The following is a 141563-nucleotide window of genomic DNA, read 5'->3' on the forward strand; positions in this document are numbered from 1 at the left end:
AGGGAGGCCCGAGGCCCTGACCCACCCCTTCTGGGGTTCAGACATGGTCAGAACCTGGGACTGGCCCTCTGGCTACATACATGGACTGACTCCCAAGCCCACGTCAAGGCCACCCCTGAACTCTTCACAACCTGCTTCCAAAGCAGAATCGTTTCCCTTGTCCAACACTTTAGTCCCTTGAATCCGTTTACACTGTGAATTATACCCCAATAGGACTGATGTGAAAAACCTGGATCACCATTAAACAGACTTCCTTAAACCTTGTGGCCCAGGCGTCTGTCCCCTCCAAGACTCATATTACAATGTAATTTCCAAAGTCCCATATTAATGACCTCTGGAGGCAGAGCCCTTGGGAGGGAATTAGGAAGAGATGAGGTCACGAGGATGGGGCCCCATGAGAGCGTCTGTGGCTTTGTAAGAAGAGGATGGGAGGCCCTGGCTGGCACGTTCTCCGTCTCGCTGTGGGATGTCCTGCACCACCTTGCCCTCTGCAGTGTCCCCACCAGCAAGAAGGTCCTCACCAGATGTTGAGAGGTGCTGGCACCATGCTTTTGAGCTTCTAGAACCCGAGCTGGACAGGCCCCTATACTTGATAAATTATCCAGTCTTTGGTATTCAGTTGTTACATCAGAAAGTGGTCTGTGACATCACCTATCCAAGTTCTCATGAGACTACGCAGGTTAATTAGGCTTCGGTTGACAGAGGCCTGCCCACAGTGCGTTCAGGGCTGGGGCGGCAGCTCTGCAGAGGGGCCAGAGCTCTGTGCCTTCTGCCCTGCCATTTCTACACCAGCACCTTGGTCACATTCCGCCCAGCAGCAGAGAGGGGAAGGCAGGACAGCCCCCTCCCAGCTGAGCCTGTCCACAGAGTAGCCTTTTTTTTTTTTTTTAATTTTATTTGACAGAGTTAGTGAGAAAGAGAGAGAGACAGAGAGAGAGGTCTTCCTTCCATTGGTTCACTCCCCAAATGGCCACTATGGCCTGCGCTGCACCGATCCGAAGCCAGGAGCCAGGTGCTTCTTCCTGGTCTCCCATGCAGGTGCAGGGCCCAAGCAGTTGGGCCATCCTCCACTGCCCTCCCGGACCACAGCAGAGAGCTGGACTGGAAGAGGAGCAACCGGGACTAGAACCCGGTGCCCATATGGGATGCCGGCGCCACAGGTGGAGGATTAGCCAAGTGAGCCACAGTGCCGGCCCCCAGAGTAGCCTTATTGAAAGTTCCACACAGGGCTACCACTGTCACAAACCACTTCATTTGTTATTGTTATTTAATTATTTGAAAAAGAGAGTGAGAGCTCCCACCTGCTGGTTTCTTTCCCAAATGCTCTCAAGGGTTGGGACTGGCCCAGGTCAAAGCCAGAAGCTGGGAAATCCATCCAGGTTTACTTCTTGAGTGGCAGGAACTCAATATCTTGAGCCTTACCTGCTGCCTCCCAGGGTGCACCTTGTCAGGAAGCTGGACTCAGGAATGGGAGCCAGGGCCCACACCCGGGTACTCTGATGTGGGCTGCCCAGTTCGGAAGCCTGTACAGGGCTGCCTAGCTGAAGCTGACCCGAGGAAGGCAGCTGGTTAGCCAGATGCACTGCTCTGAGAGAGTTGGGAAGGAGGCTACTCTGAAGACGGGAGCCTAGGGAACAGCACAGCTCAGCCAGCCAGGCTGCACTCCCACTAAGACGCTGTTCTGCCCACGCTGCTTTTCTGTGTGGAGCACAGCTCCTGAAGTCTCTAGACATCTATCCGTGGTAGGTGGTGAGTGAGAAAGGTTAAGTGTCCTCCAAGAAAGCCTTGGCATTTGTTAACAGTGACTCCTCTGCCTTGCAGACAACCTGCAAAACGGCCTAACAAACACGACTTTGAAATCTGTCAATGAGTGACTTTTATTAAATATGACTCAGTGGCCAGATAATTGCACGCGTTTGTGCTGTGCACTCACTCCTTTGCCTTAGGTATTGACTGATACTCGCCTGAGAATCCCATGAGCCGCTGACCCCATTACCCAAAAGCTGTGATTTATGGTACAAATATGCACTCACGTATTGGAAAAATGAACGTGTTGATTTTTGAAGGAGACGTCGATATTCCGTGCTTCTGGACTCTGTTTTCCCCTTAATTGTTCTGGTGTTGATACTCGCGGTTTCCTTTATCAGAGAAAACACAATGATCTGTTGAACTAATGACAGTGTTACGGACATGAGAAAGAGTCGGCATCTGGGCCTTTGAGCTTTCTGAGCTGTCGGCGTCAGGCTTAGGGAGGCTCCATCTCCGTTATACAGCCCCCGCTTCCATCAGGGGGTGGCTGGGCCCGCCACAGGCCAGGCTGCAGAGCAGAGGCTGCTGCAGGGGTGGGGGAGCTGGTGTTGCCAAGAAGAGGGCTACTCGTGGCACATTATGCATAGCAATGCTGAGATTCACAGCTCTGTATGGAGTCTGTGCTAGGAACCCAGGGCAAGTTCATAGTGTGTGTGTGTGTGTGTGTGTGTGTGTCCCTCCCCCAGAGTCCGCTGTCGAAATCCTGACCCCCTTGGCGTTGGTGTTAGGAAGGGAGGCCTTTGGGGTGATTAGCTCATGAAGGCAGGGCCTCACTAAAGGGACACATGCTCTTACAAATGAGACCCCAGAGCTGCCTCACCCCTTCCACCGCATAAGGCTGCAAAGAGAAGATGCCATCTATGAACCAGAGTTAGCATTTCCCAGACACCAAATCTGCTGGCACCTTGATCTGGGATGCCCAGGCCCCCAGAACTCTGAGAAATAAATGCCTGTTGAAGTAGCCACACGCACTGTGGCGTTTTGTTCTATAGCAGCCTTCTGTCAGGGCAGACAGCTAAGGGAAAACCAGGTTTGTGTTTCTTCAGTTAGCAGCAGGTGTCGGTGAGGCAAAGTGGAGTTAAACAACTCCATGAAGCCTCTTGTTCTCCGGGGAGATAAAATCAGTTGGAAGCCCAGTTCCTTCACTCTGCCTTCGGCCTGGAATTGTTCAGTCTGGTCTTCTTCCCTGGGAGGATGGATCGCCCAGGCTTATGGACGGTTTTGCTTGGCATTGTACCTCCCTGCGTCCCTTGCCACGCACTGTGCAAAGGTGCCCAGGCTCTGACTGCTCACTTTGCTAGAGAGAGAGGGCTTCTAAAATAAGCTTCCATTATTTTCAAGTCATGATAAACTTGGAATAAATTCAAGCCTCTTTGCCTGGCCTGCAAGAGGGAGCCACTGTCCACTGCCCTTCCCAGCGGGCCCGGCTCACTCTCACACCAGCTCCTGCTTATGGCCACATGGGTTCTCTCAGTTTCCCCAGCACACACGAGGCCTTTGCATAAACTCTTCAGTCCACCGGAAACGCCCTCCGACCCCAGCTCTGCAAGGTACTCCCCCGCCACTGTCAGTGCAGAATTCAGCTTACTGATCAGACCACCTCCCCGCCCGCCCCTCCTCCTCCATCTCATCTGCTTGCTGGGCTCCTGCATACCTGGTTCCTTTCTGGTATTTTAGGCAACTGATTGCAAGCCAGGGCCCTGGGCAGGTCCACGCTTAGGAAGGCATCAAGAGACTTTAAATCCCAATTACTCATGTTCTCATTGTTCCTACGTAAGGAGCTATGAGAAGCATGGACGGCAGGGTCTGAAAAATCGCTGTAAGAATGAGGCAGTTCTTGCTTTGAGGAGGGCAGAGCGCCTGTGCTCACCAGGAGCAGGGCTGGGACACGCCTGTCTCCTTAAGAAAGCAGAGGGGCTGGGCCGGGGGCTTGAGGAGCCTGCTGGCCTCACTCCCCAAGGCAGGGGCAGGACTTCCTCTGAAAACGTTTCCAGGTCTGGGACAGATCCAAGCATCATATTCAATGCCATGGGCAGAGGTATGATGGTGTTATTCCGAATAACTTGGTGGGTGTTCCTGTGCACCTACCATGGACACAGAAAAGATTCATGATGTGAGCCATGTCATTCCCAGCAGGGAACTCTGTGGCCAGCTCTGTAGAACATCAGAAGTTTACTTGCCATGGCGCATTGTTAGGTAAAGCTGGATCAATGTCAGGAGCCGGCCACCAGACAGGAGCACTCGTGGTGCACAGATGGTCCCCAGCTTTGAATGCTTTGACTAGTGACATTTTTTACTTTATGGAGATGTGAAAGTTTATCCATACAACCACTCTGCTTTCAATTTCAATGAAGCATTCAATAAATCACATGAGATTTAACGCTTTAATGTAAAGTAGCTCTTACATTAGATGGGTTTGCCCAACTGTCAGCTAAGGAAAGTGTTCTGGGCACACTGAAGGGGGGCTAGTTTCAACTGTGATGTCTGGCAGGTTGGTGCTTTTTACTTTTTTAGCATGTTTGTCTCTGTAGAGAGAATAATGCCAGTTATTTGAAGATCTATTTATTTGAAAGGCAGAGTTACAGAGAGGCAGAGAGAGCGCTTCCATCCTCTGGTTCACTCCCTAAATGGTCGCAATGATTGCAACTGGGCCGATCCAAAGCCAGGAGCTAGGAGCTTTATCCAGGTCTCCCGCATAGGTGCAGGAGCCCAAGAACTTGGACCACCCTCTACTGCTTTCCCAGGCACGTTAGCAGGGAGCTGGATCGGAAGTGGAGCAGCTGGGTCTCGAGCCAGCACCCATATGTGATGCCAGCACTGCAGGCAGCGGGTTTATGCGCTATGCCACAGCACCAACCCCGGTTGGGAGTATTAAATACACTTTCAATTCATGGTATTTTCAATTTGTAATAGATTTATCAGGACAAAATGCATTGTGAGTCAAGGATCATCTGTATATGATCTGATCCACTTTTTCAGATAGTTATACAAGCAGAAAAGTGTCACTAGCAGACGATAATACACACACACACACACACACACACACACACATGCACCCTACCCTCCAAGCTGCTTACTACTGCCAGAAAGTATATTTCATGTTTATTTGATAGATTGCTTACTCTCTGCCTCCCCCAAACAGAGTACATGTATCTTGAGGCCAGAGATTTGTTTAAAACGTTTTTAATTTCACTCTTCCTGAAAATTCTTATTTATTTGAGAGACAGAGAGAAAGCACCCATCCACTGACTCTCCAAGTGCCCACCAATGGCCAGGACTAGAGTCATAGCCAGTAGCAGTGCAACCCAGGTCTTCCACGTGGGTGGCAGGAACCCAATTACTTGAGCCATTGACACTGTCCCTCAGGGCCCTCATTTACAGGAAGCTGAAGTTAGGAGGCAGGCTTCACCCCAGGCACCCCAGTGTGAGATACAAGCACCTTTTTTGTTTGTTTTAAAGAGATATTTACTTGAAAGGCAGAGTTACAAAGAGGCAGAGGCAGAGAGAGAGAGAGAGAGATCTTCCATCCACTGGTTCATTCCCCAAATGGCTGCAAAGGCTGGAGCTGGGCCGATCCAAAGCCAGAAGCCAGGAGACTCATCCAGATCTCCCATGTGAGTGCAGGGGTCCAAGGACTTGGGCCATCTTCTATGCTTTCCCAGGCCATAGCAGAGAGCTGGATCAGAAGTGGAGCAGCCAGGACTCCAACTGGCACCTGCATGGAAGGAAGGCACTGCAGGTGGCAGCTTAATGCATTGCACCACAGTGCAGCCCCGAGATAAAAGCATCTTAACTGGCACATTACTAGGCCAAATGTCCACCTCGAGGCCAAGAATTTTGACTGTCGCCCTTGTTGTGATATGTGCCGGAGCCTGGAACCCTGTAGTAGCTGGGCATGGAGGTACACATTTGCTGAATGAGTGAACGAACACAGGCAGTAGCGTGGAAGGATGCTGTTTTGGTGGAATGTGAGTATCAAGGGTGTTCCCCCTGCTCGCTCAGCATGAGATTAGTAACTAATACACAGCTTGTAATAATGATGCCCAGAAAGTGGTTCCGTCTGACTCACTGGAAACTTCTGCAAAACCATGCGCGTTCTCGACAGGCATGGGAATCACTGACTATCTACAATCACCTGCAAAGTCGTGGCTCAGCAGAGCTGAGGGCCGGGGCCTGCCTCCTCCAGAATGTCCCCCTGCAGGGTTCCTGGCTAGCCATGCATTGTGCAGACTCAGGGAGAAGGACAGCAGGTCTGCCCGGGCCGAGTTACAAACAGCGAGCACGTGTTCTAAATTACACTTCATTCTGCACAGCCCCAAGAGAGACCCCATCCACTCAACCATGTTCTGCAATCTTGGCTCATGTGCTTATTAAAATATGCTACTGATAACCTTCTGCTATTTCTGCCTCAGTCTTCTGGAAATGTGCACAACAGAAAGCCATGCATTGTCAAAGCCCTGAAGATGAGGACCAATCGTCCCGTCAGTCCTTGTCTTCATCAACTCACTTACTTTGTATACTCATTTTTGTCTGGATGTGATGACTCCGAAAACTTCAACTATAACCATCTCTAACTTTGCCCAATGCCATGACGTTCCGGATTTTTCCAAGAGGGGGCTTCTTTACTGCATCCATATTGTGTGCCCATTCTAATTTTTTGTCCTATCTTTTTTTTATGATTTATTTATTTTTTTTAACTTTTATTTAATGAATATAAATTTCCAAAGTACGACTCATGGATTACAATGGCTTCCCCCCCAATACCGTCCCTCCCACCCACTACCCTCCCCTTTCCCACTCCCTCTCCCCTTCCATTCACATCAAGATTCATTTTCGATTATCTTAATATACAGAAGATCAGCTTAGTATACCTTAAGTAAGGATTTCAACAGTTTGCTCCCACACAGAAACATAAAGTGAAAAATAATAGATGATTTTTTTTAAATGATGATGAAATCAGAGCAGACCTATTGTCATGTTTAATCCCAGTGAGAGTCAAGTTGGGAATTGATAATTTCTTTTTTTTTTTTACAGAAGATCAGTTTAGTATGCATTAAGTAAAGATTTCAACAGTTTGCACCCCCATAGAAACACAAAGTGAAATATATTGTTTGAGTACTCGTTATAGCATTAAATCTCAATGCACAGCACACTAAGGACAGAGATCCTACATGAGGAGTAAGTGCACAGTGACTCCTGTTGTTGACTTTACCAATTGACACTCTTGTCTATGGCATCAGTAATCTCCCTATGCTCCAGTCATGAGTTTCCAAGGCTATGGAAGCCCTCTGAGTTCTCCGACTCTTATCTTGTTTAGACAAGGTCATAGTCAAAGTGGAGGTTCTCTCCTCCCTTCAGAGAAAGGTACCTCCTTCTTTGATGACCTGTTCTTTCCACTGGGATCTCCCTCACAGAGATCTTTTGCCAGAGTATCTTGGCTTTCCATGCCTGAAATACTCTCATGGGCTTTTCAGCCAGATCCGAATGCCTTTAGGGCTGATTCTGAGGCCAGAGTGCTATTTAGGACATCTGCCATTCTATGAGTCTGCTGAGTATCTCACTTCCCATGTTGGATCACTCTCCCCTTTATTTATTCTATCGGTTAGTGTTAGCAGGTACAAATGGACACTATGGGAAACGGTGACTTGATCAGCATAGCCCTGACTGTTAATGAACAACTTAATATATTATCCCTCTTAGTAGTTTTTTTGTCTGTTCTACTTAATATGACTGGTTTAATTCTGTAATTAATACACAGTTATTCTTAAGTGTTGAAAATTAACTGAAATGTGATCCCTGTTAAACATAAGAGTGGGAATAAGAGAAGGAAGAGATGTATAATTTGGGACATGCTCAAGCTGACTTGCCCCAAATGGTAGAGTTAGAAACATACCAGGGGATTCCAATTCAATCCCATCAAGGTGGCATGTACCAATGCCATCTCACTACTCCAAGTGATCAATTTCAGTTCACAATTGATCATAATGAAAGGACTAAGAGTCAAAGGGAGCACATAAACAAGTCTAATACCTGTCCTATCTTTTCCTCTAATCTTTTGGCAATGCCAACAATCAATTTAAAAATCATCATTTAATTTCCAGTACAAAAAGAAATCCAGAATCATCTCCATCCTCAAACATAAGTCAGAAGTATATGCAAGGCCACATGGCTCACTAAGCTAATCCTCCGCCTAGTGGCGCCGGCACACTGGATTCTAGTCCTGGTAGGGGCGCCGGATTCTGTCCCGGTTGCCCCTCTTCCAGGCCAGCTCTCTGCTGTGGCCTGGGAGTGCAGTGGAGGATGGCCCAAGTGCTTGGGCCCTACACCCCATGGGAGACCAAGAGAAGCACCTGGCTCCTGCCTTCGGATAGGCGCAGCGCCGGCAGCGGCGGCCATTGGAGGGTGAACCAACAGCAAAGGAAGACCTTTCTCTCTGTCTCTCTCTCACATCCACTCTGCCTGTAAAAAAAGAAGAAGAAGAAGAAGAAGAAGAAGAAGAAGAAGAAGAAGAAGAAGAAGAAGTAGTATATGCAACAGGAAGATGAGCCCAGAGTGCTGCCTGTTCATTTTTCCAGGGTCCTAGGTGAATCACGTTGGTGGCGGTCATTATGACACACCCCCAGCTTGGGCACAGCATGTGCAGTGCAGAGAGCCAACCTTGGGAACTCAAGTTGAAGCTCTCACCGGGGAATCCATGTCACCTGGATTAGCTGTCCACACTGGTGAAGATGGGGCTGCTTCTCTCTGCAGGCAGATTCAGCCCCTGTGTCCTGGATCTTCCTCCAGACCCACTCACCGTTGCCTCTGTTCTTCTCCCAAGCGCTTGCTTGCTTCATGTGTCCCCAGAGACAACATGGACCAGGAGAACATGGAAAGGTGCCCTCGGGGAGCTGTTCAGCTCCCATACCTGTGTGGTGGGATTGAGGGAGAGAAATAGCAGAATTACATTCTTCTAGGACCAGGCTCTTTCCCTAATCATTTAATACTTTTTTTTTTTTTTTGACAGGCAGAGTGGACAGTGAGAGAGAGAGACAGAGAGAAAGGTCTTCCTTTGCCGTTGGTTCACCCTCCAATGGCCGCCGTGGCCAGCGCACCACGCTGATCCGAAGGCAGGAGCCAGGTGCTTCTCCTGGTCTCCCATGGGGTGCAGGGCCCAAGGACTTGGGCCATCCTCCACTGCACTCCCTGGCCACAGCAGAGAGCTGGCCTGGAAGAGGGGCAACCGGGACTGAATCCAGCGTCCCGACTGGGACTAGAACCCTGTGTGACAGCACCGCAAGGCGGAGGATTAGCCTAGTGAGCCGCGGAGCCGGCCATCATTTAATATCTGAGAAGGAGTTAGCCACTACCAAAATGTAAGTGCTGTCACGATGTCTGTGTTTCCAGCAGCTTCCTGACTGTCTGGTAGTGTGGGGTATATGTAGCCCTCTGTGGCTATATGGGATGTGAGGACTTATCTGGAGTTACATGGGGTGTGTATGCTACCTGCAGTTCCCTGGGGGTACCCAGGCTGAGTGGCAGTGGTGTGTGCCGGGGGCTGCAGGAGGAAAGGCAGGGCTGGCGACTCAGCCTGCGGGTGACGTGCAGGGGACTGGGTGGAAATGTGCACAAACATGTTCCGAGCCGAATCAGTGCACCTGTGCCTGTACCTGGAGCCATCTCAGTTGTGTGTTGGGGGGGAGGGGGGAGGGATTCTTTAGCTAACAAGTTTTGATTAATGACATTTTAATGCAATTTAGCTTTTTCAGCTCTCAGGTGCCCAAAGGGTCTGGTTGTTCAGAGAGAAGCAAGACCGCTGCCCTTCAAAAAGTATCAACGACTTTCACACATTCCAGACGTTCGTGGAAGGAAGTCGACAAGAGCGAGGTGTCGACAAGCGCGGCTGCGGGCAGTGGTGCCCGGGCTCCCGCGTCCGCAGTGCCGGAAGCGGCCTCTAGGTGGTGCAGGTGAGTCTGCAGCGAGGAAAGCCCCCAGCAAGGACCAAGTCGGTAAACTCCAGAGGAGTGCAGCAAAGTTCCTGGGAGCCCTTCGAAACAGAAAGCTACTGGTGCTGACTGCAGAGGGGTGTGCCCGGTCCTCAGGACCCCTGCCGCTCTCGAGGACGTGCGCGCCGGCTTCTGAGAGCGCTGCCAGTGGCCGCCGGTGCACCTGGCCGCCCCACCGCGAACCCACCTCCCTTGGAGACCAGAAGCTGCTTTCGCGCGGGAGCCAGGTAAGCCTTGGTCCTTTCCTTTTGATTCTCTTAACTCGCGCTGTGGCAGAGACCGAGGTGTCACAGGCCGGGGAAGAAAGAGCTTTAGTGCATTTTTGAGATGCATGTCATTTTTGAGTTGCGTTGGAACAAGCTTCCCCAATTACTGTAGGTCTGCACTACCAGTTCTGAGACCTGAGATTGTTCCTTTGTTTTCGGGGAAAACAGAAGAAACCCCACTTTGCTGTTGGTTGCACACTGGAGTAGTGAGCCAGACTCCATGTGTGCTTTGCAGGCTTCGGGACCTGGGCTGTTGAAACAGGGGCCGCCTCCAGGGAGCAGGGAAGTGTGTTTTTTGGAGCTTGTCCCTGAGCCTGGTTGGCTAGGGGAGGCAAGTAGTAGCTGGGATTTTAGCCAGACTCAGTACCTGCCTCCCCTAGTGCCCTCCGTGCCCCGAGACTTCCAGGTGGGGGTTCAAGCGAGTCTGAGAGCAGAAGCCACGGCTTTGTGTTGGGGAGAGGCGCGCAGTCGGGAGTGCGTACGGGCTGCGGTTTTCATTTCCAGCCTAGAGGCCCCGCTCCACGCCTGACCCTAGAGCAATTCCTAACCCTAACCCTAACCCTGACCCAGGCTCAGACACAAGAGCCGGCTCTGATTGCCTAGCACCCGGCTGAGGGCAGGGAAAACAGAGCTGAGGTTCTGACCTGCTGCCTGCCGTGCTGTGCCGCAGCAAGAGAGAGGCAGCTCGGTGCACGTGGAGAGCAGGACGCATTAGCAGGGCACAAGGGCGCTCTGGCACAAGAGTAGGACGCACGCACGTGGGCAGCCAAGACAAGCCGCAGAGAGGGCCAGCCCCTCCTCCCCAGCTGGCCAGCTGGAGGCCACCCGGTAGCGTCTGAGACACTTTCCAACCAACGGTGCAACTGCAGCTCGTTCCGGCTGTCCTAGAGGCAAAAGTCCTGGTGGGCTAAAGGGGAAAGGGAGTCACTTCAAAGCTCTGAGAGAGACACCGCCTCTCTCCCGTCCGGCTTGCTGCTCTGGGTTCCTAAGTCACCGCGCTTGAAGCCTTGAGAATACGTTTCAACAGGGTCCATCAAAAAAGAAGGTGGCCCAGCAGGGCTGGGGCACGAGCCTCCATCCCGCACACCGCCCCGTGGGCACCCCACTGCTGGGCAAGACTGGCAGTCTCTGCTGTGCCCCTCCCTCCCCATGGGCGCCGAGCTGGGCTGTCTCTGGGGAGAAGTACACAGAATCTCTCTGGAAGGTTGGGCTTTTGCTGTCTGTCCGCTCTCTGGTTTTCAGTGTTGTAGAGGAGAGGTTTGTGTTGTTGAAGATACATGTAGATGGCCCTGGTGTCTGATGGCTGCCTCTATGCAAGTACAAAAACAACGTGCGATCGGTAGAAACTGCACGTGGCACGCTGAGTGTGGCGTTTTGCCGGGCTAGTGCTTTGTGGTCCCCTCTTCTCTGGGGATGCTGGGCGGTGGCAGCGGCTGCGGTCACCAGGGAAACAAGTGACGCTCTGAGCGCGCTGAGCTGCCGTGCTAGGATATGTGATTTTTTTAAGTTGATTTTCAACTTAACGGCGGGAAATCACCCCATCGTCAGTGAAGGCGCATCTATATCTGCAAAGCAGGGGGGCAAGGGGCTCTCTTGTTTCTCAGGCATCAGTCACTGTGTGTCCCTGTGCCTAGCACATCCCCTGTGTGGGGGTGGGCATGGGGAGTGGATATGTGTTGGGGGTGCAGGCTTAAGACAGACCTAGGCCCCATTCCCGTTTCTCAGGATGCAAACCAAGTTGACTCTTGTAACGCAGGAGTGTCTTCTACTCAAAAGCTCTCGGGTCCCAGAGAACTTGCGTCTCCTCCCTGGGTCCAGGTGAGGGAGTTTTGTGGTTTCCAAAGAATGAGATTCGTGCTCAAGGAAGTGCCCAGGGACCCAGCTTCAAAGACTCCAGCAAATCTGAATTTCAAACACAGGCGCTGTAACAGGATGGCGTGTTGGCAGTCAGCCTCGCTGCTTAAGTGGCTCGGCTCGCCTCGCCTCCTCCCGGCCTGCCCGCCGCCTGCCTGCACATCCCACGGGTGCCTTACTCCAGGCCCTTGCTTCCTCAATTATCCCAGACAGCACCTGCCCGCTCCTTCCTTTGATGCTGTTCGAGGCTCTGCCTAGGTAATTCCACCCACCAATAGCATGATTAATTAACTTGCATTAAACTCACTTAGCACATTAGATCAATTAGGAAACAAAAGCTCCAGACAGCCCCAGCTCTGGGGGTGCCTCTCCTGTTGGCCTCCATCGGAGCACGCCATGCTACTCTTGAATTCACGTATCCAAGGCAGCAACTTTTCTTTAATCCCCAATATGACTATTCCCCCCCCCCAAAAAAAATAGAGCCAAGAAAGATAAACTGCTGCCCATCCACTTGGAGGTGCTGGGACCAACACCTGTGTCCCCAGCCTCAGTGATGTGTTTGCCCCTGTGAGGAGACAGCGCCATGACAGCCCCCCAGGTGACAAGGAGCGTGGAAGAGAGCGGTCTCCCTGGGTGGTGTCAGCCCCAGGCCTTCCTCGCCTGCTGTTCTCATCAGAGTGGAGGGCTCCGAGGACACAGTCTGAGTTTTGTGCTTTCTGAGCCATCCTGGTAAAGGTTTGGCAACAGAGGACGTATTTAAAATGCTTGCAGTTTTTGTATAGGGAAAACTTGCAAATATAGGTAACTTCAGATGGTTTAGCCTAACCATAGTCTAGTAACGGAGAGAAATTTCCAGAATGGCTCTTGCGGTTCAGGCACCCCAACAACCTCTTGGCTCCTGTTTGTACAAACAACGAGACTTGCTATGTTCAATTTGTCATTGCCGTCTTTAGAGAGCCACAAAGCATTACTCAAGGGTGACGAACTGTGTGCATTCACAGCTAAGGGAAAGGATTTGTCTTCCATCTGGGCAGGGTGATCTTGCAATCCAACATGTCCTCAGACCCTGCATCCCCCTGCATATCACGGGCCACCCTTGAAAATATGTCTGACGAATGAGTGAATGAATGAGACCCTCAGATCTGAGAAGGATGACCCATTGCTGCGGTCACACAGCGGGTACGAGGCACCCCAGGTCCAGGACAGGCGTTGGGCCTACCAGTGAAGAGGTCTGCATCCCATATCGCAGTGCCTGGGCCCAATACCTGGCTCTTGCTGTCTGCCAGTGCAGACCCTGGCAGACGGCAGGTGATGGCTCAAGTAACTGGGCCCCTGCCCCCATTTAGGAGTGTTCCATGCTCCTGGCTTTAACCCACCCCAGTCCTGGCTGATAAGGGTACTTGGGGAGTGAACCAGCAAATGAGAGCTTGCTCTCTCTTGTGCGCTCTATCTCTCTCTCTCTTTCTCCAATAGAAGAGTAAAAAGTACTCTAAATCAACACGCAAACAAGTTCCCGTTGCCAGAGCTAGGGGCAGAAACACCTGTTAGTGTGCAGAGATTGCCAGGGTGGACTGGGCGTGGCCTGGTGGCGCTGTCCTCTGTGCTGAGGCCCCCGGCCTCACTAGGCTCCGCCCACAGTTACCCACACAGACTTAGGCCGTGACTGTCTTAGCAGCCTTTGTTCCCATTCCCCTCAAAGCAGATGACCGTGGAAGGCGGGCGGGTGGGAATGAGCCTCACGCAGGAAGGTGCCCCAGCCGTGCCCCCAGGAAGCTCATGCCATCTCAGCTCCCGTCACAAGCCAGGGTGCCAGACTGTCCCCCACTCCCGCCACAACAGAAAGCGCCTCCACTCGTGAGTCTCGACAAAAGTGGCCATCAGAGCAGTGACACGCAGTCGCGTCATCGTTCCCAGTAGCCCAGGGGGCATCGAGCCAGGTTGTCCGTGTTGTTTCCAGAGCCCTCACAGCCAATGCTGCCAGCTGCTACCACGGACTGACCGGGTACAGGCAGCGAGCAGGTGAGCCCCAGCACTGAAATAAGATCGTAGTCTCCCAAAAGAACAGGGAGAATGCTGCCAACAGCGCTTTAATCCTCTCATAAAGCACTTTTCTTAGGCTAGAAGAAAGACGCACAAAACTAGATTGTGAATGGAAAATGAGAGGTTACTGTTTTGACAACTATCAGACCACTAGCAAATCTCTCCTCTCACAGTCTCCCTGTCGCCCCATCTCCAGTGCCTCAGCTCTCAGCCTGCACGCACAGCACAGCGGGGGAGGGTTTCCAGCTGTTTCAGTGCACACACCTTCGCTCAGCAAGTCACTTCTGAGCACCTGCTGGGTGCCAGGCACGGGAGCAGGATGTGGGGATGAGGGGGAAAATGCACACACGGGGCTTCGAGTCCACCGTGCAGGAACACACGTAACCTCGGGTAAACCAGTACCACCGGGAAACAGTGGAGCAGGTGAGAGAGCCACCTGCCGAGAGTGGGCACCTTTGGGGAAACGGTGCTGGAGCAAAGACCTCGAGGCTGTGAGGAAGTGAACCTAAGGGACCTGCAGGAGCAAAGGCCCTGGGGTGGGGCGGACTTGAGATGTCCCTGCAGCAGCAGGAAAGGAAGAGGGGGACAGGGAGCAACCCAGACCCACAGCAGGCCAGGCTGGAGCCCCAGAGGAGGCTGGGCCTTCACCCTGGGTGTGGGGAGGGGAATGAAACGATGCACGAGCTTAGGGCTGAAGTTCAGCCAGGACTGGTGGGTCTGGGGCTGCTCACGCCCACGTCCTGCCTGCCACACGGTGGCATGCCAGTTGCCGTATTTTGAGACTCAGATTTGGATGAGCTGGGGCTCCAGGCGGCCTCTTCCGAGCCGGCAGGGTCTGCTGGTCCACAGGGCAGAAGAAGAAGAACTCCCACCCTTGGCGATTAACACAGGCTCGGGGGCGGAGGGGAGCCTTCCAAGAAACACTGTAAAGACCCCATCTTGAATTTCAAAATCGCAAACTGGATTCTCCAGACTCCTTACCAAAATGACTGGGATTCTTGCAGAGACAGGCGCCACCGCTACCCCTCGTGGTCCTACACAGCCTCCCCCAGCCGCCCAGAGCCACTGGCCAGCCCCACTGGCTCCCTGCTTTTCACTGGGAGGGATGAAGGCTCCACTCTGCCCCTTCTGGCACTGGGCAAGGAGGGGCTGAGTGGAAGAGATCCAGCAGGCTGCCCCGGGTGCGGTGAGGCCCAGCTGTTCCTGCTGACCGCACGTGGGCCCCCACGGAGGGAGGGAGCGCCTGGCCGCTCTGCCTGTCAGTGCCAAGCCAGCACCTGCAAGGTTGATCTCCTTCCTGGTAGTAGGACCATGGAAGCCGATTAGACAGCAGTGGGCCTAGAGGAAGCCACCTGTCCTGGGCAGTGCAGGGCAGTGAGTGTGCATGAATGGGTCCTGGGTAAGGGGCAGCAAGGGCAGCCGCATTGGTGTCACACCTGCGCCTGTTCTGTCACTGTGCAGGGAGGTCGCAGTCCACGGGGGACGCTCGGATGGACTGCAAACGCCTGTGGGGTCAGCTGACTGTATTTACCCAGCAGATGTGGTGTTCGGGTTAACTGTTTTGATTGTGGCTCTTTGTGCTTGCATAACAAATACTACCTCTGACCCAGAAAAACCTCCATCCCGGGGCCTGCATTGTGGTGCAGCAAGCAACACCTCCGCCTAGGATGCTGGCATCCCGTATGGGTGCAGGTTCAAGGCCTGGCTGCTCCACTTCCCATCCAGCCCCCTGCTGGTGTGCCTGGGAAAGCAGTGCAGGGAGAGGCGAGCCAGCCTGGGCCCGCTGTGCAGCACAAGCTGACCGGCAGGTCTGTAGCACGTGCCGTTCTGCAGATGGGGAATTCCCAGGGTCATTGGCGTTCAGCAGAACTCCTGTTGAGTTTTAGCTCGTTCTCAGATTTGGTGGAAGAAACCCATCCTAAGCTTAGTGCAAGCATAGCGCAAGCAGTGCCCAGGGGCCTGGCCGGTCAGGTGGCCTCTGGAAGGGGCCAGTCCCACTACTGGGGACCCCCTGCCTGGCCCCCTCGGGCCTCATTGAGCAGTTTTGCTCTTCGTTTTCTGCACGGAGGAGGCCACCTCAGGGAGTCGGGACATACACCCGCCCCCCCCAGCCCTGATCCCTGCCAGTTTCCAGCTTGGGGTTTGCACACAAAAGTCAGTATCCAAACAGACCACACACAGCCCTCCGCCGCCTGCTGCAGCCGGCCTGTGTGAGGGGCGCAGCCAGGAGTAGCGCCCCGATCATTATCACCCTTGTTGCTTTTGAAGGTAAATGTTTAATTTGTGAAGATTGCAAAGCTAGGAGCGGTAGAGTGCTCAGCTCCTCCTTGTGTTTACGGAATGAACAGAATCGAGACACGGCAAAGGCAGTGTCCAGGTCTCCAAGGCGGGTGTGCCCCTCCAGCTTCATCAGTTACAGACAGGAGAAGCAGGCCTCAGTGCCAGGGTCTGAGGGTCCCGCAGCTCCCGGGTAGAAGTCAGGGGGCGCGGGTCCTGGGCTGGAGCGTGGGCTGGACAGCAGGTCATTTGCCCTGATGGCCTGCAGGGGGAAAGCAGCCCTCCGGGACCCCCACCCCTGGAGGACTTTGGGTTAAGTCAGAGGCCAGCACTGCATTTGCTGTAGGAGTGGACTCCAAATCTTGCTCAAGGCTTTGTAAGAATTCCTCAAGGAAAAGAAGAGCCAACCGTGTTCCTGGGGGTCAGAGCACAGAAAGGCACAGGATAGAGCCATCTGTTCATGCCCAGAAAGGCTGGTCATGCAAGAGGTGGCCGAACCGGACAGCACTGACCCCACCGCTCTGCACTGCGATTCTGCCGAAGTGCCGTGTCCCCTCTGGCGGGGCACTGGGCACAGAGCAAGCCCCAACCTTCCCTGTGTTGTGTGCACCCTGGAAGCTCGTCATATCTGATGGTCAAGGAGGAGAAACTGCTCCAGGAGCCAGCTCCAGAGCTGAGGGCAAAGCCAGCCGACCACACTTGAAGGCTCCTGCCTTATCGTGTGGGATGCACTGCCCAGCTCCCCCCCCCCGCCCACACACACACTGCAGGTGAGGAGAGGACTTCTACTCTACCCCATGCCTCTGCAGCTGCCCTGCCCTCAGCCCCACCGCCTCTGACAGCCCCACCCTCATGGGGTCTGTGAATGTCTGGGTGTGTGCATGTGTCTGCATATGTATGTCTCTGTGTGTAATCTGTGTGCATGTGTCTGCATGTGTGTGGTGCATGTATGTGTGCGTATCTGTGTGCATCTGCATATGTATCTGTAGCTGTGTGTCTACATGTGTATCTGTGTATGTGCCAGCATGTGTCTGTGTGTGTCTGTGTCTCTAGGCATGTGCATCTGTGTGTCTGTGTGTATCTGTGTGTCTGTGTGTATCTGTGTCTGTGTCTCTGTGCATGTATATCTGTGTGTATGTGTGTATCTATGTGCATGTGTCTGTGTGTATCTGTGCATTTCTGTGCATGTATGTATCTCTGTGTATATGTGCATGTGTCTGTGTGTGTATCTGGTTGTGTTGTATCTGTGTGTGTCTGCATGTGTCTGTGTGTCTGTATGTGTCTCTGAGTCTGTATATCTGTGTGTATGATAAATGTGTATGTATCTGCATGTGTCTGCATGTGTGGTGCATGTGTGTGTCTCTGTGTCTGTGTGTCTGCATGTGTATCTCTGAGTCTGTGTGTATGTGTGTGATGTGTGTGTATCTATGCACGTGCCTGCATATGTGCATCTGTGTGTCTCTGTGTCTATGTATCCGTGATACATGTGTGTGTATCTGTGTGCATGTGTCTGCATGTGTGGTGCATGTGTGTGTCTCTGTGTCTGCATGTGTGGTGCATGTGTGTGTCTCTGTGTCTGCATGTGTGTCTCTGAGTTTGTGTGTATGTGTGTGATGTGTGTGTACCTGTGCAGGTGCCTGCATATGTGCATCTGTGTGTCTCTGTGTCTATGTATCCGTGATACATGTGTGTATGTCTGTGTGCGTGTGTCTGCATGTGTGATCTGTGTGTCTCTGTATGTGTGGTGCATGTGTCTCTGTGCCTGTGTGTGTCTGTATGTGTCTGCATGTATGTCTCTGTGTGTATCTCTGTGTGATACATATGTGTGTATCTGTGTGCAAGTGTCTGCATGTGTGCATCTGTGTGTGGTGCACGTGTCTCTGTGTCTGCTGTGTCTGCATGTGTCTGTGTGTCTACATGTGTGTCTCTGAGTCTGTGTGTGTATCTGTGTGTGATACATGGTTGTGTATCTGTATGTGTGTCTGCAGGTATGTCTATGTGTGTGGTGCCTGTAGTTTTGGAGGCATTTTGACCAGGCTGGGGTGATAGGTGGCAGCTGCCTGGCTCTGCCCTGCCCATGAAGGTGATGGAGAGGTCCCGGATTGGTCCAAAGGAAGAGGCAAATCTGGTGTAAACTTCTCCAGCTGAGTGACCCCTTTGCCCTTGCACTTCTGGGGTCTAAGCCGCAGATCTGCCTTTAACCAGGAGCAGAAAGGGCTGTTCAGAGGCTCCGGCTGAACCTCTGGGCCGCCGCAGTGCTGCCGGCAGGGAGGGAAGAGCAGCCACCCTGTCCTGGGCCGCACGGCTCCGCTGCAACGCTGGACTTACTGGAGGTGGCGTTCTGCCCACCGAGTGGACCCCTGAGCCCTGGAGGTGCCACTGTGCACCCACTGAGCAGCCCCCAGGCCCTCACCGGGAGAACCCGGTCCCCTGCTGGGACCCACCCGGTGGGTTAAGACTTCCTCCGGAAATGTTCACTCGCCTTCACATGGTCTGCTTCCCTGGCTCTGGTGTGGGTGATTCTCCTGCGGGGGAATTTAACCAGATCTGGGCTGTGCTCACGAATCCGTGGAAGTCCTCTGCTTACATCACAGACCCACACTGGAGCACTCCCGCCTTGGGCGCTGGGGTGACGGGCACTTCAGAACCCATTTCCTGTGACCGGACTTCCTGCATCTCAGGCGCTAACAGTTTACCGCTGGAACAGTTAAACTTCAGATCCAGTTAACCTTCAGCCCAGGAGACCCATGCCACCCACCAGCCAGCGGAAGAGCCTGTGCCCAGCACACGTGAGCAGTCCTCGCATGTCCCTGTGCGTCTCAGGGGCCCGGAGCGCCCTGTTAAGGACATTGTGAGACGCTGAAAGTATGACAGACAGGCAGATAAACGAAGGTACCCAGAATCTGCAAGTTTAATCTCTGTGAATTTCTAAAGGGAGCCCTGGCCACCTAGTGAGACGGGGATGACTGGGACCTGCAGGGGTCCATGGAACCAGAGTTCAGAACCTGGAAGTGAACTTTCCCTTCAAACGCTTCTCTGACACCCTTCTAGATCCTTCTGGGTGTTGAAGATGAGGGGTTGGTTTTTAAAAAAAAAGATTTATTTATTTGAAAGGGAGGGAAAGAGAGAGAGAGCAAGCTCCTGCATCCACTGGTCACTCCTCAAATGACCACAACAGCCAGGGCTGGGCCAGGCTCAAACCAGAAACCAAGAACTCCACCCAGGTTCCCCACATAGGTTGCAGGAACCCAAGTACTTGGGCCAATGTTCTGCTCTCCTAGGAGCACTAGCAGGGAGCTAGATGGGAAGTGGAGCCAGGACTCAAAACTGATGCTCATTTGGGATGCTGGCATCACCGGCGGTGACTTTAACCCACTGCACCACATTGCTTCCCCAGTGGTGTCTAAAAAGACACCTGTGGTTGTTCTTGGTGTCCTATACATGCAGAGCAGAGAGATAACCCCTACAGCCCTGCCCTGGGCCCTTGGGCTCCTCTAGCCCTGGCCACCTTCCAGTGTCAGTGTCTCTGAGAAAAGCCCACTGGCCCTGCAAACTCACAGAAGCGCGTGCCCATTGCCAGCTCTGGAGGCCTCGGACGTCTCCTGGCTGGGTCAGCAGCCAGAACAAGAGACTTCCAAGGAGAAGTCTCTCGGGCAGGACACAGGTTTGGGGGTGAAGGATGTCAGATGTGCCAAGTCCTACGCCAGACCTGGGGTCACTTCCCTAGGTGCAGAATGCCCTCAGAAAGGCAGGGTTCTTGAGGGAGGGAGCAGAAACATGGGGTAAGTCAAAGGGGACACAGAAACCAAGGGAAAGAACTCCCAGCCACCCAAGCTGGAGCCGTTTGAGCGACGACATCAGGCAGACACATTGCACATCAATTCTGAGTGCCTGAGTTCGAGTCCCAACTCCACTCCCTATTCCAGCTTCTGCTAATGTGCACCGTGGGAGGCGGTGACAATGGCTTGAGTTGTTGGGTCCCTGCCACCTGCCACCCATGGGGGAGACTCAGGATTGAGTTCCCAGCTCCTGCCTTTAGCCCAGCCCACCATGGCTGGGCTTTTGGGGAGTGACCAATGGATGGGAGTTTCTCTCTCTCTCTCTCTCTCTTTCTCTGTGTGTGCGTGTGTGTGCATGCGCCTTTCAAATAAATAAAAATTTAAATAAATCATATAGTAGCAGCTTATAACCCAGATGCCCATGTGATATAAATACATGCTTGAATGAATGAATAACAGGTGGAGAAGAGGCAGGTCTCCCTGAGAATCCCAAGTCACGTGTGTGGCTGCTCACCCCCTCAGAGGTGGAGCATCACCTGGAGACCCCAAAGAGTGCATTATGGGAAGGCAGGGGGAGACCCACAGACACCTCCTCGGCCAGGTGTTTCCGTCAGCAGCGGGGGTGAGTCTCGTTGCCGGTGTGCACCCTTGCCCTGACCGCACCATACCCTGCTGGGCCAGAAGAAAACATCAGCAAAGCCTGCCAAACGCCTGGCTAGTGCTCCTCAAACCTCGGAAGGTCACCGCAGACAAGGGGACACTGAGAGGATCCCAGCCAGGGGCTGGAGGGCCCAGCTGCCATCCCTGCGTGCGGAAGCACTCGCTCCCCTGCCAGCAGCTCCTCGGGTGCTGCACCATCATTCGCCATCACCCACAGTCAGGATCCTCACTGCACTCGCCCAGGCCGCTCGGGAGAGTGCCGAGGTTCCTGACAACGGAGCGTGCGCAGAGGCTGCCTGGGTAGTCAGAGGGCTGTGGGCTGTGGCTGCTGCACCCTTCGTCTCCTCCAGAGCCCCAGGGTGCGGGCCACAGGTAGCCTGGCGTGCCAGGTGAGGCTCACGTGTGGGAGGAGTCGGACTCCAGCCTTGCACTTCCCGGCTCCTCCTCCCACTCTGAGTCTCTGTTTCTTTCTTTCTTTTTTAATTTTTAAAATTTGTTTGGAAGTCAGAGCTACATAGAGAGAGAAGGAGAGGCAGAGAGAGAGAGAGAGAAAGAGAGAGAGAGAGGTCTTCCATCCACTGGTTCACTCCCCAGTTGACCGCAATGGCCAGAGCTGTGCTGATCCGAAGCCAGGAGCCAGGAGCTTCTTCCGGGTCTCCTGCCCGGGTGCAGGGGCCCAAGGACTTGGACCATCTCCTGCTTTCCCAGGCCATAGCAGAGAGCTGGATGGGAAGTGGAGCAGCCAGGACTTGAACCGGCGCCCATATGGGATGCCGGCACTGCAGGTGGCAGCTTTACTCACTACGCCACAGCACTGGCCCAAAGCCTCAATTGCTTTATCTGTAAAATGGGAATCTTCTTTACTTTGGTGCTATAAAGATTAAAATAACACTTGTGAAGAAGGCACACGGGCACCTGACGTGGAACACAGTCAACACGTGGCACCTTGATTTCCCCCGTTGTCCCTAAGTGGAGAGTGAGTGGACAGGGAGGCCGTGTTCTCCCAGTGGCGGGACGCTGGTGAGGTTGCAGTGCCCTCTGTGACGTTGTGCAGTGACCTTGGCAGCTCCCTGCTTTGTGGATACCGGATGCCATGCACTGAAAATGTCCTGTGAACCTGAACTTGAATGCCACCAGAAGTTGTTATTACATAGAACCAAAGGCCAGCGAGGCGCCCCCGAGGCCCCATGTTAAGGGGCCTGTGAGAAGTCTGATGCTCTATTTTTCTTACCGTGAGACGGAAAACAAGCTTATGGCCCCAGCAAATAATTTGCAGGTTTGGGAGTCATAAAGTCCTCTGAACAAGCAGTGGTCAGCACCCGCATGTTGTGGTCTCTCAGGAAAGTGCATCCCTCGTGCTGCCCCTAGAGGAAGCCCGCCCCTTGGCAGACAGAGGCAGAAGGCACCGAGAATTCACGGGGCCGTGCTTGAGCACAGCAGGGGCGGTTCTGCGGGATTTGGGCCCAGAAGTCCCCAGGCACTGGAAAGCCCTGGGATGCAGCAATGAGGCTGTGTGTGCCGGCCCCTGGGGCTTGGGGGCTAATGGCTGCACCCTGGGACCGCTCAGCTCCCACAGAAACCAGGGAGGTGGCATCACGCACGCCTGGTGAGACGTCCTTGTAGGGAACACTTGGAGCTCAGAAAACGGGCTGCCTTGTTCAGGGCATGCCCAGCTTAGAAAGCTCTGGAAACAAAAAGGCAGGAAGCCTTGGTGTGGAAGGGTGGTGTGGCTAGAGAGGGATGCACACAGGCGGACACTCCCGCAGGGGACATGTCCTGGCCCACCCCCTCGGAGTCGCAGTGTCTGTTTCTTGGGCCTGGATCATGGTTGGGTGAGTGACAGATCAGCTAGGGGCTGGTTGATGGGTCGCCATTTTTCAGATCAGCCAGACAAGACCTCAGTCCAGTGCAGTTCCTGGCACAGTGACAAACAGCGTTGCAGGGAGACTCCCCCGGCTCTGTTCAGACACTGGTTTTGCCAACAGTTGGCATGCAGGGCAAGGTAGACATCACCCCAGACCTGGGGCTGCCTGCGGCCTGTGTCCCAGGCCATTTCCACCATCGCAACCTGACCCGGCCATGCCCTAGCACTCCCACAGCCTGGCAGGCTGGAGAAGGTAGGGGCAGGAATGTTGGCTCAGAAGCCAGCCAGAGGGCTGGGTGGGTGCCTGCAGGGCAAGGGAGAGGACAGGACACCACAGCGTGACTGCAGCCTTGGGCTGGGCCACCACACCATGCCCGCGCCTGCTTCTGGTTTCACGGTCATTGTGTTGCCTAAACCCTCGGCCTCTCAGGAACTGGGGCTCTGCGTGACAGGGACCCACAGAGGGCACTCCCAAGGCTGCTGGCAGGAGCCCTCCAGTCCTGGCTGTGTGAGGCTGCCTTCCAGCTTGAGTGTCCCACAGCTGGGGAGGAGTTACAGGGTCTGTCGTGATCCGTTCTCTCCTGCTCCTTGTCCAGTGGTTACAGTGAGTCCCTAAAAGCCAGTCACAGGGACAGGCATTTGGCCTAGTGGTTCAGATACTGGTTAAGCTGCTGGTATCCCACATTGGAGTGGCTGAGTTTAGGTCCTGGCTCCACTCTTTTTTTTTTTTTTTTTTTTTTTTTTTTTGACAGGCAGAGTGGACAATGAGAGAGAGAGACAGAGAGAAAGGTCTTCCTTTTGCCGTTGGTTCACACTCCAATGGCCGCCTCGGCCGGCGCATCACGCTGATCCGAAGGCAGGAGCCAGGTGCTTCTCCTGGTCTCCCATGAGGGTGCAGGGCCCAAGGAGCTGGGCCATCCTCCACTGTACTCCCTGACCACAGCAGAGAGCTGGCCTGGAAGAGGGTCAACCGGGACAGAATCCGGCGCCCCGACCGGGACTAGAACCCGGTGTGCCAGTGCCGCTAGGTGGAGGATTAGCCTATTGAGCCGCGGCGCCGGCCCTGGCTCCACTCTTGATTCTAGCTTCCTGTTAATGCGCATCCTGGGAGGCAGCAGGGGATGGTTCCAGTAATTGGATCCCTGCCACCCACATGGGAGATCTGCACTGAGTTCCCAGCTCCTGCATTTAGCCCAGCCCAGCGCATTTGGGAAGTGAATCAGTAGGTGGATTTCTCCCTCTCTCTCTCTCTCCTCCTCCTCCTCCTCTTCCCTCTCCTCCTCCTCTCGAGTGTATAGGCTAATTAATTAGTTACATTAAAATGAAAGAACCAAGCCACACACACTCACGGGGAAAGGAATGAGGCATGCCTTCTGCAGCCAGTGTCAAAGGACTTGTGGGCGTGTTAACCCTCCACACCCGATGTTCGACACCAGCTTGTCTTGAACTCCTGTGCGACCCTGAGCAAATCACTCCACCCGCCTGGATCCCGTTTCTCCTTCCGTAAAATGAGATTGGATCGGATCCCTGAGCGTCCCCTCATCGTTCGTTCGTCCCCTGTGCTTGTTGACTAGGCCCGAGCTCCATCCTCGCCTGGTGGGCGGCCCCTTCCAGAACGCCCCAAGAGGCTCAAGAAACACGGGGGCCGGGCACCCCCGGGAACTCCAGCTGCAGTGGGCTCCCCTTGTCCATGGTTTCTGTGGCTTCCGTTGCTTGCAATGGTAAGAAAACCCAGTGCAATGAGATATTTCGAGAGAGGGACAGGGAGAGCACATTCACAGAATTTGTTACAGTATATTGTTATTCTTTTAGTATTACTATTCATCTTTTACTGTGCCTAGTTTATAAATTAAGCTTTATCACAAGTATGTACAATTGGGGAAAAAACACAATATGTACAGGGTGTGGTGCTCTCTGCGGTTACAGACATGCACTGGGGGTATCAGATTGGGGGTCTTCATACTACAGGTGAAGAGGGACCCCTGTGATTGATTTAGGGTTGAGCCCGGGTACCCCAGCCTTCACAAACGGCTCTGGCACCCCAGTGGCAGGCAGGGTTAGGAGTCACTGTGTGAAGCGGTGTACCTGTGCTGGGGAGGAGCCTGCTATTCCACACTAACAGACTCCCCGTGATGCAGTGCACCCAAGACCGCACTTGGAAGAGCCTGCTCTGTGCGCTGGGAGAAAGGAACAGAAATACAACGGGCCCTGCTGCCCAGGCCAGGCCACATCCAGTTGCAAGGGCTGGCAAGTACAGGTGCATCAGCAGCCCCCCAAGGGCCTGGGGCGGGAGTCCAAGAGTGGGGGGACCTCTGTACTCACCCCCCCACCATTGCTTTCCCCCTCCCTCTGGTCAGCACAGCGGGAGGCGGCGGGAAATCCAGACCATGTGTGGTCTTTGGCAGTCTTTCGCAAGCCAGGCTGTTCTGCCCAACAGAGCTTATATCCACAGGGAAAGCAAAGAATTAGCAGATCTGTCACTCCTATTCACGCAGTCTCGTAGCCTGTTCCCCAGCTGAAGCAGTTATTGTTCGCTGAGTCTACGTCTGTGAGCACCACTAACAAATTGCAGTGTGGTTTCTGAACTTGGTTTTCGTGGTGTGAAATTCCAGGCTTATGGAGATTCTCCTCATGAACTCCTTCCCGGGAAACACTCCAGTGACCACTGCTCCGCTTTCCTCCTCTTGCTGCTTACGGTGTCCCTGTTCTCCCTGCAGGGCCCTCCTCCTCACCCCAGCAGGAAGGAGCCGGAGGCTTCCACCCCAGCCCCCTGCCCCGGTTATTCTCTTTCCCTTAGAACTAAGCACACCTCCCAGGCTGTGCTGTGTGTGGGCCACCGTCCCCCTCTGGGCCCAACCTGGCTTTCACAGCCTGTTCAGGTGCCCCCTTAGCTCCCGGGGAGCCCCTCAGGGCACCCAGGCTGATGTGGCAGTAGGGACCCCTCATCTCACACCCCAGACTCATGGTTGGACTCCCAGCTCCTGGCCCTTCCCCACTCCGACCCAATGCACCATGGTCCTGAGATGGTTCCTCATCCAAACGCCTGGCGGTGCCTCGGGGGCCCTGCGAAAGGCAGACGCTGACCCGGCCAGTCTGGGTGGGGCCTGAGGTTTCCCTGCCCTAAGAAGCTCCCGGGTGTTGCTCGTCATCCTGCAGTGAGGTTCGGGCAATGGGGTTCTACAGAAGCAGGTGCACCTGCCACTTGGCCTTCCCCGCCGCCACAGGCTCCCAGATGAGACCCCGCAATGGCCAGAGAGCCAGATTTGGCTCAGCTTGACCTGAGCCTCACCTCAGTGGTCCCACCAGCAAACCCCTACTTTTTCTTTCACTGTATTTTTATGGGGGACCTCAAAACATTCATGGGAAAATGGAGATCAAAACGACATGTTTATTTCTGCAATCAATCAAAGTCTTTGGCCCCTTCCTGGCTCCCTGGGGGTGGTGTCCCTGGAGCTCTTTGCTCCTCCTGCCCCCATCCCCACGTCACTGCAGGCGCTGCCGGCTCTCCGGCCAGACGCTGAGGCCCAGGGAGCGAGGCGCACTCGTCCTTCCGTTTCTTTGTATGTCTTTCAGCACTGACGTAGCACTGTGCGTTTAGTGGGCACTTCATAAACACCTCTTCTCTAAGTGCCTCGAGCTAAAATTCCCACCCCTCATCCAAAATCCGTTTGAGAGAAAAAGGAAATCTTGAGAGCTGAAATACCACCGACCACCCCACATCGCAGCCTCGCTGCACTGCATTGTAACTGCTCTGTGCTGACACCACGCTGCCGCCCAAAGCCGGGACCCCTGCGACTTTGGTGGCCACCTCTGTAAACCCCTGAGTGGAGGGTGATTTGTGGAGTCACCTGCTCTTCTCCCCGGAGAGCCTTCTGTCTTTAGCCGTCTCATCCTGGGTCCTACACACCGACAGCAGCAGAAGCAACGCCAAGAGAAAAAACGGGTGATTTTCAATGAGGTCTTGGAAAGACCGTGTCCACGGGCACACCTGAAAAGCATGGGACGGGCGTTAAGAGAAAGGACCCCGGCACACTCCCCTGGGCCTTGTGCCCCGCGCGGCACACGCACCTGCAGGCAGCCTCGTCCGACAGCTTGTTCTCAGAGCCCGGGGCCATCCCTGACGAGAGAACACAGCCAGAAACTCAAAGGCTACTTCTTCATCAGGCCCCTTCATCAGGCATCTGTCTTCAACACAGACCTCCTTAAGGGAGGGAGCCTGCAAGGTGGCCACCTGGCTTCCAGAGGCACCCGAGGACCTGGATGGCAAGAGGCGTGTGTCAAAGAACATTCGAGTAATAACACCACTTCAGGTCCTGCAGAGCAATGAAGTCATAACCTCTGGGGCTGTCTTTTTTTACGAGACCAAAATCTGCAAGCTAACACATAATCACACAGGAACTGGACCGTGGCCAGCTAGTGCGTCACAAATTCAAAGCAGCTAAGTCCTAGGCTCGCTTCCCTCCACGTGGCCTCATCCCCAAGCCTTGAATGGTTTGGATCAGGGCGAAGCATTAGCTGGAGGCAACCCAGAATAAAACGGGGTGAGTTCTGAGCACAGTGGTGTGTGGGAGGTGCCAGCTCACTACCCGCTGTAGCCTTTGTAGGAAGCACTGCTGCGGGTACCTGTCAGAGCCTTCTGCTCCCCCTCAGCAAGCCGCGGGGGTCCTCGTGGCTCACGTTAACCCTTCGTGGTTGGGACACTGAGGAGAAGGCCCCATCAACAATGCAAGTGCACAACTCTGGCTTGCAGAGCTGTCAGCCACCGAAAGGGTTTCACGCCATCAATAAGTGCATGTTGCTTATTTCATCTAAGGGAGGACACTCCAGGAACTCATGGATAGAAGGAACTAAAAGATAGCCCGCATTGTCCAGAAAGTTCTTTCAGAATTTGCATGTATAATTAATAAGGGACGCATAATCTAAAAAAAAAAAGAAGAAGAAGAAGAAGAAAAGCCATGGCTTGAGCTGTAAACCATTTCATCTCACGTTTTAATGTGGAGCTGAGACACCTGGGAATCTAGTTAAAGTGATCTGGACTGGCCGGGGCCCAGACCCTGCAATGCCCCCACCCCCACCAGGCTCCAGGTGCCCCTGGTGCCACCTGCAACAGGGACCATGCTTTGGAGAGAAACAGGTGTGCGCTCCAGTGACAAGGGCAGAGGTGCCTGCGTATGTGATCGCTGTGAAAATGGGACAAGTTGCCCACGTGCAGCCCTGGGCTCCGTGCCGGCCACTTGCAGTCCTGGCACACGGGGAGAGCCCCTGTGAGTGGCCACACTGGCGCATCCCGGCACCACCCGCCCTGGGTCCTGCGCCCGGCCTCCCAGCCGGGAAGCATCTGAGCATGCGCGCTGCTCCCTTCCCCGGGCTCTGGCTGCTCGCCTCGCTGCGGCTGGGCGGGACCGTGTGTCTCGGCAAAGCTGGCTCTGACAGGGTCTTAGACTCCCTAATCCCCAGGGTTTTCCACCCTTTGTATCCGTGAAGTCCGTGCTCTCAGTAACGTTGTTCCCTGAAGAGACGTTTATCTCGGTGGGGTCTCACTCCTCTTTCAACAAATAGCCACGTGCGAAAGCCCAAACAGACAGAAATCCGCCGTCTGGTTTACCGATGGGTTGTGTTAGCGGGAGCTTTGAGGGAACGGGGACAGGACTTAGGAAGCGAAACAGAAGCAGTTAAAGGATCACCCTCATCGCCTCCTGGACCCCGACAGCCACGGATTTCAAGTTTGCGCAGCCGCTTTGGGGGAAGGAAAATCGGGAGGTCGCTGGTTGCTCTCAGGCCTGATGAGAGGAGAGGGATAAAAAGGCGGGGGAGTTGCGGTCACCCCCCTGAAGCCTGGAGCCAGGCAGGCCTCCTTCCTCCTCTCTTTCCCTGGCCTGCAGCCCTCGTCCACGCTGCGCCCTGGGGGAAAACACCCGCAACTGAAGTGGTAGTCTTCTACTGTGTTTCTCTCTGAAATATGAACCCACAGCTGATTGTCACGGGGTGGGAGGGGGAAGCAGGGTGTACCCCTCCACTTGGCCTGCTTGTGCATGTCCTGCTTGCTGTTTAGCCCAGGACGGGGTGGGCCATGCACGGTCAGCGCCCTCCATCGGGCTCCCCTCCCAGGCACCGCATTTCCTGGATTGCTGTTGCGGGGGAAGAGGGGTGCCCGCAACAAGAGGGGCTCCCTACCTACGTGAGTAGAACTCCACTGCCCAGACAGACATGATCCTCCTCGTGGGCGCAATGCGTGGCTGAGGTCGCAGGCTCCCCGCCCTAACCCCACTGCTCTGCACCAGGGCCCGGTGAGACATGGGTGGCCTAACGGGATTTCCTGTGCCCCAGGAGGAGTCACCCCAAAGGCTCCATGTCTGCAGGGCCTCCAGTCCACTCACTCCTTAAAGTTTGGGAGTGACTTCCTGCCTGTCTTACAGGAACTGCTACCCCCTTCACCCCCAAGTCAACCATCTGATTGACTTCACAGATGGGATTGTGTCGTGATACGCCTGTCGTTGAGTTGAAAGCATTGTAAGTCAAAAATGCACTGCGTCAGCCTGACCTATTGAGCTTCCCAGCACAGTGCACTGCAGAACTCAGGGTGGTGAGGTCCCCCTTGTGAGCACAGGGTGATGGGAGCTGCCCCTACCCCTGCCCAGCATTGCCAGAGTGGAGCAGACCACTCAGCACTGGCCGAGGAGCAATCCGAACTCCAAGCACGGTTTCTACTGAACACATTTCTCTTTGTCACTAAAGTCAAAAAAGTTGCAAGTCGAACCGTCCTAGGTCGGGGCCTCTGTATTAATCATACAAATAAGAAAGAGGGAACTTGACCAGCTAGCAAAAGGCTGCACACGTACGCCTTTGAGCTGTTGAAGTGTAGCACAGGGCTGGGAGGAGAGGACTGCTCCAGAGTCAGTTGGATCCAAACGCCACCCCCACGTCCTGCGGGCTTTCTTAGCAGGAGCTCGGGCTGTGAAGTGCAGGAGACAGGATGTGGTGATGTCAGAGGTTTGCAGTGCGCATGTCAGGAGCCCCAGCTGGAAAGTGGAAGGTGTTGCTTGCAGATAAGAAAACTGGGCCCGAGTTTTATAACTGAATTTAATGAGCGCTGATTGGAGGCTGATAGCACCTGGTTTTTCCAGTTTTCAGGAAATACATCTTTGCCTGGGGGTGAAGGGGTTCAGAAGGAAAAGGTGGAGGGGGGCTGTGCACATGAAAGGCCTCGATATTGAATTTCCTCTGTGATGTGATAAACCCCCGGCCTCCTCTCTTCCCCTGCCAATGCACCAAGCGAGGGGCCACACCTCCCCGACATCAAACACCCAATTACCATAAACCCCCGGAAGGGCCAGAGCCACTGCACCGGAGCAGCCACCGGTGGCGCGGGCATGAAGCAAGTGCCCAGACAGCCAAAGGTAAGAGGAAGACCCCAGAGCCACCTAAGTCCTTGGTGCTCAGGGGAGAATCCTTACGGGCTGAGAACCTTCCAGGGGTCTTGTTTGTAGTCCTTTGTCTTGCTGGAAGACCTGTGTCTGGGCCAGGTGGGATGTTTCTCGTCCTTAGGAGACGTGAGTGTGACAGTCTAGTTCATGACAAAGATGTCATCACCCTTCATACACACACCCCCTCCCTCTCTTTAGCTGATTTGGTGGCACAAATGAAAAAAAATGTTCGACAGAACATGAAATAAAGAGTGTATTTTTAGGAAGCTCACCTAAAATTGGCAGGTTGTGTATTAAATGTAAAAAGCTTTTGGTTACTAAGACATACTTCTCAATTTTCAGTTGAACTTGACCTAGAGTGAATAAATTGTTCTTTATTCTAAATGTGCTATTGTTAAATCTTTTTTTTTTTTCATGCTGCAAAGATTATTTCTTGTAAGCATCTTGTGTGTGTCTGAGGTTCTGTGGAGGTCTTTGGAAATACTTGGTCTCTTGGTGGAAACCAACTGCTTAGTGAATGTGAGCCTGACCTAGCAGAGGTGTGGGATCTGGCACTGTAGGGCTTCCTCTGGACTCCGTGTTCAGTACTTTTGGTTCCCAGAATGGCTGTGCCATTTGCTGTTCCGTTTGCTCACAGGAGCCAGGTTCTCTTTTTATTATTCTTTATTTATGTTTGTTGTATTTGAAAGGCAGAGAGAGAGGGAGAGAGAGAGAGAAAGAAAAAGGGGGAGAGAGAGAGAGGGAGGGAGAGAGAGGTCTTCCATCCACACATGCACTCCCCAAGTGCCAGGTCTTTGCCAGCCAGACCCGAGAGTCCAGGTCTCCCACGTTGATGGCAGAAACCCAAGTCCTTGGGCCATCACCACTGCCTCCCAGAGCGTGCACCAGCAGGAAGCCGGAATCAGAAGCAGAGCCAGGCACCCGAAGCAGCATCTGAACAAAACACCTGCCCGGGAACCTGCTTCTTTGAATAATAAATGACTCATCCTCATTTCAGTTACTGTGGATTATTTTTCAGTGCCTGGTTTCCTGCTAGATAGAATACTGGCTTTTATTGCCTGTATCTGGTTTCCTGTCCCGTGTAGGAGCAGGGTGAACAGTTCCATGTCTGGGTTCTTGTCTGCCACCGCTAGTTTGTGGGAGTGCTTTGTGCCGTGGTGTCGCAGGAGGAAGACAGCCATCTGGTGCAGAAGCACGTGGCCCCCAGCTCCTGGCTCTACACTGGCTCACCAGCAGGGCCTCAGGAAAGTCCCGGATCTCCTGGAGCCTCAGTTTCCCCAGGAGTAAATCCAGAGTGTGTCCCCTGTAGACAAGCCTGGATGTTTCTTTTCTTTTTTTTTTTTTTTAAGATGTATTTATTTATTTGAAAGGCAGAGTTACAGAGAGACAGAGACAGAGAGACAGAGAGGTCTTCCATCCGCTGGTTCACTCCCCAAATGACTGCAATGGTCAGAGCTGCGCCGATCTGAAGCCAGGAGCCAGGAGCTTCTTCCGGGTCTCCAACATGGGTGCAGGGGCCCCAGGACTTGGGCCATCTTCTACTAGTTTCCGAGGCCATAGCAGAGAGCTGGGTTGGAAGTGGAGCAGTCAGGACTTGAGCCGGCGTCCATATGGGATGCCAGCACTGCAGGCCGCAGCTTTACCCACTGTGCCACAGCGTCAGCCTCAAGCCTAGATGTTTCTACCGAGAGCATTTGAGAGGGGGCAGGAGTCCTCCCCCACTGCCCATGCGGTAGCCACCACCCGCGCCTGTCTGTTTAAATGCACCTGCGTGAGCAATTCAGCGCCTCCCTCACAACAGCCACAGTCCAAGCACTGGCAGGCACTCGTGGGTGGGGACCCTGTGCTGGATGCTGTCCAGCTCAACTGCCTACACTGATGGTTAGGAAAGGAACTCGAGAACTGAGAGCCGGGTTGGCCCTGGCCCTGTCTCCATCCACCGCCAGCCCTCTCTGTCCCCCTCTGAGCACAGCTTTTCGGGAGAAGGGCAGAGCTCCCTGGCAGGTCCCTCGAGACCCTCAGCCTGGGAGTCTTCCATCTCACAGGGCCGCAGGCTCATTCTGCTGCTGCAAGGGCTCCTGGCGCCTGCACAGCACGTCCTCCTGCCCCTGTTCTCTGCCTCGGCTGTGTCGGCGTCCACGCTTGACCGTGTGGTGCCGTCACCCTGTGACGTCACGCAACCACTGGGGTGCACTAGGTGAGGGGCAGGAGGTCTCTGAATTTCCCCTCACAACTGCAGGGGCACCTACAATGACCTCAAAAGTGACGTTTTAATGTGTCTTCTTCAATCCGAACTTCTTTTTTAAGTTTAGGGTGTCTGCTCTAGGCAAATGCATTTCAAAGGGCCTTTAAAAGCCAATTTAATTTTCTTACAGTTCCTGTGAGTTTCAGGTTTTTTTTTAATTCTCTTAAAGATTTAATTTATTTATTTGAAATGCAAAGTTACAAAAACAGCAAGAGGGAGGGTCAGAGTGAGAGTGAGAAATCTTCTATCCACTGGTTCACTTCCCAAATGGCCACAACAGCCAGGACAGGGCCAGGCCAAAGCCAGGAGCCCAGAACTCCATCCGAGTCTCCCGCACAGATGGCAGAGGCCCAAACACTTGGGCCATCTTCCCCTGTCTTCCCAGGTGCTTTAGCAGGGAGCTGGATCAGAAGTGGAGCGGCTGGGGCTTGAACCAGGACTCAGATGGGATGCTGGCATCACAGGCTGCAGCTTTAACCCACTGTCCCAAAATGCTGCCCCCAAGTGTTTTTACTAAATTTGGCATTATGATGATCTTTTTCTTATGGGAGCCATTTCACCCTCACCGTGGGATTTCAGATGTGAATATGTAACATGAGACTTGATAATGCGGTTTCCCCAAACCGGAGCGCATCTCTTCTGTGGGACAGGTGCACACCAGACGGAAGCCTCTCTGGTGCGGGGGTGTGGGTCCTGCAGGTGCAGGTGACTGATCCTCGCTGGCAGGCAGAGAGCCACAGGGACGACCTCCGCGTGGCCAAGTGCCGTCCCAGGCGTCCCTGGAAGAACAGTGCAAGGATTGCCTGCACATCCCCTGTTTGTGGATGTCTCATGAAACCACTGAGGTGTGAGGGTCTTGGGATTTGTGCTTTTGCTTCAACAGAGCTCCACTCAGTCTCTTGGACACCGTGGCCCGGAGCCTGGCCTGGAGGGTGTGGGTGAGACGCTGTCACACAGAAGGGCGTGGGCTTGGAGAGCGAGGCCCCGGGCTGGACTCCGTGTCTGTGTGACCCTGGACCATGGCCCTGATCCCGTTAACCCTCCGTTTCTTTATCCGGAGGACAAAGCCCAGTCGCCTGAGAATGCAGTTTGGCTCAGTGTGCGCAGTGCCGTGAGGGCAGACGGCCTCACGTGTGTCGCGGGCAGGCAGGGCCCAGCCTGGCACGCCGGGAAGGCCTGCTCTCACGGCCCTGGCGAAGCGTGCTCCCGCCCAGCGTGTCTGCAGGCTCCCTCTGTGATTTGCACGGGCAGGAAATCTCCCCAGGCCTCCATGAAGCTGCCGTGCTCAGCGGGAGGTGCGGCGAGAAATGGCTGATGACGCATCTCGCAGCTCCACCCCCCTTCTCGGCTTGCCTGGACAGAGCTGGCTTTCCTTACCGTGAACTTGGGAAATGAGAGCTGACCCGGTGGTGTTGCTCTGTTCACGTCCAGCTTGGCGGATCCTTAGTCTGAAACAGTGGGCCCACAAGTCACAGGCCATGAGGAGCAGGTTCTGACTTGGGCATGACCATGCCCCTCACCTCCTCCAGGAAGCCTTTGGTGATTTCTCCTGGCCCACCCACAGCTAAGCTGGGCTCAGAACACTTTGCACAGAGCTCAGAAAAGACTTGTAATTATAATGCGGTCTGCCTAGCATCACTCACTCAAGCACCGGTACTTGGCAGAATATCTGTAACCAACAAGGCATTGCTCATTTTTTTTCTTGTTAAATATTTTATTTGTTTAATTATTTGAGAGGTAGAGTTACAGACAGAGAGGAAGGTCTTCCATCCTCTGGGTCACTCCCCAAATGGCCACATTGGCTGGAGCTGGGCCAATCTGAAGCCAGGAGCCAGGAGCTTCTTCTGGGTCTCCCATGTGGGTACAGGGGCCCAAGGACGTGGGCCGTCTTCCACTGCTTTCCCAGGCCATAGCAGAGAGCTGGATCAGAAGAGGAGCAGCCAGGACTCGAACCAGCGCCCATATAGGATGTAAGCACCACAAGCAGAGGCTTAGGTACTATGCCACAGGGCTGGCCCCAGCCCCGACACTGCCACCTTTAATGTGCAAAGCTGACGTTTGCTCCTCAGACTGCAGGCTGAGCAATAGATGAGTTCCTGAGCAAAAAAACTGGCTCACCCTCTCTTTGTCCCCTAGGCTCTAGGCATCCCAGGGCATGTCCCAACCACAGCATGGCTGCCTAGGAAGAGTCTGTGTTAGGGCAGCCAGAAGGAGGAGGCAGCCCGGCTCTGCCAGGCAGGTCCCAGGGCAGCTGAGTCCATGGGCTGTGTGGGAACCAGAGGCGCTGCCTCCCGTTGCGGAAGAGCAGCACAGGGCTGCACGCAGAGAAAGGTGGGGACCTGGGCAGCTGTGCCCCAACCTGAGTCCTCCTCTCCTGCTGCGCCGGCAGTGGGAGCACCAGGCACCCCTGAGCCTTGGGCTGCCGTGCCGTCCCGTGAGGATGTCCTCCTGGTTGTCTGGGAGGGCAGGCAGACACAATGGGGGCCGGGGAGAGGGAGAGAGGAGGAGAGGGGCCAGACAGAGAGGTAGAGCTCTCCTCCCCTGGCTTACCCCTGAAATGCCCCAATAGCCAGGGCTGGGCCTGGCCAAAGCTGAGAGCCGAGAACCCAGCCCAGTGTCCCATACGGGTAGCACAGTCGAGCCATCACCATTGCCTTCCAAGGTGTGCATCAGCAGCAAGCCAGTCAGGAGTCAGAGCCCAGTATCAAACCAAGGTCTTCAGTGTGGGGCACAGTGGCTCAACCGTGTTCCTAACCACTAGGCTCTGTGATCGCCCCTGTTTCTTCACCCTTTCAGCACAAATCGTGCTCAACTTGTCTTCAGTCCAGGCCTCCAGTGTCCAGGCAGGGGCTTCCCGGGAGGGCTCCATAGCGGTGCCTTCTGTGGCCTTTGAGCAGGCTGGGTGCGCCCAGAGCTCCTCATGCCAGGTGATTTATGTACATTGTGACATTAATTGCAACAGTGAAGATACTGCTTAAATTTGAATGTCCAACCAGAGGAGATGCAGCAAGTACCCGTGGTGCCTCTGTGTAGTGGATACTGTGTTCCTGAAGACGGTTTCACAGCCAAGGGAGAGATGTTCACTAAGTTATTAAGCAGCACACAACAGTGAGCCTCAGCTATGTAAATACAGATAGAGATGATGTAAAACGAATACCCGTGAACACATACAGTGAAAGGGAGTATATCAGAATTTCAATATACGTCTGGATGGTCGGACTAGAAGGGATTTTTAGTGTCTGCTTGGTGCTTTCCTGCCACTGGCGTGTGCCATTTTTATAACCAGGAGAACAGGGAATGTATCAGTGGCTGGAGCAGAACGGCAGAGTTTGTCATCCACCTGTCGCCTTCTCGGGGGACAGTGGAGCAGGTGTGTGTGTGTCCCAGGCCTCGTGTCCCAGCTGTTCCAAACGCTCCAGACATCTCCTACTCGGCGAGCTGGTTTTGAGGAGAGCTGATGTCTGGCATTTGGGAAGGACACAACGATGGGCCCCAAAGGCGGTCAGCACCAAGCGCTTCTTGTGAGGACAGACAGCTGGCCTAGCAGTTAAGACGTCCATGTCCCACACTGCAGTGCCTGGGTTCAAGTCCCAGCTCCGCTCCACATTCCAGGTTCCTGCCAGTGCAGACCCTGGGAGGCAGCACTGATGGCTCAAGTGGACCCGGGTTCAGTACCGAGTTCCTGGCTCCTGCCCCAGGTCCAGTCTGGCTGTCAGAAGCATTTGGGGAGTGAACCAACGGAGAGCATCTCTCTGTCTCTCCCCTTCCCTCTTCCTCATCTTTCCCCTTCCTCTCAAATAAAAAAAGAGAGCATGTAGTGAACACAACCTATTCTCCACTAAAAACCTCAAAGGGTCACCTGGTTGTACAGACTCCCTAGGAAAATGTCAGGTCAGGTGCTAAAACCCAAGTGAGGACTTTGGGGAAGGTATCATCGTTCTCCTGGTGACAGATGGAGAGACTGCTGCCCAGCAGACCTGCTGCTTGCCAGGATACTTGGGCCAAGCCAGGGCTAGAGCCTCCACCACTGGCCACAGCCCTCCTGAGCCGAGCCCATCAGTGAGCCCACGTGTGCTCTGCCTGCCAGCCTGGCTGTCCACTGGGGTCTGGGCAGGCACACAGTGGGAGTGCTGGATGGGCTGCCAGCATCCCTCCCTCCCTGGAAGGCATTGCTTTCTAAAGCCACCAAGGCCTCCTGTCAATGCATCAGGAAGTGGAGGGGCGAGCACTGTGGCACAGGGGGTTAAGCCACTGCGTTGGACACCGGCATCCCATATTGGAGCAGGAGTTCACACCCTGGCTCCTGTACTGCTATGGATCCTGAGAGGCATCTGGGAAACCTGGATGAAGTTCCAGGCTCCTGGCTGCTGCAGGCATCCAGGAGTATAGCAAAAGATGAAAGATTGATCTCTCTCTCTCTCTCTCTCTCTCCCCCCTGCCTATCAAGTAGGTGAAAATAGACATTTTAGGAAGAAATGGAGAGAGTGGGTCAAAACTAGCATGTGTTAAGGGGGTGGCCCCGCGTGGTGTTGCATTGCTAACATGCACTAGCAGTAGGGGTATGGAGCAGTCGCCTCAGTGGGATGTGTTAGGCTTCTGAGGTGGTGGCAGGGTTTTAAAAGGGAGCTCCAACTTCTCAAGACACGGCGTCCTCGTCAGAAGGCGCTTCTGGCCAGGCAGCCGAATGCCACGGTGCTTGGCTCCTGTGGCCACAGGCTGGGGGAAGGCCAGCCCTGTGCCTGGCCACCAGCTCTAGCAGCCACTGCACAGGTGCCGTGCACCCACATCCAGGCATCTCCTGCATGGAGGCCCAAGTGGGCGGCCCCTGCTCCACTCCAGCTCCATGACTGCTTGGGAGACGGCATCCTGAGTCATTTTGGCACAGGTCTGAACAGCACAGAAAACAAAGCAGTAGGAGCTGCAGAATCTTGTTCATGGAGGACTCTGAATGGGCCAGAGCGCTGGGAACTCCAGGGTCGGGTCAGCGTGGCCTAGGAATGCCTCGCTCTCTCAGCCAAGGGGCTGCTCCCTCCCCCGCCGCGCCCCACCTGGTGGGACTTGCTTGCTGGGCATGAGCTGCCTCCCTTTGCGTCCACTGTGGCCTCACCTCGGGGAATCTGGCCCACTGTGTCCCCAGCATCACAGCCCCCAGAACCCCAGTGTCCCTTGTGTATGGAAACAAATCCTCAACGCCAGAGCCGCCTCTTCCCCCTCCAGGCCAAGTCCCCGCATCCCAGCCACAGCACTCCACCGCTCTCACCGGCTCCTCGGCCCAAGGAGATGTGGCTTCACCTGGAGGCCCCTACCCACCCCACCCCCCCCACACACACACACTCCATGAGGCACCATTCCAGCATGTCCCCAGTCAGCAACGCACAGGACACGAATGAGCTAGAGCTCATGTTCTCAGCGTGACCCCAGGAGCTCTGTTCCCACTGCTCAGCCGCTGCCTCAGAGGCCACTTCCCGCAGACCGGCCAGAGCGGGGTGGCGGCTCCTGCCGTGGCTGGGCTGCCTGGCTCTCTGAGCCGTGCTGTCGCCCTGCCCCAGCCCGGTTCCTCTCCAGCCAGGCTGAGCCAGACACAGCCCACGCTCTGTGCCGCTCCTGCGGTGGGAGATAGGCTCTGTGTGTTCAGACAGTCACAAGTCTTGCTCTGGGACTTCCAGGTCTCCTGGCCACGGGCACCTGGGGGCCCGGCTTCCAGCAGAAGCTGCGCTGCTCTTAGCTTTGATGTGTCCGATAGCAGCCCGGTAGCAACAGGGCACCGGCGAGAGGTCCTCCAGATGTCTCCCCTGCCCTCTGCCCTCTGCCCTCTGCCCTATGCCCTCTGCCCTCTGCCCTCCGCCACAAGCCCTGCCCCCATGAGCCCTCTGCCTCAGCCCACGGAGGCCATTGGCCTGTTTTAATTTCTCCTCCCCGTTGAAGGAGGGAACAGTCTGCGGTTATTAATGAAAGTGCTAGCAACCCCCTCGTGTGTTTGTCCTGGGCGGAGCGCTCGTTAGGAGCCCGGGCAGCCCGCACAGCCAGTCTGCGGTTGACTTGACACTAGGCGAGTCCCAACAGTGAGCTTAAGGAAAGGTGTCAGGTATAAATCTCATCTTCAAACAGCCAGCGTGCATTCCAGACTTCAGAGACGCGCTGAGTATAAAGGGCCTTGTTTCCATCCCGCCTTTCTCTCCCTGGGCTGGAGGGGGATGAAAGTGCGGGGTGTGTGCCTTCGCTTAGTCTGATAATGAGGCGAGGCTTGCGGGCACGGGGACTTGGCAGCTTCCGCGCTTCCTGTAACAGTTTTTCGTTTTTTTTTTTTTTTTTCTATCCGAAGGCTGCTTAAAGACAAACATTTTTTTGTTAAACTGCTGGTAGTTCATTTTCTGCAGGAACCGTGCAATTAATCTTGTTTATATTAAAGAGACAGGTTGCCTTTGTCAGCTTTCCTGAGCTATAATTAATGAAGATCAAAAACGTTACAAAGACATAATATTTAGCTTAATGCAGATGAGGCTGGGCAACAGCTGCGTCAATTAGAGGAGCAAAAGGGAAAACAAATACCCATTCCTTTGGAAAAACTCAGGTACTTTAGAAAGTGAGGATCACAAGGCTGCTTCCCTCGGCCAGCCCCCCGGGCAGGCCTGGTGACAGACGGGGCTTGGACATCAAATGGTGTGTGACGCCCGTCAATTACGCCTTCGGTGCAGTTGGAGGCACGGGGCGGGGCGGGGGGGCTCTCCATGCTCAGCTCCAGTTTATGCAGGTGTGGGGCTGCAGATCAGAGGCCCAAAGCCCAGGGAAGTTTTTGGGGGCGGGGGGGGAGGGGCAGCACTTCATGGAACCGTCCAGTCCCCCGCAGGAGGCTGCGCATGCCCCCGGGACTGCTTTCCATGGAGCCCTTCGCTTTGAAGGGCCATGGCGAGAAATCAAAGCAGACTTGGCCAGGTGTGCTCGTGACTCCCCAGCCCCGTGATGAGGGCCCTTGGCTCCCGCGTGGGAGTCCACCGGGCTGCCCCCGTCCTGTGGAAACCCACCTGCACAGCGCCGCGCCTTCCCCGCCGAGCTCCGCTCACTCGAGGTCCCGATCACAAAAGCCCAGGCTGGAGGCATAAGCTGCAAAATGAATCCTAAACCAGACGTCCAGCAAATCCTGGTGGCCCAAGCAGGTGGCTGGGTAGAGGGAAGGCGCCGTCATCCAGCGCCCACCAGGGAGATTTTCATCAGTCAGTCAGCTAACCTCCTCCCCCAACCCCCCACCCCAGCAGGGCACCAGGTGCCAGTGCCATGGGTGGTTCTTGGCCACCAGGGGTGGGTTGGTGCATATCTGACCCTGCCAGTCCACGGTGACTCCTGGTGCACAGCCAACAGAGGGTAGGGAGCCATCTTGGTGACCACGGGAATGACCAGTGTTCAGAACCAAACGGTTTGCCTCTCGGTTTTACAGGATGCCTCCATGGGCGTCATTCTCACACCTCAGGTCTCAGCGGCTGCACGCCCTTGGACTCTGTGATTCTGCTGCCCTAATTTATAAGTAAGATATCAGAGAGGCACAGGGCGTTCGTTGCAACAGCCCTTAGAGTAGTAAAAGTTGGGAGCCCAGGTGAAAGGCACTGGGGCACTGGTTCATTTAATTGTGGCCCGTCCACATCACAGGACACCGTGAGCATGTGAAATGGGATGTGGTTTAAGGCTAATGAAAGCTCAGAGAATGGATGGAAAAGGCAAACCACACTGCTGCCCTAATTTCATTTTAAAAGACACGTACATCTGTACCAATAAAGCACTGAAATAAAATGTATCCGAGTTGATGGCTTATACTTTTTATGGCCTTTCTTTTTTTAATTCTATGATTCTTCTATAATTGGAAACAATTCCCAAAACTGGAGAATAGTTATACTCCTTTGCATTCACATTATCTCATTTAATCCTCACATTCCAAGACAGGTTCTTCTTTATTATAAAAAAAATATGTATTTGAAAGGCAGAGTTACAGAGGGAGAGGCAGAGAGATCTTCCTCCCAAATGGCCACAAAGGCCAATGCTGAGCCAGGCTGAAGCCAGGAGCCAGGAGCTTCTTCCGGGTCTCCCACATGGGTGCAGGGGCCCAAGGACTTGGGCCGTCTTCAGCTGTTTTTCTAGGTGCATCATCAGGGAGATGGATCAGAAGTGGAGCAGCTGGGACTTGAAGCAAAACATATGGGGTTGGCTGGCGCTGCGACTCACTTGGCTAATCCTCTGCCTGCGGTGCCTGCACCCTGGGTTCTAGTCCCGGTTGGGGCGCCGGTTCTGTCCCGCCTGCTCCTCTTCCAGTCCAGCTCTCTGCTGTGGCCCAGGAAGGTAGTGGAGGATGGCCCAAGTGCTTAGGCCCTGCGCCTGCATGGGAGACCGAGAGGAAGCACCTGGCTCCTGGCTTCGGATTGGTGCAGCGTGCCGGCCATGGCGGCCATTGGGGGGTGAACCAACGGAAGGAAGACCTTTCTCTCTGTCTCTCTCTCTCTCTCACTGTCTAACTCTGCCTGTCAAAAAAAATGGGGTACCAGTGCCGCAGACAGCAAGTGTACCCGCTGTGCCACAGTGCCAGCCCCGAGACAGGTTCTTTTACTATTAAGATTTCCTGATGAGATAATCAAGGCATGGAGATAATTAAGCTACTTGCCAAAGGTTACACAGCTAGTGTTATGATCCAGCCAGAATTTGAACCCAAGAAATCTGGTACCAGGGTCCCATCCTCCTAATCACTCCCCTACAATGCTGTTATTAAAATTCGTTGTGAATGACTCCCTGAGGAAATGTGCCAGCCATTCACAACCTAGTGAGAATTTCTGTCTAAAACTATCTTCCTGGGGACAACTGGCTGAATAAAGATTGCCGAAGGAATGGGGTGGAGGGGAGCAGCTAAGGCTGGAATCCAGAGGCCGGGGGAGCGCTGTGCCAGGCCGGGTCTGCCGAGATGCAGGGGGCAAAGCAACAGCACCATTCACAAACTTGCCCAGCGGAGTCCCTGGGAGCCGTTTTCCGAGGATAGCTTCGGGGCCGCTGTCCCCACGGATGGGAAAGAGACCAGGGTTAGGAGGGTCCCCACACTCGGAAGAAAGAGGGCAGCTGACTGTGGACTGTGTGTGAAATTCCTCTAAGTTCTGAACCATCAGGATGGGTAAATGGGCCCCTCAGTCACAATCCTTGTATATAACTGTGTGTCCGCCCAGCGCTCCCCCGTGCGTCTTCTCCATACTGCTGTCAGGAAACACCTCAGCTGGGTGACTTAGCAAAGAAAAGGCGAGTATTTTGGCTCACGGTTCTGTTCCTAGACCACGGGGCCTCCCTGGGTGATGGTTTTCTGGCTGGGCATCTCAGGGCAAGAGAGAGAATACAGTGCATGTGCCTATGTGCCCACCTGTGTGTTTGCGTGCACATGTGGCCTCTCCTCTCTCCCTCTTCTCACCAAGCCGCAGTATTCAATCTTAATTTTTTAAAATTTTTTTATTTATTTATTTTTTGACAGGCAGAGTGGACAGTGAGAGAGAGAGACAGAGAGGAAGGTCTTCCTTTGCCGTTGGTTCACCCTCCAATGGCCACCACGGCTGGCGCGCTGCGGCCAGCGCACCGCGCTGATCCGATGGCAGGAGCCAGGTGCTTCTCCTGGTCTCCCATGGGGTGCAGGGCCCAAGCACTTGGGCCATCCTCCACTGCACTCCCTGGCCACAGCAGAGAGCTGGCCTGGAAGAGGGGCAACCGGGACAGAATCCGGCGCCCCAACCGGGACTAGAACCCGGTGTGCCGGCGCTGCAAGGCGGAGGATTAGCCTAGTGAGCCGCGGCGCCGGCCCAAGTATTCAATCTTCAAGCCAGAGGGCTGCACCCTGAAGGCCTTGCCTCATCCTCCTCACCCTTCACAGGCCCAGCTCGCAACACCGCCCTGTCAGTGCCTCATGGTGGAGAGTTAATCCTAGCAGGTGAATCCTTAGGGGCACACACCCAAACCACAGCATCCACCTGCAGGCTCTTGGGAGGAGAGCCCCTGTTCTGAAGAGACGTAATGGCCAAGGACTCAGAATTACTTTTTGAAGACAGATTTACTTACTTATTTACTTAAAGGGAGACTGACAGAGAGAGAGACAGACAGACAGACAGAGAGACAGAGAGACAGAGAGATCTTCCATCTGCTGATTCACTCCCCAAATGGCTGAAATGGCCAGAGCGGGGGCAGGCTGAAGCCAGCAGCCTGGCACTCCATCCTGGTCTTCCATGTTGGTGACAGGGGACCAAAAATTTAGGGAATCAACCGCTGGTTTCCCAGGAGCATTAGCAGAGAGCTGGGCGAGCACCTGGGACCAGCACCGAGTTCTGATGTGGGACACTGGTGTCGCAGGGGTGGCTTTACCCTTACACTGTGCCACAACCCCGGCCCCAGGACAGAATTCCTGGCATGGAACCCCCGCCTCTGCTCCTGGGGCTGCCGTGGCTGGAGGATTTTATAAGGAGATGGCGAGGGAACTGGTAGAAATGGAGCGCTGCTTCTCTCCACGCGTTACCGGAGAGAGCGAGCGCCAGGTCGTGGAGAGGATGCGTTCATACAGAGTGGGACTGCTTTGACCCTCGTTGACCCTGCACAGCCCCTCGGGCCTTCAAGACGGACCTGAGAAATGTCAGCGTCCTGGTGCCCTTTCGTGTCTCACTCGTAGCGTCTAGAGAAGCAGTACTTCAAGGAATATCTGCATTCCTAATCCCTGGCCTGGCTCAACTCCAGCTGATTCTCGAGCGTGTGAAACAGCGGAGCAAAGTCTCACAACCTCAGGACCGCTTTCTTCTGTCTGGTTTACCTCGGTGTCACACCAGTTTTCTAGGTATAGTTGTCTCCCAGTGTCTGAGAAGAACTGGTTTCAGGACCTCCCATAGAGACCAAAATCTGTGGGTGCTCAAGTACCTCATATAAAACCGTGTAGTGTTCTCATATAAAGTGCATACGTACTCCTGTACGCGATTAGTCATCTCTAGGTTGCTTGTAATACCTAATATAATATAAACGCTGTGTAAATAGTTGTTGTGCTGTATTGTTTATGGAATAATGACAAGGAAGAAAAATTCTGTATGCGCTCAGTACAGAGGCAACCATTTGGCTCTGGGATTGCATCTGTCTGTGGATGCAGAACCTTGTACACACAGGGGGACAGCTGCACTTCATCTTTGTTTCCATTACCACCACCCTACCTGAGGCCCTGATTCTCATATACTTGCTTCCGATAGCTCATCACTCACAGCCACTCGACAACACCACCACCGAAGTAACCTCCCTAACGTGTCTTGTCCCCGCCCGCCCCAAGCAACCATGGAACTTGGGCAAGTACAGGAGGCAGCTGCAGCTGCTCTTAGGCGTGGACAACAGGCGGTCCCGGACTGGGAGCCCTAAGAAAAGGGAGACACACCCATTCACCCCCACCCCGCTTTCTCACCAGAGGCACCTGGCAGACACAGTGAGGTTGAGCAGAGAGGTGGGGTCCCCCTGAGCTGAGGAGGCAGAATTTGGGGCTGAAGAAGTATCTATAATTGTGTCCCAGCATGAGGGTCCCCGTGGGTCCTTGGCCTGGACTCCGGGTGGCCTAGCAGGGAGCAGCTATTGTGGGGCTGAGAAGCCAGCTGAGAGGTCTCAGAAGGCTAGCAAGTTTTGAAGCCCCGGCGTCGTGGCTAAGCCTCATCAACGTGTGTGGGCATTCGGTTGTGATCCCAGAAAGTTCATGCCTTTAGGAATAAGCATCACGCCTTCGGACAACGGGCAGAAACCTAGATAGACCGGTCCTAACAAAGAATAAAGCCGAACCTGAGGGATTCAAGAGGATCTCCCAGTAATTCAGTGCCTATCAGAGTAAATTCAGTGCTCTGTAGATTCCCTAATCATTGTTGTTTTTTTTTTTGTTTTTTGTTTTTTTTTTTTTTTGACAGGCAGAGTGGACAGTGAGAGAGAGAGACAGAGAGAAAGGTCTTCCTTTGCCGTTGGTTCACCCTCCAATGGCCGCCGCTGCAGCCGGCGCACCGCGCTGATCCGATGGCAGGAGCCAGGGTCCAGGTGCTTTTTTCCTGGTCTCCCATGGGGTGCAGGGCCCAAGCACCTGGGCCATCCTCCACTGCACTCCCTGGCCATAGCAGAGAGCTGGCCTGGAAGAGGGGCAACCGGGACAGAATCCGGCGCCCCAACCGGGTCTAGAACCCGGTGTGCCGGCGCCGCAAGGTGGAGGATTAGCCTAGTGAGCCACGGCGCCGGCAGATTCCCTAATCATTGTAACGTCTGGCAGCCAAGAAAACGTTACCAGGCACGCGAAACAGCAGAAAAATATGACTCCCAATCCAAGAAAAAGAGCAAGACAGATTCCAGGGTAACCCAGATGCTGGAATTGACAGAGACCTTCAACAACTAATATCAATATGCTGACTTAAAGGGAAAGTTGGCCATCATGAGCAAACAGAGGGAGACTCTCAGCAGAGAAAGAGAAAATACCTTTTCGAAAGGGAATTCTAGAGCTGAAACAGGTAACATCTGGAAGGGAAAGTCCGCAGGAGGACTTGAGAGTATACTGGAGTCTGTAGAAGAAAGACACTCTGATGTGAAGTCAGATCAACTGAACAATCTCATCTGGAGAAATAAGCTTTAAAAACGTCTGAGCCGTGTCCTCCCATATTCCCTGCCTTATCGACTCAATGGAAGCAAAATCCTGACATCCGGGGCCCTTTTCAATCAGTCTCTAAACTACCTGCCACCCATCTCCCAATACCTTTCTCATCAAACCACCATTTCAACCAAACCACAAACCAACCCCTGGTACAAACCTTGCCTTCAACCCTGGGCGCACCTGAAATTCTCTCCTCTGTCCCAGGTCCTTAAGACAATATCAAATCCCACTTCATCCAGTGTGCCCAACTAGCAATGTGATTTATCCCAAACCAATGAAAAATGAGAAATAACAAGGAAAAGCCCAAATTTGTGCTCCTTTATGAAAACATTCGTGGTCCTGCCTTCACAAACATTTGTGTACTGCGTAAGCCCCCTTATTAGACTGTAGGCACCTCAAAGGCCATTCTGTCTGTAATCTAGTACCTCAATAGCCTCTTGGACAGTAAAAATATCTGTTGAGTTAATTGGGCTATAACTGCAATATAATAAAGTAGTTCTAATATTGTGTTGCTAAGGACTTTCACTGCATGCAGGAGATCTAAGAAAACCTCATGGACTGGTAGGAATGTAAACCCTTTAGAAATTATTTATATAGGAGCTGTGTTGTGGCATGGTGGATTAAGACATGACCTGTGCCGCTAGCATCCCACATGAGTACTGGTTTAACCGCTGGTTGACCCATTTCCGATTCAGCCCCTGCTGGTGTTCCTGGGAAAGCAGCAGAGGATAGCTCAGGTGCTTGGGCCCCTACCACCCATGTAGGGGACTGGAAGAAGCTCCTGGTTCCTGGCTTCAGCCTGCTCCAGCCCTGGCCATTAGGGCCATTTGGGGAATGAATCACCAAATGGAAGATCTCTCTCTCTCTCACTCTCTCTCTCTCTCTTTCTTCCTTCCAATAAATAGATAAATCTTTGGGGGAAAAAAGAATCTATATGATATTTTACAGTTGGTGAAATAGAAGCCCTTAGTGAATGTCCTACCCAAGCCCCCGTCCTGGTCCAGAGCTGCTCCTCTAAATGACGTGATCTTTCCGTGTGTCAGTGTCCACGCAGGGTGATAAACAGGGGTGCACGCTAAATGACGTGATCTTTCCGTGTGTCAGTGTCCACGCAGGGTGATAAACAGGGTGCATGTAGGATTTGGGAGAATGAATTTCAAGCATCCATTAGAATTCTGTAAGACTCACACCCTTCCAAAGATGTGTTTTATATTGGTTTCCTTCCAAGCATCCCAAAGCTCACCTTCAGTTAGCACAAGGATCATCCAGGGTCACACCCGCTTCCAGGAGACAGCCCACACCCAGTGCCACATGGATGTGCAGGTGCAGGGGCCTGGTTCCGGATAACTCTGCAGGGCTGTCCCTCTGCTGGGGCTGTGTTGCAGCCAGCTCCCCTCTCTGCACATGGTATTGATCCCCAAGCCTTGCCCTTTCAGCACTGTGAGTTAAAAATCCAGCTCCAGGAAATCTGACCCAGGAAGGGGCAAGGGTGACGACCTGGAGAGGGCTGGCAGGCAGCTCCAGCAGAGCAGAGATCATGGTAGACACAGGTGGTGCACACGCAGAGGCTCGTGGCATGATGTGGGGGCGGGGGGCACTCTGCTCTCGGAACACTGAACAGGTGAGCAAAGCCATCTGAAACAAAGCTGTTCTATAACCAAGCGCTGACGTCCTGTGTAATCTACCAGACATTCTGTTTGTATGGGTTAATGTGCTTGAACGTGTGATTTGCATATCCATTCCTATCACCAGGAAGTTGCAGACTCTGAAGTTGAACCACATATGTTGCTAAAAGACATACATGAGGAAGTGCACCTGTGAGAGGGAAGCCACGCACTCTGCCTTGCCGGGCTGGGCCTGTCCCCATGAGCCCTAGCTCCCTTCCCAGCTGGCGTCTCCTTCACACCCTGAGCGTCCCTCCCTCGGCACCCAGGCACAGGCAGAGCTCAGAGTATACCACCCGGGATGCACTGTCTGTCCAGGTTACTGCGCCCAGCTCCAGAGATCCGGAGAGACCAGTTCTCCCTACTCTCCAGTTCCTTCAAAAACGTCAGGAAATGAGGGCGCTGGCCCCAAGGTGCTCACAGAATCTTGGGTTTGGGAGGGCGGTGTCATCCTGAGGTCAGTGCCCGCCAAGGCCTGCTTCAGGGGCACCAAGGAGACCGAGCCCTGGTGAATCACAGGCTGCATACGTACTTATTTCAGCGGAGTCTTGCTTTGGGGAGAATGAGCGCTTCTGTTTTCCATAGCACATATGGGGCTGCAGGGAGAGAGAGAGTCACCTAGTGACCTCCAGACTCTGGTTGGGGGGACTGCATTCCGCAGCCCCAACCCAGTCCTTTAACCTCAAGCGGTGCAGGAATCACCTCGCAATCTTCGGAGGGAAAAGTCTTCATGAGGAAGTTATCACGAGTCAGGTGCTGCTCTGGAAGCTGGTTTCTAAGGCTGAAGGCTGCCAGAGGATGGCAGTTTCTTTTTTCAAGATTTATTTTATTTATTTGAAAGACAGAGTTACAGAGAGAGGTAGAGAGAGAGAGAGAGAGAGAGGTCTTCCATCTGCTGATTCACTCCCCAAATGACCGCAATGGCCAGAGCTGCACCAATCCAAAGCCAGGAGCCAGGAGCTTCTCCCAGGTCTCCCACACGAGTGCAGGGGCCCAAGCACTTGGGCCATCTTCTACTGCTTTCCCAGGCCACAGCAGAGAGCTGGATTAGAAGAAGAGCAGCTGGGACTCGAAATGGCACCCATATGGGATGCCAGCACTGTAGGCTTTAACCCACTGCGCCATAGCACCAGCCCCTAGGATGGCAGTTTCAAAGAGTGATCAGGTGCACCAGGTTCACTGTAAACCTGCCAGTCATCATGTGTGAGCAGGGTTGGCCAGGCCACAGTCTCTGCTAACTGAAAAGCAAGATCTTCAGATACTGTGTCTGTGTCTGTGTGTGTGTGTGTGTGTGTGTGTGAGAGAGAGAGAGAGAGAGAGAGAATTCATACCACACTTTTTTCTCTTTTTTTATGGTTTATTTGTATTTATTTGAAAGGTAGAGTGACAAGCCAAAACAGAGAGAAAGGGGAGTTCTTCCATGCACTAGCTCACTCCACAAATACCTGCAACAGCCAGGGCTGGGTCAGGCTGAAGCCAGGAGCCAGGAACTCCAGCTGGGTTTCCCATGTGAGTGGCAGGGGCTCAGGTGCTTGGGCCATCTTCTGCTGCTTTCGCGCGTGCATTAGCAAGGAGCTGGATCCGAGGCAGCATAGCGAGGACTGAAATCGGTGCTCGAGCACGGGGGGCCAGCATCCCAGGAGGTGGCTTACCCTGCTGCACCACAACCCCAACTCCTGCTTCGTTCTTTAGACCATTTCCTTGCTTTTGTTAGAGATAACCTATACTCGTAATTTTTAAAAGTCAGGCGGTATAAAGTATGAAGAAGAAAGCATGGGAAACAATTCTTACTCTCGCACACAGAGACAGCCAGTAATAACGTAAGTGGACACCGGTGTGTGTGCACGCCGTGTGGAGCCTTGGAGGAGCCCCAGGAGTGCGGCCGCTGCTACCGTGGTGAGGACCAAGGAACGCAGACCACAGAGAGGCGGTCGTAAGGGGCTCTACGTGGACAGTAGCATCTTCCGCTCACCCCTTCACACTTTCGCTTTTAGTATATTAAGTGACCTGTGGCCAGAGAGCCAGCCCGTTAAGAATTGTGTGTTGGGACTGGCATTGTGGTGCGTTGGGTTAAGCTGTTGCCTGCTGGCACCAAGTATCTGGAGCATTGTAGCACCAGTTCAAGTCCCAGCTGCTCTGTTTCTGATGCAGCTCCCTGCTAATGCACCTGGGAAAGCAGCGGGAGATGGCCCAAGTGCTGGGGCCCCTGCACCCACGTGGGTGACCCAGATGGAATTCCAGGCTCCTGGCTTCAGCCCGGCCAGCACCAACTGCTGCAGCCATCTGGGGAGTGAGTCAGCAGATGTAAGGTCTCATCCTCACTCTCTGTCTCTCCCTGCCTTTATCACTTTGCCTTTCAAGCCAATAAAAACAAATCCTTAAAAAAAAGAAAAGGAATTAAGTGTTGCTCCCAATTTTCTTGACATCAGTTTCTGGGAGGTTTCTGTGCACGACTCAGCACCACGAGACTTCACTGAGCCTCCACCCCCATCTCCTGCAAGCCCTGGGCCCATGCTGGGGGGTCAGCTGAGACACTGTCACTGCCACACGGAGCCTGAGTGTCGGGTGTCCCTGCAGAGCCTGCGACTCAGAGAAGGGAGACAGGGAGCACACAGGTGCCCGCATTTGTGCCGTAGCACCTGGAACACGTCCACGGTGCCATGTAGCTCCGCTAGGAGGAGGGCCAGGCTGTCCCCGGGGACAGTGAGCTCCTGGCAGGCACCCCAGACCGCTGATTCCTTCATACCAAGGATTGACACTCCCAGCGCCCGTGCAGTGGCAGAACACACCATGGGCTGCGAATCATTAGCTAGGTTGAATCGCCTTTTACATAGAGGAAGGATAAGTGTCCTTATCCTTGGGCACCCCCATTCCACTCCCCCGCACTGAAGCCCCACATGGTGCCTGTCCCTCGTGATGTGCTCGTTGCACTGGGCGTAGCATCCTCCAGCTCGCCCTCACTGTCGTATCTGTCACAATGTCGTCCGTCTCCCAGCCGAGTTGTAGTCCATTGGATTATCCACTTGGAATCCATGGCGTTTTGGAAGAAATACACCTCAATTTTTTTTAAGATCTATTTATTTATTTGAAAGTCAGAGTTACACAGAGAGAGAAGGAGAGGCAGAGAAAGAGAGAGAGAGAGAGAGAGAGAGAGAGGTCTTCCATCCACTGGTTCATTCCCCAGTTGGCCGCAATGGCCAGAGCTGGGCCCATCTGGAGCCAGGAGCTTCTTCCAGGTCTCCCATGCAGGTGCAGGGGCCCAAGCACTTGGGCCATCTTCTACTGTTTTCCCAGACTATAGCAGAGAGCTGGATCAGAAGTGGAGCAGCCAGGACTCAAACTGGCGCCCATAGGAGATGCCAGCATTGCAGGAAGTGGCTTTACCTGCTATGCCACCGCGCCGGCCCCTCTCAATTTTTGAAGTTACTTGCTTTTTCACTTTCCGATCATTCCCGTGCTTTTTCCTGGCATTCTTCATGGTCAGCAGTTAAAACACTGGCAGCGAAAAGAAGCCAAATGGTATTCCTTCTGCCAGACCTCTAACGGCTCTCCTTAAGACACCAGCCCCTTTTTAAGAATTTAATAAATTAACAGTTCTCGAGGCTTTAGTTTTGTTTAAATTTAATTTTACTTTAGTGCCAGTATAAATCCAGTTCCAAACACTTTGGCATCTCTTGAGGGCTCTGGGCATGGGAATAAAGAAAGAGGTGGCACTCGAGCTGCTAGAGGAGCGAGATGCATATGAAACACCTAGTAAAAGGTGACTCCGAGTGAGACGTGCCCTCTGGGCCCTGAGAGAGAGAGAGAGAGAGAGGGCTCAGCCCCACACGCCGTGCGCCAGGGACCCACGCTCCATGGCACCCGTGGACGGGGCCGCCCCACCAGCAGGCAGCCCCATGAGTACCCAAGGCCATGACTCCCCGCATGCTCGGGGGTCCACAAGTTCCACCCTGTACTACTGCAAATAGACGGCATGGGCCAGGTGTGTTTTGGTTTTCTTTAAAGATTTATTTATTTGCTTGAAAGGCAGATTTACAGAGAGGCAGAGGGAGAGAGAGAGAGAGGAGAGAGGTCTCCCATTCACTGGTTCACTCCCCAAATGGCCACAACTGCTGGAGCTGGGCCAATCCAAAGCCAGGAGCCACGAGCTTCTTCTGGGTCTCCCACATGGGTGCAGGGGCCCAAGGACTTGGGCCACCTTCCACTGCTTTCCCAGGCCACAGCAGAGAGCTGGATCAGAAGTGGAGCAGCCGGGACTCCAACCGGCGCCCATATGGGATGCCAGCACTGCAGGCGGTAGCTTTACCCGCTACGCCACAGTGCCGGCCCCATGGGCCAGGGTTTAAAGTTTCCAGACTGGTATAATTCGGTGACTGTGGAAACTTGGCACTTTTCTCCCATGGGAACCATCCAGCTGTGAACCAGCAAGGATGCCCTGGGCCTCGGGGTGGGGAGCGTGGCCTCTGCGCTGGAGTCACTCCCTGTGACCTGTTTTCGTGTCACAGCTCCTTTACCTGCATTGCAGGAGCCCTGCGGCCCTGGTCCCGGTCCGTGCACCCGGAACCGGTGCCTGGTCCTGCGGCGCCGCCCCATGCTGGCCCCGTCTCTGGCACTTAGCTCAGCAGGGGTTGGTGGGCGCTAGCAAGTGCAAGAACATTCCCTTCCCAGAGCCCAGAGCCCCGTGAGAACAGCGGCCCCATCAGGCAAGAGGCAGCGGAATCAGCTCCATGAGATGCTGCCATGCCAGACTGTTTTCCACTCTCTGCAGGAAAATCTCACCCTCCAACAGAGGACTGTGCTCGTGCACGGTGCACTCAGGACCTCAAACTGTGATGCTTTGCCCTCTGGGAAACGGGCAGAGGAGTGCCTGTCTCCCTCCTGCGAGGCAACCAAGACTCAGGAAACACAAGGCCAAGGTCCTGGCTCGGGGCAGCCCAGCTGTGCCCACACACCAGGGCGCAAGGGAGGAGGCTGCTGAGCCCGCCCCGGGCCCAGAGAGCAGACAGCATGTAGCAGAGACAGACCCCCGTGACCACATGTGCGGGGACGCCACACACCAGGCCAGAGGAAACAGACCACACGCCCTGCCCCGACATCTCCTGCCGACAGCGGGTGACAGCCCGTCATGTTGGTTCTAGATCGTTCGGACTTGCCACTGCCCGTCACAGCCGGGACAGTGAGCCTGCTTTCCAGTTCTTCTTGAACAAGGGTGCTCAGGGAGGAAGGGGACGAATGGGGTGTAGCTGTACCCACTGATGTGCCACGTAACCGATTGAAGCCAGGAATAAGAAGCTTTGCTCCCAAGCTGCTGAGCCCGAGCGCTGAGGGCTCTGAACACATCCTGGGCAGGTGGGCAGGTGTCCTGGCTGCATGGACATGGCGTGTGCTGTGGGATCTGCCCTCCTGCAGGCCTTCCCTGCGCTGAACTTGAAAGCAAAGGAAGAAAAACAATTTCTCTTTCAAACCGGTAGAACGAGACCCTGAGTTTGACAGGAAGGATCCAAATTTACGAGGTGCTCGCTTCATGCTGGGACTCGAACTTGGGGGGGGGGGGTGTAAAGTCCTCTCTGAAGGGGACACTTGGTGGTTATTTATAGGCCTGTGCCCTCCAGGTCACCTTCCTGCTGAGACACTGCCGCCGCTGTGCTGGGTTCTGTGCAGGCCAGCGAGGCTGGGTCGGGCAGGGGAGATCTAATCCCGGGACCGGGGGCACAGAGACCGTCATCTGCTTGGGAGCAAGCAAAGTCCTCTCCACTCAAGCTCACGAAGGCAGGGCTGCGGCTGAGGGTCCCCCCACCCCCGGCATGCACGCCACCCTGAAGTTCTGGGGCGTGAACGCTCCATGGGAGTCCCAACCGCCACGGCTGTGCCTTGGAGCTCGGCTGCCTTGATGTTGAAAGGGGAGCAGAGATAAGAGGGATGCTCCAGAAATCTTCAAAGGCCGCTGGGGCGTGGGAGGCGGTGGAGGAGTCTCCGCCTCAGCCTCACTCATCGGCGACCCCCCAAGTGAGGCCTCCCTGGGAAGGGAGGGGGCAGAGGGACGCTGGCCCCCTCCGGAATCGTCCCGCTACCACAGGTCCACAGGGGTGGGACGAAACCCCGCTCTGAGCCCAGCCGTTTACCCACTGGTTCCTGTTAGTGCCTAGCCTTTGTCTGCGGTTCCCAGACCCCTGTCCCTGAGGCCATGTCCAAAGGCCCCAGCTCTGTCTCTGTGTGACCTCAGGCAAGTCACGCAGCCTCTCTGAGCCTTCCCAGACTGCAAGGATTAAACCTGGAGGCCTGACATTCAGAGGGCTGATGAGCAGTCTGGCTTAGGTAGGCCTCCAGAAACACTCTCCAGCCGAGAGGTGGGACTCCTGCCCACAGCAGACACCCCTGCAGGTGTCACTCCCACGCACAGAAGCCTTGAAAAAAATCCAAGAAGTCTCCCAGGCGTTCTCCCAATGCCCGTCACACGAGGCTGCAGCTTGCCCAGCTGATGGGGACGGCGGCTGAGTGCCGGCTCCCTCCCAGGGGCAGTTTTGCCCACCATCCCCTGATAATAAACCTGCACCTGCCGACAGGCCACCTGCTGCCCGCCCTTGCTGAACGCCCAGGTTGCTTCCTGTGCTGGGAGGAGGCCCGGCCCTGGGGCACCTGGAGCAGGACGGCAGCTTGCCGGAAGTGAGGACCACACACAACGCTTGTCTTGGCTTCTCCTCTGAGCCGTTGCACGTGCTGCAGGGGGAATGCGCCGGGGGTGAGCTTCGTGGCGAGCAAGCTGCGGCTCCCCCTGCACTCCAGCAATCTTTCCAAAGTGACTTTGGGGAAAGTGTTCCCTGAGGGGAGCCCTGGACCCACATGGCCACTTTTCTTCCCCTAAGCACCCATCCGTGGCTGGTGTGGGAAGGGGTTTGCACTCCCAAAACTTCATTTAAAAAAATGTGTATTAGGGGAAAACACTGCATGAGTTCCAGTTTTTTAAAAATTGAAAAATTCTGTTCTTCATGAACTTTTTGAAATATTTTGAAATACCCTCCTATGTAACATCCATGGCCACTGCCAGCTGGCAGGGTGGGTGCAGTTCCCCGGGGGACCTGGGGAGGGAGCACTGGGAATCCGAGACCAGAGGGGTGGCTGCCTCCTTCCCGCACAAGGGCTGGCCTCGGGGAGGTGCAGGAGACAGAAGCCCCCTGAGAACCTACCTACATCAGATGCAACGTTCGGACCACCCCAGGCCCAGGAAACAACCGAAAGCCACTTGTCAAGTGTAACCCAAGCAGAACACAAGTGAGCGATGCATAGATGGACCCTGTGGCTTATTAATGCGATGGAATACTATTCAGCAATTTAAAAAAGAAACAAACCACCAGTTCTCACAACACAGATGAATCACAGGTGTTCTGTCCAGGAGAGAAGCCAATTGCACGAATCGTTTATAGGAAAGTCTGGAAGATGCAAAATCTGCTTTAATCTCCAGTGACGAAAACTGGACTGGAGGCAGCCCGATGAAAGTGGGTCAGGAGTGGGCTGCACAGGGCATGCATTGCCATAGTCATCGACGTGGACACTGGAAATGTGTGAATTTTATTGTGCGTTAATTACACCTCAATAAAGCTGGTTATTTTTAAAATTATAGTCTTAGCAGTAAGAATATTAAAAAAAAATGCAGCATTCACCAGGGGAGTAAACCCACAGGCTCTGGGAGACATGCAGAGGCTGAGAACAGGACTTGCATCATTGAGAGCCGACTCCCACGTGACCGCGCCAGCCCACACCTGGGCCGCCGTGGGCAGCGCGTCGCCTGCCGGGCACGGGCAGCCCTTATTCCCTGTGCGCTCCGAAGCAGCTTCTTGCTCACCCTGCACCCGGACAGCTGCACCCTCACGCTAGCTGGCCGTGGGGCCAGACGGCCGGTGCAGAAGATGAGCCTTGAGAGTCAGGCCAGACACGAGCCCCCCCCCCTTCCCCTTTTCCTTTATACGTGGGGAGAGGGGAGTGCGGCGGTGGGCAGGCGGGAGCTGCATGCCTTTGGCCCTCTCATGCCCTCAGCCCCCTTCAGAGGCAGCCCAGGGGGCCTCCACCACCCAGGTGGGAGCCTCTAAATTACCCACAATCACCCTCCTCAGAGGAGCAGCAAGCCCTTGGCTGGCCCCTGGGGGTGCTGCATAATGACAGCAGTCATTTCCGCGCCTCCTTGCTGCCCTGTTGGCACAGGAGGCAGTTCAGCTTCTTGGGCTTCCCTTCCTTGGAGGCCGCTGTCGCCAGGGGAGCAGCATCCGCTGGCCAGCTGGCCGGTCTGGGACTGCGGCCATGTGTCTTGTACCATCGGTTCGAGGACGGTGTGTGATGGGCACACAGGTGCCACATCTCCATCACACTGAGTGTCCTGGGGCCAGGGGAAGAGTGAGGCGGGGAGGGAGGTGACAGATGGGCTGAGAGCGTCACTTTGCAAACACCCTCCAAGTGTGACAGCCAAGAACAGAGGACAAGAGTTGAGGGGGCGCTGGGCACAGCAGCCCCTTGGCAGGCAACAGGAAAGACCTGTGATCCCACCACAGAGCCTCTGAGGAAATAACTCCTTCACCTGTGGCTAAGAGAGGACGACAGAGCAGTGACCCTAGAGGGGACACACTGTCCCACATGGGACACGCCAGCCCTGGCCCATGCTGCTGCTTCTTCTTTTTTCTCTCCTTTTCCATGTGTTTCCTGGCTAACTGCTGGACACCCATCCTGCTTGGGGTCAGGTGCAGTCTCCCTGGCCTCCCCACCCCACCCCGCGGCACCCATGGGCTCCTGCTGCACCCATTTGCAACCCCGTCTCAGGGTTTGCCTCTCACGTGGTGATGAGGCTGCACCGGCAAGAACTGTGCTGATGTGCTTGTTGTTCAGCTCAATAAATATTACACACGTGGACAGACAGAGAAGACTAGACAGAGGGACAGAGGAAATGATGGTGGGTGGGTGATGGATGGATGGACAGATGGAGAGATGGACGGATGGATGGGCAGATGTTCTGACAGGTGGACCAGTGCAGGGATGGACATCACAGATCTGAGGGCTGTGGAGTGGCTGCCATTTAGTCTCAGCAAAATTGCGTGTTGATATATTTATGTTGATAGTAAAGCTTCCATTTGTCATTTAAAGCAATGCATTTCAGTGAGGATCACGTCCTTGGCTCCACCCTGAAACACTTTCCCTGGGTGTTGATGAGGCAAGAAAGTAGGGGTGGTTTCCCAAGCTTGCCTGGTCCTGGCTTACGGGAGACTCAGCTCCGAGGCAGTCTGTGGAATGAGACTGCGACCCTGCCCCTTCCCGACGGGAAGTCTGGACTTGGACAGCCGTGATGCCCTGACCTGCTGCGGGGCTGCTGGCCAGCCGCGCCCTTCTCACTGCCGGCGGCAACACCGCACACCCCACTCCACGCCAGCTGCTGCAGGGAGCCGCTGCCTCGTCCAGCCTGCACCAAGGCCTGCACACCCAGGCCGGGCGCGAGAGACCCGTGTGACGCACAGGGGTGAGGAGGCTGGTGTGGCAGAAGGCCTTGGGCCCTGGCTGTCCACTGGACTTCCTGGCGTCCTCACTGGTGTATAGGCGGGGAAATAAGACTGACGGGGAAAGCCGAGGCAGCCAGGAAGATGAACTCGGACGGATGCTTTCCACCACGGGTTCCCTCACTCTCTGTTGCCTGTCTGGGTTCTGCTGAGAGCAGCCAGTCCACTTGGAACTCTAAACAGCCCCACGCGCATCCTAGGAGTGTGCTGAACCAAGTGAATGCGTTCTGCACTTTATTGATTTTATGTGTGCAAGGACAGCTATGGTTTCCTGTGCATTATTTCCAGGAAAACAAACCAATGAGAAGCGAGCATTTGGCCCAGTGGTCAGAAGGGTGCTTGGGATGCCCACAACCCACAGCTGACCCCTGACTGCAGCTGCCTGCTGAGACAGATGCTGGGGGTAGGGGAGCAGCAGGTGATGACTCAAGTAAGGTGAGACCCATGAGGGTGCTCTTGGCTTCAGCCTGGCCCAGCCCTGGCCATTGAGGGCATCTGGGGAGTGAAGCAGTAGATGGTAGCACTCTCTCGCGCACACGCTCTCTTGCGCTCTCTCTCTCTCTCTCTTCTTCTGTGTGTGTCTGCCTCTCAAATAAACAACATTTAAAATAAAATGTTTGGGGCCGACGCTGTGTCCTAGCGGGTAAAGCTGCCACCTGCAGTGCCGGCATACCATGTGGGCGCAGGTTCGAGTCCTGGCTGCCCCTCTTCTGACCCAGCTCTCTGCTATGGCCTGGGAAAGCAGTGGAAGATGGTACAAGTCCTTGGGCCCCTGCACCATGTGGGAGACCTGGAAGAAGCTCCTGGCTCCTGGCTTGGGATCAGCGCCCTCCGGGGCCTGGCCAGCCCAGGGCCCCTGTGCCTGGCCCCTCTGCCCTGCGGCTACTCAGCTGGAGTGGTCTTTTGATCTGTGAGGCTCTGCGCCAACTGGCTAAGGTGGGGACCCTCGTTCCAAAATCACTGAGTCTCCAGCCAGTGCCGCCGAGCCCTGGACCCCTCCCCTGCTCCCCTCCTCCCGCAGTGGAACAGAGTGACCCAATCTCCTCACAATCTCACATTAATTAGCACCCCCCCCCCACCATGCTCCCAGCCATAAATCACATCAAGATGGGAGTGCTGTCAGCTGCTCCCATGATGACCTCGCAGCCCCTGGTGGGGAATGAAGGTCTATCTTTGTTGGAGGGAAGTGGGGGCCTCCTGGGGAGGCTGAGGCATCCTGAGGGGGGTGTGGGGAGGAGGAGGCCACCAGCAGCCTCCCCACAGCTCCTCCTGGAGGAGACCAGGGCCTGGCAGGCAGCAGAGGACGGGTGGGTGTGGCTGGGTGGGCTGGGAGCCCCAGCGACCTCCCACGGCACAGGCCGGCTCCCCAGGAGCTGGGTGGGCCGGTGACAGGCCTCCCTCTGTTAGGGTGCCTGCCGAGCACCCCAAAGATAATCTGGGCCCCGTGTGGCTAGAGGAGCACGGACGTTCACAGCAGCCCACACATGTTTTGAGACGCTCACGTGCTCATATTTGTTGGATAAGCAATCAATAAGTGAATCAAGGAACTAATTTACGCCGTCGCATTTAGCTCTATTCCTGGGAAGAGGCTGAGGGTTCATGAGGGGGAGAGCCAGCTAACGCCTTCTCTCCGGGTTCCCAAGGGGAATTCAATTACACACGAGGGGCGGGTGCTGTGGCGTAGCAGGTTAAGCTACTGCCTGCAGTGCCGGCATCCCATATGGGCACTGGTTCGAGTCCCGGCTGCTCCACTTCCAATCCAGCTCTCTGCTGTGGCCTGGGAAAGCAGTAGGAGATGGCCCAAGTCCTTGGGCCCCTGCACCCACGTGGGAGACCTGAAAGAAGCTCCTGGCTCCTGGCTTCGGATCGGTGCAGCTCTGGCTGTTGTGGCCAACTAGAAGTGAACCAGCAGAGGGAGGACCCCTCTCTCTCTCTCTCTCTCTCTCTCTGCCTCTCCTTCTCTTTCTGTGTAACTCTGACTTTCAAATAAATAAATAAATCTTACAAACAAACAAAAGACTGAAAAGTCACACATGATGTCAAGCATATTAATTTTTTTAAAAAAATGTATACATGAAGCCCCAGCCCCGGGCGGCCAGCCAGCCAGCACTCTCAAGCCTCAGTGTGCACCAAGGCACCAGCAGATCGGGATGAAACACAGATTTCCAGGCAGTGGACCTGGGCAGCCTGAGACTGCATTCCCGGCCAGCTCTTGGGTGTTCTAGAACAAGGTCCCCTTCTGCAGCGCAGGGCTGGGCAGACTGAGCGACTTCTGCACGCTGACCATGGACTGGGAGAAGGGGATCTGGGCTACTCCTGGCCAGGGGGAGAGGAAGAGCGGCTGGACCGGCCCATGGCAGGGGTAAGAGGGCAGCTCCGGGCCCAACTGCGTGGGTCTACACCAGGCTTTAACACCCTTTATCTTAAATGCTGGGGACCAGAGTGTTTCAGACTCCCCGGTTCTCCAATCTGGGAGCACGTGCACGGGTTTCACCAAAACAGCCCTCATCCAAATATCGAAATCCAAGACGCGCCGGAATCGGAAACTTTTTGAGCATTTATGTCAGGATTTCCAAAAGCTTCGGATCTCTGAGAATTTTAGATGAGGCTTCTTGGCTGAGGGAGGCTCAGCCCTTGTGCGCTGTGTCCTTGGAACTGGGGTGGAGGAGGGAGAGGCCCAGAGGCAGGGAAGTCGAGATGGGGGAGGGGGGGGGACTCCCGGTGGGAGCCGGGCCAGCCCACCTTGTCTGCAAAGGGCTGGGTGGAGGAAGAATCCCTGTTGTATCATGGAAACATACAAGGGACAGGTGTACATCGATGGGGGGGGGGGGGGCTGAGTCCCCTGTGGGCAGCACTTTGCCCATCCCTGAAAAGGACTGTGTCTGTGAGTAGAAGCCCATCTTGCTGTGGCCATCAAATGACAGGGACTCAGAGCCAGCACGAGGCAGGGAGGACGCCCCTTGCTCATGGGCAGGGGTGCTGGCACTGGGAAGTCCTCAGACGCAGGATCCACGCGAGGGAGCTGCCCCCAGCTCCCCTCCCCAGCAGCGACTACCGCTCCCTGAGACTTGGCAACAATAGCAAAAATATATCCAAAGCCGCAGACTTTTTGTTTCACTTTGTCTATTTATTTGTTTTGCTTTTGTCTCTTTGGGTTTACTTGGGAAGAGTGTTAATGAGCCCTCGACTAAATGCTCCTGGTTGACACCATGGGTGCGGGTGCGGCAGGCCCAGCGCTCCCCAGCGTGTCAGGGAAACCCTCCGGGACTCAGCTATAATTAGAAGCCAATTAAGTGAGAAGCCATTATTAGGTGCTTGGAAGGCCTCCAGGCTGCGGACCGCGCTGCTAGGGAGCCCACCTTTGCTAACCCTGCGGTGCTGAAGGCCAGGCTGGGGTGGGGGCGGGGTGGGGGGCTGACAGAGCCTGTCCCAGCGCACTGCACTGCCGTGCAGGCCTTTGTGGCACCGGCCCCTGCACCCTGGCGGCGCTGCCTTCCTGGCTGCCCCTCACTGCCTGCCCCAGCTTGCCCTTGCTAGAAGGAACGCTCTCAGCGAGTTCACGGCTGGTGGCTGCAGTGCGTGCGTCCATCTTGCCCCAGCCCGGTGAGTGTTTTCCGGAGAGGGGAACGCAGCACTGAGGTGCGGGCGGTGAGGTAGGGCATGGAAAAAGGCAGCTTTTGTAGCCCAAGAGACTCCGGAAGCCCTCGGGATGGAGCTCCCTGAGCGAGGCTCCCACAGGGGGAGCCTGCACGCCCCAGAGCTGGGCACTCTTCCCCGGCCAGCCGGCTAGCCCCAGGGCCGCCGGCTCCTACAGCAACCTAGGAGGCGCACTGCTAACCCCAGGGCACCCACTTTCCCTCTTCTCCCAGTCACACAGCCAGCACCACGTGGCCCCTGCACCCTGCCAGTCTTCCCCGGATGTTTAATGGGAGTCACTGGGACCCATCTCTGTGCAGTGGAAGGCTTCACACGTGCGGTCATAGGCGTGCACCTGCTGTGGAGCCCCGAGGGCGTGCTCAGGCACTGACGCTCCAGAGACTTTTTCTTGGCCCTTGTTGGGTGCAAGTGCACTTCCTTAAGGCCCGGCCTGGTTTGTAATCCAGCCTCTCTCTCTGAAACTCTCACCCAGCAAAGCCTGAAGTCCTAGATGTTTCAGGAAAGATTGTCTGGGTGTCTCTGTCTCCCCCAGCCCCTGCCCCGTCACAGCCAGCCATGCCCTGACTCCCGACTTATAAAGCTCTCCCCTCTTTCTCCAACTTAATTTCTTTTCTTCCGATAAACAGTCTCCCTCATGCCTTTAGGATGGGACAGGGACAAGGTTCAGGGCTGGGAGGGAGCCGGCAGATCCCCCATTCCCAGGGTCTCCTGCCTTTTTTGTGTCTGCTTTGGGAATCGCTGGTTTCCACGACCAGGTTGACTCCATAAGGACAAGGGCCTGCTGGGGGCTCCCAAGGCCCAGGGTGACTGTTGGTCTAAATCAGCAGTGGGTTCCAGAAGACGCCGCACATACCTAGCCTCTGTCTGTCAATGCAAGGCGACAGCGACCTAGCGTGGCCCTGGGGAGGGGAACTTGGTGTCTCTTTGTAGAGCTGAGCTGATCAGTGCCCAACTCGTGGATCAGCTTGCTCTGATGGAAACACAGATCTCCCACTGGGGGAGTGAGAAAACGCCCCTCCCCCTGTAAAGCAGCGAGTTACTGTGGTGGTCGGCCAAGTGTCTGGTGCCTGGGCGTGGCTGTCCTCTGTTTGTGACGTTGCTGTGTGACCTTAGGCAAGTCGCTTAACCTCTCTGGACTTTTGTTCTCTCAGTTCTAAAATTATACATTCTCTCTGATGGATGAGCATTCTTCATGGGGAGAGGGAAGACCCTCCCAAGGGGGGGTGGGGCGCTGGCCAAGCCAGAGCGAAGGGCCAGGCCCGTTCCTCGTGTGTTCCTAGGGCCCTGTGCTGAGTCCGAGAATCAGGACCAGCCTAGGGCACCTGATATTTGAGGCTTGTGGAAGGACACATTTTCTCACACTGTGAGCACATTTTTTAACACTTCCTTTATTTATTTATTTGAAAGTTACACAGAGAGAGAAGGAGAGGCAGAGAGAGAGAGAGAGAGAGAGAGAGAGAGAGAGAGGTCTTTCATCCGCTGGTTCACCCCCCAGATGGCCGAAATGGCCGGAGCTGCGCCAACCCGAAGCCAGGAGCCAGGAGCTTCTTCCGGGTCTCCCACACAAGTGCAGGGACACAAGCACCTGGGCCATCCTCCACTGCTTTCCCAGGCCACAGCAGAGAGCTGGATGGGAAGTGGAGCAGCCGGGTCTCAAATCAGCGCCCATGTGGGATGCTGGCACTGCAGGCGGCGACTTAACCTGCTACGCCACAGCCCCGGCCCCAAACCGTGAGCACATGAACCATTAGCCACCAACCCCAGATATGGCAGGCGGCTCCTCTCATGCCCCAGGCTTCCTCCCAGGGCCTCTTTCCAGGAAGCATGCGGTGCTGCCAAGAGCCACCGAGGCTGCCTGCCGAGCCCATCCCGGCACAAGACTCAGCTCCACCCCTGCTGCAAGCTGTTTCCCACCCTGCTTCCCGGGGCGACACAGAGGAGGCAGCCGGAGCCGGGGCGGGCGGCACCACCGGTGCCCACCGGTCCTGAAGGGCTGTGTCTTTCAGGTGAGGCCCGGGCTGAAGATGGTCCCCGAGGAAGACTCGGCATGGATGCCCTGGCTCCCTGTCCTGGTGGTGAGTAGGTCCCGGCACTTCGCCCGCCTGCACCCTGCCCCTTGGCAGCGGTGGGAGCAGGAGCCTCCCATCCGGGCCCCGTCCCCCGGAGTGCATCACCTCGCCCAGACCTGGCCTGCCCGTGCCTGAGCCCTACCCCGGGGCTCAGAGCACACGCGTTTACTCCAGGGCTCCCTCTGTGAGGCCAGAAGTGTCCTCCAGTGCTTGATGGCCCTGTGACGCACAGCCCCTTGCCTGGCTGATGAGAAAGACTCAAAAGGCCCCATCTACTCGGCTCCCCCTGGGCTGGGCTAGTCTGGGCTGGGGCACCGCATGGCCACTGCTCTCCAGGCTCAAGGGAGGGGCTGCCTCACCCGTGACCTTGGAGAGAAGTGAAGAGAGGTGTGGGGGATGAGAATGTGGAACAGGCCCACACCAGGGCGCGGGCGGGCAGCAGCCACAGATGGAAGGTTCTGGCGGGGGGCTTCGGGGAGGGGCAGTGCCCAGTGGCCGTGCCCGGCTGGTTCGCCGCAAGTCACAGGGAGCTGGCCTCACATGAGCCTTGCAGTGACCGAGCCCACAGAGAAGCCGCCCCCAGCACCTAGGGGGCCTCCTGCAGACCCACCCTTGGGCTCTGGGCCCCGGGAGAAATGGACGTGTTTCCTAGTGGTCAGATCCCCCCCCCTCTTTCGTGGCAGGTGTCCCTCGTGTGCTCGGCCAGGGCGGAGTACACCAACTGTGGGGAGAACGAGTACTACAACCAGACCACGGGGCTGTGCCACGCGTGTCCCCCCTGTGGACCAGGGGAAGAGCCCTACATGGTGAGGAGCAGCTGAGCCCTGGTGGGGTGGCAGGGGGGAGGGGGTCCTGTCCACGACACTGTGCCCTGAGCTAGCAGTGCTGTGCCAGTGGTCACCCAGGTCATCAAGCCAGCTGGGTGGTTCCTGGACATGGGTTGATGGCATGAGCCATGACAAGTGCAGCCCAGGGAGAAGGACGCCCGAGCCGCTGGGGACAGATGTCCCAGGAGTTCTTGTCAATGTGTGTGGAGGACAGCTTTCCCGTCCCACGTGGATTAAATGAGCGTCGGGTCATGTGACTAGGAAGCGGGACTGGAATGTTCTCCCGCGGGAAGGCAGGGGGCGCCAACGAGCAGCGGCAGCCCTGGGGCTCCTGAGGACTGGGAGAAGTGGCACGCGGAGGGAGGGCGTGCTCCAGAAACTTAGCTCCGGGCGGGTGCGCGGGGTTGGAGCTGGGAGAACAGGAAGCCAGGTCTGAGAGCAGCTGCAAGCAACAGCCTGGTGGTCACCGGGCCCGGGGGGCCCTGTCCGCCCGCACTCACCTGTGTCCTCTGTCCGCCTCCCCCAGTCCTGCGGCTATGGCACCAAAGACGAGGACTACGGCTGTGTCCCCTGCCCAGCGGAGAAGTTTTCCAAAGGAGGCTACCAGATATGCAGGCGTCACAAGGACTGCGAGGGCTTCTTCCGGGCCACCGTGCTGACGCCGGGGGACATGGAGAATGACGCCGAGTGTGGGCCCTGCCTGCCTGGGTGAGCAGGGGCCCCGCCCAGCAGAACCCTGCTTGCACGGAAAGTCTTGAGCGTCCAGGGCAAGGACCTGTCCAGTCCTGGGGGTGGGGAGCGTCCGGGGAGGACTCAGGACCCCTTCAGTGGGCGTTAATCGTCTGGTCACCCAAATGCGAGACAGCAGTTAAACACCTGCAGTGGGACAGCGCATGTGAAGCGTGTTGGGGAAAAAGGAAAATTGAAATTCCACACAAAACTATTAACTGTACCAGTTTCAGTATTGTGGCAAAACTGAGGGTAGAACTGTAAAGAGGCATATTTGAGTCACTTGATGTCCATAATCCCACCACGATTGTGTTATGTATCAACAAAAGCAGACGTGATGAGCCTGAAAGCAAGATAAAGCCTTCATTTTTTTTTTTCCAGGCAGGGGACATTAGCTAGTTGTGCCTGAGATGAGGAACATATTAGCTCTGCCCCAAGTAAATGCTAGCGGTGACCATTGCTAAACACTTTGCAGGGACTACAGATGGCAGCTGAAGGCAGTGGGGGAGCCTGGTGTGGGGGAGGAGATGGGGGAAGGCGCAGGTACAGGGAGGTGGTAGTGATGTGGAGATGACGGAGGTGCTGGGGATGCTGATGGTGATGATGAGATGTCACAGGTCAGGGAGGAGATGGTGGGGGTGGTGATGGTGCAGGGGACAGAGGAGGGGGTGCAGTGATGGGTGATGAGGTGCAGTGGTGGAGGAGGTGATGGTGGTGGTGGTGGTGCAGGTGCAGGTGCAGGGAACAGAGGAGGTGATAGCAGTGATGGGTGATGGAGGTGCAGTGATGGGTGATGGAGGTGTGGTAGTGGAGGAGGTGATGGTGGTGGAGGTGATGGTGGTGGTGCAGGGGACAGAGGGGGGGTGCAGTGATGGGTGGAGGAGGTGATGGTGGTGGGGGTGATGGTGATGGTGGTGCAGGTGCAGGGGACAGAGGGAGGATGCAGTGATGGGTGATGAGGTGCAGTGGTGGAGGAGGTGATGGGGGTGGGGGTGCAGGTGCAGGGGACAGAGGAGGGGGTGCAGTGATGGGTGATGGAGGTGATGTGGAGGAGGTGATGGTGGGGGTGATGGTGGTGGTGCAGGGGACAGAGGAGGGGGTGCAGTGATGGGTGATGGAGGTGCAGTGGTGGAGGTGAGGGTGGGGGTGGTGCAGGTGCAGGGGACAGAGGAGGGGATGCAGTGATGGATGATAGAGGTGCAGCAGTGGAGGAGGTGATGGGGGTGGGGGTGCAGGTGCAGGGGACAGAGGAGGGGGTGCAGTGATGGGTGATGGGGGTGCAGTGGTGGAGGAGGTGATGGGGTGGGGGTGGTGGAGGTGATGGTGCAAGTGCAGGGGACAGAGGAGGTGATAGCCGTCATGGTACAGGGATAGGTTTGGGTGGTGGAGGAGGTGAGGGTCGTGGCCGTAACCACGGGGGGGTTTGAATATCACACACACTTCCCACCGCGATCCACTTCTGGGGTTTTGCCCACTGTCTCTACCCAGTTTCCCAGACCCACCTCCATGCTGCAAATGCTGGACAGCCCCACCAGTGTCGCTGGCACACCGAGTGATTCAAGTGTAGTTGTCGAAGCAGGAGAACCTTATTTTTCGATACACGAAAGAAAACAACAGGCTTTTACCAGGAAAGATACTAACCTATTCTCTGAGGAACTATTGCAAAAGTCAGAGTTCCCTAGCTAGACTGTCTTTAATTCCGTTCCCGTGGTTATTGCGTTGTGGGCGCTCCAGCTGGATTAATGTTCGTGTTAGAAGAACCAGAATCGGTACATTCCCGCCCAGCTGCTGCAGTGTTGGGGGAGAGACTGTGTGCAAGCACTCCTGGGTGTGGGAGGAGGGAAATTCAGAGAGATCTCGGTGTTAGACGGCTGGGACAGCACAGCTGGGATGGCTCTCTGATAACGTACACGGCTCCTAGAACTTCATCTCAGTTGGTTTTATAGATCTCATGGGTGCAGAGACCTCCTCAGGGAGAGGATTTTTCATGAATTAACTAGAAAAGTGTGCACACCTGGCCATGCCCACCTTGGAAGGGAAAGAGCCCTCTTTGCAAAACCTAAATTTATTTTGAGAGCCGGTCTTGTGAGTACCCAAGTTCACAGTTGGACCTACCTACTGCTTGTAAGCCTTCCAATTAAGAGCCGCCCAGGCGGGCACCGGGGAGAGAAGAAGTGTTGTATCCTCACTCCTCAGTGGAGGAGGGAGATAAGGAAATCAGTGACTACAGCCCGTGGAATGAGGCACACACAGAGAGTTCCGGAAGCGGAGAGAGGAGCCCTCAGCTCGCAGCTGTGCAGTGAGGTCTGATGCCACACTGCAGGGCGGGAGGTGCCTAGGAGACTAGGAGAGACGCTGAAGTCACAGCTCAAAGGCCCAAGTCACTGCGCAGGGCCAGTAGCTCAGACTGGGTCCCCATGGCCGGACAACAGGTGCATCCAGCGGGGTGTGCAGAGGCTGGGGTTGCTGACTTGCGCCCCCTGCTGGACGGGGCTGTGGGTCACCAGGCAGACTGCCGAGCTGGAGGAGGATGCCATCGGACTGTGCGGTAGGAGGCTGGAGGCCCGGGTCTCTAACACAGAGCCGATTGAGGGGTGCGAAGCTCAGGGCGAGATCCCAGCTGAGGTCAAGACTTGGAAGCCACTGAGGCACTGGTGCAGGTGGGCTCCCCAGGAGGCAGCTTCATGGAGGGCCGGGGTGGGTGGCGGAGGTAGGGGGTGGGTGCACGGTGGAACCTCGCCAGTGAGCACCACTGGTTCAGACCGGCCACAGTCGGCCCCCAGGCACACGTCTCAGGACAGTCTGCCGAATTCAGCCACAGTTTTGTTGCAGATGATCTAAAAGGGGATGCGAGTGTACACTGGCTAGCCCGCGTCCTTGTCACTGAGAACCACAGAGACAGGACAAGTGTGGGTGAGGCGAGTGTCTTGGCCCACAGGCAGCCCCCAGCCAGCTCCCTCCCTCTAGAAGAACGGCTTCCAGCCTTGTGCTTCCCAAGGCTTCTTCCCCCCACCCCCAGACGACTCAAGCGACCCCTCCCTGCTCCTTGGGAACAGTAACGGCTTAGTGCACACTTTGCCTCCAGCACATGGCACGGCCCAGGGCACCTGCTGAGCGAGGGAGACGCGTCCCGACTCGCACTGCTGAGCCGGGGGTCTCTGTGACACGGTGCATCTGCCTAAGCCCATCACTCCCAGGCCCAGGGTCACCAGGACAGGGCGCCCTTCTCCCGCTGTGGTCCCTGGCACAAGCCTCCACCCCCATTGCCCGCTGTGGGCTCAGAGGACACAAGGAGACCCTGAGGGATCGCAGGGCGCTTGGCAGGCTGGCGTGATGAGCTCAAGGAGGGGCTGTTTCCTCTCCTGCTCCTGTGGTTACCCGGATGCTGCGGTTTGGCAGGTCCTCCTGGTCTCTGCAGGCCTTGCTTTGTGTCCCCTGTGGCCGGGACGCTCACTGCACAAAGAGCAGCGCGTGGGGCTTTCCTGGTGGGAAAGGCGTGTGTGGGAGGCAGGCGCGGGAACAAACACAGAAGAGGAAGGGAGAGGAGGTCGGGTTTCACCGCCTCCCCCAGGGCTCAGCTGCCTGGGCCCTGGGCCCTGCCCAGCTGGTGGTACAGGTGAGCAAGCAGTGGCTCAGAGGCAGCCACTCCCAGCCTAGGGTCCTCAGAGAAAGGCTTATCTGGGGGATTCTCCACCTGTCAACTTGGAGGAAGTCAATGCCCAGAAGAGAATGTTCTAGAAGTCCCAGTTAAGCTGACTCCTGTCCCCGGTTATACCCGATCAGCCCGTGCAGAGCAGGGGTCCCTAAGTCACTGTGGTTGCTCGTGGTCTCGTGGCCCCGTGGCAGTGTAGACGTGTGCCCAGACAGCCACTGTCGGTGTGGGGCCTTTGGCGAGCACAAGACATTGCCTGCTTCGTTACGGAACAGGCTCTGGGTGAGATGCCCGTGCCCAGCTGCAGGCTACGGAGAGTGTTCGGAGCAGGTCTGGGGTGGGGGGGATGTCCAGTAGGTTAGCAGGGGTAAATGCCGGTTATGGCCCAGCTTCTTGGGCCCCTACTGCCCACCTGGAAGACTCAGATGGAGTTCCAGACTGCTGGCTTCAGCCTGGCAGATGAAAGATCATCTATCTATCTATATCTATCGATCAATCGATCTATCATCTATCTATCGATCGATTTATCGATCTATCTACCTAAAAATGCCCTGTACCACAGGATGTGCTAGAAACAAAAGTGACTTCTGCTACCCAGCAGCACTGAACACTCATGCCACTTTAGGCCGTACAACTCCCCAACAGTCTACCCTGGAGCCTCCCAATGCCAGCCCTTCACTGAGTTAATATGTCACACAGCGTGGTCCAAACCCCTGGTCCGGCACAGGCATGCAGCAGCTGCCCTTCAGCCCCCGCGGGCATCAGGAGAGCCCCGACTCCCGCCCCATGAGAGCGGCTGAGCAGAGGCAGAGAGCAGGCCAAGGCCCCTCCGCTTCTCAGATGCAGCCCTCAGGGCGCCAGTCCCTGAAGCCCTGGCACGTGGCATCCGCCAGGGGGACTGTGGAGCTGCACCTGTGTCGGAGCCCAGCCCCAGGGTGCTCCCAGGATGGGCACGGCTGAGCTTCTGACCCTCCAAAAGGGAGGAGCGCTCACAAGGTTCCCTCTGGGGCTTCTGTCCCTCTCAGCCCTTTGAACTTCCATGCAGAAGAAGTGGATGTCGTCGGTTTGTCCATCCAGCCAACATGGGCTCCCTACCCAGCATGAGGCTCCGGGCAGGGGAGCCCACCACCACCTGACGGGAGAGAAAGCCACAGACGGGCAGGTGGGAAGAGGAGGCTGATTCCCAGACGTGGCCGCAGTGGGCCTGGGTGCTGGCCCCTGGCAGGCAGACGGGGCGCCCCGTGTGGCTCCTTCCTGTGGACAGCGCCGGCACAGCCTGTGTTCCAGGGAGGCTTTTCCAGGAGCCTTAACTGCTGTTGAGGCTTCTCAGAGGGCCGCTTTGAGATTGGTTAATTGATGTTTACAAGATGCGCGCCGGGATCAGAGGATGAAAGGCACTGAGAAAGGGCAGCAATTATGAGCGTGCTGTTCTCGGGAGCCGGGCCAGGCTCAGGAAGGCGGAGTCCAAGCACGCCCCCTGCCGGCCTCCCGCCCCGAGCTGCTGCTCACCGCCCAGCTCCTGGGGGTTGGGGGCTACCTGGTGCCCGGCTAATAAAAAAGAGATTAGAAAACCACCGCGTGCAAAGCCTGTGGCATCTCTGGAGCTGCGATAAGGGAAGCGTTGGCACCAGCGCGCTGCTCTTAACGGACTTCTCACACTGATAGCCCTGGATGTTTGTGTATGGAAAGCAGGCGCGAGCCGTGGCCCTCAGAGCTCAGCTGGGAGCCCAGGGCGGCACGTGGCCTGCAGGGACTGTGGGCCACAGTGGCCAGGTGGCAGGACCACGTGGCCGGCGCAGTGACCTCCAGAGCATGGGGATGTAGGGGCACATCGTGGCGGCGAGGGTGGCAGCTGGGACTTGGAGCAGTGGTGCCGCCGCAGTGTGTCTGCTTCCCCGAGAGGAAGCAGCTGTGACCCGGTGGCCGTGGGTCAGGTCGCTCTGCCAGGCCGTCTGCGTGGCCCTCTGTTCACACTCCCGCCATCTGACGATCCCCCCCCGCAGCACCCCCTGCTGGCCAGCACCATGGGGTACAGCGTGTCCTCAGGAGGCCTGGGAGTTCCGGGCTGCCCTGAACACTGGCGCCAGTTATCACAGCGCGGTGTTGCAGGCGCTGGGGAGGGTGACAGCAGACACACACACTAGACAGACGCATCAGGAGAGAAAGCAACAAGAGAAAGAGGCAAAAAGAGAGGCATGGAAACCCCCAAGGAGACCGAAGGGGAAATGGGCTGCTAACCCCGCTGCTGGGCCCCCGCCCGAGGCCCCGCCCTCATCCTGCTCTGCTCTGTCTCCCCCTGCAGCTACTACATGCTGGAAAACAGACCCAGGAACATCTACGGCATGGTGTGCTACTCCTGCCTCCTGGCACCCCCCAGCGCCAAGGAATGTGAGTGGTCCTCATCCGGGTCAGAGCCGCGGCTTGTCACCCTAGCACTGAAGAGGCTTTCTAAACATGTATTTTATTGTGGAAGGCGGAGTGATGGGGAGAGGGAGAGACAGAGAGAGATCTCCCCTCTGCTGGCTCACTGCCCCCCCCCAATGGCCACAACAGCCAGGGCTGGGCCACACCAAAGCAGGATCCAGGAGCTCCATCCAGGTCTCCCACATGGGTGCAGGGGCCCAAGTCCCTGGGCCATCTGCCGCTGCCTTCCCAGGTGCATTAGCAGGGAACTGGGTCAGAAGTGGAGCAGCCAGGACTCGAACCGAGATTAGCGTTAGCAGAAGCATAAACGGAAGCAGTACCGCGCCTAAGCAGGGGCGCCTCGGGTTGATGAAGAGGGGTGGGGAGGGGTCGATGGTGCTGAGCTTCGAGTGGGAGGGCTAAACAGCCCACTTGGCCTGCAGGAGCCTCAGCTTTCTCGCCTGTGAGGCGGGGACACGAACACCTGCCCTGTCGGTCTCATGAGATCCTGGGGAGAGGCCATGCACGGCAGAGGCCAGGCTGTTCGGCAAAGCAGAGCGAAGAGCTCGCCATTAGTGAGGGCGAGGGGGACCCCGCGGGAGTCAGAGCTCCCGCAAAGCACTCAGAGCCGCCCGGCTCCCGCCTCGGCCGTGAGAGCCTCCGCTCAGAGGAAGGCGCCCGGTGGTCCTTCGGGCTTGTGCTCTGGGGACGCAGCTGGGAGGAAGCTGGGTGTGTGGCGCCTGACGGCAGGAGCACTTGGGGGCAGAGCCGTGGAGGACTCCCACCTCCCCTTGTGGCCCACGGGGCCCCAGGCACACCGGGGGTTTCTCCCTACAACCCCGTGCAGCCTGGGAGGAAGGGGAGGAGCGCAGGGACTAGGGGCGGGGCTGTGGGCGGGGCTGCGGAGGCGTCTAGGGAGGCGGGCTGGGCCCGGAGCCAGGGTGCCCTGCAGCTGCGTTGTCTGGGGATGTGGGGAATTCCGCCCGCCCCTTCCAGAAGGCCCAAACGGAAGAGCCTGGCAGCGGCTGCTCTGCAGAGTGCTGCTTCCCAGCCATCTGCTAATTAACTCACAGCATCAGGGAGGCTGTGGGCTGCAGGAGAGAAGCCTGCTGCATCTTCTCTGCGGGGGGTGGGGTGGGGGGTGTCTAAGCCCGTCAGGACAGACAGTTCTGGGGTGCAGTCCTGGCTGGGCCCATGTCAAACACCTGCCCTCTGTTTAGGAAAGGGTCTCAACCAAACAGGAGCCTGGCAGGCCAGCATCCTCCCTGGGGGACCCTCGTGTCTGACAGCTCTTAGACACACAGGCGCTTCCCTGACAGCAAGCCAATTCCGCGGTCCTGGGGGTTTTGAAAATGAACGCACCCCCTTCCCGCCCTCAGCCCTTAACTGCGCCCCAAAACCCCCTCCCCAACCAGACCTCGAGCTGGGCTCTTAGAATCCAGCCCTGAGAGGGCTCAGCAAAGAAACAGAGAGTCAGGGCCCCCCCACCAACCCGGGCGGCTGTGCAGTCCCTCAGCCCCCGGGAGAGCCCCCTTGAGTGGGCAGAGGCCTCTGCTCCCATATGGGAGGCGGGAGATGCTAGCACCTGCTCACCTGGCACAGAGATACCACGGCTGCTTATGACCAAGTGCCCCAGGAATTACCAAGACCCAAACTCACAGGGCGTCATCCGTCTGCCGCCCCGCCCCGGAAATCCAGGGACTTGCTGATTCCGGCAGAACCCTGCTAGCAGCCCAGGCCCGGCAGCCCCAGGCCTCCCTCCCTGAGCCCAGTGGTCCGTGGTCCAACATCCTTCGCACTCTGTGTCCGTGAGTGGCGCATCCTACAAACCACCGTCACGGAGATGCACCAAGGGCCTGGGCTTGCGGGTGACACGGACACAGACGCAGAAGAGCCGGACCAGGCAGAAGGCAGTGGCTGGCCGGGGGCAGGGACTGTCAGGAGCTGTCAGCGCCGGGGCCCCTCGGTGACAGCGGCAGGCCGGGGTGCACACCCCCATTCTCCACACCTCACGGGTAGCACCCCCTGCTTTCCTGTCCCCACAGAAATGGCGCTTCTCCGTGGGACGCCGTGCAGTCCCCATGGCCGGCCCTGCCCTCACCCAGCAGGCCTGGCCGGCCCGAGAATGTGCGTTTTGAACAAGCTGACCCAGGCTCTGACCCTCCCTGCTCATGTCAGGCGAAATCCCTTTCCTTCCCAAGCCTCAGTTTCCCTCCTGGCCCGCCCAGTGTCCCATGGTGCCCCCTTGCCCTGCTGTGCAGCGCCCACAAGCTAATGCCACCTACAGGCCTGTCACGGGGGAGCCGTGGGACCACAGCCCTCAGGAGAGATGCACAAGGGACTCGTCTTTACTGTTCCAATGGATAAAAACCTTCCCAGTTTCTGGAAGGGAGAGGGAAACGAAAGGGGCGCCCCAAGGGTACCGCTGGGCAGGTTACCTTCAGAACCGCCATCTTCCCGAGGCAGCTCAGGGGTCTGAACCTCAGAGAGGAAAGCTGCGCCCGGGAGAACAGGACTAATGACGCAAAAAAAAAAAAAAAAAAAAAGAGGAATCCGAGGAAGGGGCCAAACGCAAAGCCCGTGGCTGGTCTGGCAGCAGGACGCTCTGTACATCTCAGGTGTCGGAGCAGATCCTGGAGGGACTTGCTGAAGGGGAGCTGACGGCGTGCTCTTAACCCCGGTGCAGCGAAACAGCACGTTGGGCGGGGGGCGAGTGGCTGCGAACGGGGTTTGGCTGGGATCTGAACTCAGGAAGCACAGTGCAGCGTCGGGGGACTGTCATGGTTCCTTACCCTAACGTCTGGGCTGCAGCAGGGGCTCTTGTCTCAGAGCGAGCGAGCGAGAAAGATTTCACAGCTGACACAGCGAGCAGCAGTGAGCATGCTAGCCAGGTGTGATGGAAGGCGTGCACCCGACAGGCCGGGCTGCGAAGGTCCAAGAGCATTCAGACGGGCTCGTGAGGGAATGGGGGGTCCAGTTCTCCCCGCCGTCTCCTGCTGGACAGAGGAGGGCTTGCAGGGTGTGGAATAGGTGGAACTCCTCCCAAGGTTTCCTTGCCCCATGTTGTCAGACTGGGGAACCCTCTTGACACTGGCAGATACTTCTCCTGGGGTGCTTTTCTCGGAGGGAGAGGCTGGGACCACCTGTACAATGACTGCAGTGGGAAATGCTGGGGTTCACCCAAGGCTGCTGTGTTCCTCTCTGCAGGGGCTCTGTTTTCTGTGGGCCCCTTTCATTTCCTATCCTCCTACCTGACACGCTTGGTAAGGCACCTGCACCCACATCCCGCTGTTACAAGAATGGGACGCCTCCTCCTGCCCCTGACCTGTTTGCACGAAGTCTCTGGGACTTGGTCAGGATCTAGGGCCACGGGGAGCAAGCACAGCCTTGTCTGCGCCCTGGCAAACCCATCTCAGACGGAAAGGAGGTACAGGGAGCCACAGACCTCGAGCAGGAAGCCTGCCTCCCCGAGTGAGCTTCCAGCGGCTGCTGCACAGCGCTACTCGGGCCTGGATGTGCACACTCATCCCCAGGGTACCTGTCAGGAGACGAATGTTGACACAGTAGGTCTGGGGCAGCCCTGACACACTGCAGTTGTAGCAAGCTCCTGGTACTCTGTTTTGAGCTGCTGTTGAAGTCCTGATGATTCTGCCCCGCATTGTTCCTGGGATCGCCACAAGGGGGCGCTCTTCCAATGCCACAGCCATAGGCACCCTCGTTGACAGCTCTAGAACCAATGCACAATTCATTTTTTTTGTTATTGTTGTTAAGATTTATGTATTGGGGCCGGCGCTGTGGCATAGTGGGTAAAGCTGCCTCCTGCAGTGCCAACATCCCATATGGGCGCTGGTTCGTGTCTCGGCTGTTCCACTTCCCATCCAGCTCTCTGCTATGACCTGGGAAAGCAGTAGAAGATGGCCCAAGTCCTTGGGCCTCTGCACCTGTGTGGGAGACCCAGAAGAAGCTCCTGACTCCTGGCTTCAGATCAGTGCAGCTCTGGTCATTACGGCCAACTGGGAAGTGAACCAGCAGATGGAAGATCTCTCTCTCTCTCTCTCTCTTTCTCTTTCTCTCTCTCTGCCTCTCCTTCTCTCTGTGTATGTAACTCTGACTTTCAAATAAATAAACAAATCTTAAAAAAAAGATTTGTTTATTTATTTGAAAAGCATAGTTGCAGAGATCCAGAGGCAGAGAGAGAGAAAGAATGAGAAAGAAACACAGAGAGACAGAGAGAGGTCTTCCATCCCCTGGTTCACTCCTGAAATGATTGCAATGGCCGGAGCTGCGCTGATCCGAAGCCAGGAGCCTGGAGCTTCTTCCAGGTTTCCCACGTGGGTGCAGGGCCCCAAGCACTTGGGCCATCTACTGCTGCTTTCCCAGGCCACAGCAGAGAGCTGGATCAGAAGTGGAGCATCCGACACCCAAACTGGTGCCCCTATGGGATGCCGGCACTGCAAGGCGGAGGCTTTACCCACTATGCCACAGCGCCAGCCCCACAACTCATTCTTAAAAGTCCAAGCTGTTTACTCTCTGTAGAGAATGCAGGGCGGCGTATCTATAAATGTGTGGATTAACACACCTCAAAGACGCCACTGCATCCTGCCCTCACTGAGTCACAGTGTAACTCCAGTGAGCCTTATGCTTACAGCCCACTGCGCACCTGCAGCCCCGCTCACCACACATCTACCTCCCGCATCCGGGCCTGGAGAGCTCGCCCGTCCCCGCACTGTCCTTTCTATGCACCACACACTTCTCATGCAGAAACACCTGCTGTTCTCTGGAACTACAGCTTTCACCAGCCACATCGTCCACCTGCTCATTATGGAGGAGTCCACAGGCAGGCGTGTGGCAGGGAAGGCGGCTCAGCCATGATCGTCCTCCGCAGAAGCCAGCCTGGGGAAATGTTTCCATCTGACAGTCCCAGGCAGCCCGAGGAGTGGGAAGCAGCACGCACGGGGACAGAGGGACACCCCCCAGACGCCACGCATTCTGATGGGTGCTGAGTTCTTTCTCATCTGAGCAGAGTGGAATCTGGCAGGGCAGGCTGTGCGGGGGTGGGGGGGACCTTGGCACGCTGTTGGGGAGGGCAGGGGCAGCCTGCAATCAGGGGACAGCGAGACCCCACCTCTCGCCCCCCTTGTCTGCTGGAGGGCAGGTGGCATGTAACTGTGGACAGAACAGACCAAATAAGCAGCTCATTGTTTTAAATAACTGCTCAGGGCAGTTTCTTTTCATCGTTTGCCTCAAACACACTCCTGTCACTTGCCTGCGACACAGCTGCAGCTGGGGAACAGAGTGGGAGCTCCAGCCCTGGGCGCCAGGCTGCAAGCCCCGCGCTCTCAGACGGGGTTCTCGGTCGGCTGTGGCTGTGGCTGCGGCTGAAGCCTGCGTGTCCTCTGCTCCCAGGGCCTGGTGCTGGGTGCCCTGGGGGAAGCACTGGACCTCCTGCAGATTCCCCAGAGGCCCTGGGGGCCACCACAGGGAAGGGTGGAGTGGAGCCCTGGGGACCTACAGGAGGTGGAGCTGGGGCTGTGGGGGCAGATGCTGAGGCATCTAGCTTCGGCGCTGGCATTTTGACAGACGGCCAGTCCTTCGTCTTAGTTCACAGGAAAACTCCAGTGCCCACTCTGTGTTTTTAGCACCATCATCTGTAAGTCTTTTTGTTCAAAGAAGAACCCTGAGGGGGTGGCTTGTGGCATAGTGAGTTAAGCCGCTGCCTGCAATGCCGGCATCCCATATGGGCACCGGTTCAAGACCCGGCTGCTCCACTTCCAATCCAACTCCCTGCTGATGCACCTGGGAAAGCTCAAGCGCCTGGACCCCTGCCACCCGCGGGGAGGTGGGGGGGGGGGGTCGGGATGAAGCTCTGGGTTCCTGGCTGTGGCCTGGCTCAGCTCTGGCTGGTGAGGCCATCTGGTGAGTGAGCCAGCGAATGGAAGACTTTCTCTCTGTGTCTCTCCCCCTCTCTCTGTAACTCTGCCTTTCAAATAAATAGAAACAAACAAGAACGCTGAGAGAACAAAGTCTCTTTAGGAACTAGACACCCTAAGAAGTAAAAATATCTCCTTCCCCGGCCCCTGCCTCCGGCCAGTCCCTCCACTGTGGCCTCTGACCCTGACCCCAGAGGTGACATCGTTCCCCTTGCAGGTGTGGGAGCCACGTCGGGAGCTTCTGCCCACTTCCCCAGCACCGCTGGCAGCAGCACGCTGTCTCCCTTCCAGCACGCCCACAAAGGTAAGGCGAGTGCGCAGGCGCTGGTCTTCTGGGGTGAGGGGCTGGGCTGGCGCCAGGAGGAGGGAGGGCGGTGGGCACAGCGATGGGCTCTTCCGGTCTCCACCGCAGGCCACACCCCCCGCGGTGGGCGTTAGTGACCGGCTCTGTAGTTCTGCCCCGCCCCCAGGAGGTGCCGGGAACAGAGGCGCATTCCGGGCTGGGAGGTGGGGTGCCCATGTGCCCCGCGCCGCCGCAGAACTGGGCCCCTGGGTTCCCGTTCGGCAGGGAGCCAGTAGTAGTTCTGTTGCTGGCGTCCCTGCGAACCTATAAACCTTCCCACTTGCCTGTTCCTTTGCTGTAATCGCATCTCATTCTGCCTAACCCAATAAGGGGCGCAAAGACCGCACCAGCCCCCCGAACCGACTCTCTCTTAGAGTAAACCCCCAAGCCGACACGGCTTTAACGCCTTCCTCCCCGGAGCCCACTGCGGGCCCGGGTCTCAGTGAGGCTCCGGGACACCTTGAAGGGCCCAAGGAGCCCCTGACACAGTGGCCCGGAGCACGGGCGCGACACTGGGCTGGGACATCATGCACCTCACTCCCTCCAGGACCGGGGAGGGGGCGGGGTTGGAGCCCAGAACCTGGAGAGTGTTAAGGCATTGTGTCACCCCTGAAACAGGTGCCCCCAAACAACGCCCAGGAGGCTTGGTGCCATGTGGCTCCCTCAGATAACCCAGGCCCCCCAGTGATGTGTCCCCTGCGCGTCAGGGTGGCGGTCATCAGGATTCGGCTTCCTGACACCCAGGGTCCAGTTTGGTTACTTTAGAGAATTAGAACAAACTTCAGTGTGCAAAGGACAACCCACCTGGCCCTGCCGTCCCCAGAGCAGTGGAACCAAGAGCGAGCGAGGGAGCCCAGACCCTGGTTGTCCCCACAGGAGGGCAGCGAGGGCACCGGCAGCATGTGGCGGCCAAGGCACACTTGACTGCCGGCCGCGGTCTCAGCCCCGCAAGCACTTCCGGGGAGGGCGTGGCTGGAGGAGGGCCCTGCGCTGAGTGACACGCCTGCTTGTCTCCCTGCCACAGCAGAGCTCACAGGCCAAGGCCACCTGGCCACCGCCCTGATCATCGCCATGTCCACCATCTTCATCATGGCCATCGCCATCGTGCTCATCATCATGTTCTACATGGTGAAGACCAAGCCCTCCGCCCCAGGTGCGCGCCCGCACCCTCCCGCGCCCGCCCCTCCCCCTCGCCCAGGACGCAGGGCCCGGCGCTCACCCTGCCCCACCCCCTCTCCCACCAGCCTGCTGCAGCAGCCACCCAGGGAAGAGCGTGGAGGCCCCCGTGAGCAAAGAGGAGGAGAAGAAGGAGTCTCCAGGTCTGTGCCCACCCCGAGGCAGGCCCCCAGCAGGTGCCCCACTCCACCCCGCGCGGCCATCCTCACTCCTCCCGCCCCCCACCTCTGTTCCCTTAGACAACGTGGTGATTTTCTCGGAGAAGGATGAGTTCGAGAAGCTCACAGCAACTCCAGCCAAGACCACCAAGAGGTAGGTGTGTGACGCCTGCTGGGCCTTGCCGCAGGCTGGTCGCTGGGCTGAGCACACGCCCCGTGGAGCTGGCGCGCCTGGACTCAGGGCTGTGCTGGGGATCCCCCCACCCCCCAAAAGCAGGGCCTGGCACCAGGCTGCAACGTGTGCCACTTACACTGAACCCTGCTCAGCCCCGCGGTTCAGCCCCTGGGCTGACGGGGACCGGGTGTGTGAGCGGCAGGTGTCAGGCCCCCCTCCCCAGCTCCTGCGGGTGCCCTGGGCCTCGATGACTCCCAGAGCCTTCCGGGGCCCTTCTCCAAACCGAGGGGAGAACATAAGGCCCGGACACACATGACTGAGTCCCCCACCCACCCCCCGCGGCCCCTGCGCCTGCCCACGCTGGCAACCGGTGTCCCCTTCGGAGTCGTGCCATAGCACAGCTTTGAAATCAGGCTACACGAGAAGTCTTCAGAGAGCTCACGGGAAGTGTGCGTTAGGAAAAAACTCTGCACGGATCCTTAAAGTTTCTGCAGCCGAATCTGCTTGTCGTTTAACTCCATATTCCCTGAGCTTTGGAAGCAGGGTCCCAGTGACTCCCCGTGTCTGCTCGCACGGTACAGCACCCGGCGCTCGCTCCTGTCTCACGGGCGCAGGGAGACTGACTCACGAAAGCCTTGCTCAGGGAAATGCATTAGCTAATTAACTAGTCAGACCCTCCTACTGGGGTTGTTTCCTGTAAACTCCTCCTCCCAATTGATGGTATTTTCAGAACTGGGGATCTAAGCTCTCCCATACACTCAATGGCAAACAGTGCCAGACCCGAGCTGCCGCCCCAGAACCAAGCTTTTGATTTAAAGATTTATTGATTTGAAAGGGAGAGTTACAGAGAGGGAAAGAAGGAGAGACAGAGAGAGAGGTTCCATCCGCTGGTTCACTTCCCAAATGGCTGCAACAGCCAGGGCTGGGCCAGGCCGAAGCCAGGAGCCAGGGGCTTCATCCGAGTCTCCCACATGGGTGCAGGGCTGCAGGTGCTTGGGCCATCTTCTGCTGCCTTACCAGGCGCATTAGCAGGGAGCTGGATTGGAAGTGGAGCAGCTGGGATTTGATCCGGTGTCCATATGGGGAAGCCGGTACTGCAGACTGTGTCGTAACCCGCTTTGCCACAGTGCAGTCCCAGCCCCAGTGTGTGACTCAAACAAGGCCTCGATACAGACGGTACTTCCTGCAGCCTCCAGCCCCACGTGATTCCATCTGTCTCAGCCTCTTCCCTTTTGCTGTTTGGCTTCCCCTATGCCCGCACATAGGCAAAAGGCAGCGGTGGGGTGGGTGTTTGGCCTAGCGGTTAATAGAAGCCTCACACTGGAGCTCCTGGGGCGGATACCCAGCTCTGGCCGCTGACTCCAGCTTCCTGCTAGCGCAGACCTGGGATGAAGTGACAATGGCTCAAGTAATTGAGTCCCTGCCACCCACGCAAGAGACCCAGACTGAGTTCCTGGCTTTGGCCAGGCCCGGCCCCAGACATTGTGGACATTTGGGGAGTGAAACAGCAAATGGGATGATAGCTTGCTCACTCTCTCTCTGTGTCTCTCTCAATTATACATATATATACACACATATATGTGTGTGTGTTATATGTGACGTATATATGTGACATTTATGTATATGTGACATTTTTATATATATGACATTTTAAAGGGCAGGGACTATTAGGGACCCTACATAGAAAAATATGTACTGATTCCATACGCAAAGACTAAATGAAGGTTAAAACCTGAAAACTGTGCTTTCAAGACCACAAGAGCTTTTGTGCCCAGCGTCCATGGTGAGGTTCTGGAGACAGGACCTGGGGGGCTGCGTGGTGGTCTGGGGAGGGGGTGCTGTTCCACAGGGTGTGGGGTTGGGGGGCAGGCCAGCTGAGGGTGCCCAGGAGGCCTCCAAGGAAGAGGGGTCCGCGGGGGCTTCGTGGCTTCCACTTCCGCTGTGCTGCGCCATCCCCTGGGCCGTGTTTGCACGCGGGCCTCCTTCTTGGAACCCCAGTGCCAGCACGTGCATCCTCTTGGGTAAACGTCTTCAGCCAAACCACAGGGACCAAGCAAGGTGGCCTATTAAAAAAGAAGAAGAATATAGCTTTCACATATATGGAATGGTTTTGAGAGTGCAGGGAGGGCTGGCCCTGGGTCCTGTGTGGACCCCGCAGTGCGTGGTGCTGTGACAAGAGACCATCCACCCTGCCCCTCCCCCCAGCAGGGTTTGCCATGTCCCCTCCCCCACTCTGAGATGAGGTCACAGCTCAGGGCTCTGCTCAGCCCAGCAGCTGCCCCCTCTCAGCGCCAGCTTGTGGCTCGCTTAACAGGACTCAGAGGGATGACATGTAGAATCCAGAACGTGGTCAGTGAGTGCGCCTGTGCCGGGCAGCCTCCATGAGTCAGGGGTGGGGGGAGCCCCAGCCCCTCTGACCTCCCCCCCCCAGCACGCTCTTGGGAGCCCCCATACACCTGCAGCTCAGCCTGTACCCAAGTCACTGTGTGCAGAGAGAGGCGTTGTCTTTCTCAGCTGGACTCCCCTCGCCCAGTGCCCAGGAGGAGCAAGCTGGCGCCCCCTGCTGCCCACACCAGGGCTGGAACTTCCCAGACGCCGCTGACCAAGCGTCCCCTTTTTGCTTCCGCAGCGAGAATGACGCCTCGTCGGAGAACGAGCAGCTGCTGAGCCGCAGCGTGGACAGTGATGAGGAGCCCGCCCCGGACAAGCAGGGCTCCCCAGAGCTGTGCCTGCTGTCTCTGGTCCACCTGGCCAGGGAGAAGCCCGCCTCCTGCAGCAAGGCAGCCGGGGTGAGCCCGCGCCCCAGACGGCGCCTTTCTCCTCCTTGTACTGCCCCCTTCCCCCACCAGGGCGTCCCCCACAAGTCCACTGCAGTGAATAAGAGGGTGCTTCAGAGAGGCCACGGAATCTGGAAGGAAAAATGTTTATTTTGGTGCTAAAATATTTGAAATTCATTCATAGTTTTTTTGTAAAGATTTATTTATTTATTTGAAAGTCAGAGTTACACAGAGAGAGGAGAGGCAGAGAGAGAGGTCTTCCATCTGCTGGCTCACTCCCCAGATGGCTGCAATGGCCAGAGCTGTGCCAATCCAAAGCCAAGAGCCAGGAGCTTCTCCCGGGTCTCCCACGTGGGTGCAGGGGTCCAAGGACTTGTGCCATCTTCTACTGCTTTCCCAGGCCATAGCAGAGAGCTGGATGGGAAGTGGAGCAGCTGGGACTTGAACCACTGCCCATATGGGATGCTGGCACTGCAGGTGGCAGCTTTACCCGCCATGGGATAGTTTTTCGTATGATGCATTTTCCTCATGGAAATCCCCAGGCATTTTGAAGACACCTACCCAATAAGACAATTTCCTACCTAGATGTATTTCTTGTATGCATCTTGAATATAAATATATAATTGTCTAGGGGTTTTGTCACCTAGGGCAGGCCACCCTGGGATGTGCCAAGACAGGAGCCGGGGGCTCCCTGAGGACCCAGCTGGCGCCCAGCCAAGCCACAGGCAGCCATGATGGCAATGCCCCTGATGGTCAAAATGCCCAGCTGGGATCTGGGTGTGGCTGGGTCCTGCCAGGACGCCCGCCGTGCTCAGAGCCACCTCCGTGGGGACCCTGGAGGCCTACGTGGTTGTTACCAGGCAGAGGGGTGGCCGTGGGCCACTCAGCGCCTGTCAGCATGGCCCCAGGAGGAGCGGAGAGGATGCGTGTCTCTGCGCCAGCCAGTTCTCTGAAGACTAACTTTCTCCTCACTTTCTTCACAGATCCAAAGCCGAAGGAAAAAGATACTGGATGTGTACGCCAACGTATGTGGGGTGGTAGAAGGTGAGTGTGCAGGGGCTCCCCTGGCCTGCCCCCAGCGTCCGTGTGGGAAGGGGGCTCCGGCCTTGCCCAGGGGACCCGACTGCCTGTCAGGCAGAGGCTGGCCCCCAGCCCTGCTGAGGCGACCCCAGGTTTGCTCCTCACAGCACAGAAGGTGGTCCTGGCCCGGGTCATTGTGGGGCCACGCGGGGGCAGGGCATGGTGGCATTGTCACCTGGGGAACAGCCGGCACCAGTGGGCAGCAGCCTTCGCTCCCGCCATGGGCTCACAGTGTCCCGGGGCTTCAGCGTTTGTGGAACATAGAATAAAAAAAAGCAGTTTATTTTGCTGCAAAAAAAAAATCATGCGTTGTTTTGTGATACACGTTTTCTCTGAGCTCTCTTAATACTGCATGCATGTGTGGATTTAAAAAAAAAATTCTTGCACCAAAATAAATGTATCTTTAGATTCCATTTCCCATGAACCTTTTGAAGGACCCTCCTGTAACAAGGGAAGGGGCTTCACACCTCCCTCCCAAAGCCGCCTCCCCAGCACCATAACACAGGCCTCACCTGAGATACACCTGCCGCGGACAGGTGGGAGGTAACAAGACCGGGGCGCAACCATGCCAGTCAGAAGGCGCCGTCTCGGACTCCCAGCGGCGGCACGATCCAGTCTGTAACTCACCTTCTGTTCGCCCCGAAGGTGACCTCGCTGAGGTCAGGGGATTTTCCCACTTCCTGTCTGGCTGGCGGCCGTCGACGGCCTCCATTCCGCGGGTGGGTTGTGCCTGGACAGGCTGCTCGGGCCGCTGCTGGCCAGAACTAAGCGCTGAGGGTGAGTCGCAGGGCCAGCATTTCCCCCTGGCTGCCTGCCGAAGCGTGGCCTCCCTCCAGACACGCAAGCCCCGTCGGCCTGCCCATCGAGCCTGGCGGAGCGGGGCTGGCAGCTGCCCGTGGGAGCATGGACCTGGAGCTCACGCCCCATCACCTTGGAAAGGGCTCTACGTCCCAGAGACTGCGGCTTTCAGATTCATTGGGGGGAACTCACAAGCGAGAGGGACCCCCTGCCCCAGGGAGACCAAGCATGTATTTCCCATAATCCTGCAATGATACTGATGCCCAGCCCCCCTCCCGCCCCAGGACCCTGATGTAAGGGGTCAGCCCCAGGCGCTAAAGGCTTTTGGGCTTTAAACTTTTTTTTTAATAAAGGTTTGTTTATTTGAAAGGCACTCAAGTGACAGAGAGAGGGAGGAGAGAGGTCTTCCATTCACTGGTGTACCGCCCAGATACCAGCAACAGCCGGGGCTGGGCCAGACCAAAGCCAGGAGCCTGGAACTCCATCCGGGTCTCCCATGTGGGTGGCGGGAACACAAGTACTTTTTTTCCCCCTTTAAATGTTTTTTTTTTATTATGAAAAATGTCACAGAAATGCAATACCAGAGATTGCACAAGGAATCCTGTATCCCGCTCCCCCGCCTGGAATTATTCTCAGGCAAATCCCAGCCCCCTCCTTTTTTTTTGGGGGGGGGGGAACACAAGTGCTTGAGCCATCCTAGTCAGCCTCCAGGTGCATTAGCAGGAAGCTGGATCAGAAGCGGGATCTAAGCCAGGAGTCTAACCAGGCTCTCTGACATGGGATGCGGGCACCGCACGCAGGGGTCCAAGCCCCTGGCCCACCGCGCCTGCCCCCAGGTAGACGTTTTAATGTGAGATCGTTCTCCCGTGCAGTGGGAAAGCACACAGAGAGCCCCTGTGCCCTTGGCCAGGTTCCCCCGAGCAGAGCATCTTGCAGATGCCGATCGGGGGGTGGGGGGATGGAGGTCCTTGCTACCGCCCCCCAGATTTCTCCCTGGCTCTGCTCCCTCCCCCCCCCCTTCTTAGCTCCTGGCAGCTGCCAGTCTGTGCTGTTTCCATGATTGTGTTATTTCAAGACTGTTAGGAAAGCTGGGTGGGCATTTGGCTCAGTGGTTGAGACGTTGCTTGGGAAACCCACATTCCACATCAGGGTGCCTGGGTTCAAATCCCAGCTCGGCTCCCAACTCCAGCCTGCTGCCGCGGTGCATGCTGGGAGGCAGCAGGTGAGAGCTTAGGGATGCGAGTATCTGGGCCACCCATTTGGGAGCCCCGGATTCAGTTCCCAGCTCCTGTCTTCAGCCTGGCCCAGCCCCGGCTGTTGCAGGCATTTGGGGAGTGAACCAACAGGCGGGCGCTCTCTCTGTGTCTGTCTGTCCCTTGACCATTTGCGGCATCTGACCATGGCCTGGTCTCCCTAGGTCTCAGTCCCACGGAGCTGCCATTTGACTGCTTGGAGAAAACCAGCCGGATGCTGAGCTCCACGTACAACTCCGAGAAGGCTGTAGTGAAAACCTGGCGCCACCTGGCCGAGAGCTTCGGACTGAAGCGAGACGAGATCGGCGGCATGACGGACGGGATGCAGCTCTTCGACCGCATCAGCACCGCGGGCTACAGCATCCCGGAGCTGCTCACCAAGCTGGTGCAGATCGAGCGGCTGGACGCCGTGGAGTCCTTGTGCGCGGACATCCTGGACTGGGCGGGGGCCGTGCCGCCTGCTTCCCAGCCCCCCATTGCATCCTGAGGAGCCCTGCCTGGGGACTGTCCTCCCTGGGACGAGCCTAGGATCTGCCGAGGCCCTCGGGAGCCGTGAGCGGTGCCAACAGACTTCCAGGATAGGAGAGGGCTTCTTCATCATGGCGCCGCACGCCCGAGGCTGCTCTGAGGAGCAGAAGGGAAGTGAGGCGTGTCCTGCAGTGTAACCACAGAGAGAGGATTAAAGCCGGGTCCTTCCAGGGACCTCCCGGGGGTGGGGCAGAATGGGAATCTGCTCATTCGCCGGCCAGCCCACTGTGAATTCCTCGGGAGGCAGAAGTCCACGAACCACTTTGCCAGAAGCCACCACACCCGTTGAATGAGGGCTGCAAACAGGAGGAAGGCGCCATCTAAGGGGCACGTGGTGTCCCCCCCACCCCCGCTACACCCCGGGCAGTCCAAGGCGGCCGCGCTCAGGAGGAAGCCTTGGTAAAACAGCCGTGAGATGCCAGCCGCTGCTCCGGGTACCGACTCAGGTTCAGCGTGGTCTGTTCCTGTTGGTGGTGTCAGTGGGATATGTTACCTGTCCCGAGGGCACCCCAACTCCCAGGGGCCTTCCAGGCAAGGAAGGAGGAGCTCACCCATCCATACCCAAGGCACCTAGCGCTGTGCGGTGGCCAAGTTCATCACGCAGGAGCCCCACACCCAGGAGCTGACAGGGTAGGCCTGCCGCTCGGGGCCTTCGGCAGAGTACAGGAGTGACCAGCGCTGTCTAGATACAGAGGTGGCCAGGTCCTAGGCGGACAGCCAGGCATCCATCTGGAGTGTGAGATGGTGGAGGAGCCTCAGGGCGTGAGGGTCCAGCCGGTCTTGTGAGCTGGCCAAGGACAGCGGCTCCTGGGCTTGGGGTCCGGGGAGCAGGGCTCTGGCCGGGCCACTCAGCGCCATTCCTCCTCTCCTCCCTCAGCCTCCGTTTGCATTCTGCAAATCAGAGGTTAGCCCAGGAGTCTGTGTAAGCAGGGAGCCGTTCAGGTGAGCCGAGACGCGGCAGAGCTGCAGGAAAGTCCAGGCCTTGACGCGTCCCGTGGGAGCGAACCCAGCAAAACTCACCGCTGGGTGCCCGCAGGAGCCGCAAGTGTGGGACTTCAGGCTTAAGAGGTGAAGTGAACAACCCAGCGCTCTGGGCAGCCTCCCGGTTACACCTGGGCCGGCCACAGCCTGGTGGGGGGCTGATGTGGACTTGCTGCCTGCAGAGTTCCCACGCCAGGCCCCCACCCCCCAACCCCGCGATGGCTGCTAAAGGAGAACAGAGCACTGTGTTGAGAATCACAAGTCCCAGGCCCGCGCCCAGAGGCTCCGGGGAAATCGGGAAATCGGTCAGATGTTCAAAGGCAATGAGCAATTTCCGGCCGTGAGCGTAGGACACACTGGGGGGGGACCCTGGCGAGGTGCTGAATGCGTAACCTCAGCATTGACCGTGTCTGTGTGCTGCTGTTTTTTTTTTTTTCCCCCGAATCTCTTTGGCATCTCCTGCAAGCTAGAACTCCCCCACGAAGCTTAATTAGCCCGCGAATTCCTCCCTGGATCCTGCGGCGCGCCTGCCCCTGCTTTGCGGCAACGCTGCTGCGAGTCTCCCCTAAGTACACGGCACACGGCACAGGCCGGGAGGAGCAGCTTCCTTCCTCCTCGGAACCGAGAACCCGTCTGCAGGCCGGGAGGGGCCTCGCCCCCGCTCGGGCCACGGGCACCCCTGGGCTTCCTAGGCAGCAAGTTCTTCTGCGGCTCCGTGTCCCTCGGTCGTTTCCGGATCTGCAAACAAACCCGGGAGAGCTGTGCTCCCAGGAGTGTCCACAGGCCACAGGATGCCGGGCGTGGCGTGCCTTTGTGACACCTGAACCATTCAGAAGCTCCCCACCCCCTCAAGGCTAGGTGTGTGGCCAGTGAAGTCTGAATTGTCAATATTTGTGTCTCATTCTGTATAGATAACTTATTCTATTTTATAATCTCAATAAACTTGCAGATGAGCACTGTGGTGTAAGCTGTGTGTGTGTGTGTGTGTGTGTGTGTAGGGGAGGAAGCTCCGTGTGTGTGTGTGTGTGTGTGTAGGGGAGGAAGCTCTGCGTGTGTGTGTGTGTGTGTGTGTGTAGGGGAGGAAGCTCCGTGTGTGTGTGTGTGCACATGCATGTGTAGGGGAGGAAGCTCCGTGTGTGTGTGTGTGTGTGTGTGTGTAGGGGAGGAAGCTCTGCGTGTGTGTGTGTGTGTGTGTGTGTGTAGGGGAGGAAGCTCCGTGTGTGTGTGTGTGTGTGTGTGTGTAGGGGAGGAAGCTCCGTGTGTGTGTGTGTGTGTGTGTGTAGGGGAGGAAGCTCTGCGTGTGTGTGTGTGTGTGTGTGTAGGGGAGGAAGCTCCATGTGTGTGTGTGTGTGTGTATAGGGGAGGAAGCTTCATGTGTGTGTGTGTGCACATGTGTGTGTAGGAGGAAGCTCCGTGTGTGTGTGTGTGCACATGTGTGTGTAGGAGGAAGCTCCGTGTGTGTGTGTGTGCACATCATGTGTAGGGGAGGAAGCTCCGTGTGTGTGTGTGTGTGTGTGTGTAGGGGAGGAAGCTCCATGTGTGTGTGTGTGTGTGTGTAGGGGAGGAAGCTCCGTGTGTGTGTGTGTGTGTAGGGGAGGAAGCTCTGCGTGTGTGTGTGTGTGTGTGTGTGTAGGGGAGGAAGCTCCGTGTGTGTGTGTGTGTGTGTGTGTAGGGGAGGAAGCTCCGTGTGTGTGTGTGTGTGTGTGTGTGTAGGGGAGGAAGCTCCATGTGTGTGTGTGTGTGTGTAGGGGAGGAAGCTCTGCGTGTGTGTGTGTGTGTGTGTGTAGGAGGAAGCTCCATGTGTGTGTGTGTGTGTGTGTAGGGGAGGAAGCTCCGTGTGTGTGTGTGTGTGTGTAGGGGAGGAAGCTCCGTGTGTGTGTGTGTGTGTGTGTGTGTGTAGGAGGAAGCTCCGTGTGTGTGTGTGCACATCATGTGTAGGGGAGGAAGCTCCGTGTGTGTGTGTGTGTAGGGGAGGAAGCTCCGTGTGTGTGTGTGTGTGTGTGTAGGGGAGGAAGCTCTGTGTGTGTGTGTGTGTGTAGGGGAGGAAGCTCCATGTGTGTGTGTGTGTGTGTGTGTGTGTGTAGGGGAGGAAGCTCCGTGTGTGTGTGTGTGTGTGTAGGGGAGGAAGCTCCGTGTGTGTGTGTGTGTGTGTGTGTAGGGGAGGAAGCTCCGTGTGTGTGTGTGTGTGTGTAGGGGAGGAAGCTCCATGTGTGTGTGTGTGTGTGTGTGTGTGTGTGTAGGGGAGGAAGCTCCGTGTGTGTGTGTGTGTGTGTGTAGGGGAGGAAGCTCCGTGTGTGTGTGTGTGTGTGTAGGGGAGGAAGCTCTGCGTGTGTGTGTGTGTGTGTGTGTGTAGGGGAGGAAGCTCTGCGTGTGTGTGTGTGTGTGTAGGGGAGGAAGCTCCGTGTGTGTGTGTGTGTGTGTGTGTGTGTAGGGGAGGAAGCTCCATGTGTGTGTGTGTGTGTGTGTAGGGGAGGAAGCTCCGTGTGTGTTTGTGTGTGTGTGTGTAGGGGAGGAAGCTCCGTGTGTGTGTGTGTGTGTGTGTGTGTAGGGGAGGAAGCTCCATGTGTGTGTGTGTGTGTGTGTGTGTGTAGGGGAGGAAGCTCTGCGTGTGTGTGTGTGTGTGTGTGTGTGTAGGGGAGGAAGCTCCGTGTGTGTTTGTGTGTGTGTGTGTAGGGGAGGAAGCTCCGTGTGTGTGTGTGTGTGTGTGTGTAGGGGAGGAAGCTCCGTGTGTGTGTGTGTGTGTGTAGGGGAGGAAGCTCTGTGTGTGTGTGTGTGTGTGTGTGTGTGTGTAGGGGAGGAAGCTCCGTGTGTGTGTGTGTGTGTGTGTGTGTGTAGGGGAGGAAGCTCCGTGTGTGTGTGTGTGTGTGTGTAGGGGAGGAAGCTCCGTGTGTGTGTGTGTGCACATGCGTGTGTAGGGGAGGGGATGGGAGGTGGGGGGCAGCCCTGATCCCTCGGCCCCGGCCCCTGCAGTTGGGTGCCGGTGATCAGTTGCAGGTGAAGGGTCTGAAACGTGCGGCCTGGGCCAGTCGCGTGTGCAACCCCCTGGAGCGCTGCTCTCCAAATTGCAGGCATTGGTTCTGGGGCGGCCGAGCCCTCAGCTCCCAGCGTGCAGCCAGCTGCGGCCCGATGCACGGTTGTCCACGCCTGCAGCTCAGCTGACCTGGCTGGGGCCTCTGCCTCCTGGGCCCCTTGCCTGGGCCACTCTGCCCCTGTCTTGATCAGCGTCGCCCTCAGCCAGTCAGCGAGCCCAGGCGCGTGCCGGTCTTGGCGCTGACACTGGTGTTTCAGAGCACAAGGCCCAGCTCAGAACTGGCCGCGGCCATGTCCACCTCGTCCCACCAGCCAAACCTGAGGCAACAGGCTGCGTCCCGTTCGCCTGAGCAACCACGCAGCCCAGTGGCGAGGGGCGTGGGTATGGGAAAGTGAAACGGGCAGAGAGCACAGAATTCCACAGGCAAAGCAGCTGCCTCTGGCTGTTGTATTAGATCACCACAAAACAGGGCCAGCACTGCGGCATAGTGGGTAAAGCTGCAGCCCGAGACGCCAGCTTCCCATATGGGCGCCGGTTCGAGTCCCAGCTGCTCCACTTCCAGTCCAGCTCCCTGCTAATGGCCTGGGAAAGCAGTGGAAGCTGGCTCAATCCCCGAACCCCTGTACCCACATGGGAGACCTGGAAGAAGCTCCTGGCTCCTCCCTTTAGCCTGGCCCAGCCCTGGCTGTTGTGGCTACATCTGGGGAGTGAACCAGCAGTTGGAGGGTCTCTCTGTGTCTCTCCCTGTCTGTAACTCTGACTTTCAAACTAAATACATCTTTAAAAATCAGTCACCGCAAAGTGGCTTCTAACAACGCACATGCATAGCTTTCCAGTCCGGAAGTCCCAGCGTCAAGGTGCTGGCAGGTGGCAATCCTTCGGGGCTTAGGAAGGGGGCCCACCCGCACGACCTCGTCCAGGCCCAGGCAATGGCGTCCCCGGGTGCACAGCTCCTGCATCTTCTAGGGCTATGGCTGCATCGCCGCCCTCCCCTCTGTCCTCACATCTCCTGCCTGACCCTCCCCACCTCGTGTTCCACCTTCATGGACCCTTATGATTCCGCGGGGACCCCCGGCCAATCGCCCAGGGCAGGATCCTCCACCTGGGGCCCAGGCGCAGTGGCACAGCCACAGGGGGACGAGGAGGTGACCATCTCTGCAGGACGTCCAGCTGCAGGGGCCACCCTCATGTGAAACCTCCTTTCCAGTTGGTCTTTTTTTTTTTTTAACTTTTTATTCATTTTTATTTTATTTGAAAAGCAGAGAGAGAGAGAGAGAGAGAGAGAGAGAGAGATCTTCCTTCCACTAGTGTACTCCTGAAATGCCTACAACGGCTGAGACTGGGCCAGTTCAAGCCAGAAGCCTGGCATTCAGTCTGGTCTCCCCCATGGGCGGCAGAGACCCGAGGACTTGAGCCCTCGCCTGCTGCCTCCCAGGGTGCACAGCAGCAGGAAGTGGGGACTGAAGTGGGACCAAACCACTAACCCAGGTACTCCAGCATGGGATGTGGGGGGTCCCAATCCGTGGCGCGCTCTCTCTCTCTCTCTCTCTGTCTCATGTATTTTATATATTTGAAAAGTAGAATGGGGCCCGGCGCTGTGGTATAGCGAGTGAAACCACCATTCTGCAGTGCTGGCATCCCATATGGGCGCTGGTTCAAGTCCTAGCAGCTCCACTTCCGATCCAGCTCTCGGCTATGGCCTGGGAAAGCAGTAGAAGACGGCCCATGCCCTTGGGCCCCTGCACCCATGTGGGAGACCTGGAGGAAGCTCCTGGCTCCTGGCTTCGGATCGGCGCAGCTCCAGCCGTTGCAGCAATCTGGGGAGTGAACCAGCAGATGAAAGACTCTCTCTCTCTGCCTCTCTTTCTCTCTCTCTATAACTCTGACTTTCAAATAAATAAATCATAATAAAAGTAGAGTAATGGAGGACCACACACACACACACACACACACACACGGTGGGGGGGGGCTCACTCCCCAAATAGCTGCCACAGCCAGGACTGGGCCAGGCTGAAGCCAGGAGCCAGGAACTCATCCTGGTCTCCCACGTGGGTGACAGGGTCCACGCACCTGGGCCGCCCTCTGCTGCTTTCCCAGGCGCAGGAACAGGAAGCTGGACTGACAGCAGAGCAGCCAGGATCCCCACGTGGGTTCCCATCTCACAAACAGAGCTGCACCGGCGCCCCAGCTGCCAGCCCCTGACACTCATCGCTGCATGCCGAGCAGCCCCAGCCCGACCTGAGCTGGTCTGCTTTGCTGTGTTGATGCAAGATTCCTGCTGAGGATTTTTTTTTCAATATTTATTTATTTTATTTGAAAAGCAGAGTTACAGAGAGGCAGAGGCAGAGAGAGAGAGAGAGAGAGAGAGGAGAGAGAGGTCTTCCATCCGCTGGTTCACTCCCCAGTTGGCTGCAAAAGCTGGAGCTGCACCAATCCGAAGCCAGGAGCCAGGAGCCTCTTCCAGGTCTCCCATGCCTGTGCAGAGGCCCAAGGCCCCGGGCCATCTTCCACTGCTGTCCCAGGCCACAGCAGAGAGCTGGATCGGAAGTGGGGCAGGATGCCGGCACTGCAGGCTGCGGCTTTACCAGCTAGGCTACAGCGCCGGCCCCCCTGCCGGGGATTCTGAAAGGCAGGATGGACGGCAGCACACTGCAAGACCTTCCGCCTCACAAGGAAGTGGCAGAAACGCAGGAGCCCCCGGTTTTGAAGCGGAGGGCGTCTCTTTATTCGGGCCATTGGCTGTGTAACATTTCCCAGGGATGCGTTCGCTTAGGCAGCAACAGCAGCGTTCGGGACCCGCAGGCGTTGTTGTCTCTGGGGACAGCTGGCGCCCTGACTGCACTCTGCCTCCTGGGCCGCAGATCTACCTTGGCGCTTCTCCCCAGGATGCTGGGGTGTGCCGTGGATCAGGAAAACCTCGTACAGAACTTTGTCAGCCTGGAAAAGCCAACCTTGACCTCGTCAATCCCGTGAGCGTTTGACGTTTCGTAGGTGTGACATAAGAAACCTGTATTCCGTCTCTGCCCCGTTCCCTGGCACAGGGCTCTGAAACCCTTGCGACTAGCTAAGAGTGGTCAGAGCGTGCTGATGAGATGGGGCGGGGGCTGGGGAGCTCCAGGAAGGGGCTGGGTGCCTGAAGGCTGGGAGGGGAAGAGGGCTGGAGGCTGAGTCCAGTAACCAGTGGCCAGTGGCTTCAGCACTCGTGTCTGTGCGACCCAGTCTCCAGAGGAGCCTTCAACAGTGAGGTTAGAGAGCTTCTGGTTGGTGAGCACCTGGGGTCCCGGGACGGTGCCACTTCCCCATTGCTTGTCCCGAGTACGTCTTCCTGCAATGGTTTACCTGGACTATCTTTTTTTATGAGAAACTGGTAAAGGTCAGGAAATGTCTCCGTGAGTGGTAGAGCTGTGAGACCAAGTCATCAAACACGAGGCCAGGGTTAAGGAAACCCCACTTTACAGCCAGCTGGTGGAAGGTGCAGGTCTCAGCCTTGGCCCCGTGGCTGGCATCTGAAGGGGCACTCTTATGGGACTGGCTCTGTACCTGTGGACTCTGCCTAGGGCCAGCCAGTGTCGCATGACACTGCAGCCCCCCCCACCCCCCCACACACACCGGAGGTAGCCAGAGCATTGTGGAACTGCTCGGGGTAAGGGGAAGCCCCACTCATTTGGTGTCAGAGGTGTTGACAGTATCCGAAAGCAGGTGTGTTCCTGTAGGTCAGCATTTCATTAAAAATAGTGACAACAGCATAGAGATAACTAGAGGAGGAGGGTTCCAGAGAGGGAGGTAGAAGGTATCCCCAATGCCTCATCCTGAGCCTGGTGCCTCACCCGGCCCGGAAGTGACCTGGGGCTCCCTTTTCCTGGCACTGTGCCCGCCCCTGTCACCTGTCCAGCCACTGCCCTTAGGGGGCACGCCCCCTTCAGGCATGCTCACCTGCCTGGGGTCTTCTCTACACTCCGGCTTCAGCTAAAAACAATAGGCTGCCTTTGTAATGACTGTGAGAATTAAACCAAGCATTCATCCTGCATATAAGGCTCCCTGGGTCTTAGCTATCTCTCATTAGCTAAGCTGGCAGAATACGGAAATGAGCAAGGAATGTTTTGGCTGGAATTTATGGAGAGAAGGCGATTGGAAGGCTGCAGCGATGCAGCTGGGATTCATCTCGATGTAGGAGAGAGAGGAAGCGAGTGCCGTCGGAGAACAGGCTACCGCGCACACGGCTGCAGGTTGCAGTGTCCTGGAGAAGCGACGTGGGACTCTCCACTTGGAAGGCTCCGCCCTGAGAACACGGCACTGGGAGGACAGGGCAAGCGGCCTGAACATGTGGACACTTGGGGTGGGTTTTTGGTGCAGCCATTAAGGTGCATCTTGGAGGGGGTTGGCGCTGTGGGTAAAGCTGCTGCCTGCAGTGCTGGCATCCCATATGGGTGCCGGTTCAAGTCCCGGCTGCTCCACTTCCCATCCAGCTCTCTGCTATGGCCTGGGAAAGCAGTGGAAGATGGCCCAAGTCCTTAGGGCCCTCCACCCACGTGGGAGACCTGGAGGAAGATCCTGGCTCCTGGCTCCTGGCTCCTGGCTCCTGGCTCCTGGCTCCTGGCTTCGGATCAGCACAGCTCTGGTCATTGCAGCCATCTGGGGAGTGAACCAGTGGATGGAAGACCTCTCTCTCTCTCTCTGTCTCTGCCTCTCTCTAACTCTGCCTTTCAAATAAATAAATCTTTTTTTAAAGATGCATCTTGGGCCGGCGCCATGGCTCACTAGGCTAATCCTCCGCCTAGCAGCGCCGGCACACCGGGTTCTAGTCCCGGTCGGGGCGCCGGATTCTATCCCAGTTGCCCCTCTTCCAGGCCAGCTCTCTGCTGTGGCCAGGGAGTTCAGTGGAGGATGGCCCAGGTGCTTGGGCCCTGCACCCCATGGAAGACCAGGAAAAGCACCTGGCTCCTGGCTCCTGCCATCGGATCAGCGCGGTGCGCCGGCCGCAGCGCGCCGGCCGCGGCAGCCATTGGAGGGTGAACCAACGGCAAAGGAAGACCTTTCTCTCTGTCTCTCTCTCTCACTGTCCACTCTGCCTGTCAAAAAATAAAAATAAAATAAAATAAAATAAAATAAAATAAAATAGATGCATCTTGGGCATCTGAATACTCAAGTGCCTTGGTTTGAGCCCCAGCTCTGCTCCCAGCTCCGACTTCCTGAAAATGCACACCCTGGGAGGTAGCAGCCAAAGGCTCAAGTGGCTGAGCCTTCTCCCCAAGCGGGAGACCTGGCCCAGCCCCAGCTGTTGCAGGCATTTGGAGAGTGACCCAGCGAATGGAAACGCTTTCTCTCTGTGTCCCTTTCAAATAAGTTTTAAAAGCAATATGGAGGCTGCATTGGTCTTTAAACCATCGACCAGAATATCAGAGGTAACTGGTGTTAAATGGCTGCTATCTAAGACTGAAGCAAATGTCCTTCAACTCTTCTGCAGTGCAGATAAAAGACAGCCCTCCAGAACCACAGCACGTCAGGCCAAGGTGCACACATTTCCAGCCTCAGCAACTGCTTCAGATCAAGACCCCTCTTGCTGTTACTGGGGATTTTTTTAAAAAGATTTATTTATTTATTTGAAACTCCAAGTTACACAGGAAGAGAGAGAAAGAGAGAATGAGAGAATCTTCCATCTGCTGGTTCACTCTCCAAATGGCCGCAATGGCCGGAGCTGAGCCGATCCGAAGCCAGGAGCCAGGAGTTTCTTCTGGGACTCCCACATGGGTGCAGGGACCCAAGCAGTTGGGCATCTTCTACTGCTTTCCCAGGCCACAGTAGAGAGCTGGATGGGAAGTGGAGCAGCCAGGTCTCAAACTGGCACCCCTATGGGATGCCGGCACCGCAGGTGGTGGCTTTACCCGCTATGCCACAGTGCCGGCCCCTAGGGGCTTTTTAAATGCAGCCCCTCACGAGTTCTCAGGAATAGTTGTGGGGAACTGCTGTCCACTGGCATTGACTGCGTGTCAGGCATTGAACTTCATCAGAGCCATGTGGTCCTCATTTAGCACCAGACAAAGCAGGAAGGGGAACCTGGCACACTCATGCTCATCTACGCATCCACGCTGGGACCGGAAGCTCACCGGGAAGGAAGGAGGCCCGGCGCTCTACTCATCGGACATGACAGGAGGTCACGGCTGGCCCAGACGGCTGCTGGCCTCAGCACACCCCATCCAGCAGCGCCTTGAAGAACGGTCTCTTACAGACTGCTCTGGCTTTACTCAGGGCACCAGCCTGCGCCTGCGGCTCTGGGTTCTGATGCCTCTGGGAGAGGCATCGAAGCTGGAGAGAGGGCTCACCCGGACCCCTGGGGCTGCCCTCTGCCGTTGTCACCCCTGTCCTGCTCTCTTCTGGGGTCACGGGGATCCGCTGGGCCTCTGCGCACTCTGGCCCGGAAGTCTGACCCTCTCTTGCCAAATCAGTGGTTTCAGAGATGTGCAGATGTGCAGCTGAGCGGTCAGCGGTCACGTCCGCGTCCTCCTCCACACATCCCTGCTCTCTCAGGCATGTCACCGACCTGGGGAGTCTCCCGGACGCCTGTGAGTGCCGTTCACGGCTGCTCCGTGCCTGGTGATCTGCCCCTTTCTGTGGGGAGGCACTGTTAGGGTACCAGACCGAGACGTCAGTACTACGGCTTGTTCTCTTGAAGCAGCCGCTATCCGCTATCCGTAGCTGGATTCTGGGGGAACATGCAACAATGTTTTTACTGAACAACATTTCAATCCACTCTCCCCACGCGCCTAGACAACTGCTGTATTTGTTATGTGATGTTGCGTGATACCTCCCCATCAATGCTCTTCGTAATGGAACACGTTTCTGGGATTTGGTTTCCTATGTAAGTCACGGTTAGAAACATTTACATTTTAAACTTGTTATTTTTCTTTTCATTTCCTTCGAAATGTAGAGAGAAAAAGAGACAGATGGAGAGCTTCTGTCCAATTGGCACTTCCCAAATGCCCACAACAGCTGGGGCTGGGCCAGACTGAAGTGAGGAGCCAGGACTCCATCCGGGTCTCTCATGCGGGTGGCATGGGCCCAGCTCCTTGAGCTGTCACCTGCTGCTCCCCTCCCCCACAGTGTGCATTCGCAGGAAGCTGGAATCAGAAGCAGAGCCAGGACTTGAACTTCAGCATTCTGACACAAGATGCAGGCAGGTATCCCAAAGAGCATCTTAGACGGCCGGGCCGACCTCCTGCCCCAGAAACACTCTAACCCATTTTCCCTCTTTGAAACTATTTGCTCAGGCTCAGCCTCCCAAGTGGAAAACACTGGCTCAGCCTAATACGCTCATTACTATGTTTTCAGGAAAACGGAGCTGACAGGCTCTTATTTTAAAGTATTCCTGCTCATAGGAATATCTAAATTAGCAAGCTGAGGGGGCAAACTTTGAACTTATAAAGTGTTAGAACTACTAATTCCAAAATTTCTAGTGGTGACAACAAGCAGGGAATATACTTTTTTACAAAACCAAGACACACTGAAAAGATAATCTCTTTTTTTTTTTAATTTTTTTGACAGGCAGAGTGGACAGTGAGAGAGAGACAGAGAGAAAGGTCTTCCTTTTGCCGTTGGTTCACCCTCCAATGGCCGCCTCAGCCGGCACGCTGCAGCCGGCGCACCATGCTGATCCGATGGCAGGAGCCAGGTGCTTCTCCTGGTCTCCCATGGGGTGCAGGGCCCAAGCACTTGGGCCATCCTCCACTGCCTTCTTGGACCACAGCAGAGAGCTGGCCTGGAAGAGGAGCAGGCGGGACAGAATCCGGCGCCCCAACCGGGACTAGAACCTAGGGTGCTGGTGCCGCAGGCGGAGGATTAGCCTAGTGAGCCGCGGCGCCAGCCTAAGCAAATGTTATTAATGATGAGCTGGTTATGCACTTATTAGGAAAGGACTTGGGCCATATTCCACTGCTTTCCCAGGCCACACCAGAGAGCTGGATCAGAAGAGGAGCAGCTGGGACTCAAACCAGCGCCCATATGGGATGCCGGGACTGCAGGCTGGGGCGTTAACCCACTGCACCACAGTGCCACAGCTCCTGTTACACAGGACGGAGGGTGAGGGCATAAGTGGCGGGCTGAGCAGCGGTGCACACAGCTCTGCGTAGGGGATCCGTGTGAAGGGGCAGCCTGATGGCACCGAGTGAATCTCACAGGCCACGGACGGCACAACCAGACCAGGATTGGGTGAAGAAGGTGGCAAGGGGCCGGGCACCAGTTCATGGCCAGAGTGTAGAGCTACAAGTGCAGTTTCCCAGGGGGGACCCAGGGTGGGGGTGGGGGACAGTGGCAGGAAGCAAGTTCCAGAACCTGAGAGGGTGAGTGACCTCTGGCCAAGGGACACAAGCAGTCACGGTGACCCCACGGGGAGGAAGCAGGGAACAAATAAGCTACACCCTGTTCTCCTTTCTCCCTCCGGCCTCTGATGCAGAGCCTGGCAGACACAGGGGCCATCCAGGCCAGAGAGGTGGGGAGTGAGGCTGGGGGGCGCCCACCACACCTACATAGGCAGCCTGTGGGGAGGAAGGGGGCTGCGCTGGAGGAGCTTTTTAGTCATCCTTCTGATATTGCTAAACACGGACTCTCCCATTCACGCTTCAGGCCCGGGGTAGACCAGCTGACCATGAATTCGCTCCCAAGGGGGCCAGCCGCAGAGCCTGGTGTTGTGTGGGGCTGCTTCCCTTTGCCCAGGATTGTCCCAGGCTGTCCCCACAGCATGTAAGCCTGGTGCCGAACACCCCACACTGGTTGGAGGCATTGCTGTAGGACCCACCCCCCCCAAGCAGAGTCCACTTGCTGGACACCCAGAAAGCCAATCTCTGACATCGGGGTGGTGGGAGAAAGCCCGTGTTTATAGCAAAGCACAGAGCAAGGAGGGCAGCTGTGGCTTAGTTCCCGGCTCCCCAGGGAGTTAGGGGTGCAGGCTCTTAGATACTGAAACCAGGGCCGAGAGCTGTGTGATCCACTCGTGTCCAAGCTCCTGGTTGGTCAGCAGTGCTCATCACCTTCCTCTGATTGGTCGGTGACGCCGGGCTCTTTAGGGAGTTAACGTGGCCAGGTGAGCTCCAGTTAGTCTTGGGGGCCACGTGTGTGTGGCAATGACATTCTGCCCGGACCTGGAATTCCTGTGCACAAATCGCCCTAGGACAAACTGGCCCTCAAGGTTCCTATCTGCTGGAGAAGCAAATGACTCCTTGAGTCTGCTGACGAGAACCCTGGCAGGCCGGCTGGATACTTCCTTTGGATAAAGGACAGGCAAGGACACCTTGGGTTAAGGAGGACAGACAAGAGGCTGGGTCTTTGCTTTTGCATGGTAGGGGTTTGGTTTCAGGCCCACGGTCTCCACATGCCGCCATCCTCAGCGTGCAGGTTCTGCCTCCTGGGGGTACCAGCCACAACCCAGGCAGGCAGCACGGGGAGGGACAGGGCCAGCCCAGGGCTTCAGGAAGCCTCGCTAGCTAACTGCCACGCACACCCTGGCGCCAGAGTGAGCCACGTGGCCACCTGAACCATCCCACAACACTACTCTTCTCTCCAGGGGAGAATGGTTACATGCAGGCAGCAGTGTCGGCGGCGGCTGTGTTCCCTGACACGGCCCTCCGGGAGCTGGCTTCCATCAGAAAGCTTCCCCCACTCACTCCTGATTAACAAGACAAGACGGGGAACGTCCTCTCTCAGACAGAGCTAAGGTCCTCGTGCAGAGCCTGTCCCTGGGGAAGCAGGACACCTGCACACATCAAGTACAAGGCAGCTCCCACATGCTGGGACTCAGCTTTCCTCATTAACTTGGTAGACAAAACACACGTAAATGAAAAACCACTGAAAGAGCTACAAAGTTGTGGCCTCTCGTTTCTATGTACGCCACTTGAGGTTTAAAGTCTGTCTGTTTAAAGGATTTGGAACACTCACGTATGCTTTTGGAAAAAATAATCTTTTTGAAAGGAAGAGGGGGAGAGGGAGGGGGGTGTGTGTGTGGTGGGGGTCTCCCATCTGCTGGTTCATTCCTCAAATGCTTCCAACAGTGGGAGCTGGGAAGCCAGGCCTCAGGAATGCAGTCTGGGTCTCACATGGGTGGCAGAGATCCAGCTCCTGGAGCCATCACCTACTGCTTCCCAGGGCACGCACTAGCAGGGAGCTGGCTGCAGACTGGGACTGAAGCCCAGGCGCCCCAATATACCACGCAGGCGTCCCAAGCAGTGTCTTAACCACTGTACTGCTCCTTTAAGTGCAATTTTTAAGCAGTGATTTGAAATGTTTGATTTGGCTCCAAAACAGTAAAACATTCTTCTGTGTGTCACTAGTTGACAGGCATCTCCTGTTCCAGCCAGGTTAAGCCTGGACTGTCTACACTGTGCCCAGTGGAGCTGCTTCCGGAGTGCCTTTCTGCCCTTCGTCTTCACCATTCATAATGCGTGGGCCGGCTATGGCCCCTGATTGACAGATAAAGCAGGATGGGCTCCAGCAACCGAGGTGGCTCTTGGCTGTTCCCGCTGGGGTGGGTAGCAGGCACCAGACCCTGGGGACACAGGAGAGCCCTGTGGGGTGTGTGTCGGGGCAGGGGAGTAGCCAGACTAGCTGTGACCTTGACAAAGCACCTCCTGGGGTTCTCTCCCTGGACAAGTTAGTCCAGGCAGGACAGCCTTCCAGGGGCAGGGAAGGGTGGAGAGTGAATCTAGAGGGGCCAAAAGAAGATTCTGGCACAATGAGGCTAAACCCAGCCCTTCTGCACCCTGTCTCTCCTGAGGCCACAGGTTCTGGAGAGCTCTGCGTGCAGCAGCCTCAGGGGCCTCCCCCACACGGGGTCCCTTGCCAGCCCTGCCACCCACGCTCTGGATCGCCCTCTCTCAGCTGTACACTGTCGAGGAAGGACTTAACGCTGGTGTTGAGCTCAAGGGGAGAGAGGCAGTCTGAGAAGCTGGATGCCCGCCCGATACATGCTGGACATTCCTGCCACTGACCCCACATGCATCCTGCACAGCTACACGAACGCTGCCCACGGAGTCCTTGCCAGTCTGGTCTCATCTCAACTGCGGGGTGCCATGGATTTGCCACGAAATGCTTTGAGAGCTTTGTCTAAGAAACGGGAGACCTCGTGATATAAACTATTTATCTGGGCATAGTTCATGGATGTGAAAACTGTAGTATCATGCCTTCCCTACACAGATCTATAGGCTTAGAAAATACAGCATGGGCTAAATGCAAAAACAAAGAAACATAATTCAGTAATGAGTTTTGTTTTCCCTAAGATTTATTTATTTATTTGAAAGTCAGTTTGAGAGAGAGAGAGAGAGAGGTCTTCCATCTGCTGGTTCACTCTCCAATTGGCCACAAAGGCTGGCACTGTGCCGACCCAAAGCCAGGAGCCAGCAGGTTCTTCCAGGTCTCCCACGCGGGTGCAGGGGCCCAAGGACTTGGGCCATCTTCTACTGCTTTCCCAGGCCATAGTAAACCAAAGTTTACTTTCCAAATGCCTACACCAGCCCTGGAGGCCCAGGCCACAGCCAAGAGCCAGGAACTCAATCCAGGTCTCACATGTGCAGGGCAGGAGCCCAGTTCCCTGCGTCATCACTGCTGCCACCCAGGGTTTGCGTTCGCAGGAAGCTGGGATGAGGAGCTGGTGCCAGGACTCGAACCAAGGGACTCCAAGGTGGGACTTGAGGATTTTAACCACTAGGCTGAAAGGGCCCTTCCTAAATAAATTTAGCATCTCCTCCTTTTTAAAAATAATTCACCTGTACAACATCTTATCTTTCTGCCATTTTGAAAAAATGATTTTTTTTGATAATTTTATAAAAGACATCAGTGACTTTCCATGCAGGTTTTTTTTTTTTTTTTAAGATTTATTTTATTTATTTGAAAGACAGAGTTACAGAGTGAAGTAGAGAGAGAGAGAGAGAGACTTTCCATTTGCTGGTTCACTCCCCAAATGGCCTCAACATCTGGAGCTGTGCCTATGGGAAGCCAGGAGCCAGGAGCTTCTTCCAGGTCTCCCACATGGGCGCAGGGGCCCAAGGACTTGGACCATCTTCTACTGCTTTCCCAGGCCATAGTAGAGAGCTGGATCGGAAGTGGAGCAGCCAGGACTAGCACCGGCGTCCATATGGGATGCTGGCTCTGCAGGCCGTGGCTTTAACTTGCTGTGCCACAGCGCTGGTCCCTCCATGCAGGTTTAAGACAATTTTGACAAAGCTGTAGCAAACAGCCTATTTCAGGTAGCTCCTCCAACGTATCAGCACAAGGCCATACAGAATTAATTTCTGATTGTAAAAATCACCTTCACTTATCCTCGAAGTCTTTGTTGTTCTCATGTTCCCGGCATCTGATCTTCTGCTGTCTATCTACAGGGATATTTTGTTTTCCCTCGTGTTTTCAACTACTTTTCCTGCTTTTAGGAGCTGTTTCCTTGGCATTTTCTGAACTGTCACAGTTAATACAAAATGGAGCGCTGTGACTCTCTGGTATCACCAGTGCTTCTGCTCAGCTCTCCCATCTCCACCTCAAGCTCCAAGCCCCCCCGATTCTCAGCTCTCACTCACAGAGGTCAGAAGCCTTACCCGCACACTTACTACTAAACTACTGTTTTCCCACACTTCATCCTTTTGAAGGATTTTAAATCTCACTATAAACTTATTTATAACTATTTAAATTTATGCTTAGGAGGTTTCACTGTTTACGGTCGTCTTTTGGAATGAGGCTGATTTAAAAACTCAGTGATCCTTCAACTTAGGTTAAAGTCTTAAAGCCGTTGCTTTTCTTGAGAAAAGCACATAAGTGGTGTAATTTCTGAACACTTGGCATGCCTGGGAATGTCTCTCCTGGTGTCTTCGCTGGGTAAGAAATCTTGGGTTAAAATTTTTTCTCTAGAACTTCCTATTAATTTCTTCTTTTTTTCTAAGTAACCGTATTTTGTTTTTTAAATTTTTCATGACGTGTCAAAATATAGAGTGCACTTTTCCGGAATACGATAAGCCTTTGATCTGCACTTGGGAGACTTTCATTTGGCCCCAGGGCTTTCCTCTGCTGAAGCAGCTGGCTGGAGAGCAGCCTGTGTGTAAGAGGGTGTAGGGTGAGGGGACCTGTAGGCAGTGAGAGGAAACCTTTCATGCAGGTTTTTAAAAATGGACAACCGGGGCCGGCGCCGCGGCTCACTAGGCTAATCCTCCGCCTGTGGCACTGGCACCCCGGGTTCTAGTCCTGGTTGGGGCGCCGGATTCTGTCCCGGTGGCCCCTCTTCCAGGCCAGCTCTCTGCTGTGGCCAGGGAGTGCAGTGGAGGATGGCCCAAGTGCACCCCATGGGAGACCAGGATAAGCCGGAAAGCCCTGGCCTGCAGTGCCAGCATCCCATATGGGTGCTGGTTCTAGTCCCGCTTGCTCCACTTCCGATCCAGCTCCCTGTATGACTTGGGAAAGCAGAAGATGTTGGAGACCCAGAAGAGGCTCCTGGCTTCAGATTGGCTCAGCTCCAGCTGTTGCAGCCAATTGAGGAGTGAACCAGAGGAAGGAAGACCTCTCTAACTCTCTGTAACTCTTTCAAATAAGAGAAAAAAAAAAAAAAAAAAAAAAAAAAACTTAAAAAAATGGATAACCAAGCCGACAATGGCTGCTAATGTCCCCTCCTCATTTCACAAGTCAAGTCGTTCCTCTCGCTGCGCCCGCCATGGTGGGACCAATCAGGTCCCCCTGAGCACCACACGGGTGCTCGTGAACACAAGAAAACCAGCCCTAAATGCCTTCCGTGCTCCTGCGCCGTCCTGGCCCTACACGAAAGCTGCCTCACACTAGGCACTTGCCCAGAGTTGCCATCAGCTGCAGGGGGACTGAGTAAGAGGGAAGCTAAGCTGCAGGGGAGACTCAGGGCCCGAACCCTCCACGGCTCCCATCTCTGCGGCCCTCTCTGCACTCCTGGTCCCCAGTGGGTCAGAGCTTTCTCCTTTCCCTCTGGTCACTCAATACACGTGCTTTTGCCTCATACCCCGGACTTCTCTATTTTCTACTGTGCGAAGTCAGGAGCCAGGTGATGCTCTCCCAACGCAACAAGGGCCAAAGTGTGGAGAAAATAAACTGACGTGCAATGGAACAGGGATGCAGTCGTGTCCCAGGTGCCCTGCCCGTCCTTTCTCTCGAGGATCCCCTGCCTTGAGGTGGGGTACGGATGGCCCGACAAGGTCAAAATCACCTATGCTTCTCCCACAGTGAGAACCCTGACAGCCAGTGCTGTCTGGAGGGGTTTGGTTAGGGGAATGCCACATCTGAACGTGCCCCAGCCAGACTTTCCCAGAAGAGGGGGCGGACGGCCACTCGTCCGCGAAAGCCCACCCGAATGCTCCGGCACTCTTACGGAGCCGTCTGCCTGGCCTATCCAGTTTGTCTCTTCACTTTTTTCAATAAACGATGCTACAATTACCTTCTCTGCCACACATTTCAGCATTGAGAGAACAAGTTCCTGGGGTTCAAGCCAGCGGTTCTAATCCCACTCTTTTTTTTTTTTTTTAAAGATTTATTTATTTATTTAAAAGAGTTACACAGAGAGAGGAGAGGCAGAGAGAGAGAGAGAGAGAGACAGAGAGGTCTTCCATCTGCTGGTTCACTCCCCAGATGGCTGCAATGGCCGGAGCTGCACCTATCCGAAGCCAGGAGCCAGGAGCTTCTTCCGGGTCTCCCACATGGGTGCAGGGCCCCGAATGCTTGGGCCATCTTCTACTGCTTCCCCAGGCCATAGCAGAGAGCTGGACTGGAAGAGGAGCAGCCAGGACTGGAACCGGTGCCCATATGGGATGCCAGCACTGCAGGCCAGGGCGTTAACCCTGTGCCGCATCGCCGGCTCCCTCTCTCAATATGGCTTCTGCACCATCCGCTCTGCCCTCTTCTTCAGAAGCAGCCCAGGCCCCGGGGCCCTGCGGAGGCGCCGGGTCTCTGACCCACTTGCTGTCTCCCACCGGCTTCCTGGGCAGCGAGTTTCGTTTGTCCTCGCGACATTACGGTCTGAAGACGGACGTTTCTGCTGGTTTCCAACGTCCATTTTGCTCCTGCCAGAAGCTCCCACGCGCCTCACTACATTCACCTCACCCTCTTGCTCTTGTTCCTGCTTCACAAGCTCTCCTATATTCCTTTCAAGTAGCGCGGCGGTATCCCAACACTTATTTCTAGATCCTGAAACGGATAGCTACACATTGATTACGTGTAATTTTACAACTCTTTTCTCTGTTCCCTGGTATTCTGTCCCAAGTCCCAAGTTTCATCCCTCCACCATCCCGAGATCTCACCTCTGGCCTCAGCACGCATCACTGGCTGCACTAAGACATACTTACGGTAATGGGACTAGGAAATCTTTATTTTTCAATTTTTAAAAAATCTTACATTGTCCTTCTATACTTCAGTAATAAATTATTTTGAAAAAATACAAATTCTTTCTCTAAAGTAAACCATGATTAGCACAAAAGAAATTTATAATGTATATCTAAGATAAATAGAGTTATGATATTAAGATAGTTAAAAAATACTCATCTTCTAAAATCAGGAATTCTAATACATTAAGAAAACAGAATGATGACATATTTAACTCTGTTCCCAAATAAGCACCAATTTATTCCAAATAATCACATAATTTTAAGATAGAATCTTCCTAAAATACTTTTACAAAAAGTAACTCTAGTTTCATAAATTCTAGAAATGCCATCTTGTATTTTAATACTACCTTAGTTGAACTGAACATTCAAAAATTCCATAGCTTCCAGAGAGTTCATTTAAAAAGTTGAAAAAAAAATCTGTCTTTCATGATAAGTGATGCTAGTGATAACTTTACTTGGCAGAATTTTCGTGACTTTGGTGATTTCTAACTTTTGATAAACAACACACATATAATAAATATATTTCTTAAAAAAATAAGCCAGTCTAGTGGCTTGCGTTGGAGGGCACAGCATTGCATTTTGTTAAACCCAAATTGAACAGAGTTGAATTCAGGTTAATGCAGAGAAAGGCATGCTCTGGATGTGTTGTCCTTTGTATTTCCTGAAGCATCAGGTGAATTGTAAACAGTTCAAAGAGCTTCTTGTTACTCCTGTAAAAGATTAAAACGCACATTATTCAATCACATATTCACAGGAAGCTTATAAGGACATGGCGAGACAATTTACAGGTGAGTGTGAGGAAGCGGCATCTGTCTTTAAAAGTAGTGGGGAAACAGCTAACTAAAGGATTAAGATACTGAGACAGAGAAAATACATTTTCTAAGACAGCCCTGAAATAGAAAAGCATTCAAGGAAAAAAAGAGATGTCTTGTAACCCTGGAAACTGCATCCTAGAGTTTGATCAATCTTCCTTTTTTCTCATCGGTAGAAAATGCTGAATATTTATAGACATTTTATTTTAAGTGAGCTGGGCTTTTCATTTAAAGTGGTGGAATGTGGGTTTACCTTTTGACATAGCTCCAAAATACCTTTCAACAATCCTGTAATAACCAGTCACTAATTTCATTTTCTGATTAGTAACAATATCTTATAGCATATTTCTTCTTTCCTTGGCTAGGTTTAAAGAAATTATCAACTCCCTTTATGTACATCCATCTGACACAAAAGGGCTTACATCTTTCTGGTTTTAAAAATGTATTTTTCAGGGCTGGTGCTGTGGCTCACTTGGTTAATCCTCTGCCTGCAGCGCCGGCATCCCATATGGGCCCTGAGTTCAAGTTCCGGTTGCTCCACTTCCAGTCCAGCTCTCCGCTGTGGCCCCAGAGGGCAGGAGGATGGCCCAAGTGCTTGGGCCCCTGCACCTGCATGGGAGACCAGGAGGAAGCACCTGGCTCCTGGCTTTGGATCAGTGTAGCTCTGGCCATAGAGGCCTTTTGAGGGGTGAACCAACAGAAGGAAGACCTTTCTGTCTCTCTCTCTCACTGTCTAACTCTGTCAAATAAATAAAAATAAAAATGTATTTTTCTTGAACATCAACTATTCCCAACCCTCCAGAGTTCAAGCTTTGTTCTGGCTCTTTATCTGAGCTTGAAATGAACCTGAGCTATAAAACACACCACAGAGAGCAAAACATTTTGGTCCAAGGATATACTTGCAGTTTGGGCCTACTTGTAAAAAATCTCATGAATTAACTGATACCAAGCCAAATTAATAATTTGGTGAAAATACAGCTGTAATTTGACAATGTTTTACTATAGTACTACACCTGGTACCAAGTAGAACATATGGAGCCATTAATATTTGTCTACAAATAATTTTAAGATATATTACATTTACTACTCAAGTCTACTGAGGCTTTGTGAAATATCTAAGTTCTCAATAATGGAAACCATGGATGATGGAATGTGCCAGGAATAGAAAGACTGAAACAAAAGCAAACTTCTGCTGTTATAAAAGTGAGGTGACACAGAAGGTGTCCAGATTTACCTCAAAGTAAACATTAGCCTATACCAGGAGTCACAGAAAATACACCTTAAAATCTACTTCCTGGATCTATAATTGAAAAACTAGTCATACCAATGTCTGAGTGGAGGAGAAGGGAGAAAGAGGAAACTTAGACAGTCCTCAATTTACACAATCACCAAATTAACAGGAATACGAAACCCGTAATAATTTCTTACAATAACCTAGTTACTAAAATAAAATCTCTCTGTCTGCCTCATTCGCATTCTCTAAACTCACTTCGGTAGATCAATAAGGAATTGCTAAGTGCACTGCTGTCATGCTTATTCTCACCAGCGATATTACAGAATGCCAGCGTGCAATGGTTGGTTCTGTCGTCACTGAGTTACTAAAACTGCCGTCAGCTTTATATGTTGTCTGTTGTACTGAAATTTCATTCAACTGATCGGAACAGAAACAATTAGACATTCTAACTCTACTACTAGATACAAAGATGTGATTATGATAATCATCTTTCAATACAAAACGTCAAATAAAAACTTCTTACTTGATTTTGGAAAGTTTCTGTAGAATAATACTGAGCTTTTCTAGTATCTGAAGATCAAGTTTAGGTGTCCGCAGCAGCACAGAGCAAGTACGGAAAAACGCAGAGTTGCTGCAGGCTTCCAGGAAGGGCTGCAAGGACTCTGTAAAAACAGATCAACAGTGCTCACGCCAGAACAGCTGGAGAGGGACTGAGAACAGAACCAGAGCTATGTGGGGGATTTACAAACACTGGCTTGGATTTTCACTCTCTCAGACAAAAAATTGGGGGCAAAATACCTGAAAAATTAAAACATCTGTTGGCTCTTGCTGAACACTGCAAATAAAAAGATCTGATCTTTTTTTTTTTTTTTTGCCTATCATCTAATTTCTATTAGACAAAATTTGGCAGAAATCACATTTGAAAGAGGGAAAGTAATTTTTTTCCAGTAAGTTCATAACCATAAACTCAATTTAGATAATTAGTAACAAGAACTTTTGTTGTTGAAGTAGTAACTTTTTTAAAAACAATGATTAGCTCCCCTTCACATATAACCCTGGGTAAAGGTACGGTAAACCCAGTACACAGTTGTCTAATTCAAGTAAGGTCTAAACATAGCTCACGAAGTCACGTGTACATGCCCATGTCAGTTACACCGCATCTTCTAAAATACTGAGAATTTAGCTAATAGACAGGTTACAAATAATCTACAGATAAACTTATATTTGTGGAAATTTCAAGCAGCTTCATTAAGTAGTATTAGACAGTTTTCTTATTTCAAGTCCTGTGACACAGGATTCATGTGAACTGTGTATGAGAAAGCTTTCTGTTGTACGGCTAACACAACTGAATCAGTGCGTAGGGAATAAGTCAAGTCAAGACCGGAAAGATCACTTGGGATTCTTAACATCCTATAATCTAAAGCACACAAGAAAGTTATGATGGTCGTTTGTCTATATCATTTGTCTAAATCAGATCTTGCCATGAACAAAATACACACATTTAAAAGTTATTTACTAAGTACCAAAGGAAATCCTATTTATTGCTAAATAAAAGTTAACTTCTGGGGCTGGCACTGTGGCGTAGTGGGCAAAGCCACCACCTGCGGCACCGGCATTCCATATGGGCACCAGTCTGAATCAGGGTTTGAGTACTGGCAGCTCCCTGCTAACAGCCTGGGAAAGCTGCAGAAGATGGCCCAAGTGGTTGGACCCCTGCCACCTACATGGGAGACATGGAAAAAACTCCTGGCTGCTGGCTCTGGTCAGCCCAGCACTGCCCATTGTGGCCATTTGGGGAGTGAACCAGCACCTAGAAGATCTCTCTGTCTCTTCTTCTCTAATTTTGCCTTTCAAGTAAATAAATCTTAAGACAAAAAAAAAAGTGAATTTCCTCATATGACTCCATTGGAAAAATGCCAGGACCACCAAAGATTTTAACTTATCAGCACATGTAAAAAGTGAATTTAACAAAAGTCTTTTAGAAGTAAGAGGCTCAGTGGCTTCAGTTCCAATCGCTCTAAAGCTGGAAGAGACATAAGATAGAGGAGAAAAGTAGTTCTGAGATTCTCGTGTGCGTTAAGTTCAACTAAAGTCGAAAAACTGCAGTTTTAACATTTTTCCAATACTTCAATGTTCCAATTTGTTACATGTTTTCAGTTTAGAAGAATTTCAATGTGAATAAATGCGGTGCTATAGAGCGAATGTTTTCTCCAGAATTCTTTCCTAAGAGCCTTCCCTCTAAGCGATGTATCAAGAGGTGGGTTCTGGGGAGTGACTGGGTCTGAAGGAAGAATGACAGAGTCTGTGCCCTTCCCCACGCGAGGACTCAGCACCGAGGCACCACCTCTCAGACTCTGAATCCCTGGCACCCTGACTCTGGGTTTCCCAGCCTTTAGAATGGGGACAGCAGGCTAATTCTGTAGTCACAGTCTGAACGAATCAAATTACAGCTCTCTGTAAGGGGACCTCAGAGAGCTGACTCACTCTCTCTTCAGCCTGTGTGGATGTAGGAAGAAGCTGCAACCCAAAGGAAGCCTACGTAAGAACGCAGCCAGGCCAGCACCCTGGTCTCAGAAGGAAGTAACAACAACAACAATAATGAAGAGGAAGAGAAAGAAAGCGGTCCAACACACTGGGTGTTATACACCTCTCCTAAACTCCATGTCACACTGGACACCTTTCCTAGCCTGACTTCCCTGATTTCCACATTGAAACAGAGATGGAAAAATGCTTGAGAATCTCTCCCCTAACACCTGCCCTAGGCATAGGGACCAAAAATTAAAACCCAACAGAAAACCCAGCAAAGACAGACGCTACACCTACAGGAACCAAACGCAAGCACAGAAACACAGAGAAAAACTCAACATCATGACCTTGACCAACGAACGGCAAATGCCTTAGGATGGGAACATGGAGGTCCAGGGGAAGCCTGGCGAGACCCCTAGGAATTCTCACTCCAGAGGAACAGTAACTGGCTATGCTTACTCTTCACCCTTCTGACTCGTGAGCTCAAGGAGATGTCAGAACTGCGTATTACACTAGAGTACTGTTATTCTGAAGCCGAAAGAATCTCTCCATCCGCGTAGTACGTCCACACCTCCCACCTTCCTAATTAGGTGAAATGAACTCCAACAAAGTATTTTGGGCAGAATCTGAGAAGTGCGAGCACAACCAGGAGAAGCTAACAAAGACTGCATGTCACCACTTGGCACCATTGTCTTGGAAAAACTGAGATAAATGGCTCTCAAACTCTAGCTCTGAAGGGGCAAAGGGGGGGGGGGGAACTGGACTTGGATATTATAGGAAGATGAGGTTTGAGGGGGTGGGCACTGGCAGGTATTTAAGAAGCTGCCTAGGGGGCCGGCGCTGTGGCATAGTGGGTAAAGCCACCTCCTGCGGTGCCAGCATCCCAAATGGACGCTGGTTCCAGTCCCGGCTGCTCCGCTTCTGATAAAGCTCTCTGTTACAGCAGAAGATGGCCCAAGTCCTTGGGTCCTAGTACCCACGTGAGAGACGCAGAAGAAGCTCCTGGCTTCGGATCGGCGCAGCTCTGGCTGTCATGGCCAGACCTCTTTCTGCCTGTCCTTCTCACTCTGTGTAACTCTTTCAAATAAAAAAATAAATAAATAAATCTTAAAAAAAAGACACTGCTTGGGCCACCCACTCCATTTTAGAATGTATCTGGGTTTCAGTCTCAGCTCCACTCCCAATTCCAGCTTCTTGCTAATGCCCATTATGTGCCTTGGGATAGCAGGTAAAGCTGCCGCCTGCAGTGCCAGAATCCCATATGGGCACCGGTTCTAGTCCTGGCTGCTCCTCTTCCGATCCAGCTCTCTGCTATGGCCTGGGAAAGCAGTAGAAGATGGCCTAAGTCCTTGGGCCCCAGCACCTGCATGGGAGACCCAGAAGCAGCTCCTGGCTTTGGATAGGTGCAGCTCTGGCCAATGCAGCCAACTGGAGAGTGAACCAGAGTATGGAAGACCTCTCTCTCTCTCTGTGCCTCTGCCTTTCTCACTCTGTAACTCTGCATTTCAAATAAACAAATATATAAATAAATTTTAAAAAAATTTAAAAAGCAGCTAGGCTCAAAGACAGCCAGGCCAGATAATCTAAACTCACATGGTCAAAACCAGGGAGGGGACAAGTAGAGCTCATCTCGTAAAGCACATGCTGACGGGGACATCGCTTGAGTGGTCTAACAATGGAGGGCCAACAGCCACACAGGGGATCCTGACAGGAGTCCCCCCCGCAATACCTGTGGGACTGGCCCGACAGCACCCCTCCACCCGGCCCGGAGACCCCAGCGATCTCTGTCAGCCTGGACACGCACTATCCTCCCAGGACCTCTGGCAAAAGTCTCCCTGGCAACGACCACCCCATCCTTCACTCAATCTGCCTATAAATCCACAATCAGAGGGAGCACCCAAGGGGTCCTGGAGGAGAGCAAAACAAAACTAAACAACCGCCTCCGGAGCTTTTTTCTCCGGAAGCCATTCTCACTTCCCTTGAGTATACTTTGCTTATTGTGATGAATCTTGCAGCCTATACTTCCTGTCTGTGTGGTCCTCATTCAATTCACTGTCTGAGATTCAAAGAACCTGTGCTCACACCCACAATGGTACCAGTGAGGGTCTAAAGACAGAAAGATTTACAAATCTTGTTCAATGCAAAAGCCTCATGCTTGCTCTCCCAAACACGCATCACCAGGCCCTTCTTCTATCGCAGGGCAGGGAGGCAGAGCATATGGGAGAGGAACAATTATAAAGTTATTTGAAATTCAGAACACAGAAATGGAGAAGCCACAGTTTTAATAACACTAGTCTCAGGCAATGAATATAATTGAGTGTAAAACTAATGAAAACTGGCCGGTGCCGTGGCTCACTAGGCTAATCCTCCACCTTGCGGCGCCGGCACACGGGGTTCTAGCCCCGGTCGGGGCGCCAGATTCTGTCCCAGTTGCCCCTCTTCCAGGCCAGCCCTCTGCTGTGGCCAGGGAGTGCAGTGGAGGATGGCCCAAGTGCTTGGGCCCTGCACCCCATGGGAGACCAGGAGAAGCACCTGGCTCCTGCCATCGGATCAGCGCAATGCGCCGGTCGCAGCGCGCCAGCCATGGCGGCCTTTGGAGGGTGAACCAACGGCAAAGGAAGACCTTTCTCTCTGTCTCTCTCTCTCACTGCCCACTCTGCCTGTCAAAAAAAAAAAAAAAAAAAAAAAAAAAAACTAATGAAAACTAATCTGAATCAAATATGCAAAACACAATATGAAAATATAAACTGCAACAATGAAAAATGAACAATATAACTTCAGCAAAAAGTAAAAGAAGAGGAGACGGAAGGCACAACAGCTGGCTGGGAGTCCATTACTATTGCTGAAACTGACACAGCATAAACAGAGACAGAACATTAAAAATGGTCAAAATGGACAATTTTGGGTACTGCCGCCTGCAACACCAGCATCCCACATGGGTGCTGGTTCAAGTCCTGGCTGCTGTTCCATATCTGATTCAGCTCCCCGCTAAAGTGCCTGGGAAAGCAGTGGAGGATGGTCCAAATGCTTAGGCCCCTACCTCCCACGTGGGAGACCTGGATGGAGTTCCTGGCTCCTGGCTTCTGTGTGGCCCAGCCCTGGTGTGGTGGTCATTTGGGGAGTGAGCCAGCAGATGAAGATCTCTGTCTCTCCCTCTGTCTGTATAAATCTTTCAAAAAAAATTAATAAGTCTTTAAAAAGTCAAAATTTTAATGTGTATTTATCACAATAAAAAATTAAAAAAAGAAAACCCACAAAAACTCATTCAATGTTTATCTCATTTCCTAACAGAAGGAACTTATACTAAATATCTATTTTATTATTCCTGTTGAAGTAAATTAAATGTGTTAATATCATATGCAACTGTAGTAAATCCCATTTCTATAAAAGTACTTTCCTGTCTGTCCACTCATCCATCTTTTCATCTGAACACAACAGAAAAATATTTGAAATAATGTTCTCATAATGTTAATGACGGTTAGTCTAAATAATGAAGCTTGTGATAATTAAAAAAATTCTTATATGACTTCTAACATTCCTACTTTGAATGTTTTTGATTTCTAAAAATTATGATCAGTTTCTTAAAGTTCTATTTTATTTGTAATGGACAATGGTTTATATTTATGGAGTATAATGTGATGGCTCATTCTAACACAGCAGAATGATCAAATCAATCACTTGTGTCATGCTAACACTAAAACTTCTTTTGTTTTGAAACACACAATGCTTTATTAACTACAGACACCATCCTGTATTAGAATGTATTTATCCTCTCATTCTGTGTCTGTTAGCCAACACTTACTCTTTCTTCTCCTAGTCTCCAGCCCCTGGCAACCCTCACTGTACCTTCTGCCTTTGTAAGTTGGCACTTTTTGAGATTCTACATATAAATCAGATCATCTATGGGTGCAGGGGCCCAAGGACTTGGGCCATCTTCTACTGCTTTTCCAGGCCCCCGCAGAGAGCTGGAATGGAAGAGGAACAGCCGGGACTCAAACCGGCACCCATACAGGATGCTGGCGTGGCAGGCGGAAGCTTAGCCTACCACACCACAGTGCTGGCCCCATAACTGAGGTTCTTGATCTGCAGAGAGGATTCTGGCTCACCTGAGTGGACCTAAACGCAATCACAGAACTCCTTATAAAAGGCGGGTACAAGGAGAGACGAAAGTAAGATGGCAGAATTGGAAGCCCTGGATTCTCCCTCCCCCCGGAAGCACAATGATTCAATAGTTCATGAACAGAGCCCCTCTGTGAGAAATCCAGAAACTTCAAGAGGCTCCTGTGAAACCAGACATATCGAGGCCAGCAGGGAAATTCAGAACCCCTATTGCTTCAGTCCCTACCCCTGGCACAGCTCTAGATAAGAGAGAGAAAATCCCTCAGCTACCAGCTTCTACCTGAGGATGGCAAGAGATGTCACATGTGTCCAACAATCCACCTCACGTGGGTACTGAGTAACTGGCTCCAGCTGCCCTGCTCCCAGCGCTCTGAGGGAACCCTAAGAACAAAGACAGTAAGCGGGACTAACATGAGGGTTGAGAAGCTCATCGCTCTCTGGTCAGGTGACTGAAGAGGGGTTATCTGGCCAGTCGGTGCAGGTGCTGGAAAGGTGGCTGTCTTGTGCAACACATAGACAACAACAGGCAGAATTAAGAAAAAATGAAAAGGGGAAATATTTTCCAACAAGATGAAAAAGATAAATCTCCAAGAACGGATTCTAATTGAAATGGTGATATGAGATTTACCTGACAGAATTCAATACAACAGCTACTACATAAGCTCCTATTTCAACTTACCTTTGCTCTACCTTTCAAGGAAGTCCTTAATAAAAAGTCTTAAAAAAAAAAAAAATGACAACAGCCCAAATATCCATCACTGATGGTCTGCTTAAACAAATGAATTTTAACTGAAAAAATTACAGATTACTATGAGAAGATCTCCACGATGTGTTGTAACAGGCTAGCCTTCTGGGGACAAAAAGGGAACATTCAGTGTGTGTTCCCTCTAGGGTGGGAAATGTGATGAAGGGCACCCTCCACTTCTGTACCTGGGAAACTGATCTAAGTGAATGTGTCACCTTTGAAACAATATATAGAATTTGGTTAAAAAAAAAAAAAATCCCACAAATAGCCATAAGAATTATTTAAAAGGAAATAAAAATAAAAAGTGTGTTCACAACTTGTGTATTTAATCACCTGATTTCTCAACTTTTCCTACCATACTAATTGCATTTGGGATTTTACTCCCTGGTCTACAGGTGTTTTTTGTTTGTTTGTTTGTTTTTAGTTCCACAAAATGTCAAAATATATTTCCTCAAAATAGGCTATTTATAATACAAACTTAAAACTTGATCAGAAAGGCTCCTCTCATCTAGTGTTACAGTAGAAAAACTAGCCTTAGATTCTGTGGCAGTGTCAGGTGAGGGAATGCATTAAATTAATCATGCAACTTTTTAAAAAAAATATTCATCCATATATTTGCAACTTTTAACGGAGCTGCAAATCCGGCAGCATTCAGAGATCAGCACCAAATACATGGTTCATGTGCTCACTAACTGGCTTTTCTTTCTTTCTCTATTTTTTTTTTTTTAAAGACTTGTTTATTTATTTGAAAGGCAGAGTTATAGTGAGGCAGAGGCAAAGAGAGAGACAGAGAGATTGATCTTCCATCTGTTGGTTCACTCCCCAAATGGAACCAACAGCCAGAGATGAGCCAATCTGAAGCCAGGAGCCAGGAGCTTCTTCCAGGTCTCCTGTGTGGATTCAGGGCCCCAAAGACTTGGACCATTTTCTGATACTTTCCCAGGTGCATTAGCAGGGAGCTGGATCAGAAGTGGAGCAGATGGGACTTGAACCGGTGCCCATATGGGATGCCGGCACAGGTGGTGGTTTTACTGGCCATGCTACAGCACTGGTCCCATCGCCTGGCTTTTAAGCAGTCTTCAGAGGCCAAGGAGGGACTGCCAGGTTAGTTCATTATGTTCCCTCTGCCACACATCTCGGAAGTGGATGACCTGAAACTCCTTTGTGTTGGGACAGAAGGCCAATGAATCATTTTCTTACAGAATTTTAAAACTTTCCGTAAGACTTAGCTACCTCAACAAATTAAAATAAATGGCAATATATAAATATAATTGAATATTAAGCAATGGCTTAAAAACAAAGGCTATGCAAACATATTTTTTAAAAAGTTCATGTTATGACATCAATTAACCAGAACAGAAAAGATGAAAGGCTTCTTACTATTTAAAAATTCCCAAGGCCTGATAATGGCCAACGTGGCCCAGATGAGGCCCTCAGCTCCTTCCCCTTCTGATTCTTCCTCTTTCTTGGTCATTCTGTTTCAGCCACACTTGCTTCCTTGATTTGTAAAACACCATTTACTCATAGGTCTTTGCTCTAGCTATTAAGTTTTATAAAATTAATTTTTCAACTGTATTTATTTATTTGGAAGGTGTAGAAAGAGAGAGACTGAGACACAGAGACAGAGCGATTTTCCACCCACTGGTTTACTTTCCAAATGTCCACGACAGCCAGAACTAGGTCAGGCCAAAGCCCGGAGACAAGAACTCAGCCTGGGTCTCCCGCATGGTGGCAGGGATCCCAGACGCTGAGCCATTGCCTGCTGCTTCTCAGGTGCCTATTAGCAGGAAGCAGGAATTGGAAGTGCAGCTGGGACCACTGTCTTCCCAAGTAATGTGTTAACTACTACACCAAATGCCTACCCTTAGCTATTAACTTTTATTAAACTTGACATTCTTCCATGTGAAAACTTTTGAGAAAACAGGTAATATATATGTAGGATTCATGATTAGAAACACAGGTACGTGTATACTATGTTAGTGCTTTGTTGAAAACATCAGATCTTTAGTTCTACTGAACTTACCCTTGTTTTAATCTCCTAAGTAATAAAAACATAGGATGACAATAAATTCACCAAGAAATGCAGATATGTTCAGAAATAGAAATAAGTTTAAGATCTATAGAATAAATTTAATGCATGAAACACAATCCTAGTATTTAATGATTGTTATGTTACCTTTAACTTTACTACATTTTCATACCCTTATTTACAGGTTTAAACAGAACTCATGTATATTTTCTTGTGAAAAGTCCTAAGCATTTCTTGCATTTTGATATTTAACAGATAAACACAGCCTGACTCTAAGTATGCAAATGTATATATTGTCGGATCTAACCATATTTTTTTTTTATTTATTTTTTTGACAGGCAGAGTGGACAGTGAGAGAGAGAGACAGAGAGAAAGGTCTTCCTTTGCCGTTGGTTCACCCTCTAATGGCCGCCGCAGCCGGCGCGCTACGGCCGGCGCACCCCACCGATCCGATGGCAGGAGCCAGGAGCCAGGTGCTTTTCCTGGTCTCCCATGGGGTGCAGGGCCCAAGCACCTGGGCCATCCTCCACTGCACTCCCGGGCCACAGCAGAGGGCTGGCCTGGAAGAGGGGCAACCGGGACAGAATCCGGCGCCCCAACCGGGACTAGAACCCGGTGTGCCAGCGCCGCTAGGCGGAGGATTAGCCTAGTGAGCCGCGGCGCCGGCCAAGGATCTAACCATATTTTAAACAGAAAAGAAAAAGCTAGTGAACATCACAAAAATCATTAAAAAAAAAAAATCCCCACATGCCTCCAACAGGTAGGGCCGGTCAGGCCAAAGCCAGGAGCCTGAGACTCAACCTGTGACTTCGTCATGGCTTGCAGGGATGAAACACGTTAGCAGAGGACTAGATTGGAAGTGGAGCAGCTGGGACTCAAACCAGTGCTTGTGTGGGATGCCAGCATCCTAGGTGGTGGCTTTACCTGCTACGCCACAGCGCCTGCCCTAGGGATCCAACTAGTTGAATCATCTCCTGCTGCCTCCCAGGGGATACATGAGCAGGAAGCAGGAATCAGAAGCAGAGCCAGGACTCAAATCCAGGCACTCTAGCATCCCAGGTGGTGGCTTAATCACTGCACCAAATGCCCACCCCTGGGATTTCTTTTAATTGGCAAATAAAAATCATATATATTTATGGTATACATGTTTTGATATATATACATATTATGGAATGGTTACTTCAAGCTAATTTTCATATCTAGCCCTTCAGATAATTTTCTGTGGTGAAAACATTTAAAATGTATTTTCAGCAAATTTAAAGTGTGTGTGTGTGTGTATATATATGTATATAATATATATATATATATAGTTAATAACTGTAATTACCGAGCTCTACATACAGTAGGGCTCCAGAACATAATCCTCACTGAAATTTTGTATCGTCTGACCAACATACTCCCAAGCCCCTACCAAGACCAGTGTTTTGGGCTAGTCTGTAGTTTTCAAGTTTCTATTGTTTTTTTAAATGCCTGCATCACATACTGGAGTGCCTAGGTAGAGTCCCACCTCCACTTCCTATCCAGCACATGGCCTGGGAAGCAGCCAATGATATCAAGTATTTGGGGCCCTGTGATCCACAAGGGAGATACAAATGGAATTCCTGGCTTCTGGTTTCAGCCTGGCCCAACCCAGGCTGTTGTGGGCATTTAGGGAATGAACAAGTAGGTGGAAAATCGCCTTTCAAATAAACATAAACTTTTCAAAAAAGAGTTAAAAGTGTGAAATTTAAAAGTATTCAAACACACAACACTGCAACATGAAACAACAGCATGTTACTTGGACAAGGCTGCTTCTAGGCCATAAAAAAGAACAGATACAAACTTAAAATCTCTATTTAAACTAAGTCTGACAAGAACAGGAAAGTATTCTTTGTAACAAAATAAGACTCAAGTTCTTACACAGCTAAGCCCAGGTGAGTAATAGTTTTCAAAGGCTGACAGGAAAAAGAAGAAGAAACCACAAAGTGATTTTCTAAAAGCAACACCACTAAGTTATTACATGATGTATACCCACACCAAAGATAGATAACAATCAGAGGTCCTCAATCGAAAAAAGCTGTGTTCATAATATATATGGCAAGATAAGTGAAGGGGCAAGGTCTTAATTTACACTCAAAAAGCATTTTAGCAGCTTTCAAAGAGCAGCTAATGCTTCTCCTATCTGGAAGATGAATCTGGAAGAACAGAGAAACAGCTGCTACGTAGAACCACTGACTTATGGCACAGCTTAACACAAAGCATCCAGTAGAAACTGGCAGCCTACTGCTTCTCAGACTGGTATGCTAAAGCACCGGTCTTTAAATTTCCAATCCAACTTACAGAATCCATCCCACTGTTAGAAAATGGCATTTAAAAAATACCAGAAAAATGAAATACAGATAAAACAAGCATAAAATTAAAGTCCAAATTTTTTTAACTATTATATTTAACAGACAAAATTGTCAAATTACTCTCAGTTTCTGTACCAAGGTACTCAACAGTCACAGGCACTTGGGGCTCACCTGAAACCCCCTCCTAGCCTCTGGTGGCTCTGGCAGCCCTGTAAGCATAATGCTCCGAGGCTCCCACCTGCAGCTTCCTGCTAACATGCGCCCTGGGAGTCAGATGACGGCTCAAGGGCTTGGATCTCTGCCATGCACATGGGAAAACCTGGATGGAGTTCCCAGCTCCTGGCATAGGCCTGGCCCAGCTCTGCTGTTGCGGGCATTTGGGAGTGAACTAGCAGATGGGAGCTCTCTGACTGTGGTTCTGTCTCTTTCTCTCTCTGCCTTTCAAAGAAACAAAACAAATACAGTGTTTCTGATGGGTAGGCATTTGGCAGAGGGGTTAAGATGCAGCTTGGGATGCCAGCATCCCACGTCAGAGTGCCTGGCTCCATGCTCCAGCTCCACTCCCAGTCGCAGTTTCCTCCTGCGGACCCTGGGAAGCAGCAGTGATGGCTCAGAGTAGCTGGGCCCCTGACATCCAGAGTGCAGACCTGGATTGAATTTCTGGCTCCCAACTTCAGCCTGACCCAGCCCCTGCCAGTGTGGACATGTGGGAAAGTGAACCAGCAGATGATGGATCAATTCTGTGCGTCTCTCTTTGTCTCCCTGCCTTTCAAATAAGACAATTTTAAATACATCTTTTCTTTATTGCTAAAATGTTTATGAATTGTTTTTATTTTTTTTTAAGATTTATCTATTTATTTGAAAGGCAGAGTTACAGAGAGCCAGAGGCAGGGAGAGAGAGAAAGGGCTTCCATCCACTGGTTCACTCCCCAGATGGCCGCAACAGCTGGAACTGTGCCGATCTGAAGCCAGGAGCCAGGAGTTTCTTCCAGGTCTCCCACGTGGGTGCAGGGGCCCAAGGACTTGGGCCATCTTCTACTGCTTTCCCAGGCCACAGCAGAGAGCTGTATTGGAAGTAGAACAGCCGGGACTCGAACCGGCGCCCATATGGGATGCCAGCACTGCAGGTGGCGGCTTTACCTGCTACACCACAACACTGGCCCCTATAAATGTTTTAAAATTCATACATACTCATACTGCTAAAACCATAATAATGATGTCTATTTTTTAAAAAAGAAACACACTGCTTCGAAATCTGGCACCTCATAGAAAGCAGGCTACCAATCCATTAGTTTTATAACATAAACTAACCTATCAAGACTTCTTTTCCAATAACTTTTCCTCATGTTCTTAAAAAAGTTATTTGGAAATTATATACATGGTGAAATAAATTTCTAATCTCAAACCTAGAAAAAAAACAAAACTAACAGCTAAAGAAGTTATGCAGCAGTGTTGGGTCAAGTCACTGGGTTCCTGCCACCTACATGGAAGATGCAGCTTGAGTCCCAGCTCTCGACTTTGTGCAGGCTCGGTCACAGGTCACAGGCATCAGGAGGATGAGTTAGCAGATAGGAGCTTTCTCTCTCTCCACATCGCTGGCCATTGCAGGCATTAGATGGGAGCTCTCTATCTCCCTTCCTCTGATATCATAAAAAAGAAAGAAAAAAAAAGTTTCTGCTGCCTTTTGATCTATCTCTTTAACAAACTGACTAACCAGGTGTTGGGTTTACATTTAAAATTGGATATATAGTGGGCTGGCGTAGTGGCAGTGGTTAAGCCACTGCATGCAATGTTGGCATCCCATATGGACACTGGTTTGAATCTTGCTGCTCCACTTCCAATCCAGCTCCCTGCTAAAGTGCCTGGGAAAGCAGCGGAGGAGGGACCAACTGTTTGGGCCTTGTATCCAGACCTGGACAAAGCTTCTAGCTTCAGCCTGCCCAGCACGGGCTGTTGAGGTCATCTGGGGAGTGATCCTGCAGATGGAAGATCTTCCTCTCCTTTGTCTCTTTCCCTCCCTCTGTAACTATGTCTTTCAGGTAAACAAATAAATCTTAAAAAATAAATAAAAATAAAATTGGAACTACATCAAGCAAATAAACATGCTTTGGTCAGACACAGTCAGACATCAAAGATTTGCCCATTTCTGATCTTCCAAGCTGCCTATCACTAAAAATAATACAGCTTTCATATTAGTCAGCATCAAAAATTGGTTTATTTACTCAGTTTGAGCAAGAAAGGCACAGGCTTGAATTTGATAGCAACTTAACAAAAGTAAACAAATGTGAATGACTGAGCATCTGTTGACCAATGTGGTACCACAAAGTCATTTCACCAAGTATTTAAACTATTTCAAAAAAATTTTTAATTTTCCTCTGATGATAAGAGAAATGTGTCTGACAGACACAATTAGAAAGATTCATTTCTGATGAAGAGGCAACTGTGTCTGGTATGATTGTTGCTTTTCTCATGAAAATAAAAAATCCCTGTGCAACAAGGTAGAAATCTAGTCACTTAAAATAATCTTGGATCTCTGTGCCTCCGATCACTAACTGAATTTTTTGTCCTGGTCCTTACATCAGTAAAACGAGATATAAAATCCCAAGATTATTCAGTAGGTTCAGTACCCACACACTCAGACATGAGTGGAAATACTGATACAAGCATGTCAGAGCAGCGGACACGCAGGGCTGCAGCAGGATGAGTCCCACGTCTGGGTCACAGGCTTGGCCTCTAGGCTCAGCTCCACCTCTCCAGCCACGGAATCCCTGGAGAAGTCACCTAACTTTTCTCAGCCTCTACTTCCCTATGAAGCCTCCTTCACAGAGACACTGTGAAGAAAAGACATCACATACGAAAGTAAACTGAAAATGCGAGACCATACAGCGAATGCAGCTAGCCAGAAGCACAGCCATGCTGTGCACCCAACCACTGGTGAGCTGCCCACAAGTGGCATACAGGCTGCATGTGGCTTACTACCACACCAAGCAAGGCTCTTCCAGTTTGAGTTTCTACCTCTGGAAAGCATGAATATTTCACTTTTAGAAGTGCTGTAGAGGGAAGAAGAAACAGAGAAGAGGGAAGACTACAAGTGAAAAAGAAGTGTTTAATCAAAGTGGCTACTCGTTGTAAGTCAAAGGGCTACATAAACTCAAAGAGCTATGCCAACAGAAGCAAATTAAAACATTTATGCTCCGCATCCTCGGGTGTATCTGTGCTAGACCAGAAACCTTTAACAGCAAGCTGAAAGAACTTCTTATTCCAACAAAAGCCAACAGTAAGTCCCTCACAGACTACAAAACACGACAAATATGCCTAAACTGTAGTCATATACAGAGCTGAAATGCCCTCCCACTCTCACAGGCCCCACACCCTCCAATAAACCAGTAAGATTGACGAGGTAACAACAGTAGTATGTCTGTGTCACTACTTTCACTGTAGGCAGAAATATGTTTGATGATCTTATTCCACTGAACAAGGAATACAGAATTAGAACAGTTGGAATGGGGGCTGGAGCTGTGGTGTCGTGGGTTAAGCCACCACCTGCAGCACCAGCATGCCATATAGGCACTGGTTTGATTTCTGGCTGCTCCACTTTTGGTTCAGGTCCCTGCTAATGCACCTGGGAAAGCAGCAGAAAATGGCTCAAGTGCTTGGGCCCCTGCACCCATGTGGGAGACCTGGAAGAAGCTCCTGGCTCCTCACTTTGGTGTGGCCCAGCTCTGAAGCTGCAGCCATTTGGTGATTGAATCAGCAGAAGGGCGCTCTCTCTATCTCTGCCCCTGACTCTCCCTCTCCCTCTCTCTCTGTAATTTTGCCTTTCAAATAAAATAAACAGATGTGGAAAAAAAAAAAAAAAAACCTTTGGAAAGATAAGAAAAAGAAAAAAGGCTTGAAGGTACAAATAACATTTGCAGAGTATATTCCATAATGGCTGATGGAATATACTCTGTGTATATATATATACTCATTTACTGTGTTAAATCAGTAAAAAAGACAAACGATTAGGTTTTTAACTCTTAGTGATCCTATTAGTAATTCAATTACTGTCAAAATATTTTTAAGCATTTAAATCATAAAATACAGTATGTGACATTATACATTCAAAACCAGATGAAGTTATACATTCAAAACCATGAAAAATCATGCTATTTTCAATTCTTTACATATATAAAACTTAAAAACTTACTAGATTCCACTGTCATTTGGAGCAGACTATCAATGGCATTGGACAGAAGTCCTTTACTAGATATTCTTAGATGATGTAATACTACTGGGACAGCTTGATACTCCAAGAACAAGGTTTTTCCTTCATCTGTCTTCAGATCCAAACAAAGAGAATCAAATGCCTGAGCCAGGTAATCAGCTGAAAAACAGGATGTAAAAGCAACCACTGTATCAGTAGCGTGGTGGGGAATCAGAATCGGAAGATAAAAGGAATACAACCGTTTTTTTGTTTTTTTTTTTTTTTTTTTTTTTGACAGGCAGAGTGGACAGTGAGAGAGAGAGAGAGAGAGAGAAAGAGAGAAAGGTCTTCCTTTGCCATTGGTTCACCCTCCAATGGCCGCCGCGGCTGGCACGCTGTGGCCAGCACACCGTGCTGATCCGAAGCCTGCAGCCAGGTGCTTCTCCTAGTCTCCCATGGGGTGCAGGGTCCAAGTACTTGGGCCATCCTCCACTGCACTCCCTGGCCACAGCAGAGAGCTGGCCTGGAAGAGGGGCAACGGGGACAGAATCTGGCGCCCTGACCGGGACTAGAACCCGGTGTGCCGGCACCGCTAGGCGGAGGATTAGCCTAGTGAGCCGCAGCGCCGGCTACAACCGCTTTTAAAAAGTTAGAACGGAAACAAAAATGAAATGACAAGAGATCGCGGGCTGAATTTAGATTCTCTGCCCCTTAGTTTGTTAGAACTCAAATGAGGAAGGGCAGAGAAGCACTGCAGTGTACTCGGGGAAATGTCATGTAGAATTTCATATTCAACCTAGGATGTCTTTTAAGTCCTATTTACTTTTTATATCAAGACAGACAACTGCTAGTAAAAATTACAAGTACTATTTATTTTCCAAATGATTAAAACTACTACATACTTTCAGAATTTAAAGAGAATTAGTATTTCTATCTTCACAACAGTTTCTGAGAATATATTTTTGTTGTTGCTGCTTTGTAATGTTTACCTATTCAAAATGTAACTTCATACAAAATTCCCAACTGGACTTTAAACAAGGATTCCTGATTCCTAGTAAAGACAGAACATTGGGCCATTCAAAGACAACCTCAGAAGGCTGGATACTCCAGTGTGCTACCTTTGTGGTACATCTACCATTAAAAGTGGTGGCAAAGGGACAGGCTGAAGCCATCGCTACAGATGTCCACATCCCATACTGGATGCCAGTTCAAATCCTGGCTACTCAGCTGCCAATCTAGCTTCCTATTAATGCATCCTGGGAAGGCAGCAGATGATGGCACAGTGCTTGGGTTCCTGCCACTCACGGGACTTCCGGCTTCAGCCTGGCCTAGCCAAGGATGGTGCCATTGCTGGAGAGTCAAGCAGTGGATGGAGGATTTCCCTCTCCCTCCCTCCCTCTCTCCCCCCGCCCCCCAGCTGATTTTTCTGCTGACAGGGAAAGCAGAAGACAGTCCAAGTACTTGGGTCCCTGCCACCAATGTGAGAGACTCAGAAGGAGTTCTGGGCTCCTGGCTTTGCCTGGAACAGCCCCAGCTGTTGTGACCACCTGGCAAGTGAACCAGATTGGCAAGTGAACCACTTGGCAAGATTCTTTCTGACTCTCCATCTCTCTTCTGTAACTCTTTCAAATAAATAAAATAAATCTTAAAGAGAGAGAGAGAGAGAGAGAGAGAGAGAGAGAGAGAGAGAGAGAGAGAGAGAGCCTTCAAACACACTGGACATAGGACAGAACTATCATACTAACATTCACTGTCTTCTGGACTCACACTGCATTTCTTGTTGTTCTGCTTACATCAACAGCTAAGAAACAATTTAAAATCCTACTTATTAGTATAGGATAATTTCTATGAAATTAAAATATGCATGAAAGAGAGACAACGCTGGCCTCCCTTTGGGGTGCTAGTTCAAGTCTTGGTTGCTCCATTTCTGATCAGCTCTTTGATAATGATTAGGAAAAAGCAGGAGAGGATGAGCCAAGTCCTTGGGTCCTTGTACCCACATGGGAGACTCAGATGAAGCTCCTGGCTCCTGACTGTGGCCTGGCCCAGCCCTGGCCACTGCAGCCATCTGGGGAGTAAAACAGCAGATGAAAGATATCTCTCTCTCCGACTTTCAAATAAATGAATCTTTTAAAAATGTAGGTATGAAACACTTTTGAGAAATTAGATCTGTGCCTCTAGATCTATTTTTATTTTGCTAGAATTTAGTTCAATTTCTTGAACTAGATTCTTACCGGGTTTGCTTTATTTAGAAACATATGCTTGTTTTTAACAATAACACAGGTAGAGAGTATATATAACGAATCTGAATTCCTCTTTACAGAAACATATGCTTTATCACAGTGCCACCTATTGTATTTGAAATGAATTACTTCTTTTTTTTTGTTTTTAAAGAATTATTTATTTACTTGAGAGACACAGTTACAGAGGTCTTTAATCTGCTGGTTAACTCCCTAAATGGCTGCAACCAATGAAGTTGAACCAATCCAAAGCCAGGGGCCAGAAGCTTCTTCTGGATTCTCCCACACAGGTGCAGGGGCCCAAGCACCTGGGCCATCTACTGCTTTCCCAGGCCATAGCAGAGAGCTAAAGCAGCCAGCACTCAAACCGCACCACAGGCAGATGCTAAACCCAGTACACCACAGCACCACCCCAAATTACTTCATTTCTTAAGTCATATCTGACAAGATTAAATTAGGCTAAGGATGGGCCTTAAAAGTGATCATAGTAGGGCTGGCATTATGGCATAGCAGGTAAAGCCACTGCCTGCAATGCCAGCATCCCATATGGGTGCTGCCAGTTTGAGTCCCAGCTGCTCCACTTCCAATCCAGCTCCCTGCTAATGTGCCTAGGAAGGCAGTGGAGGATGGCTCAAGCACTTGGGTACCTGCACCACAATAGAGACCCAGAAGAGGCTTCTGGCTCTAGATTGGCTCAGCTGCAGCCATTGTGGTCATTTGGGGAGCGAATCAGTGGACGGAAAACCTTTCTGTCTCTCTTTCTCTCTGTCTGTAACTCTACCTCTCAAAGAAATAAATAAAATCTTAAAAAAAAAAAATCTCAATCTGTTGCTGTTAATGAATATTGTAACAGTGATTTCCATTATTTAAATCAAATGCTAGAATAAACAATGCAAGCCGCACTGCCCATCCCACGTTTGAGCAATCCTGTGACTTTAACCAACACACTGCGGCAAAAATGATGCTGTGGATGTCAAGAGTCTGAGTGGCTTGCATCTTCCATTCATCCACTACCTGCAAACAGGTCGCCCGGAAGAGGGGCTGGCCAAGAAAGGGTGTGGGGGTGGACACCTACGCAGAGCTGCTGCCTGGGGCGTCTGCATTTCACACTGGAGTGCCTGGTTTGAGTCCTGGCTACTCTGCTTCCGAGCCAGCTTCCTACTAAGGTATGTGGGAGGCGGCAGAGGATGTGGCTCAGGGACTTGGGAGATCCAGAGGGAGTTCTGGCTCCTGGCCTCAGCATGTGGGGAGTGAAAGAGCAGACAGAGGATGTCTCTATCTCTGTCTTTCCTCTGCCACTCTGCCTTTGAAATGAAGAAATAAATCTTAAAAAAAAAAAAAAGAACCCAACCCAGGTCAGCTCAACCAGCTCAGCTGAGTACAAATTACCAAGACAAAGGATTCTGAGCTAGTGTATTAAAATGGTTGCTCTTTTAAGTCACCAAGCACTTGGTGGTTTTTTACAGACAACTAAGGTATTCTAACAGACCTCAGTTCTGATCTCAAGTAAAACCAATGCTTAAAATTTAAGTAAATAATGATTCTGTTGATAACAATAGCAGCTAACTCATTAAGAGCTTAGTATATGCTAGGCTCTTGCTAAACCTTTATTTTAATTCTCTCATTCACTATTTCTAAAAAGGGGGAGCAAATGCTTGGTACAGCCATTCAGACACTGCTTAGGACAACTGCATCCTGTACTGGAATGCCCAAGTGTCGGCTCTGGCTCGGCTCCCAATTCCAGCTTCCTGCTAACGCACACTCTAGGTGGCAAAAGGTAATGACTCCAGGAAATGGGCTCCTCCTACCTATTGTGGGAGACCCAGACTGGGTTTCCCAACCCCTGGCTTTAGCCTAGCCTACTACCAAGTAGTGTGGACATTTTGGGAGTGAACCAACAGACAAGGTATCTCTGTCTTTCTCCCTGCCTTTCAAGTAAATAAAATACATGAAATAAAGTAGCCTGTTTGAAAAAATAATTTAAGAACTGCCATGAAATTTGAAGGGACTTGCCCAATGTCATACAGCTATAATGAAACTGAGATTCAAACCTTAGTTACTTAACTGCAGAGTTGAAGTTTTATTTATTTATTTATTTATTTTGACAGGCAGAGTGGACAGTGAGAGAGAGAGAGACAGAGAGAAAGGTCTTCCTTTGCCGTTGGTTCACCCTCCAATGGCCATCGCAGCCGGCGCACTGCGGCCGACGCACCGCACTGATGCGATGGCAGGAGCCAGGTGCTTATCCTGGTCTCCCATGGGGTGCAGGGCCCAAGTACCTGGGCCATCCTCCACTGTACTCCCGGGCCACAGCAGAGAGCTGGCCTGGAAGAGGGGCAACCGGGACAGAATCCGGCGCCCCAACCGGAACTAGAACCCGGTGTGCCGGCGCTGCAAGGCGGAGGATTAGCCTAGTGAGCCGCGGCGCCAGCCCAGAGTTGAAGTTCTTACCTACTACACTAAACTGACTAAACTGACCTTCTACCAAATCAAATCTTCCTTGTGGTTTGAGAATGGCAATAAGGCATCTCAGTATAGAACTGAACCTAATGCAGACATTAAAAAAAAAAAAAAATACAATTAGAAGTTGTTTCTAAGCCAAATAATGCAATCAGATTAGATTCCTTTACCTTCCCTTAATGATTCTCATAATTTTTAGTAAATTAGTGTACATATACTACTTTATTAAAATTTTTTTACATAGTTGCTCAAACGTACATATTTGTAAGTGATAATGACTGTACTGTCTTCATTATTACAATATTCATTAATATTTGGGGTCAGAAAGATCTGGGTCCATTATATCCGCCTAGCTCTCCATTTTCTCTTGTGTAAAAACAGCACAACACCTACCTCATAAAGCTGTGAGGGAATAAATCTGAAATAATCAAGTACAATGACTAGAACAACTCAAGACCTCAGTTCAGGTTCCTTGCCTTCACTGCTCCAAGTTTGGACTTGCCAGTTATTTGTTCTTTACCACTATTACAAACAGCCCTTTTGACATTTTTCCCCCTTTGAATGATTTCCTTGCAATAAATGCCACTAAAGGTCATGATGCATTCTGAGGTGACTGAGCAGAAATCACTGCACAGAGGATGGTAACTTCTATAGCTCTATGGCCATGGAAGCCACAGCAGCCTCGCCCCACACACCTGCAGGAGCTAAAGGGAATTCCACACCAGCGGCTGAGTATTCTCCATCCACAGAGGCAAGAGGACCTGCCCTACCACAGAAAGCTGCATCCCAGGTCTCCGAAGCCCTGCAGCCCAGGCCACTGAAACAGCACATACACGGCCAACATTACAGCTGAGGAAGCTCCACCACGGCCACCACTAACCACAGTCAACACAGCCTATCCAGCTGATGCTCTAGGACACACTGCCAATTCAAAGTCTCTTAGGAAAACTACTCTAAAACTGGCACAGGTAGCCAAGTTACTAAATGAACAAGTATCAATGCAGGGACACAGAAACATGAAAAAACAAGGTAACATGATTTTTTTAAAAAAAGATTTATTTATTTGAGAGGCAAGAGTTATAGATGGGGCAAGAGAAAGGGGAAAAGACAGAGTCAGTGAGATCTATCTGCTGGTTCACTCCCCAAATGGCTGCAACGGCTGGAGCTGGGCAAGGAGCCAAGAGCTTCTTCTGGGTCTTTCACATGCGTGCAGGGGCCCAAGCACTTGGGCCACCCTCTACTGCTTTCCCAGGCCATTAGCAGAGAGCTGGATGGGAAGTGGGGTAGCTGGGACACGAACTGGTGCCCATATGGGATGCTGGTGCTACAGGTGGAGGCTTAACAACGTACTTTGCCACAGTGCAGACCCAACATGACATTTTCTTTTTTTTTTCTTTTTTTTTTTTTTTTGACAGGCAGAGTGGACCGTGAGAGAGAGAGACAGAGAGAAAGGTCTTCCTTTTGCCGTTGGTTCACCCTCCAATGGCCGCTCCGGCAGCGCGCTGCGGCCGGCGCATTGCGCTGTTCCGAAGGCAGGAGTCAGGTGCTTATCCTGGTCTCCCATGGGGTGCAGGGCCCAAGCACTTGGGCCATCCTCCACTGCACTCCCTGGCCACAGCAGAGAGCTGGCCTGGAAGAGGGGCAACCGGGACAGACTCTGGCGCCCCAACCAGGACTAGAACCCAGTGTGCCGGCGCCACAGGCAGAGGATTAGCCTAGTGAGCCGCAGCACCGGCTGAGATAGAGATTCTAAAAAAATAACCAAATACAAACCATGGAAATTAAGAATTCAATTAATGAAATTTTAAAATATAGTTGAATGCCTCAAGAGCAGATGGGACCAGGCAGAAGCTAGAATTTCAAAGCATGAAAACAGGTTTTTGGGGCTGGTGCTGTGGTGCAGCAGGTTAAGCTGCTGCCTGCAGTGCTGACACTCCATATGCAGGCTGGTTCAAGTCCCAGCTGCTCCAATTCTGATCTAGCTCCTTGCTATGGCCTGGACAAGCAGTAGAAGATGGCCTAAGTCTTTGGGCCCCTGAACCCATGTGGGAGATGCAGAAGAAACTCCTGGCTTCAGACTGGCCCAGCCCTGGCCGTTGTGGAGATTCGGGGAGTGAAACAGCAGATGGAAGATCTCTCTCTATATATAACTCCAACTTTCAAATAAATAAATAAATTAAAAAAAAAAAAAAAGAAGCAATAATTCAAGTGATTAAGTTTTGGACAAATCTCATTTAAAAAAAGAAAGAAAACAGGCTTTTGTTTAAAACAATCCAGACCAAAAAAAAAAAGTTTAAAAAGAACAAAGTCTTTAAGACTTACGAAACACCACTGAGAAGCATTCACATCCACATTAGAGATGCTCCAGAAAGAGAAGACAGATGGCAGAGAAGAGCAACTCCGTGAAATAACTGCTTAAGAGTTCCTCAGTCCTGGGAAAGATAAGGAGGTCAAGGTCCAGAAGCTCCATGAAGCCTAAGAGGTTTGGGGAAAAACAATCGTCTCCAAGACATATTACAGTCAAATCACACACACATGCAAACCAGAGGAAACTGTCAAGTCACGTCAGGAGATCCTCGTTACAGTCACAGCAGACTTCTCAACATAAATTTTCCAGGCCAGAAGACAATGTGTTATATCCAGAGACCTGAAAGAAAACAAAAACCCTCCTGCCAATCAACAAATCTATACCCCTCAAAACGATCCCACTATCCTTCAGAAACGAAGGAGAAATAAAGCCCTTTATTATTGTCAAGATTTATTTATTTTATTTGAAAATCAGAGTTACACAGAGAGAGAGAAGTCTTCCACCCGCCTGGTTACTCCCCAATTGACTGCCACGGCTGGAGCTGCACTGATCTGAAGCCAGGAGCCAGGAGCTTCTTCCAGGTCTCCCACGTGGGTGCAGGGGCCCAAACATTTGGGCCGTCTTCCACTGCTTTCCCAGGCCACAGCAGAGAGCTGGATAGGAAGTGACGCAGCTGGGACTCAAACCAGCACCCATATGGCAGTGGCTTTACCCACTACGCCACAGTGCCAATCCCCAACAAATTCTTTCAATTTCTGTTTGTTATGGGATGCCAGCACTGCAGGCGGCAGCTTTACCCACTACACCACAGCACCGGCCCCAAGCTCTTTAAAGACAAGTAAAACCTGACACAAGTCATCACTACCAGACCTGCCCTATAAGAAATGCTTAACAGAGTTTGTGGAAAATGCATTTAATAAAAACTACGCATAGATTTCAAAATTTTCACACCAAGGTATCTTTTAATTTCATTTTCCACAAACTTTTTGAAGTTCCCTTGTACTTTATAAGCAAGCCTGTTGCTAAACATTATCATTGTCTTTTGTGGAATATAAAATTATACTCTTTTACTGATTATAATGGTTGAAATTTTCCTCATTGTTCTTCTATACAAATTACTAGCTGGAAATAAACTCTAATGTTGCTAATGCCAATAATGTGCAAATCTGCAAGTTCTTTAGTAATAAGTATATAATCTTCAAAGTTTTTTTTGCTTTGAATGTTAGCTATAACATCTTATGAATATAAATGTCTACATATTATTTTTAATTGAGCACTATTTGAAGCAAATAAAAAGAATTAAACGTTAAAAAAAAAGAAATGCTTAACAGAGTCTAACAGTAGAAGCAAAAGATAACTGTGTCATGTCGACACACAAAAGTGAAAAAGGCACTAGAAGATACACAAAAAAGAAATGAAAGAGAATCAAACTCAATGTAGAAAAACACCAGATCAACAAGATGAGTAATAGATGGAGAAAGAAACAAAGAATGAAGAAAACAACCAAAAACCAACAAAATGCCAGGAACAGGTGTTTACTCATGCATTAAATTCCCAAAGGGGCAGGCATTTAGTTAAGGTGCTGCTTGAGACCATTGTAGACTGGTGTGCCTGGGCTTCAGTCCTGCCTTCATTTCTAATCCAGTTTCCTGCTAATGGACACCCTGGAGTCAGCAGGTGATGACTCAAGTACTCAGGCCCCTACCATCTGCTCTCATTTATGAATGAAGGTGAAATAAAGACCTTCCATAACAAACAGAAATTGAAAGAATTTGTCAGGGATTGGTGCTGTGGCATAGTGGGTAAAGCCATCGCCTGCAATGCTGCACCATATGGGTGCTGGTTCGAGTCCCAGCTGTTCCTCTTCCGATCCAGCTATCTGCTGTGGCCTGGGAAAGCAGTAGATGGCCCAAGTCCTTGGGCCCCTGCCCCCATGTGGGAGACCCAGAAGAAGCTCCTGGCTTCGGATTGGTGCAGCTCCAGCTGTTGCAGCCAATTGGGGAGTGAACCAGTGAATGGAAGACCTCTCTCTCTGCCTCTCCTTTCTCTCTGTATAACTCTGACTTTCAAATAAATAAATAAATCTTAAAAAAAAATTTTGTCCAGCCTTACTAGAGACGCTTAAGGATGTGCTACACACATCCATGTTTTAAAGAAACATGGTCATCACTACAAAAAAGGTGAAGGCAGAAAATCTCCCAGTAAAGATATAAAGGAAATCCAAAGTAAACAATAGAGATATTTAGTGAAGAATGGCAAGGCAAAGTCGTTACATATCAATAGTCACCTTGAATGTAAATGGTCTCAACTCTCCAGTTAGAAGACAGAGACTGACAGAAAGGATTAAAAAACAAAACCCATCTATTTGCTGCCTACAAGAAACACATCTCACCAAGAAAGATACACACAGACTGAAAGAAAAAAGGATGGAAAAAGATAATCCATGCTAACAGAAACCAAAAAAAGAGCTGGTGTAGCCATCCTAATATCAGACAAAACAGACTTCAACACAAAAAACATTAAAGGAGACAAAGAAGGACACTATGTAATGATTAAGGGATCAATTCAACAGGAAGATGTAACTATTATAAATATATACACACCTAATTACAGGGCACCTTGCTATTTAAAACAAATGTAAAGGATCTAAAGGGAGACATAGACTCAAATACAATAGTAATGGGGGACTTCAATACCCTACTTTCAGCAATGGACACATCAACCAGACAGAAAATCATCAAGGAAACAACAGTTAATCGACATTACAGACAAAATGGACCTAACAGAAACCTACAGAACTTTCCATCCTATGGCTGCAGAATACGCATTCTTCTTACCAGTGCATGGACTGACCATGCTAGGCCATAAAGCAAGTCTCAGCAATTTCTAAAACATTGAAATCATACCATGTATCTTCTCTGACCACAATGGAAAGAAGCTGGAAACCAAAAACTCAGGAATCTCTAGAACATATGCAATTACACAGAGACTGAACCGCATGCTCCTGAATGAGCAGTGGGTCACTGAAGAAATCAAAAGAGAAATCAAAAAATTTCTGGAAGCAAATGAAGATGACAATACAACATCAGAACTTATGGGATACAGAAAAAGCAATGTTAAGAGGAATGTTTATAGCAATTGGTGTCTACATCAAGAAATTGGAAAGGCATCAAGTAAATGAGCTATCAGTGCATCTCAAGGATCTAGAAAAACAACAGCAAACCAAACCCAAAACTAGTAGAGGAAAAAATAATTTAAATCAGAGAAGAAATTATCAAAATTAAAGCAAAAAAAAATCAGCGAAACAAAGAGTTGTTTTTTTTAAAAAAATAAACAAAATTGACACACCATTGGCCAGACTAACCAAAAAAAGCAGAGAGAGGACCCAAATTAATAAAATTAGAGATGAAAGAGGAAATGTAACAACAGACACCACAGAAATAAAAAGAATCATCAGAAATTACTACAGAGTTGTGTGCCAACAAACTGGGAAATCAAGAAGAAATGAATAGATTCCTGGACACATCCAATCTACCTATACTGAACCATGAAGACATAGAAAACCTAAATAGACCCATAACCAAGTTGAAAATTGAATCAGTAATAAAGGCCCTCCCCACAAAGAAAAGCTCAGGACCAGATGGCTTCACCAATGAATTCTACCAGACATTTAAAGAAGAACTAACTCCAAAGCTTCTCAAGCTATTCAAGAAAACTGAAAGGAAGGGAACTCTCCCAAACTCTATGAAGCCAGCATCACCTTAATTCCTAAACCTGAAAAAGAAGGAGCAGAGAAAGAAATACAGACCAATCTCCCTGATGAACACTGATGCAAAAATCCTCAACAAAATTCTAGCCAATAGAATCCAGTAACACATAAGAAAGATCATTCATCTGGACCAAGTAGGATTTATCCCTGGTATGCAGGGATGGTTTAACATTTGCAAATCAACTGCAAGCTCCATGCTTTGGATGGGTTGCTGCAGTTATTTGGGGGAGTGAAGCAGTGGATGGAAGACCTTTCTCTCTGTCTCTCCCTCTCTGTATCTGTAACTCTATCTCTCAAATAAATAAATACAATTTTTAAAAAACTGAAAGGATTCTGTCCCGGTTGCCCCTCTTCCAGGCCAGCTCTCTGCTGTGGCCAGGGAATGCAGAGGAGGATGGCCCAAGTACTTGGGCCCTGCACCCCATGGGAGACCAGGAGAAGCACCTGGCTCCTGCCCTCAGATCAGCGCGGTGCGCCGGCCGCAGCACACCAGCCGTGGCGGCCATTGGAGGGTGAACCAACGGCAAAAGGAAGACCTTTCTCTTTGTCTCTCTCTCTCACTGTCCATGCTGCCTGTAAAAAAAATTTTTTTTTTACTTATTTGAACAGCAGAGTTACAGGGAGAAAGACAGAGAGAGATTTTCCATCTGCTGGTTCATTCCCCAAACGGCTGCAACAGGTAGAGGGCAGGCCTGCCCAACAACAGTAACCAGTAGCTTCCTACAGGACTTGCAAGCACTTAGGACATCCTCAGCTGCTTTTCCAGGCCATCAGCAGGGAGCTGGATTGAAGGTGGAGCAGCTGGGACATGAACTGGCACCCATATGGGATGTTGGCATTGCAGATGGCAGATTTACCCACTGCACTACAATGCCAGCCCTGAGACATTACAATTGATATATAAAAATCCAGAAGATCTAGTGATAAACTATGATGAACAACTGTATGCCAGTAAATTAGAAACCTAAAGGAAATGGAAAGTTTTCTACATACATGTAACTTATCAAAATTGAGCCATAAGGACATAGACTGAACAGACCAGTAATGAGCAATGAGATTTAATCAATTTATTACTGTCTCTCAACAATAACAAGTTTACCAACCTATAAAAAAGAACTAACATCAATTACTCTCAAACCATTCCAAAAAAGTAGAAAGGAGGGAATCCTTCTAAGCTTATTCTAAGAGGCCAACGCTACCCTGATACCAAAACCAGAAAAGTGCACAACAACAGATAATAAGGAAAACTAGAGACCAATAGCCCTGATAAGCACACATGCAGAAATTCTCAGCAAAATATCAGCAAATAAAATTCAGTAGGGTACAATATATATTATATACCATGAGCAAGTGAGATTTATCCTAGGTATCAAAGAATGATTCAACACATGGAAATCAATAAACATAACACATATCAACAACTGAAGTACAAAAATCAGATGATCACCAACAGATACAGAAAATTCTTGATACAATTTAACATTTTTTTTCATAATAAGAATGTTCAGAACTAAGGTACAGAAGAAATGTGCCTCAACACAATAAAGGATACGTATGACAATCCCACAGCCAACATCATGCTAACCAGGGGAAAGTGAAATCATTCCCTCTAAGACCAAGAACAAGGCAAGAATATTCATTTTTGCCCATCTTATTCAGTATACTATTGGAAACCAGAGCAATAGGAAAGAGAAAGAAATAAAGAGCATCCAAACAGAAAAGAAGATCAAATTATCCCTGCTTGCCAAAGAAATTATTTTATACAGAGAGAATCCTAAAGGGGTTGGTGTTGTGGTGCAATGAGTTACACTGCTGACTGCAATGCCTGCATATCTTTTTTTTTTTTTTTAAGATTTATTTTATTTTTATTTGAAAGACAGAGTTATTGAGAGGTAGAGACAGAGAGAGAGGTCTTCCATCCTATGGTTCAATTCCCCAGATGGCTGCAACGCCTGGAGCTACACCAATCCTGAGCCAGGAGCCAGGAGCTTCTTCTGGTCTCCACGTGGGTGCAGGAGGCCAAGAACTTGGGCCATCTTCTACTGCTTTCCCAGGCTATAGCTGAAAGCTAAATTGTAAGAGGAGCAGGCAGGACTAGAACCAGCACCCATATGGGACGCCGGTGCTTCAGGCCAGGGCTTTAACCCGCTGCACCACAGCGCTGGCCCCAATGCCTGCATTTCATATGGGTGCCATCTGAGTCCTAGCTGCTTCACTTTTGATCCACTTACCTTCTAATGTACCTGGGAAAGCAGCATAACATAGCCCAAGTGCTTGGGCCCCTGCCACGTATGTAGGAGACCCAGATAGAGTTCCAGTCTCCTGGTTTTGGCCTGGACAAGCCCTGACCATCGGGGCCATTTGCGCAGTGAACCAATGGGTAGAAGATTTATTTATATATATTTATATATATATATATATATATATATATCTCTTCCTCCCTCTCTGTAATTCTGCCTTCAAATATATAAATCTTAACCAAAAAAAAAAAAAAAAAAAAAAAAAGAAGAAGAAGGAAAGAAAAACCTAAAGACACCACTGGAAAAAAAAAAAGCTATTAGAATTGATAAGCAAATTCAATAAGGTTTTTTGTTTTAAAGATTTTTTTTTTTACTTGTTTGAAAGGCAGACTTACAGAGAGGCAGAGGCAGAGAGAGGTCTTCCATCCACTGGTTCACTCCCCAGATGGCTGCAATGGCCAGAACTGTGCCAATCTAAAGCCAGGAGCTTCTTCCAGGACTCCCACATGGGTGCAGGGGCCCAAGCACCTGGGCCATCTTCTATTGCTTTTCCCAAGCCATAGCAGAGAGCTGGACAGGAAGTGGAGCAGCCAGGACATGAACCAGTGCCATATGGGATGCTGGTGCTGCTTTACCCGCTACGCCAGCCCCTCAATAAGGTTTCAAGATACAATATCAACATACAAAAACATACTTTACCAAAATTATTGAGAAAGAAATCAAGAAAGTAATCCCATTCACAAGTTATTAAAAAAAAAACCTCTATAATATGTATGAATAAATTTAAACAAGCAAGTGAATTGACCTCTGAAATGATAATTACAAAACACTGATGAAAGACATTGATGAGGCTGCAGTAACAAATACAGATACACTGTGTTCATGGACTATAAGAATACCATTCTTATAAGAATACTAATACCATTAAAATGCCCATTTTACCAAAGCAATTACAGAGTCAATGAAATTCCTATACAACATACTAATGAGCGTCACAGAACTAGAAAAACAAAATCACAAAACTCATATGGAACCATAAAAGACTATAAATAGCCAAAGGAATCCCAAGGGTAGGGAGGAGTTGGAAGCACTATAGTACCTGACTTGAAAACACACTACAAAGCTATATTAATCAAAACAGCATGATACTGATGTGAAAAGATACACCGACCAATGGAACGGAATACAGAACTCTGATATAAGTCAATGTACTTGCTGTTTTATTTTGCGATTTTCAACAAATGCAGCAAAAACATACACTAGAAAAAACAAAGTCTCTTTAATTAATGGTACTGGGAAATGAGCATCCATATGCAGAATAAAATAGACTCAGATCTCACTATATGCAAAAATTAATTCAAAGACCAAAGATTAAAAAACAAGATCCAAAACTATGAAACTACTAGGAGAAAATATAAGGGGAAACACTTCAGGACATTATACAAAGACATGTTGGATACTATCTGAAAAGCACAAGTAACAAAAGTAAAAACTGACAAATGGGATTACACCAAACTATAAAGCTTCCACACAGCAAAGGAAACAATCAACAGAATGAAGACTTACAGAAGGGGAGAAAATACATGCAAACTATTCCTTTGACAAGGGACTAATATGCAGAACACAGAAGTAACTTAACAGCAAAATAACCAAATACTCTGATTAAAATATGGGAAAAGACCTGAATAGCCATTTCTCAAAAAGGACATCCAAAAGGCAAAAGAAAAAAAAACTGGCTCATCATCAGCCATCAGGAAAATGTAAATTAAAATCACAATGCAGTATCATCTCACCTGTTAGAATGCTTGTTATTATTAGAAAGATTTTTTTAAAATGGATAAGGAGAAAGGGGAACCCTCACACACCGCTGGTGGGAATATAAATTAGTATAGCCATTAAAGAAAACAGTATCAAAGTTCATCAAAAAGCTAGAAATAGTTTGATCCAGCAACTGCTGATCCATTGGAACCAGCAATCCCACTACTGGGTAAATACCCCAGAGACATCACATTCTCATATTTATTGCAGCGCTATTCACAAGAGTCAAGATACGGAATCAACTTAGGCATCCACTGATGGATAAACAGACAAGAAAATGTAACACAGGGGTGGGCGTTCGGCCTGGGACTAAGACAGATTGGGATGCCCACATCCCATACTGGAGCACCTGGGTTTGAGTCCTGGCTCTGCTCCCAAGTCCAGCTTCCTGCTAATACAGACCATGGGATCCAGGAGATGATGGCCCAAGTGGTTGAGTTCGTTCGTTCGTTCTTTCTTTTTTTTTTTGACAGGCAAAGTGGACAGTGAGAGAGAGAGACAGAGAAAGGTCTTCTTTTTTGCCGTTGGTTCACCCTCCAATGGCTGCCGTGGCCGGCGCGCTGCGGCCGGCGCATTGCGCTGTTCCGAAGGCAGGAGCCAGGTGCTTCTCCTGGTCTCCCATGCAGGTGCAGGGCCCAAGCACTTGGGCCATCCTCCACTGCACTTCCCTGGCCACAGCAGAGAGCTGGCCTGGAAGAGGGGCAACTGGGACAGAATCCGGCGCCCTGACTGGGACTAGAACCCGGTGTGCCGGTGCTGCAAGGCGGAGGATTAGCCTAATGAGCCGCGGTGCCGGCCCACATTGAGTTCTTCATTCCCAGCTTTGGCCTGCCCAACCAACCACAAAGGCATCTGAGGAGTGAACCAGCAGATGAGCGCTCTCTCCCCACAACAAGTAAAAATTTAAAAAAGAAAACGTAGTGTATATACAACCAGTCATTAAAAAATGAAATTCTGTCATTTGCAGCAACACGGACAGATCTGGAGGACACTATGTTAAGTGGAGTAAGTACAGAAAGGAAAATACTACATGTTCTCACCCAAATATGGAAGTTGAAAAGCTGACCTCATAAAAGTAGGAAACAAAATAGTGGTGACCAGAGCTTGGAAACAGAGTTGGAGGAATGGGGAGAAGACGGTGAGCAGCTGCAGGGGTGCAGCTAGATAGGACTAACTTCTAACACTCTATGGCATAGTATGGTTACCACGGTTGGCAACAACTGATTATTTCAAAATAGATAGTAGAGAAGATATTTTAATGTTCCCCAAACAGAAAAAATGATAAATGTCTGAGGAGATGGGCAATTACCTGCCAATTACCCTAATCTCATAATTAGACACTGCATTAAATGTACTGAATGTCATATCATACCCCATAAGTATTTCCAAGTGTCAACTGAAAAATAAAAGCATATTTCAAAAAGTGATTACAATTTACAATACAATCAAAAGTGTGCCTGTATCCTCTCAGTGATACATTACATTTGATCATTTTACTTTTGTGAGTGTGATGGATATAAGGTTAAATAGTGCAGTCAGCTTTTATTTCAGAGACTAAGTATAGCACAATGATTAGATGTGCAGGCCTCCCTTCTCTCAGCCTCAATTTCCTTCATGGTAAAACTGAAATAACAGCATTGCTATCTCATAACCTTGCTATTGAATTAAATGAGTTAATATACATAAAGTGCTCAGCCCATAACATAGTGTTTGTTATACTATTTCTTTGGTTATCTTAGGAAGCACTGCTCTTAGGAAGTCATATGGTAGGGTAAAGAGGGTGAGCTTGAGAAATGCACAGAGCTGGCTAAATTGGACAATCAAATGCTGGTTGTGCAGCCTGGCACAATTATCTAAAATTTGTAATAGTCAAATCTATTTATGAGGCCAGCACCGCGGCTCACTAGGCTAATCCTCCGCCTAGCGGCGCCGGCACACCGGGTTCTAGTCCCGGTCGGGGCGCCGGATTCTGTCCCGGTTGCCCCTCTTCCAGGCCAGCCCTCTGCTGTGGCCAGGGAGTGCAGTGGAGGATGGCCCAGGTGCTTGGGCCCTGCACCCCATGGGAGACCAGGAAAAGCACCTGGCTCCTGGCTCCTGCCATCGGATCAGCGCGGTGCGCCGGCCACAGCGCGCCGGCCGCGGCGGCCATTGGAGGGTGAACCAACGGCAAAGGAAGACCTTTCTCTCTGTCTCTCTCTCTCACTGTCCACTCTGCCTGTCAAAAAAAAAAAAAAATCTATTTATGAGCATTCTCCATTAATCAGCATTAGGGGAGGATGTTTAACCCTGTTGACTGGTTACTCCCCAAATGCCTGCAACAGCTAGGACTGGACAGGCTGAAGCCAGCAGCCAGGAACTGTCGGGCTCTCCCATGTAAGTGGCAGGGATTCTACTACCTGAGACTGCACCTGCTGCCTCCTAAGGGGCCCATTAGCAGGGAGATGGAATCAAGAGCAGAGCCAGGACTCAAACTCAGGCATTCTGATACAGGACGTGGGTGTTCCAAGCAGTAGCTTAACTGCAGCACCAAATGCCCACCCTCAATAGTACTGAAAAAAAAAAAATCATCCAATAGCAAACAAGTCAAGTATATGAACAGGAAATTTATAGATGTGAAAACATAAATCACTAAAAGGCATGAAAAGATGCTCAATCTCTAGGCAGTTAACAGAAGACAGATAAAAATCATTATATAAAATGTAGTTTTTTAAAATAAGTCTTTTTAAAAAAGATTTATTTATTTATTAGAAAGGCAGAGTAACAGAGAGGCAGAGAGAAAGAGAGAGAGGTCTTCCATCCTCTAGTTCACTCACAAAATAGGCATAATGGCCAGAGCTGGCCAGGAGCTTCTTCACTTCCAGCTTCCAGGTTTTCCCATGCAGGTGCAGAGGCCCAAGCACTTGGGCCATCTTCTTTTGCTTTCCCAGGTCATAGCAGAGAGCTGGATTGGAAGTGGAGCAGCCAGGACTCAAACTGGCGCCCATACGGGATGTTGGCACTACAGGCAGCAGCTTTACCTGCTACGACTCAGCACCAACCCCTAAAACTAAGTTTTTAACCAATGAGATTGGCAAACATTAAAAAACTAGCAATAAGGGGCATGCATTTAGCCTAGCAGATGTCAGTTAAGATGCCCAGGTCCAACATCAGAGTGCTTGGGTTTGAAACTCAGCTCTAACTCCAGACTCCAGCTTCCTTCTTATGTACTTCCTGGGAAGTAGCAATGATGGCTCAATGATGGTTGGGTTCCTGCCACCCACATAATTCTTCAGGGACCAGTGTTGTGGTACAGTGGGTTAAGCTACCACCTGTGATGCTAGCATCCTATAAGAGTGCCAGTTTGATTCCTGGTTGCTCTACTTCTGACCAGCTCCCTGCTGATGTACCTGGAAAAGCAGCCAAAGATGGCCTAAGTACCTGGGGCCCTGCTACCCATGTGGGAGACCTGGATGGAGTTCCAGCCTCCTGGCTTCAGCATGGCCTTGGGGCCATTTGGGAGTGAACCAGCAGATGAAAGATCTCTCTCCCTGTGTCTCTTCCCTCCTCTCTGTAACTCTTTCAAATAAAATAACTTTTTTAAAAAATTTGTTAAAAAAGACCTCTAAGAATATATGTAGACTAAAAGTGAAAAAAAATGGAAGAAGGTATTCTATGTAAGTGGAACCCAAAAGAAAGCAGTAGTTATACATCTATCAGGTAAAATAGCCCAGGAAAGTCATTATATAATGATAAAGGGCTCAATCCAGTAAGAGGAAATATTATTTGTAACTATAAACACATCCAAGATTGGAGTTTCCAAATAAGACTCCAAAACAATAAAAGTAGGGGACTTTAACATCCCACTTTGGGCCGGCGCTGCGGCTCAATAGGCTAATCCTCCACCTGCGGCAACGGCACCCCGGGTTATAGTTCCGGTGGGGCGCCGGATTCTGTCCTGGTTGCCCCTCTTCCAGGCCAGCTCTCTGCTGTGGCCCAGGAGTGCAGTGGAGGATGGCCCAGGTCCTTGGGCCCTGCACCCACATGGGAGACCAGGAGAAGTACCTGGCTCCTGGCTTCAGATTAGCGCGGTGCGCCTGCCACAGCGGCCATTGTGGGGTGAACCAATGGAAAAGGAAGACCTTTCTCTCTCTCTCTCTCTCACTGTCCACTCTGCCTGTCAAAAAAAAAAAAAATCCCACTTTCAGAAATAGACAAATTGGAGACCGGCACTGTGGCACAGAGGGTTAAAGCCCCAACCTGCAACCCTGGTATCCCATATGGGTGCCAGTTTGAGTCCCGCCTGCTCCACTTCCAATCCAACTCTCTGATATGGCTGGGAAAGCAACATAAGATGGTCCAAGTCCTTGGGGCCCTGCACCCACGTGGAAGACCTGGAAGAAGTTCCTGGCTCCTGGCTTCAGATCAGTGCACCTCTGACCATTGTGGCCACCTGGGGAGTGAAGACCTCTCTCTCTTTCTCTCTCTCTCTAACTCAGTCTTTTTTTGTTTTGTTTTGTTTTTTGACAGGCAGAGTAGACAGTGAGAGAGAGAGACAGAGAGAAAGGTCTTCCTTTTTGCCGTTGGTTCACCCACCAAAGGCCGCTGAGGCCGACACCCTGTGGCCGGCGCACCACGCTGATCCGAAGGCAGGAGCCAGGTACTTCTCCTGGTCTCCCATGGGGTGCAGGGCCCAAGCACTTGGGCCATCCTCCACTGCACTCCCGGGCCACAGCAGAGAGCTGGCCTGGAAGAGGAGCAACTGGGACAGAATCCGGCGCCCCAATCGGGACTAGAACCCAGTGTGCCGGCGCCGCAGGTGGAGGATTAGCCTATTGAGCTGCGGCGCCAGCCTTATAACTCAGTGTTTCAAATAAATACAATAAATATTAAAAAGAAAGAAAGAAATGGACAAATCACCTACATAGAAAATCAACAAACAATAGAGTTAAACTGCACCCTAGATCAGCTAGACCCAAAAGACATCTACAGAACTTTCCATCCAACAGCTATAGAGCACACATTCTTATCACAGCACATGGAACATTTCCCAGGGCACATCACCTGGTAGGTCACAAACCAAGGCTCAACAAATTTAAAAGAGAAATCTTGTCAAGTACTTTCTCTGACCAAATGCAATATGAAACTAGAAATCAGCAACAAGAAAACCTTTGGAAACTAAGCAAATACATGGAAATTGAACAACTTACTCCTGAACAATTAATGAATGGGTCAAGGTAGAAATCAAGGAAGAAATTAAAATATTTCTTGAAACAAATGAAAATACAAAAACAACATTCCAAACCCTACAGGATACAGCAAAAGAAGTACAAAGAGCAAAATTTATAGTAAACAATGCCAGCATGGAAACAATAGCAACAATAAACCCAATTTATCACATGAATGCAAATGCGGGCACGCTGTTAAGTGAAAGAAGCCAAGCACAGGAAGACAAACATCACAGTCTTACTCACGTGCATAGTCTAAAAATCAGGTGATATCACAGAAGCTAAAAATGTAACGGTAGTGATTAGAGGCTAGAGAGGGAACTGCGGAGGGAGGACTGGGGAAAAGGTTGATTGATGGGTAACATATTATAGCTAGACAGAAGTTCTGGGGTTCTACTGAACAGTAGGGTGACTATACATAATGCTAATGTTCTGCATTTAAGAAAACCTAGAGGCCGGCACTGCGGCTCACTAGGCTAATCCTCCGCCTTGCAGCGCCGGCACACCAGGTTCTAGTCCTGGTCGGGGCGCCGGATCCTGTCCCGGTTGCCCCTCTTCCAGGCCA

The 141563-nt window shown here is 52.4% G+C and overlaps 2 protein-coding genes across 25 annotated transcripts in view; one reads left to right on the forward strand and one right to left on the reverse strand.

The window, feature by feature from the left end:
• Positions 1-9660: 9660 nt before the first annotated feature.
• EDAR (ectodysplasin A receptor) lies at positions 9661-85533 on the forward strand. Of its 2 annotated transcripts, none has more exons than XM_002709985.6 (12): positions 9661-10021; positions 61713-61781; positions 62459-62581; positions 63129-63310; positions 69286-69371; positions 75534-75620; positions 76687-76812; positions 76904-76978; positions 77075-77147; positions 79798-79957; positions 80929-80989; positions 83241-85533. In XM_002709985.6, the coding sequence occupies exons 2-12, from the start codon at positions 61731-61733 to the stop codon at positions 83561-83563; spliced, it is 1347 nt and encodes a 448-aa protein (XP_002710031.1). In that variant the 5' UTR covers positions 9661-10021; positions 61713-61730; the 3' UTR covers positions 83564-85533. The 2 variants fall into 2 exon arrangements, with proteins under 2 accessions (XP_002710031.1, XP_089183527.1); XM_089327401.1 differs by having other exon boundaries at positions 9662-10021; positions 76684-76812.
• A 17408-nt stretch (positions 85534-102941) lies between these two features.
• The window catches only part of CCDC138 (coiled-coil domain containing 138), an 87080-nt gene continuing 48458 nt past the window's right edge, over positions 102942-141563 (reverse strand). For 13 of the 23 annotated variants that reach the window (XM_089327411.1, XM_089327404.1, XM_089327412.1 and 10 more), the window contains 3 exons: positions 120963-121139; positions 105548-105686; positions 102942-103688 (listed from right to left, as the gene is read on the reverse strand). In XM_089327411.1, coding sequence (XP_089183537.1) covers positions 103523-103688; positions 105548-105686; positions 120963-121139 — 482 coding nt within the window. In that variant the 3' untranslated portion in view covers positions 102942-103522. Of the gene's footprint in view, positions 103689-105547; positions 105687-120962; positions 121140-127981; positions 128135-128194; positions 128307-134371; positions 134547-141563 lie in introns of all 23 variants that reach the window. The other 10 variants (XM_070068676.2, XM_008252894.5, XM_051834577.3 and 7 more) reach the window with 7 other exon arrangements.

This window comes from Oryctolagus cuniculus, chromosome 2 (genome assembly GCF_051225735.1).
Source record: "Oryctolagus cuniculus isolate XC-2025 breed Fujian yellow rabbit chromosome 2, ASM5122573v1, whole genome shotgun sequence".
NCBI classification, from domain to species: domain Eukaryota; kingdom Metazoa; phylum Chordata; class Mammalia; order Lagomorpha; family Leporidae; genus Oryctolagus; species Oryctolagus cuniculus.

Coding starts and splice junctions, on each gene's coding strand:
- EDAR (XM_089327401.1), top strand. CDS start 61,731: ATGGTCCCCGAGGAAGACTCGGCATGGATGCCCTGGCTCCCTGTCCTG. Junction 62,582..63,128: donor CAGGGGAAGAGCCCTACATG/GTGAGGAGCAGC, acceptor CGCCTCCCCCAG/TCCTGCGGCTATGGCACCAA. Junction 77,148..79,797: donor CCAGCCAAGACCACCAAGAG/GTAGGTGTGTGA, acceptor TTGCTTCCGCAG/CGAGAATGACGCCTCGTCGG.